This window comes from Nyctibius grandis, chromosome W (genome assembly GCF_013368605.1).
Source record: "Nyctibius grandis isolate bNycGra1 chromosome W, bNycGra1.pri, whole genome shotgun sequence".
Lineage (NCBI taxonomy): Eukaryota > Metazoa > Chordata > Aves > Nyctibiiformes > Nyctibiidae > Nyctibius > Nyctibius grandis.
This window is the reverse complement of record NC_090694.1, coordinates 3,522,723-3,666,901: the sequence shown is the minus strand read 5'-3', so window position 1 is coordinate 3,666,901 and position 144,179 is coordinate 3,522,723. Positions and strand designations below refer to the sequence as shown.

At 44.0% G+C, this 144,179-nt stretch overlaps 1 protein-coding gene and 1 long non-coding RNA gene across 6 annotated transcripts; both read left to right on the top strand.

Annotated features, from left to right (window-relative positions):
- Positions 1-25,327: 25,327 nt before the first annotated feature.
- Positions 25,328-31,681, top strand: LOC137675743 (uncharacterized). Its single transcript, XR_011049983.1, has 3 exons — positions 25,328-25,463; positions 25,684-25,772; positions 31,100-31,681. It is a non-coding gene; the product is annotated as an uncharacterized lncRNA (long non-coding RNA).
- Positions 31,682-33,582: 1,901 nt separating this feature from the next.
- On the top strand, positions 33,583-108,373 carry LOC137675734 (splicing regulatory glutamine/lysine-rich protein 1-like). 5 transcript variants are annotated; one of them, XM_068421927.1, is made up of 12 exons: positions 33,583-34,052; positions 47,260-47,393; positions 54,861-54,976; positions 62,817-62,981; positions 67,046-67,224; positions 67,839-67,969; positions 69,464-69,578; positions 71,034-71,153; positions 74,100-74,594; positions 89,022-89,117; positions 89,917-90,052; positions 108,183-108,373. In XM_068421927.1, the coding sequence occupies exons 1-12, from the start codon at positions 33,892-33,894 to the stop codon at positions 108,282-108,284; spliced, it is 1,950 nt and encodes a 649-aa protein (XP_068278028.1). In that variant the 5' UTR covers positions 33,583-33,891; the 3' UTR covers positions 108,285-108,373. The 5 variants fall into 5 exon arrangements, with proteins under 5 accessions (XP_068278028.1, XP_068278029.1, XP_068278030.1 ...); XM_068421926.1 differs by lacking the exon at positions 108,183-108,373 and adding an exon at positions 91,743-94,569 and having other exon boundaries at positions 33,584-34,052; XM_068421930.1 differs by lacking the exons at positions 33,583-34,052; positions 108,183-108,373 and adding exons at positions 54,447-54,570; positions 91,743-94,569 and having other exon boundaries at positions 47,330-47,393.
- The last annotated feature ends 35,806 nt before the right edge of the window (positions 108,374-144,179 follow it).

Below are 144,179 nucleotides of genomic sequence, written 5' to 3'. Positions count from 1 at the left end.
AAGAAGGCATTCAGTAACTCCGCCTTCTTTTTATCCTCTGTCTCCAGGGCACCCACCTCATTCATCAGTGGGCCTACATTGCCTCTAGTGTTGGCTTTACCTGCAATGTATTTGAAGAAGCCCTTTCTGTTGTCCTTGACCCCTCTTGCAAGGGTTTAATTCCAAGGAGACCTTAGCTTTCCTAGTTGCCTCCCTACATCCTCTGACAACAGACTTATATTCCTCCCAAGTGGCCAGCCCCTCCTTCCATGATCTGTACACTCTCTTCTTCCACTTGAGTTTGCCCAGCAGTTCCCTGTTTAACCATGCAGATCTCCTGCTACCCTTTCTTGACTTCCTACCTGCTGGGATGCTCTGATCTTGAGCTCGGAAGAAGCAGTCCTTGAATGCTAACCAACTATCTTGGGCCCCCTTACCTTCTAGTACCCTGTCCCATGGGATTTCCCCTAGCAATTGCTTGAAAAGGCCAAAGTTGGCCCTCCTGAAGTCCAGGGTTGTGCTTCTGCTAGCTATTCTGTTCCTGCCACATGAGATCCTGAACTCTACCATCTCACGGTCACTACAACCAAGGCTGCCCTCAACCTTCACCGCTTCAACCAGACCCTCCTTGTTAGCGAGAACAAGATCCAGCAGCGCTCCTCTCCTAGTTGGCTCATCCACCATTTACATCAGAAAGTTATCATCAATGCACTGGAGGAACCTCCTGGACTGAGGATGGCTGGCTGAGTAGGCCTCCCAGCAAATATCAGGATAGTTGAAATCCCCCACAACAACCAGACCCTGTAATTGAGAGACTGCTCTCAGCTGCCTGTAGAAGGCCTCATCACCCTCCTCATCCTGATCTGGTGGCCTGTAATAGACACCCACAACAGTATCACCCCTGCCAGCCTGCCCCTTAATTGTCACCCACAAACTCTCAACTCGCTCCTGATCCGCCCCTGGACAGAACTCAATACATTCTAGCTGCTCACTCACATAAAGAGCAACTCCACCCCCTCTCCTTACTGGCCTGTCTTTCCTGAACAGGACATAGCCATCCATGACCACATTCCAGTCATGCGAGGTGTCCCACCAAGTCTCTGTAATTGCCACTAGATCACAGCCCCCCGACCGAACACGGATTTCTAACTCCTCTTGTTTATTCCCCATGCTGCGTGCCTTGGTGTACAGGCATTTCAGGGAGCGAGCTGAGCACACCGATTTCACCCTAGGGGGATGGGAGGCCTCCTGGTCTACATCAACACTAGAGCTTTGCCCCAGTGGTGCAAGCCAGCTACAACCCCACCCCCCTTCAAATCTAGTTTAAAGCTCTCCAAATGAGCCCTGCTAATTCCTGTCCCAGAACCCTTTTGCCCCTACGACATAAGCCTTTCCCATGTATTACTGTCAGGTCTGGTGTCTTATAAAACCAGCCATTATCAAAGAACCCAAAGCCCTGCCTGTAGCACCAGTCTCATAGCCAGGCATTTATAGAGAAATAAAAATATATTTTATTTTTTTTTTTTTAATTTTTTTTTGAGCATTGACTATCATGAGCTCCAGATATCTCATTTCTTCAAAGATTCCACAGGATACTGCTCTCTTTCTTCTCTTCTCCTCAGCCACTGTAGTTCAGACAGAAACGGCCATTCAGAACTAGATTCAGTCTCAAGGTCCTGCAACTGCTTGGAAGCTTGTGTTCCATAAGGTCTTTGGAGGATATGTGGAATGCTCATATTCTTTTATCATTCAGCCTTGTATCGGTGGCTGAGGCCAGATCCAACCCGCTGGCAACGTGTTCTGAGGCTGTTCGTTTGTCGGGTTCTCGGATTGAGTATGTACACAACAGACCCTTGCACCCCTCTTCTGGTTTCCCTGGATGGTGTTTCCATCTTTATCAAATTTCGATGGACATTGATTGCTCCAGTGATAGCCCTTTTTACACCTAGGACATACTCTTTTGGGTGTTTTAGGTTCTCTGCTTATCCTTTGTCAGATTTTGACAGTTCCTTCTAATATGTCCCATTTGGTTACATTCAAAACATTTTACTTCTGCTTGTCCCACGATGAGTTGCTGAGCTAGGGCACTTGCAATTAAAGTAGCCCTATGCTCTTCAGTGCCTACATTCTGACAGGCTTTGATAAATTCTGCTATACTCCTGTAAGAGTTTCTTAGAGGGGCTAAAATTTTTTGGCAATCTGCATTTGCATATGCTAGTTGTAATAACTGTTTCTAATACATTTTCATCATCAATCTGTCTGCTTAATGCAGTCTGTAAACAGTCAGTGAATGTGACATAGGGTTCTTGGACTCCTTGTCTGACAGCTGCAAAAGAGGGTTGGCATTTCCCTATCTCCAGAATGCATTTCAAGCACTTTACAGCTAATGCAGAGATCTGTTGTAGTCATCGTCGAGGTAGTGTTGCCTGTATTTCTGGTGTTGAAAAGTGATTAATTCCCAAATATTTATCTAAGTCATCCATATTTTCCAAACTGTCCATAGAAGCAGCCTCCTGGTACTCTTGCCTGCCACACCAAATATCGTGCAGGCATTAAAATAAATCATAAGAGTGATTTCCAATCATGTGGAGTCATAGTATATGAGCCCCTACTAACTGTTATTAAATTCAAAGTATAATTACTATGAGAGCCATAATCTCTTACCACCTTTTGTACTTCCTTAATCATCTCATAGGTGAGGTATTCATATTCAGGGGGATGATTTGGGCAGTATATTACTGGCATTGCCATCAGCATGGCAAGATCTCCATTATGAGCAGTCTCCTCTCTGTATCTTTCTGCTAGTGTTTTATATTTCATTGTATGAGACTCTAGTATCTTTTCAGATTTCATTACATGAGACTCTGGTGGGTTTTTTGAGAAACCAATAGGTGGCTTGGCAGATATGGGATACGGAGGAGCTGTCAGTGCTCTAGCCATAGTCGCTGCCGCTACTGCTGCTGGCTGCAAGATCTTTTGCATGGGAAAGACGGCAGCAGCCGTTTCTTTAATTGATGTTAATCCTGTGAAATCCAGATTATAAGAATCATTTGATTCTCCAGGGATTGTTTCATCTGCAGGCTCCTTCTGCTCTTTCACATTCACCAAGGTATTAATAGAAGTGGATGCCTGAGATTTCAAACACTCATCCGCAGGCTGGAGTGCAGAGAGTGCTGTGAAAACAACCCTCCATGTTCTTCCTAGTTTTTGTATTTCATCCCCCACTTTCACCCAAATCTTTGCATCATAGGTCCCTGATGGAGGGAACCAGGTACAGTTATCTTTGATCCATAGCAACAGTTGCATTAATTCCACTAGTTGAACCTTATAGCCTTGTTCTCACAGTAAATGCTGTAATATCTCAGTATGGAGCTTATGCTCTTGGGGACCAGCCTGTCCCATGTTTATTGCCATTATGGAACTCACAGGTTCCTGGGAACTAGCAGCCTGCCCCATGTTTATTATTATCATGGAACTCACCAGTTCCTGGGGTTCTCCCTGGTCCTGTGGGACTTCGCTCACAAAGTAGGTCCCTTGTTCGGGCGCCAAATATTGCAGACTGCTTTCTAATGTTGAAGCAGGCTGGACGGAGCTCAGGCACTGATTGGTTTTCACAATCTATGCCTGCTTGTTCTGAGGAACATCACAGAGTTGTTACTTCACTGCAGCGGTCATGAATAATAATGCTGCTAATGATGCTGCTGATGCTACAGAACTCTTAGCAGACCCTCTCTCCTTGAGCCTGGAGACGTTTTATCTCTTGATTGCTGGGTGTGGCATCACATCTCTTGATTGCTCTGGCACAGGTGTGTGGCATCATCTGAGTCAGCAAGAGCAGCAAGTAGCTTCAGCTGTTCCTCTTGGCTCTTGCTCTGGCATAATAGGCTTCCCACAGAGAAGAGTCTGGCTGTCTTGTTTATACTCTTCCATCTGGTACTTATTCACATTGATAAGAAGCCTCCTGAGCTGGGGAGCTCAGCACTGGACACAGCATTCCAGATGTGGCCTCACCAGTGCTGAGTAGAGGGCAAGGGTCACCTTCCTGGACCTGCTGCTGATGCTCCTGCTAATGCAGCCCAGGGGGCTGTTGGCCTTCTTTGCAACAAGGGCGCATTGCTTGCTCATGTTAAACTTGTTCAACAGGATTCCCAAGCCCTTTTCTTCCAGCTGGCTTTCCAGCCAGTTGGCCTCCAGCATGTACTGGTGCATGGGGTTATTCCTGCCCGGGTACAGAACTTTGCATTTCCCTTTGCTCAACAAGATGAGATGCCTGTCAGCCCATTTCTTCAGTCTTTGAGGTCCCTCTGAATGGCAGCACGTACACTCTGATGTATCAGCCGCTTCTCTGAATTCTCTATCATCTCCAAACCTGCTGAGGTCGCACTCTGCCCCACTGTCCAGTTCATTAATGAAGATATAATAGTATCGGACCCAATATTGACCCTGGGGTAGACCACTATTGACTCATTGCCAGCTGGATTTTGTGCCACTGATCCCAACCCTTTGAGCAGGGCAGTTCAGCCAGCTTCCATTGCACCTGATTGCCCACTCATCTAGTCTGCACTTCATCAGTTTGTCTATGAGGATGTTATGGGATGCAGTCACAAAAGCCTTGCTAAAATCAAGATAAACACTATCAGCTGTTCTCCCCTCATTCATGGAGCCAGTCATTTCATTGTAGAAGGCTATCAGGTTGGTCAGGCATGGTTTTCTCTTCATAAATCCATGCTCGTAACTCCCAGTCACCTTCTTGTCCTTAATATGTTTGAAAATGGCTTCCAGGAGGATTTGCTCTGTCACTTTCCCAGGGACTGAGGTGAGGCTGACTGGCCTGTAGTTTTCCAGATGCTCCTTCTTGCCCATCTGGAATCTAGGGGTGACATTCACCTCCCCAAACACCACAACCTTTCAAAGATCATTAATGGTGGTCTCACAGTGACATTGGCTAGATTCCTCAACACTCATAGGAACATCCCATCAGGTCCCATGGACTTGTGTATGTCCAGTTCATTTCAATAGTCCCTAACCTGATTCTTCTCTGTCAAAGGTACGCCTTCCTTGCTCCAGACTTTCCCACTGGTCTCAGGGGCTTGCAATTTCCAGAAGCAAGTCTCATCAGTAAAGACTGAGATGAAGAAGGTGTTAAGTACTCTAGCCTTTTCCATATACTTTGTCACCAGGACCCCTGCCCCATTCAGCAGTGGGCCCATGCTTTCCCTTGTCTTCCTTCTGCTGCTGCTATGTTTGTAGAAGGCCGTCTTGTTGCTATTCACCTCCCTCACTTGATTCAACTCTAGATGGGCTTTGGCTTTCCTAACCTTGTCTTTGTACACTCAGATAGTGTCTCTGTATTCCTTCTGGGTGATCTGACCCTGCTTCTACCTCATGTATGTTTCTTTATTATGTTTTACTTCTGCCAGGAGCTCCTTGTTTACTTCTACAAGCCTCCTGCCACCTAGGCTTGACTTCCTGCACATCAGGAAGGCCTGTTCCTGAGCTTGGAGGAGGTGATCCTTAAAAAACCCCCAGCTCTCTTGGGCCCTTCTTCTTTTTAGAACCATCTCCCATGGGATTCTTCCAGGCCAGTTGTAGAGCCCCGGCTGCGGCTGGCGAGTGAGTGCTGCAAACAGCCATCTTGCCGCAGGTAAGGGAGTCAGATGGACCCTGTGGAGGTGGGGCCTCGCCTTCTGGGTGGGGACCGCAGATCGGGACCATCTGCGCATGTGCGCCTGTGTGTGTGGGGGGGGGGGGTGTCATGCCTGGGTCACGACAAAGGCGACCACCTGAGACCCCCAAGTACCCCAGACCCATTTCTGGAACCTTCCCAGGCAAAGACCACGCGTGTGCCAGTCAAGGCGAATCTCCTCCCCCGGGGCGGAGACAAAGTTTATAAAAGGTAGAACTTCAGGGATCCATGTGCGCACCCACCACCAGAGGAGCACAGCCCAGAGCGGAGACCATTGCTGGATCCGAGAGTGGTGAGATCTTTCCTGTTCTCTTCCCTTTTCATATACCTTTCTTTCTTTCTCTATCTCTCTCTGTTTCTGATTTCATTCTGGGCACATAAGGGTATGTCTTGGTTTGGCCTAAACCAGGCCGATTTTCCTTTCAGTGATTTTTACTTTCAGCTAAGTCTCCTCTAAGTAACTGCACTTTCTGAAACTAACTGCATGTTTTTGCAGACAGCGTCTGCTTCCAGGACTGATAACGCTCGAAGTTTGTAGTTATCGCTGAGGCACCGGTAGGGATGTTATGCAGAAAGGCTCTTGCTGTACTTAGTCTTAGAGAAACCAAGGTCACTGCTGAATTCCTCACTGCTTATGAGTGAAGAGCCGAAGGGGGGTCGCAGCTGCAGGGGGAAGCAGACAGGGCAGGTGACCCAAAATTGACCAACGAGGGTATTCCATCCCATACATGTCATTCTCGGTATAAAGTGGGGGGATCACGAGGGTCTCGCTCCCTCTTGCTCCTCTTGCTCTTTTCTGCTATGGCCGGTGTCCAAGGAGGACTCCGACTGTTTTCCTGCTGCCCCCGATCCCGATCTGTGCATCCCTGAATCCAGCTCTCGACCGTTGCTAGGCCCAGCCTGGGCCTTCCCGGAGCCTGCCCTGCAGTGCCGGTGGTGACGTTGCCGACATCGGGGGAGCTCGATCTTGGTTTTGTATATATATTTGTATATATTTGATTATTCCAATATTATTATTATACTCTTTTTCATTATTATAGGTTTATTAAAACTGTTTTAACTTTCCAACCCATAAGTCTCTCTCCCTTTTCCCTTTCCCTTTCCCTTTCCCTTCGGGTGGGGGGGGAAGGGTTAACAGAGAGCGTCTGCTGCAGGTTTAATCGCCAGCCCAGCTTTAAACCGTGACAGATTTATTGGCGCCCAACGTGGGGCACGAGAGAAGCTCCAACAGGTTCCTCTGATAAGTCGAATCCCGGCTCCGGCGGGAGGAGACCCAGAGAGCTCAGCTGAGAGAGTATCAGATTTCTTCCTTTGAGATTTACGAGGGGTTGGAAATTAAAACAGATAGCGAAGATGGTAATGTCATTTTTGAACGCTGTGTTATCTCATCTCTTTATAAAGCCTTTTACAGAGTTAAGTGTAATGATACCTTACTTGCCGTATGCGCTGTTTGTTACTGTTTATGTGCAGTTTATCACTGCTGGGCACTGGTCAATGTGCATTGTTTTGTTATGGCGTTTCATACTGATTTATGTCGTGATAAACTGGGCTGTTACTATTCTGACCGCGGTAGCAGCGATTTTATCTGCGGACTCCGGGCGTCCTTTAGCTGATTGTGTTAATGATTACACTTCCAATTTTACTTCGGGAAATAGTACCTTCTCCTTTTCTGCCAAGCTGATTCCTCTAGATTTTGTGAAATTCGGATGGTGCTGTCTAGGTGGCATGTTTTTATTTTCGGTTGTCCTGAATGTGTTTCTGATGTGGGATAAGATTAAGTATCGGTGCAGGGACAGGTGTAGGTGTTATGCAGCCACCTCAGATCCTACAGCGTGTGCTGCCGCTACAGCTTGCACCGCAGCTGCTACACCCCCCAAGATGGCCACTGCAGCTACTCAGACTCTAACGAGTCTCAGCACTCCCACGACAGCCACTGCATCTACTCAGACCCCAGCATCTAACGAATCTGTACCAATTGCTCCTGTAACCAGGAAGAAATACCAAAAGAAATCAGCTTGTGAAGAGAAGGATGATGACTCAGAGCCTTCTAAGGCAGAGCCATCATATGACCCAGGTGAAGGCCCTTCTCAGTCAGAGTCAGGGCCTGACACAGATGGGGGTTCCCTTGATCGTCATTTTAAAGCAGACCCATCACAGAAGAAAGGTCCTTCTAAAGCAGAACTATCACAGGAGGAGGACTCGGACGTAGAGATAACCTACCACTCCTTATCCCTGAAGGACCTGAGAAATATAAGGAAAGATTTCAGCCGTTATGATGGTGAGCCAATTATTACCTGGCTGCTCCGATGCTGGGATAATGGGGCAGACAGCATGCAATTGGATGGCAGAGAAGCCAGACAGTTGGGATCCCTGTCCAGAGATGGTGGTATTGATAAGGCGCTTGCAAGAAATTCAAACACTATCAGTCTCTGGAGGCGACTCTTGTCAGCTGTAAAGAGCAGGTATCCCTATAAAGATGATGTTCTGAGCCACCTAAGCAAATGGACCACTATAGAAAAAGGTATTAACTACCTTAGACAACTAGCTGTGCAAGAGATCATTTATAGACACCCACGGGAAATTGTAGATCCTGTAGATCCTGATGAAGTGGAATGCAACCGATCCATGTTCCGGAAGGTTGTGAAGAATGCTCCACCGACATATACCCATACATTGTCAATATTAGTCTGGGGAGAAGATGCTATGGCACGTTCTACTGTGGGCGAAATGGCTAACTGTATGCGACAGTATGAAGATAGTATTTCTTCCCCACTGCAGACCCGCATCTCAGCTGTGGAAAAACTGACTAAGGAAAACAAGGATTCATTTAAACAACTGTCAGACAAACTGTCCAGGATAGAGAATAAACTTGACTCTCTACCTACACAGGCCCGTGTTGCAGCTGTTAGGAGAAAACGGCCTCCTACAGGACCAGCTCAAAGGAAACGGAACACATCACGAGGTATCCTGTGGTTTGCCCTGTGTGGTTATGGGGAAGACATGAACAGATGGCATGGACAACCTACCAGTACCCTACAGGCACGAGTACGTGAGTTGCAAGCTAAAAGAAATACCAGAGAGAATTTTTCTAGGAGGATGGCTGCTCCAGTTACCAGTGAGCAGGACCCCAGTCAGGGTAGATGGGCCTCAAATTCCTTTTTCCCAAGTGTGAATAGGAGAAATGAAGGTCCAGTCCCTGTGAGCAGCACGAATCCATTTCTTAATTAGGGGGGCCCTGCCTCCAGCCAGGTGGAGGAAAGGGACAACCGAGTTTATTGGACTGTGTGGATTCGATGTCCTGGCACATCAAAACCACAAAGGTATCGAGCCTTGGTAGACACTGGTGCACAGTGCACCCTAATGCCATCGGATCATAAAGGGGCAGAACCTATCAGTATTTCAGGAGTAACAGGAGGATCTCAAGTGTTATCTGTATTGGAGGCCGAAGTGAGCCTAACTAAAAATGAATGGAAAAAGCACCCCATTGTGACTGGCCCAGATGCTCCGTGCATCCTTGGCATAGACTACCTCAAGAGAGGGTATTTTAAGGACCCAAAAGGGTATAGATGGGCCTTTGGTATAGCAGCTGTAGAGACTGAGGACATTAAACAGCTGTCTACCTTGCCTGGCCTCTCAGAGGATCCTTCTGTTGTGGGGTTGCTGAAGGTTGAAGAACAACAGGTGCCAATTGCTACTGCCACGGTGCACCGACGACAATATCGCACCAATCGAGACTCCCTGATCCCCATTCATAAACTGATTAGACAATTAGAAAATCAAGGAGTGATTGGCAAGACTCGCTCACCCTTTAATAGTCCTATATGGCCAGTGCGAAAGTCTGATGGAGAATGGAGATTAACTGTGGACTATCGTGGCCTAAATGAAGTTACGCCACCGCTGAGTGCTGCTGTGCCAGACATGCTAGAACTTCAATACGAACTGGAGTCAAAGGCAGCCAAGTGGTACGCCACTATAGACATTGCTAATGCATTTTTCTCTATTCCTTTGGCACCAAAGTGCAGGCCACAGTTTGCTTTTACCTGGAGAGGTATCCAGTATACCTGGAATCGACTGCCCCAGGGGTGGAAACACAGTCCTACTATTTGCCACGGACTGATCCAGACTGCACTAGAAAAGGGTGGAGCTCCAGAACATTTGCAATACATTGATGACATCATTGTGTGGGGTGATACAGCAGCAGAAGTTTTTGACAAAGGGGAGAAAATAATCCAAATTCTTCTGAAAGCTGGTTTTGCCATAAAAAGAGGCAAGGTCAAGGGACCTGCCCGGGAGATCCAGTTTTTAGGGATTAAATGGCAAGATGGGCGTCGCCAGATCCTGATAGAGGTGATCAACAAAATAACAGCTATGTCCCCACCAACTAACAAAAAGGAAACACAAGCCTTCTTAGGTGTTGTGGGTTTCTGGAGAATGCATATTCCAGATTACAGCCAGATTGTACGCCCTCTTTATCAAGTGACCAGAAAGAAGAATGATTTTCAGTGGGGCCCTGAACAACGACAGGCTTTTGAACAGATTAAACAAGAGATTGTGCATGCAGTAGCCCTTGGACCAGTCCGTACGGGACAAGATGTTAAAAACGTGCTCTACACCGCAGCTGGGGACAATGGTCCTACCTGGAGCCTCTGGCAGAAAGTGCCAGGGGAGACTCGAGGTCGACCCCTAGGATTTTGGAGTCGAGGATACAAGGGCTCCAAGGCCAATTACACCCCAACTGAAAAAGAGATACTGGCAGCATATGAAGGAGTTAGAGCTGCTTCAGAGGTAATTGGTACTGAAGCACAACTTCTCCTGGCACCCCGATTGCCAGTATTAGGCTGGATGTTCAAGGGTAAGGTTCCTACTACTCATCATGCAACTGATGCTACATGGAGTAAATGGATTGCATTAATTACGCAGAGGGCTCGAATAGGAAACCCTAATCGCCCAGGAATCTTAGAAGTGATCATGGACTGGCCAGAAGGCAAAGACTTCGGAATGCCACCAGAAAAGGAGGTGACACGTGCTGAAGAAGCCCCACCATATAATGAACTACCAGAGGATGAGAAGCAGTATGTCCTGTTCACCGATGGATCCTGCCGTCTTGTAGGAAAGCATCGGAAGTGGAAAGCTGCTGTATGGAGTCCCATACGACGAGTCACGGAAGCCACAGAAGGACAAGGTGAATCAAGTCAATTTGCAGAGGTAAAAGCCATCCAGCTGGCTCTAGACATTGCTGAACGAGAAAAGTGGCCAAGGCTGTATCTTTATACTGACTCATGGATGGTAGCAAATGCCTTGTGGGGGTGGTTAAAGCAGTGGAAGCGAAGCAACTGGCAGCGTAAAGGTAAACCTATTTGGGCTGCTGAACTGTGGCAAGATATTGCTGCTCGGCTAGAGAAACTAGTCGTGAAGGTACGTCATGTAGATGCCCACGTACCTAAAAGTCGGGCAACTGAGGAACACCGAAACAACCAACAAGCGGATCAGGCTGCTAAAGTGTTCCAAATAGATTTGGACTGGGAATATAAAGGTGAACTATTTTTAGCTCGGTGGGCTCATGACACTTCAGGTCATCAAGGGAGAGATGCAACATACAGATGGGCTCGTGACCGAGGGGTGGACTTAACTATGGACTCTATTGCACAGGTTATCCATGATTGTGAAACATGCGCCGCAATTAAGCAAGCCAAACGGTTAAAACCTTTGTGGTATGGGGGGCGGTGGTTGAAATATAAATATGGGGAGGCCTGGCAAATTGACTACATCACACTCCCTCAAACCCACCAGGGTAAACGTTATGTGCTTACCATGGTGGAGGCAACCACCGGATGGCTGGAAACATACCCTGTGCCCCATGCCACTGCCCAGAACACTATTCTGGGCCTTGAAAAGCAAATCTTGTGGCGACATGGCACACCAGAGAGAATTGAGTCGGACAATGGGACTCATTTCAAAAACAGTCTCATAGATAACTGGGCCAAAGAGCATGGCATCGAATGGGTATATCATATCCCCTATCATGCACCAGCATCTGGGAAAATTGAACGGTATAATGGGTTGTTGAAAACTACCCTAAAAGCAATGGGGGGTGGAACCTTTAAAAACTGGGATAAGCATTTGGCACAAGCTACCTGGCTAGTTAACACCAGAGGATCTATCAACCGAGCTGGCCCTGCTCAGTCAGATCTTTTACATACAGTAGAAGGGGATAAAGTCCCTGTAGTGCATGAAAGGAATCTGTTGGGAAAAACTGTTTGGGTTCTTCCTGCTACGGGCAAAGGTAAACCCGTTCATGGGATTGCTTTTGCTCAAGGACCTGGATGTACTTGGTGGGTGATGCTGCAGGATGGTGGAGTCCGATGTGTCCCTGAAGGTGATCTGATCTTGGGTGAGAATACTTAATTCTGAACTGCATGATGTTAATTGCTGCATAATACTAACAGTGTTCATAAGTGTTTTTCAGGTTAAGACAGTGGTGACGAGACCAGAGCTAGCTGCAAGTGGCGTCCAGTAACCTCCTTGAGACTGACATCTTTAACCTGCAACCCGTGGGCACGAACTGTGACAAAACTCATACCATGTCTCCTGCCCTGGGAGACTCCTAGCCAGATGGAAACCCACAATCCTTAACTAAATGAACTTGATGAACTTTTTTTCTGTATAGAAATGAATCATAAACTAATGTTATCTGTATATATTTTAAAATGAAAAGGTAGTGGTGATCTGAGTATGACGTGAATGGTATGGAATAAGGGGTGGAATGTCTTGGTTTGGCCTAAACCAGGCCGATTTTCCTTTCAGTGATTTTTACTTTCAGCTAAGTCTCCTCTAAGTAACTGCACTTTCTGAAACTAACTGCATGTTTTTGCGGACAGTGTCTGCTTCCAGGACTGATAACGCTCGAAGTTTGTAGTTATCGCTGAGGCACCGGTAGGGATGTTATGCAGAAAGGCTCTTGCTGTACTTAGTCTTAGAGAAACCAAGGTCACTGCTGAATTCCTCACTGCTTATGAGTGAAGAGCCGAAGGGGGGTCGCAGCTGCAGGGGGAAGCAGACAGGGCAGGTGACCCAAAATTGACCAACGAGGGTATTCCATCCCATACACGTCATTCTCGGTATAAAGCGGGGGGATCACGAGGGTCTCGCTCCCTCTTGCTCCTCTTGCTCTTTTCTGCTATGGCCGGTGTCCAAGGAGGACTCCGACTGTTTTCCTGCTGCCCCCGATCCCGATCTGTGCATCCCTGAATCCAGCTCTCGACCGTTGCTAGGCCCAGCCTGGGCCTTCCCGGAGCCTGCCCTGCAGTGCCGGTGGTGACGTTGCCGACATCGGGGGAGCTCGATCTTGGTTTTGTATATATATTTGTATATATTTGATTATTCCAATATTATTATTATACTCTTTTTCATTATTATAGGTTTATTAAAACTGTTTTAACTTTCCAACCCGTAAGTCTCTCTCCCTTTTCCCTTTCCCTTTCCCTTTCCCTTTGGGTGGGGGGGGAAGGGTTAACAGAGAGCGTCTGCTGCAGGTTTAATCGCCAGCCCAGCTTTAAACCGTGACAGGGTAATATCGCTACGAGTCTGCCATGGTACTATTGTGAGTTTGTTGTGGTTATACTGTTGCGAGCTTCTTGTGGCCATATTGTTACAAGTTTTGCCAAGCCACTATCCGCTATTTTTCTGCCAAGTTTTAAGTAAATTTGTGATCTGATTGAACCTCTTAAGTAATTGTCGTTACTCTGGATTACCACACAGAGAATCAAAAGGTTAACCTCAACCTCACCCACCAAGTGGGATGGGACACCAGTCCATGAGCAGGCAAAGGTCTGCTCTCCTGAAGCCCAGGGTTGTGATCCCGCTATTTGCTTTGTTCCCTCCTCTCAGGACCTGAACTCCACCATCTAATGGTCATTGTATTTAGGCTGCGCAGCCTTAAGTTGTGGGGTTCCCACGGGACAATGGTGGGAACGAGGTACTGAACGAGCTATGTCCAGGCATGTCCAGGGGGTGGTAATGGGGTGGTGATGAACTAGCCAATCATAGTACAGAACAAGGGCCTTAGCTATGAGACCAACAAGATATGGGGGAAGTTGAGGACCTTGGCTATGAGAAAAATAAGATATGGGGAAGCTGAAAAATAAGAAAGAATGCAGCACCTGCAAGATATAACTTTTTAGCATAAGCCAATCAGAATTAATATAGAGGTGTGTGAACAAGGCATACTAACCAATCATAATAGAAATGACATGTACACAGAGTGTGTACAAAAATAGAATAATATAAATGTACCCTCAATAGAATAGTATAAATGTACCCTCAGATACGTAAATAAATGAGATCTGCTTAACGATCATATTGGTCTGCGTGCGGTGTCTCCGTGCCCTCTCGCGAACACTGACAAGTGGCGCCCGGGACAGGGACTCTTCGGCCCGGAGACTGCGGAGAAGCAGCGGACAGCGGACCGAAAGGGGGATGAGAGGAAGCCAGCTGTAGAGTGCTGCCCCGGCACTGGATTTTCGCACCGGCAGGAACGGATGCGGTAAGCCCGAGTGTTGCTAGCAAAGGAAAACCTGGGTAGGGCTTCCCAGGCAGCTGGGGGAGGAATGGGGTCTACCCTGACCAAGACAGAAGTGGCAGTGGTGAAACTCCTCCAACATATACTCTCTGAGAGAGGAATTAAATATGACGAAGCTGCGTTAAAGCAGTTACTGTTTTGGGCAAAAGACAAAGGACATTTTACAACCTTTAATGATGTCTTTGAAGTGCCTTTATGGGAGAAGATTGGTGACTCTCTCTGGAATGCGGTGTCAAGTGGTGATAAGGAAGCCTTTAAATTGTCTGCTACATGGAAGCTGGTTAGTGAAGCGTTAAAAGGAATAAAAGCAGAGAGAGAAGTCACACATTCAGCTTTTATGGCTTTAGGACCGCAGACGTCTACTACTCCCTCACTGTTTGCGGGACCAACACCTCCCACGGCCCCGGTGGCTGTACCGGTGGCAGCTCCTTTATCGCCGTCGGTACGGACGGCTCTGAAAAAAGCTGAGGAGTGGGGAGTGAGTAAAATAGATAGAGATCTATCAAAAACGGTAGTGCGCCCTACAGATCCATCAGAACCGGTAGTGCGCCCTAAAACACGAACTCGATTTGGACTAATTGATTCAGACGCTGAACAGGAGAATTGGCCAAAACCCCCTCCTCCTCTCATTGATCTCTTTACGGATGAGGCTGAGAAGGAGGACAAGAAGGAGGGTAAAACTGTTTCGTATCCACCTTTACCGGATTCGCCGTTTCCTGAGTCTGTTGAACAAAGTTTACATTCCGGCGCTAAACAACCACCGTTAAAGTCTCCAGTTACGGAGTCAGCAGTACCAGAGTTACAAGGACTTAAAGGACAGTTACCATCACGAAATGGACATGAACTTGACATGACAGAGCTTGCTAGACGACTGGAAGAATTAAAGACGGAATTGCAGCAGCAGCATCGTACAGCCAACGCCTCGGGACACGTGACTATGTCTCCCCAAAACCCCCCTCTGTGTTCGGGACAAGCATTAGGGCCACCTCAACCTCCTTTGCAAATCCCTACTCCACCTTTAGATCAGGGCGGGGGGGGAGGTTTGCGTCCATCTGGTAATGTGGGAGGTGAGGGAGAGGGTCAGCGTCCGCCCGCCTATAGAGGAGAGGGGGGGGGAGGAGTAAAATGGAAAGGGATCATTCGAGATGCGTTATTAGAAGGAGTTATAATTCCGCAAGCATATCCGGTGATTGTGGGTGCGGGTCCTGAGGGAAAAAATCTTTGGCAACCGTTAGATTGGAAAATTATAAAAGAAACACGCCAGTCTATACAGACAAATGGCTTGGGCTCTCAGTATACACAGGCTTTGCTTAAACATATTTTTGCAACTAACCTTTTCACGGCAAATGACATTCGACAACTAACATCCGTGCTGCTGTCTCCTTCTCAAGTTCTACATTTTCTTAATGCCTGGAATAGCGCTTGTCATAGAATAGCTAATACACCTAGGGGTCGGGATGATCCTCTCTTTAACATCACGGCACAAATGCTGTTAGGAGAGGGTCCTTTTTCAACTGTACAGTGGCAAGCGCAGTTTCGTGTTGAGGCATTAGCGGCAGCTCAAGACAGTGCATTTCAAGCATTAATATCAGTTCCTAGCGAAGGTGTTCAACAAGCGTATACCAGAGTTTTTCAACAGATAGGAGAACCATATGGAAAATTTATAGATCGTCTGTATGCAGCTTTGCGAAGCACGCCTGATTTAGATGGAAGTACTAGAGACAAGTTACTGGATGTTCTTGCTTTTGATAATGCTAATGAGACAACTAGAAAAGCATTGGCACATTTACCGAGAGGTGCGGGGGTGGCGGCTATGCTGGAAGCAGTAGAAAGAATGTTAGGAATGGAACAGGCTCAAGTTATGGCAGCTGCAGTCGGAGCAGCAGTGAGACCTTTGCTGCGAGTGAAGGATAGAGATAGGAAATGTTTCAACTGCGGACAGACAGGGCATTTTAGAAAAGATTGCAAAAAAGAATTAAGGAGGTGGTGTGTTCACTGCCGACGATCAAATCACTATACAGCAGAGTGTAAACGATTACAGGGAAACTCCCGGCTGAGCGCGCCGCACCCGCGCGCGCAGACAACAAGTCAGGGTGCTTGGACCGCCACTCCGCAGCCACAAGAGGAAGTGCCGGAGTGGATGTGGAAACAAAATTAGACATATACTTAACGGACAAACAAGTAACTGTAGTTGAAACTAACATGAAAGGACCTTTAGGACATGGTTTGAGTGCGTTACTTCTTGGGCGATCATCTATTTCCAAACAGGGAATAATTGTACTGCCAGGGGTTATTGATGCAGATTATACAGGTCAAATATGTGCCATGGTATACACCCTATCCCCGCCTGTATTTATTCCGAAGGGCCAAAAGATTGCTCAGTTAGTTCCCTTTAAGGGCTGTGTTCCGAACGCAGAAAACAAAGACAGGGGGGAGGGTTGTTTCGGATCGACGGGACAAGCATTGGTTAATCTTGCTATTGACATCACTAGAAACCAACCGCGTGAAAGAGTAGCATTGCGGAATCAGAATGGGGAAGAAAGACAGATCTCTATGCTAATCGATACAGGAGCCGATGTTACGATCATTGCACAGCAACACTGGCCGTCTGCTTGGCCTGTGCAAGCGGCTCCAGTAACGATAGCAGGAGTTGGAGGCTGTACTTTGCCAATGATGAGTCAACAACCGATACAGCTGCAATTTGCAGATGGAGCCTGTGTAAATGTTAGACCCTATGTCATGAAAGTGCCAGTATCGCTTGTGGGACGAGATGTCTTAACACAATTAGGTGCACAATTGATAACGCCTTTTTAGGAGCGGTCACTGAAAAAGGGCCTGTCCTACCTTTAAAATGGAAATCAGAAACACCGGTATGGGTGGATCAGTGGCCGCTTAGATCAGACAGGCTGGAACAGATTGAACTGTTAGTCCAAGAACAGCTAGAAGCAGGTCATATCAGACCGTCCACAAGCCCTTACAATACTCCAATTTTCACGATTCCGAAAAAATCAGGCAAATGGCGATTGCTTCATGATTTGCGGGCCATAAACGATGTTATGGAAGATATGGGAGCATTACAGCCTGGACTACCCACTCCTACCATGATTCCAGAAGGGTGGCAAATTTTAGTAATTGATCTAAAAGATTGTTTTTTCACGATATTTTTACATGACAGAGATTGTGCCAAATTTGCGTTCACAGTTCCGAGTATTAACAAGCAGGAACCTGCTAAGAGGTATGAGTGGATAGTCTTACCTCAGGGTATGAAAAATTCTCCTACATTATGTCAGTTATATGTTGCATGGGCCTTACAACCTTTTCGTCAAAAGTTTCCTAATCTTTTGATTTATCATTATATGGATGATATTCTGATTGCTGGACAGGATTTAAAGGTGGAATTTGTGTTACCATTGTTAGAAAAAATGCTAAAACAGCGAGGACTGAAAATTGCCCCTGAAAAAATACAAAGATCAGAGCCTTGGAGATACTTAGGCTGGGAGGTAACTAAGCAAACCATTCGACCTCAAAAAATCACCCTGAAAGTTGATATATCCACATTGGCTGATGCTCAGAAATTGTTAGGAGAATTACAGTGGGTTCGGAATACTTGTGGCATTACAAATGATGATATTGCACCGTTAATGCCATTGCTTGGACAAAACCTTGATGTCACTGTGAGCCGTACACTCACTGCAGACCAACAAGCAGCTATAAACAAAATTGCACACAAGGTGGCTACACAGGACGTGGCTCGAATTACTGAAAATGAGCCACTTTCAGCAATTATTGCTAATACATCAATGGAAGATAAGCATTTGAAAGCATTAATAGTTCAGTTAAAACCAACTCTCAGAATTATTGAATGGGTTTTTCCACCTTTTCATCCTAAAACAACAATTTGTACCAGAGTGGAAGCAATAGCACAATTGCTTGTCAAAGTGCGTAAAAGAATTACAGACATTACTGGATTAGACTCAGATGTTATCTATTTACCTATCAAGAAGGAATATCTACAGTGGTTAACAAATCAGTCAACTATTTTTCAAATAGCCTTACAGGACTTTACTGGACAATTGTTAACGCATTTACCACAAGATAAAAAGCTACAGTTTATTTGCAAACAGGATTGGGAAGAAAAACCTATCAGATCAGAGATACCTGTGACTGGACTAACTGTTTTTACTGATGCAGGAAAGCGATCACACTCAGCAGTTATTACCTGGCAAGAGGATGGACAATGGAAACATTGCAAATTCTCAGGACAAAGTGAGGACTCATTGCAGACACTTGAACTTTTTGCAATATACCAGGTCTTTATAAAATGGAAGAACTTACCTGTAAATATTGTAACAGACTCTCTTTATGCAGCAGGCATTGTAAATCGAATTGAAAGAGCTTTTATACGACCAGTGAAGAATATGCGACTTTACACCATTTTGCTACAGTTGCATCAGGCAATAAACCTCAGAGAGGTACCTTATTTTGTGACTCACATTCGTAGTCATCAATTTGATCAAGGTTTGAGCATTGGAAATAATAAAGCAGACACACTTGTGTCCAATACGCAAATATCACCAAATTTGTTTGAACAGGCTCGCCTATCCCATCAATTCTTTCATCAATCAGCAAAAATGTTAGCAAAACAATTTCAGCTCACCATGGCACAAGCACGTGAATTAGTTAGTGCTTGTCCTAATTGTCAGAAAATTGGCGTGGGAATTGGGATAGGGGTAAATCCTCGAGGGTTGTGTGCGTTGCAACTGTGGCAAATGGATGTTACTCACATTGCAGAATTTGGAAGGCTCAAATATGTTCATGTATCTGTTGATACGTTTTCACATGTAATATGGGCAACAGCACAAACTGGGGAAACAGGTCGTCATGTCAAACGACATTTACTTGCTTGCTTTGCAAGTCTTGGGGTTCCACAACAACTTAAGACTGATAATGGACCAGCATACTGTTCACAGATTTTTCGTCAATTTTGTCAACTATGGGGTATTACACATGTCACTGGGATTCCTCATTTGCCTACGGGTCAGGCGATTGTGGAACGTGCTCATAGTACATTGAAACAGCTTCTGCAAAAACAAAAAGGGGGAGAGGTGACTGAACCTTCTGAGAGACTTGCAAAAGCTGTTTATGTACTTAACCATTTAACTTTAGCAGGAGATAAGGAGCGACCCCCAATTGTAATACATTGGGAGGCAGTTCGACAGGGAGCAAGCTATGTGAAAAACAAAGGCAAAGTGTGGTATAGGGAACCAGGTACTAATGAGTGGTTAGGACCAGGGGAACTATTACTAATGGGTCGAGGTTATGCTTCTGTCTCTACAGGCACAGGAGTACGGTCGTTTCCGATCAAGTGTATTAAACCATATGTGGAGGTGGAATCTAGATCCAGAGATCCGACAGAGAGAGCAGTACCGAGCACTGAGGATCTTGGCCCCGTACCTAAAGACTCTGGGGATTGCAACGCCATCGATAAGCCACCTTGAGGATCCTTTTACGTCATTACCACCTTTACATGCAACAGCTGAAGTAGAAGAAAAATTGGCACGTGGTTGTGATGGACATGGACATTGTTGCGAACCATGGCTTCTAAAAAACTGTAATGTATGTGGGGAAAGTAAATGGCGGGTTATTCGACAATCTGAGCCGTGGTGGAGACATGTCGGGTGTGTACCGTGTGTAAGACAGTGGGTAACAGAAAATTCGCTAGAGAGACAGGCAATTCAGTTATTAGGGAGAGAGGCTAACTCGCTTGGGAGATTTGATATTCCAGCACTTAATGTGGCAAATAGAATTGGTGACTGTCAACAAATTCATATAGCTGAAATAGCTAGTTCATTACAAAGACGTGTGCTGGAGCAGCAAATTATATTGGCAGGCAGTGTGGTGAAGGTACAGTGTGGGGAGCAAATTAACATACCACGATCATGGGAAGTTTCTCCCGAGGATTGGGAGCGACAGCAATCGCAATGGTCTTATGTATCACAACCATTGGGCAGGCAGTGATAGATATCAGACAAAATATCTGGGTTACTATCGCAAATGCGACCGGACAAGAATCATTTTGCTTGTCCATGGCAACCCCTGGAGATCCTTTTCGTACTTGCCTGATAGGAGTTCCTGTTTTCGATCCAATTAGTTTTCAAGGTTACATACAAAACCCTGCCCTTGCCACAATGACTGCAACAACAGCTAGTCAATGTGCAAATTCCATGAATCCAGGTGTCAACTATACTGCATGGTGGCAGGGACAGATAATCATGTCACTTAATCACACTATGATAGAACCACAGGAGCTAGATTTGTTAGGTGCCTTAGGACCTACCTATGGGGCAGTTATGTTTAAAAGTGACAAAGCAACTGATCACGCCCTCATTAACGACAATACACTACTATATGCTGTACAAGATGTATCTCCAAAAAATGAATTGTATACAGGAATAAGGGAAAATGACTTTTGTCCATTAGGGTGTCGATATTCTGACACGAAGGGAAACAACATACTAGGCCGGAAGTTACCAGAAGGCTTGTTTTTAATTTGTGGTGATCGGGCCTGGCCAGGGATTCCTAGTAGGCCAATTGGAGGTCCATGTTACCTAGGGAAACTTACCTTGTTTCGACCTTCAGTGGGGGAATTGCTAAACAAAACATTATGGAATTACATGGCCTCTCGAAAAAAGCGTGCCGTATTACCGCTAGGACCAGAATGCGATGATCATGTACGGTTCTGGAACAAACCTACTAATTTTATTGCTGCTTTGTTTGCGCCAGTAGGAATTGCAAAAGCATTACAACTAACAAAAACATTAGGGTGCTGGACAGCGAAGCAATTAAATCTAACTTCTGAGATACTTTCAACTTTAGCTACTGATGTTGATAGCATTAGACATGCAGTATTACAAAATAGGGCTGCAATTGATTTTTTGCTTTTAGCTCAAGGGCATGGATGTGAGGATGTGGAAGGAATGTGTTGCATGAATCTTTCAGATCATTCTGTTTCTGTTCATCAGCATCTTCGTCAACTGAAGGATAACATGCGCAAACTTACTGTATCAACATCACCTTTCCTGGACTGTCTACAATCTATTGGCATCACAGGATGGATACAGGACTTGTTAGTACAAGGAATGACTGTGTTGGTTGTTGTAATAATTGTCTTGCTAATAATGGGATGTATGATGAGTTGTATCAAGCAGGCGTTGCTGAAAATGTTCCATCAGACCTGGCTTGTTCAAAAACAAAAAGCAGGATTTATGGGTAACCAAGGCTGGGATTCTTTGACCGGGCTCTGCGAGACACAGGGAATCAGGATTAAGTAAAAAACAAAGACAAAACAGGACATAGCTCGTTCAAAAACAAAAAGGGGTATTTGTGGGGTTCCCACGGGACAATGGTGGGAACGAGGTACTGAACGAGCTATGTCCAGGCATGTCCAGGGGGTGGTAATGGGGTGGTGATGAACTAGCCAATCATAGTACAGAACAAGGGCCTTAGCTATGAGACCAACAAGATATGGGGGAAGTTGAGGACCTTGGCTATGAGAAAAATAAGATATGGGGAAGCTGAAAAATAAGAAAGAATGCAGCACCTGCAAGATATAACTTTTTAGCATAAGCCAATCAGAATTAATATAGAGGTGTGTGAACAAGGCATACTAACCAATCATAATAGAAATGACATGTACACAGAGTGTGTACAAAAATAGAATAATATAAATGTACCCTCAATAGAATAGTATAAATGTACCCTCAGATACGTAAATAAATGAGATCTGCTTAACGATCATATTGGTCTGCGTGCGGTGTCTCCGTGCCCTCTCGCGAACGCTGACATTAAGTGTCCCAGGAGTAGTTGAATCTGAAGTTAAAATTTACCTTTTGTAAATTGCTCAAGACTTAGAACTATTTGATTTTATATCAAATATATGCCCTCCATGGATAAAATTCTTTTGGAAGTATTTAAGGCTCTATTTAAAGAAGGCTCTCTAATGTTTCTGTCTTTATCTTACCTCATTTGATTTCCATTCCCTAAGCATGAAAGTGCAGTAAATGCCATACTGATGTCCACCTCTAACAGACTACTCACTGTCTACTTTAAAGAGGACTTCTTGTAAGGAAGAAGACTTTTCTCCTGATCATTTAAAACAGGTTTTACTGTAACTTCCTTCTGAATTGCAAATATTTTACTACTGCTACTTGCAATTAACATTTCCCAGTAAATGCTTTTTAAACCTTGTGGAAAGACCAGGAAATACAATCTTAGACAAAAGGTTAATAGTTGCTTTTGTTTAAAGACTACCATTTTACACATAGGTAACATGGAATTTAAGTTTCATGATCTCTGTAAAGGTAATGTATTGATGTTGGTTTTTCAGAAGCTAAAAGGAAGAGGGAATGATGCAGTTTTAGGGGAAGATTATTTTCTATACACAAGAAAAACTCAGCTGATTAATGAAGCAAAAAAAAAGTACGCTGTTGTAAGGGCAAGCAAATGCTCCATAATCTGGGATTTGCCCTGTACCTCTAAAAAAAAACCCCCACTTTTTGTTTTCAGAAAGGATTGCTTATTTGTCCTCATGAACACTCATATTGTTGATGCATGAATGATTTATCATTTGCCTTCACAGTGTCTGAAAACTGTGCTCACCAGGGGAACCCTATGAATTGCAAAGTCCCACTCAGTCTAATTTCTGGAGCAACTTTGAAGGAAAGGGAAAGAAGAAAGGGAATTGTGGAAATATAATGGAAGATTGGTGATGAATTCAAGACCTTGAGGTTGCTGCTTAATTGTGCAGGTGATTGATGGAACAAGCTTAGCTAATAAAACAGGAACTGATAAGACAACCTTGAGGATGCATAGCATGAGCTCAACACATACTATGGACTTAAGATAACAGGATGAAGTAGCCACAAGGCCAGAACAAACTGGTTTGGGACGGGATGAGTTGCTAAGTTAGCAAGAACAAAGGAGAAATCAGCTCGAGTTCACCCAGAGGGGACACGATGAAGAGGAAGATACGACCACCCGAGGAAGTAAACGACCACCAGAGACCCCCGGAGTGATTGCGATACATAAAAACGGACATTAGATGGCAGCACGAAACTGTAAAATAACTCAGTTAATGAATATGCAATTAGTTTTAGAATTGGGAAGGCTTAAGATAATGATTTCTCAGAAATATAATGAATATGTATGTATTCTGTAAATATAAGGAACTTGATTATATTCACTCTTTGGGAGCATTTATGGAGGAGAATCCCCAATGCTGCCCCGGCGCCGCTAATAAAGAATACCTGCTTAACAGTACACTGTGCTGTTGAGTCACTCACTTTGTTTCAGTGAGGAGGATTGTAAACACGCTCAAGTGACTTGCAGCTGGGGTGTCGAAAAACACATATATCATACTACTAACTGTTGTTTAGTCTTGTGTGCCTGACAAGTAGAACATCTACTTGTTAATAAGGTGACCTTATTGCAGTCTACAACTACCTGAAGGGAGGTTGTAGTGAAGTGGGAGTCGGCCTCTTCTCCCAGGCAACTAGTGATAGGACAAGAGGACACAGCCTCAAGCTTCGCCAGGGGAGGTTCAGGTTGGAAATTAGGAAGAATTTCTTTTCAGAAAGGGTTATTAGACATTGGAATGGGCTGCCCAGGGAGGTGGTGGAGTCACCATCTCTGGATGTGTTTAAGAAAAGACTGGACATGGCACTTAGTGCCATGGTCTAGTTGACATGGTGGTGTCAGGGCAACGGTTGGACTCGATGATCCCAGAGGTCTCTTCCAACCTGGTTGATTCTGTGATTCTTTGATTCTGTGACCTACATTCAGATAACATAGGCCTGTGATAGACTCAGAGGCACCCTATTGAACATGCTTGAGATTCCTGGGGGAAAGATCAAAGCACAGAGGAAAACTATGGCTGCAAAAAATCCCTGATATAGAGGCGAAAGCAGCAGGTTCAAAAAACACTCTCTCTAGCAAGGACCAAGCTCCGTGGTGCCTGCATCCCCACTTGTGTGCCTCTGCCCTGGTTGCTGCTTCGGAGATCTCCCACTTCGCAAGGTAACGGGAATAAATTTACTCTTTTCATTTCATCCGTGGTTTTGTGGTTGTTCCTGTGTCCTGCCTGTGTCAGCTCACACAGGAATGTATGTGTTTTGACTACGCAATGGTTGATGATAAATCAGTTCTCTTCGAAGCATAGTTTGCACCTGTTTTTACACATTAAGAATAGGAATTATTAAGTAACAACTTTTCTCTTCCAGGAAATGTGTTAATGCATATTTTTGAGAATTTAATGCAATGACTGTAAAGCTGTTCTCTCAAGCACCCCATCAACTCTGGATAACTCTGCAATTGCAAAGGGCTTTCTGAAATAATTGTTACAGTTCCAGGATTGGAGCTCAGTAAAAAGTTTGGATTGTCAGGAGATTGATGTTGGAATCCCCAGCTGGGAGAAGTTTAAGGATTTCTGCACTGCAGGCATGGAATACCTTGGTCTTTGCTAGTTAACCTGACATTATTGCTCGTACAAGTAAGGTGAAGGTAAAATGAAAGAATTTATTTACTGAATCTAAGTGCAACAATCCAGTTACTAAAAGTATAAAAACAGGTGAGCAAAACAGAAAAGAATCCCCTAAATGTATTAATCCAGCACTTAGATCACAGCTAAAGTTTTCTCTTGGCCTACAGCATCCTGTAAGAAGATGTTAAGGCAGGACTGTTAATTGTTGATTAGAGAGAAGATGATGTTAGGGCACTGCTTGTACATTGACTCCCCTCCTGCATGTCTACCCATTTTATTTAACTTTTTTCCTTAATTGTTGGGGCCTGGATCGTGGAAGAACTATAGAGAGAACATACGAGTACACTGTTATGTAAGAGCATGAGTCAGCAAGAAAGCATAAGGATGTGGCTTGCTTAGGCTCATAGCAAGTATCCAATCAGAACAGCAGAAGTGGCGCGTGGACAGAGCGTGCACAGTGCTTGCAGCCAATAGCTTAAGGTGTGACCGCAAGATAAGGAAGTATGTATGTTATAAAAGAGTTGTGTTAACTACAATAAAGTGACTATTAGAGCATCATATTGGTGTGCTGTAGTCCGTTCCTCGCATGGACCCCAACATTGTGGTGACCCCAACGTGATCTTCGCAACGGAGAAGAAGGGAGACCAGACGAAAACGCGAGGGTGACTGCCGTGCCGGCAGAGGTAAGCCGGGCCGTTCGAGAGAGACGGGAATCGTAGGCCTACGTGACTAACGGCAGGATGGGTGGTGCAGTATCTGCACTGGAAAAGGCGGCGGTGGAGTGTATTCTGCAGATAGCCGCACAAACTGAGACTGAGATAAAAAGAAAAGAAGTAGAAACTTTGCTGGGATGGGGCCAGCGAAGAGGCTTGCTAAAAAACACCAATCAATTGTTTTCTGCAGCTTGCTGGGACGATCTAGGGCAAGAACTTTGGAAATCAATTACGGTGGGAAATAAAGAGGCTGGAAAGCTAACCACACCTTGGAAGAAGGTAAGGGATATGCTGGAGGCTATGTCCTCTGAGGCGAAAGTGCAATCCGCTCTCAAAAAAGTACTAACAAAACAAGAGGAAAAAGAGCGGTCACCGACGGACCCTGTAGAGGCAGCCCCTACCTATGAGGACTCACCGATACCCTTTCCTCTGCCCCCCGCCCCCGCAGGCTCGGTGCCTGCCGCTTACCCTGCGCTTGAGGTAGAGTTTTGGGGTGGAGAATCAACAGTCCCATCAGCCCTGTTAATGCCTCATGAAATGGGGCCGGAGGCGACATCTGGGGTCTCGGTACCCCCTCCGGAGGATGACAGGGGCAAACAGCTGCTGGTGAATCCTGAAACTGTACCCCTTCCCATGGAAGTAGAAACAAATGAGTCAGACACCACTCCTGAAGTGGACAGTCACGCGTCTTTGTGAGAGTTACTGCAGTGACAAGAACAGCAAATGCAGGAAATGTTAAAAAAAATGGAGAAGCTAGATGGAGGAGCTAGTAAGACATCGCGGCAACTCGCTTACAATAAAGCCTCGCAGGCGATATCTAGTGGATTAGAGGCTCTCGGACAAGCTATCGAGAAGCAGAAAGGTCTGCCAGCAGAAGCGGAACTAACTCCAGCAGAGCTAAAGCACAAAGAGGACAAAATCCGGAAGTGGGCGCGACTGTGTCGAGGACAGGATGTGGGAGGAGGCAGCAACTGACGCGTACCTATGCGACAGATATGGGAGTGGCCTGGGTGGGCCATCATCTTCCCTGGGCGGACCATCGTCTTCCCTGGGCTGGTCATCGTCTTCTCGTTCGGGCATGCGCCAGCTGACTGACCCTCCTCGACAAGAGAATAGCACTCAAAGACCTGCAGGGGGAGGTCGAGCCCCATCTACGCCAATGCCAGACTCTTCAGATTCCGATGATCCTGGTGATGAACAGAATACACGGCCTGGAGCATTACCCGGTTATGATCCAGGGCAACGATGGCGGGGCGTCATTCGAGAGGCTACCATCGAAGGCGTAACATTACCACATAGCATCACCGCAATGCCAGTTTTCACACAAGGAGATCGTCGTCAATGGGCACCGTTTGATTGGAAAACTGTGAAGCAGTTGCAAGAAGCGGTGATGCAGTACGGAATGGACAATAAACATGTGATGCAGTTGCTAACATCATTCTTTAAAAAACAAACATTAACACAAGTGGACATACGTGCTCTTGGTGAACTGATGTTGCCACCCACTGCGTACCTTTTATTTTTGGAAAAGTGCAGCAAAAGGTGGAGATAGCCGCTGTTGAGAACATACGCCGAGCTGACGGGGACCCCTTGAGACTGGCGTCGATTGACGCACTATTAGGGAAAGGTCAGTACGCCGATGGTGCGACACAAGCTGCTTTACATCCACAAGTGTTACAACAATCACAGGCCTTAGCATTGGCTTCATTAAAGGAGTTGCCAAATATAGGAACACCTAAGCCCCCTTACACAACGGTCAAACAGAAGGCAGGTGAACCTTATATGCAATTTGTTGATTGCTTAAAAGACGCCATTGATGCATCGCCGAATTTAACTCCTGAAGCTAAGGCCGCAGTCGGGAAGGATTTAGCAGTCATGAATGCGAACCCACAATGTCAGCAGATTCTTGCCAGTTTGGGAAAGACGGCCACACTGGCAGATATGATTGAGGCTTGTAGCAAAGTTCCAATACTGCAAGCAAGGGTGGAAAAGGCGCGGATTCATGCTCAAGCCCATGCTGACGCCTTAGCTGCAGTTTTCAAGCCACCATGGAAAACAGGGCAAGGAGACCGAGGCCCATCCGGGACAGGATGTTATCAGTGTGGAGAAAAGGGACACATGAAGCGGAGTTGCCCCAAGAGGAATACCCCAAACAAGGGGAGCAACCCCGGAGGATCCACTGGGCTTGCAGGTGTGTGCAATCGCTGCAATAAATTTGGGCACCAGGCGAAGGACTGCCGATCAAGATTTAAAAAGGATGGAACCCCGTTGCCGGGAAACTTGAGAAACAGCGCCGGGGAACGGGGCGCGATGACACCACAATACCGTCCAGCAGCCTACCCCATTCAGGTTGCCTCTCAGAGCTCTCAGCTTCCACCAGAGGGAGCGCAGGCGTTGATTTGGCCGTGGGATCAGATGTAACAATTACAGATGGCGCCGTACACGTAATTCCCTCAACCGTTAGCGGACCTTTAGGCTATGGACTCAGTGGATTGTTGTTAGGAAGATCATCAGCTACCAAACAAGGTCTTCTGGTACTACCAGGCGTCATCGACGCGGACTACACTGGACAAATTGGAATAATGTTGCGAGTATTAAACCCACCTGTGACGTTGAAACAAGGAACTAGAATCGCTCAATTAGATCCGTTCCGATCCAGTGTTCCTAGAGCCGTTGACAACGCCAGAGGGAATCGAGGTTTTGGTTCCACTGGAGCCCCCACAGTCACATTTGTGCATGAAATAACTGCTGCCAAACCCTGTCGAACAGTTAATATCAGAGGACCCAGACACATAACATTAACCGAGAAGCAGATGTTGTTGGACTCTGGAGCTGATGTTACCATAGTTCCTCGTGTGGCCTGGCCAGAAGCATGGCCTCTTGAATCAGTTAATACCACTGTGGTCAGAATCGGAGGCGCTTCACCCGCACATATAAGCACTTGTTTTGTAACAATCGAGGACTGTCAGGAGAAAATAACGGCTCCAGTTCGACCGTATGTGTTACATACCACTATTTGGATTCTGGGGCGAGATGTGCTTTCGCAATGGGGATGCGTTCTCCAAACGCCTTTTTAGAAGCGGCCATTGCGGCGAGCAACACCTGACCTACACTGAAGCTTACTTGGTTAACAACATCACCCGTCTGGGTGGACCAATGGCCGCCACCCGAAGAAAAGCTCGCACACTTACAGGAGTTGGTGCAAGAACAACTTGATGCAGGTCACCTAGTATCATCAACAAGTCCATGGAACACACCTGTATTTACAATACCTAAAAAGTCAGGGAAATGGAGATTACTGCAAGATTTAAGGGCTGTTAATGCTGTCATGCAAGACATGGGCCCGTTACAGCCAGGGCTCCCTACGCCTACTATGTTACCACGAGGATGGGATATCGTCGTGATCGACCTCAAAGACTGTTTCTTCACGATACCCTTGCATCCGGATGACTGTGAAAAATTTGCATTTACAGTTCCCTCCATAAATCGTGCAGCACCAGCAAAGAGGTATCATTGGGTGGTATTGCCACAAGGTATGAAGAATTCTCCAACAATTTGTCAGTGGTACGTGGATCTGGCTCTACAGAAATTTCGAAAGATGCATGAGGGAATGCTGATTTACCATTCTATGGATGACTCGCTACTTTGTCAAAAGGGAACCATCGCCAGCGAAGTGGTAGAAGAATTGAAGTCGGATCTGGAAAAGTGGGGCCTGGTCATAGCCCCGGAAAAGGTGCAGCTATCAACACCTTGGAAATATCTAGGGATATCGCTTACCGAATCCACTGTTCGACCTCAGAAATTGGAGATTCGAGCAAATGTAAAGACCTTGAACGATGTACAGAAATTAGTGGGAGACATTCAGTGGATAAGGACTGTCTGCGGCATCACCAATGCAGACCTTCAACCTCTCTTCGAAATGCTTCAGAAGGGTTCCGCACCTCAAGAATCCCGCGAGCTCACAGAAGAAGCTCGATCTGTACTGCAAGTAATAACTCAAAAGATTGCCTTGTCTTGTGCTTCACGAGTAGTGCCTGAATTACCCGTGGACTTGTACATTTATAATATGGACCTTGAAGTGTCAGGCATATTAGGACAATGGGACCCATCTCAGTCAAATCCACTTCAAGTGCTGGAATGGGTGTTTTTACCCTCTCATGGTAAAAAGACTATCACTACAAGGTAGGAAGCTATCGCTCAAGTCATTCTTAAAGGGACTGCACGGCTATTAGCTGTGGCTGGACGAACACCTGACAAGCTTGTTATTCCAATCAGCCTCGACTAAATACCAGATGTATGTCAACGAGAAAAACTTATGTCCTTAGCCCTATTGAACACGACGGTGCAGAATGACAATCACTATCCGTCACACCCCATCTTTAAAACTCACATATCGCTGGAAGAACGGCCTCTTGTCGTCAGTGAGCCGTTGCAAGCAATCACGGTGTTCACTGATGCAAGTAGCCACACTGGAAAAGCTGGATTTGTCTGGCAAGAACAGGGAGAATGGAGAAAACATGTCATCGTAGCAGAAGGATCTGCTCAGGTTTTAGAATTACAAGCTGTACTCCTGGCCTTACAAAAGTGGCGCGAAGCACCCTTAAATTTGGTAGTGGATTCCCTATACGTGGTAGGGGTTGTGAAACGCATACACCGATCGTTGCTTCGCCATATCGCCAATGAACTGCTGTTCAAAGCCTTTCTCAACCTATGGCATGAAATGCAACACCGTCTACACCCAGTATTTATCACCCACATTAGAAGCCATACCAGTTTACCCGGAGGTTTGGTGGAAGGAAACTCCCGAGCCGATCAGTTGGTATCCACGTTTCCGGTGGACAGATCCCCACAGGCAAAATTAACAGAGGCTCGGCAATCTCACCAGTTTTTTCACCAATCTGCAGCAGCATTGCGATCGCAATTCCAATTGACAAAGACTGATGCAAGGGCGATTATAGCTTCTTGCCCTGATTGTGCTAGAATACCTGCGTTACAGATTGCGGGAACAAATCCCAGGGGACTCCAACCCAGACAGATTTGGCAAACAGACATCACCGAATATGCTGCCTTTGGCCGACTCAAATATATCCATGTATCAATTGATACCTGCTCCGGTCACAGGTGGGCTACAGCCCTGACCTCCATGACAGCTAAGGCTGTTAAAAAACATTTGTTGCAAGCTATTGCAGTAATGGGCCAGCCAGAACAAATTAAGACTGATAATGGCCCTGCCTATTGCTCTGAATCGTTTGCAGAGTTTATGCAGAAATGGGGTATTACACATATACACGGTATTCCATATAATTCTACAGGGCAGGCAATTGTGGAACGTGCACATCGCACATTAAAAAAGCATTTAGAAATTATTCGAAAACAGGGGGAGATGGGACCACAGGATGCGCTACATAAAACATTGTTTGTATTAAATTGGCTAAACCCTAAGCAGGACTCGCAAACACCACCTGCCATAGCTCACGGGCAGGGAAATCAAAAAGACCTCAGTAATACAAACGTATCGGTAAGGGTATTCATCCCAGAATCAGGCACTTGGGAAGGGCCAAAGCAATTGATAACTTGGGGCAGAGGGTATGCTTGTGTCTCCACAGGAAATAACTGCGAATGGGTTCCGGCCAAATGGGTGAAGCCGTGGCTAGATGAACCAGCCGACGCTACAGGATCAGGCAACTCTAACACCAGAGGCCTTGAGGAGGCGTGATCACCACCTTGCACGTATCATTTGGCCGTGGCTCCAGAATCTGAATCCAGAACAGAAAATGCGGGAGCATCATGGGTTTTTGGGTGACTGGTTGGGTGATCTGGGAATTGGAGGGTGGATAGCCAGCCTAGTGAAAGGCTTGGCGCAAGTATTGCTATTCATCTTTGTCTTGGTACTCTATATCATAAAAGGTTTGCAGGGAATGGTATCAAGAACCATTGCCATTGTATTAAGAAAGAAAGGGGGAGATGTTGGGGCCTGGATCGTGGAAGAACTATAGAGAGAACATACGAGTACACTGTTATGTAAGAGCATGAGTCAGCAAGAAAGCATAAGGATGTGGCCTTGCTTAGGCTCATAGCAAGTATCCAATCAGAACAGCAGAAGTGGCGCGTGGACAGAGCGTGCACAGTGCTTGCAGCCAATAGCTTTAGGCGTGACCGCGAGATAAGGAAGTATGTATGCTATAAAAGAGCTGTGTTAACTACAATAAAGTGACTATTAGAGCATCATATTGGTGTGCTGTAGTCCGTTCCTCGCATGGACCCCAACACTTAATAGCTGTTTTTTATTATAGGAGAGGGAATGGCTCTTAAATACTTTTAAATTTTGAATAGTTTGGCTAAAACAGATTCATTGTTTGCTTCTGGCATTTTAATGGCAGCCTGTGTGAACCAAGGCTTTCAGCATTGTTTCTTTTTTTTTTTTTCTCGCTATTCTTTTGAAATCCAAATTATTTTTTTTTCATATTATTTTCCAAGCTAATTTTGTCCTGTGGTAGGGACTGACAAATATAGAATTTAAACAGTGTTTTGCTTCTGTTTTGTTTTTGGGAAGGAGATCAGTAGCTCAGAATTTCATATTTACTGTTAAATGCTTTACCTGAGGGGAGATATCCCAGTCAGTTCTGACAGGATAGAATGTTTCTATTTGTGAATTTTAGAGCTCATTTTTCTGATACCTTCCACTAAGAGATGCAAGGAGAAAGGACACGAATGTTCAAAGCAGTAATAGCTTCTACACCTCTGCTAACTATCTTCAGATGAAATGTACTAGTCAAAACACAGGAAATCTTTACGGAACGTTCCCATAGATAGAGTAATCATACCAGAGTTTAATTTTGCATAATATATAACAAAAAATCTTGAATTCTCCAGTTAAACTTCTCTAAGCTTAAGCTAATTAAGAAGCTATCAGGATGGCTAAAAGAAAGGATTTAACTTGGATCTTAAATCTTGTATTTTTGGAATCTGGATTCCATTTAGAAAAATAATATGATTGCACTGATTAGCATTTTGAAATAAATACTACCTGAAACATATACGTAGGCATTTTTAAATAAAATAAATCTCTGACAATTGCTTGGAATTACTTAAATCCTGTAACATATTAAGCATCAATAAAGGAAGCACTGCCCAGGCTTATCTATGGAGATTCCATAACAACTGACCTACTTGCTCAGGGAAGTATCACAAATTTGCTATCTTTTTCAGCCCAGATAGCTTAAAAAATACTTCAGTCCCTTCTCAGTTCAGGTTTGGGTTATAGAAGGTCTTAAAAGCTAAAATATTCATGTCTGAAACCGTAAGTCTTTCAATGCCAAGATACACAGTTCTTTACCACCTAAGACAGACTGCAGTTAGATCCTTAATACTTATCACCTGCATGCATAGTGCTCAGTCTCATTTTCTCCAGTCAATTTAACTTTTAAAGAGAACTTGAAATGTAACTCCAGGTAAAATAAATTTAATTGGTATAGATTCTCAGTCAAGTTATAACGAAAGCATTTACAACCTGTTCCATTACAACACTTCCTGTTTAGGTTAAGTTTTCAAGAGTTTATTCCCTAGGGTTATTAAACTGCATCTTATTGAACTTGGCTACCAAAAGAGCATTTAAATGGGAAATCTATTTTTCCTTCCATTTCTTGTGGGCATATTTTAATTTTCTGGCAGAGCATTCAGTCGATTTCATGCCAAATCGATTAATAGATCTAAACCTGACCTATTAAAGGTGGGGTTTTGTACCTAGACTCTTTGGTATTCCTGTTTTAAAATAAGAAGCCTTTCGCTTTGCTAAAGGACAAGGAAACCAGTTAACAAGGTATTCGAGCCCCGTTCATGCAGGGATTACATGAGCTCACAGCTACACCTTCCCCACGTGTGATGGAGCTATCTAACCGCCTCAGTCACGCCAGTAGGGCATTGCGTGCGGCATCCGGTTCGTCGTGTTCGCTTCCTCCGCTATGCGGGCGCTGGGGCTGCTCCTTCCCGCAGGATCTGCAGTCCGGTGCCCTGGTAGCCCAGGGTGGGTAGTGTGTGCGTGAAGAGAAGCCGGGGGGGGACGCGACCCCGACCTGGTAACGGCGGCCTGGCTGGCTCCTTAGGAAACCGGAGGGAAGAGAGGGTTTTTCTCCCCTCCCCTCTTGCAGAGGGGCTTTCGCGGCTGAGCTCGGAGTCCTGTCTGCCCGGAGCGAGGGCGCCCGCTCCCCCGTGAGCCCCAGCCGGCACGGGAAGAATGGCTGCCCGCCCGGAAACACCTCCAGGGAGCAGTCGAGTTCGCCGTTAGAGCGCCCGCGTGCTAGGACGCTCTGGCAGGCGCCGCGCGCTCCTCTGTGCTGTCAGGCCCGCCTCTCCGGCTGTGTGGCACCGCCGTGAGCGGAGCGGTCGTGCAGGCTCCGCCATGATGAACAGCGGAGGGATCGGTGTGCCGCTCGGCTTCCCTTTGGGGCCCACGTCTGTCGTCCAGGTCACGAACCTGTCCTCGGCAGTGACCAGTGAGCAGATGCGGACGCTTTTCGGCTTCCTGGGAGATATCGAGGAGTTGCGCCTCTATCCCCCGGAGTAAGTAGGGCCTGCGCCGGCCTCCGGAGCGATAGAGACTTGGGATGATGAAGAGGCCTAGAGGGGTCGGGAGGATGGAGGGGAGGGAAGAGAAGAGGCAGAAGGCCCTATCTTGAGTGTGGGCACCAGAGTCTCTCGCACGGAGGGGGGGTTCACGTGGTCCCACTCCTTTGTATGGGGCAGGAGCGTTAGGGAAAAGGGGCTTTACCCGGGCCTAAGATGGCGGCCCTGGTCCGGAGGAGGGGAGCAGCCGCGGTATCTCCGGAGTGACCTGTAGAAACATGGCGGGTTTTGTGTTCTCGTGGTGGCGGCTGCCGGCACTGAGTCACAGCCTAAGGCCTGTCGAGAAGCGTGCTCCCAGGCTGCCCCAAAGCGCTTCTTCAGTGCAGGTCTCGTTTCCCCACTTTTCCTGACAGCCTCTTTTCTGTGGCCCGCCTTTCTCTTCGCTCGGACTCATCCCAAGTGGAGGGAGGTCGGGTGGGAGCGCCCCAGGCCCGACCCCCGCCCGACTGGCTACCAGGCCGCCCGCCCGGGCGATGGTTGCCCTCTTTTTGTTCGAAGGGCTCTTTTCTCCGAGAAAAGGCCGCTCGAACAGAAGCTAGCATAGCTGTTAACAGAGGAACGGTACCTGCCCTGTGCTCAGAAATGCCCCCAATAAGACGTTTGCAGTAAATGAAAGTTAATAACAGACATGACGTGTTTCTCTAAATTGTAGCTGCCCTCATGTCAGCTGCATGCGAGAGATCTGCTCAGATGGGAGATAATATTGTTATTTTGCGAACCTCAGTGTTTCTTCCAAGCAGATGGTGGCCAATGGAACAGGGGAGCAAAAGAAATATTTTTTTTCTTAATCCATCTGTTGTATTAGGAAGTGAATGACAGACATGTCCTTTCAAACCATTTATCTTTTTCCTTATGAAAATTAAACAGGAATAGCAGAAAGGGGCAGGGGGAGTCATTCACATCCATACTTCAATTTTAATACAAAGATGACAGAGGAATAAAATTTCAATTTTTTAAAAACTAAATAGCAAAAAAGTTGGTATTTGCCCATTTTTATCCGTTACTAGATTATACTTGGCTAGATTTGAATGTGGACCATTCAGAAAAATTAAATGTGATTTAATATGTATATAAAGTATATGTAATAGGTATCCATTCACATAATTATAAAACAGACTTACCAAGTTTTAAACACTCTTTAATAGATTTATGGTGAGTTTTGTACAGTTTTCTAGGTTTTTACTTTGGACTTGTTCTACAATACACTTGTTTTCTCCTGACTTAATATATTTTTTGTTATAGCTGTTGTTCTTATTTTTCACTGTTATATAGCAAATTTTAAGGCAAATAGGTATTTTCTTGACATTCGTATGCCAATAATGTTTTTGCCTATGTGTAAAATTTTGCCAGTCTATGTATACACAAAAAATATTAAAATCCAGTACCATAGCAGGGTTTGACATGGAAATGTCAAGGTTATAATGCAGTAAACATCAGTTCTAAATGATTAATTTAGTTTTCAGAGATAGGATGTGGGATTGTGATTACTTATTTTACTCTTTGTTTTATTTACAATTTTTATGTAAAACTTTTAGAAATATGCATTTCCTTGCCAAATAGTTCTGGACATTTGACCTGACTTTCAAATTATTACCTTGGAAAAAAAATTAAGTATTTAATCTAATGCCTGCCTTGTGAAACAGTAAAAACATGCTTCCTATTGACTCTCTGAAAATATATTTTAATGATGTTATGATAAGTTCAGAAAATAGTGTTTCATTGACAAGTGCATGGGTACCAAAGGTATCCCAAGCAAAAAGATGCTACAATAGATGTCTGCAATTTGTTAAAATTATTTTCTGCTCCTATTCTTAAGTATTTAATGATTTAAGGCTTAGATTTTTTTTTTTTTAAATAAATTCTTTTTATTAATTCAATTAAAAAGGAAATTTGCTTTTTACATTAGAGTCAACATCAGACAAAAATTAATGTCATCCCAGTCTTAGCTTTAAAAACATTTCTGTAAGCAATCCAAACTTCTGATGTATTCTAGAGCATGACCTGGTTATCTGGTATACAGAGAAGGCTGAGGTATTCAATGACTTTTTTTTGTCAGTGTCACGGTTTAAGGCTAGGCCAGCTATTAAACCAGTGGCAGACGCTCTCTATTAACCCTCCTCCCCCCATCAGAAGGGGAAGGGAAAAGGGAGAGAGACTTATGGGTTGGAAAGTTAAAACAGTTTTAATAAACTATAATAATGAAAAAGAGTATAATAATATTAATGAAATAATTAAATATATACAAAACCAAGATCGAGCTCCCCCGATGTCGGTCACGTCACCACCGGCACTGCAGGGCAGGCTCCAGGAAGGCCCAGGCTGGGCCCAGCGACAGACGGGAACTGAATTCAGGGATGCACGGATCGGGATCGGGGGCAGCAGGAAAACAGACAGAGTCCTCTTTGGACACTGGCCATACCCGAAGGGGCGAGAAGGGAGAAGAAGGCCTGAGAAGAAGGGGACAAGAAGGCCCGAGACCCTCACGATCCCCTCGCTTTATACTGAGAATGATGTGTATGGGATGGAATACCTTGTTGGTCAATTTTGTGTCACCTGCCCTGTCCGCTCCTCCCTGCAGGTGTGACCCCCCTTTGGCTCTTCACTCGTAAGCAGTGAGGAATTTAGCAGTGACCTTGGTTTCTCTAAGACTAAGTACAGCAAGAGCCTTTCTGCACAACATCCCTACCGGTGCCTCAGCGATAACTATAAACTTCGAGCGTTATCAGTCCTGGAAGCAGACACTGTCTGCAAAACATGCAGTTAGTTTCAGAAAGTGCAGTTACTTAGAAGAGACTTAGCTGAAAGTAAAAATCACTGAAAGGAAAATTGGCCTGGTTTAGGCCAAACCAGGACATTCTACCTCTTATTCCATACCATTTACATCATACTTAGATCACCACTACCTTTTCATTTTCAAATATATACAGATATCACTAGTTTATGATTCATCTCTATACAAAAGTTTGTTAAGTTCATTTAGTTCAGGATTGTGGGTTTCCATCTGGCATAGCAGTCTCTCAGGGCAGGAGAGATGGTACGAGATTGGTCGTGGTTCGTGCCCTCAGGTTGCAGGTTAAAGATGTCAGTCTTGAGGAGGTTACTGGATGCCACTTGACGAAGCTAGCTCCGGTCTCATCACCACTGCCTCAACCTGAAAGACACTTATGAACACTGTTAGTATTATGCAGCAATTAACATAATACAGTTCAGAATTAAGTATTCTCACCCAGAATCAGATCACCTTCAGGGACACATCAGACTTCACCATCCTGCAGCATCACCCACCAAGTACATCCAGGTCCTTGAGCAAAACCAATCCCATGAATGGGTTTGCCTTTGCCTGTAGCAAGAAGAATCCAGACAGTTTTTCCCAATAGATTCCTTTCATGCACCACAGGGACTTTATCCCCTTCTACTGTATGTAAAAGGTCCGACTGAGCAGGGCCAGCTCGATTGATAGATCCCCTGGTGTTAACTAACCAGGTAGCTTGTGCCAAATGCTTATCCCAGTTTTTAAAGGTTCCACCCCCCATTGCTTTCAGGGTAGTTTTTAACAGCCCACTGTATTCTTCAATTTTCCCAGATGCTGGTGCATGATAGGGGATATGATATACCCACTTGATGCCATGCTCTTTGGCCCAGTTATCTATGAGACTGTTTTTGAAATGAGTCCCATTGTCCAACTCAATTCTCTCTGGCGTGCCATGTCGCCACAAGATTTGCTTTTCAAGGCCCAGAATAGTGTTCCGGGCAGTGGCATGGGGCACAGGGTATGTTTCCAGCCATCCGGTGGTCACCTCCACCATGGTAAGCACATAACGTTTACCCTGGCGGGTTTGAGGGAGTGTGATATAGTCAATTTGCCAGGCCTCCTCATATTTATATTTCAACCACCGCCCCCCATACCACAAAGGTTTTAACCGTTTGGCTTGCTTAATTGCGGTGCACGTTTCACAGTCGTGGATAACCTGTGCAATAGAGTCCATGGTTAAGTCCACCCCTCGGTCACGAGCCCATCTGTATGTTGCATCTCTCCCTTGATGACCTGAAGTGTCATGAGCCCACCGAGCTAAAAATAGTTCACCTTTATGTTCCCAGTCCAAATCTATTTGGAATACTTTAGCAGCCTGATCCGCTTGTTGGTTGTTTCGATGCTTCTCAGTTGCCCGACTTTTAGGTACGTGAGCATCTACATGACGTACCTTCACGACTAGTTTCTCTAGCCAAGCAGCAATATCTTGCCACAATTCAGCAGCCCAAATAGGTTTACGTTTGTGCTGCCAGTTGCTTCGCTTCCACTGCTTTAACCACCCCCACAAGGCTTTTGCCACCATCCATGAGTCAGTATAAAGATACAGCCTTGGCCACTTTTCTCGTTCAGCAATGTCTAAGATCAGGTTCGAGACCATCTAAGGAACCTGGAGGTGCACAAGTCCATGGGACCTGATGAGGTCCATCCGCAGGTCCCGAGGGAACTGGCAGATGAAGTTGCTAAGCTGCTATCCATAATTTTTGAGAAGTCGTGGCAGTCTGGTGAAGTTCCCGCTGACTGGAAAAGGGGAAACATAACCCCCATTTTCAAGAAGGGAAAAAAGGAAGACCCAGGGAACTACAGGCCAGTCAGCCTCACCTCTGTGCCTGGCAAGATCATGGAGCAGATCCTCCTGGAAACTATACTGAGGCACACAGAAATCAAGGAGGTGATTGGCGACAGCCAACATGGCTTCATTAAGGGCAAATCGTGCCTGACGAATTTGGTGGCCTTCTATGATGGGGTTACAGCATTGGTGGATAAGGGAAGAGCGACTGATGTTATTTACCTGGACTTGTGCAAAGCATTTGACACTGTCCCACAGGACACCCTTGTCTCTAAATTGGAGACATGGACTTGACGGATGGACCACTTGGTGGATAAGGAATTGGCTGGATGGTCAATGGCTCAATGTCCGAGTGGAGACCAGTGACAAGTGGTGTTCCTCAGGGGTCAGTATTGGGACCGTTCCTGTTTAACATCTTTGTTGACGACATGGACAGTGGGATTGAGTGCGCCCTCAGCAAGTTTGCCGATGACACCAAGCTGTGTGGTACGGTCGACACGCTGGAGGGAAGGGATGCCATCCAGAGGGACCTGGACAGGCTTGAGAGCTGGGCCTGTGCAAACTGCATAAAGTTCAACAAGGCCAAGTGCAAGGTCCTGCATGTGGGTCGGGGCAATCCCAAGCACAAATACAGGCTGGGCGGAGAATGGATTGAGAGCAGCCCTGAGGAGAAGGACTTGGGGGTGATGGTTGACGAGAAGCTCAACATGAGCTGGCAATGTGCGCTTGCAGCCCGGAAAGCCAATCATATCCTGGGCTGCATCAAAAGAAGCGTGGCCAGCAGGTCAATGGAGGTGATTCTGCCCCTCTACTCTGCTCTCGTGAGACCCCACCTGGAGTACTGCGTTCAGCTCTGGGGCCCCCAACATAAGAAGGACATGGAGCTGTTGGAGCGAGTCCAGAGGAGGGCCACGAAGATGATCAGAGGGCTGGAGCACCTCTCCTATGAAGACAGGCTGGGAGAGTTGGGCTTGTTCAGACTGGAGAAGAGAAGGCTCCAGGGAGACCTTATAGCAGCCTTCCAGTACCTGAAGGGGGCCTACAGGAAAGCGGGAGAGGGACTTTTTGCAAGGGCAAGTAGTGATAGGACGAGGGGGAACGGTTTTAAACTGAAAGAGGGTAGATTTAGATTAGATCTTAGGAAGAAATTCTTTCCTGTGAGGGTGGTGAGACACTGGCCCAGGTTGCCCAGAGAAGCTGTGGCTGCCCCCTCCCTGGCAGTGTTCAAGGCCAGATTGGATGGGGCTTTGAGCAACCTGGTCTAGTGGAAGGTGTCCCTGCCCATGGCAGGTGGGTTGGAACTAGATGATCTTTAAGGTCCCTTCCAACCCAAACCATTCTATGATTCTGTTAATTTTGTTACTTTCATGGAACAGTGGGAATCTCGCTTTTCAGTCTGGTTTCTAGCTGAAAAACATAATTCAGTAAATTGAATTAGTGAATTACAGGTCTCATGGATATTTACTACTGAATGACAAATAATATGCTCTTTTAAATTTATTTCATGCTGAGGAATAAGAGGAAGGTGACATGGTAGCTTTCAGTTGTTCCAGTATATTTGTGTTACATAAGTAAAATTTTTCAGTGAGATTGGGACCCCATTTGCTAGCCTTTGTACAGAAGCACATAGTTAAAAAAGCCAACAGTTCTTGTTTCAAGAATAATATATAGTGTAATATTAAAAGAGTATTATCGTAACTTTTTATAGATAAAGCGATGTGGTGAGATAAGGTTACATGTTGCTTTGTGTAGAATTGTAACCTTTTTTCTCTCTAATTCTGTATTGCAAATATTCAGCATACACACAAAATATTTGTACTTAGTCAAGCATAAGTTTGCAGAGCAAAATGAAGTTGTGTTCTCTTCTGTATGCTTCATCTCGTATAAAAAGAATGGCATTCTAGTTAAGAGATTTACTGTAATATTTGTAATCCCATTGCCTTTGCTGGGCATGTTTATTTCTAGTGGATATGAACTTCTAGTTCTGTTGATGCTCAACAGTAAACAATATATAGACATATGTATGTGTATGTACATGCATACACACTTTGTGAAGTATATAAACTCTTCTTTTTCTAATCCAGCATTATGGTCTTTCCAAATAAAAGTATAAATTATCCTTTACTTCTTCCAGGTCAGTCATGTTTGTTAGCCTTCTACTTTTTCCCTTAATCTTCTGAAGTCTAATCCATAAAATCTGATTGTATTAAATACTCAATTTTTTAAATAACAAAACTTTTTTTTTTTTGATTGAAAGGAAATAAATCTTATTCTGGTGTTTGTGAATTAACTTGGTCAAGGACACGGACCATTTTGGAGCATTGCTCTTCATAATTTAATTTCTTTTTGAAATATTTTTTCCCATTCTTGGAAGATGCAGCATTACATGTTAGCTTTGGATTTTTTTTTCTTCCTAATCCTCTGATATTTTGCTCTGTTAGAGCAATCTAAGAAGTTTGTAAAAGTGGTGAATTTGATCAGGTGATCATTTCAACCTTATGGGAAATTCCTTTGATAACACCGTTCTACTGTAATTCATTGGGCAGCACCCTACTGCTGACTTGAATGAAAAAAAAAAGGTGGTTTATGACTTACTGGGGAGTGAGTATGATGTATCTGGCACCTATAGGCTCTTCAATGATTGTAGAACAAAGTATAGGGCTATGCTATGGTTGTCTGAACTAGCATTATAAGAGAGAAGAGTTCCTTTTTATCCATTTTCTGCATTTCTCCAGTCTCCTGTCATTAACGTGTCCCTTGGTTTTATAGGGTGCAACAGAGAATTTCTTTAAAAAACTAACAGGAAGTCTCAGTTGTTGAATATAATTATTTACAGATTGCATTAAATAGAAAGCATATTAATGTTAGATTAATTCACTTAAAGTTCTTGTAAGCATGAAAAATGTAGAGGGGAAGAGAGAGGAACCACCTCATTTTTTTGATGCATTAAATAAAATGCAGGTTCTTTAAGATGACTCTTCAGTATTCCTAGTGAGCTTCCTGAACCCGTTGACTTTTCCCAGCAATTAATATCTTAAGACTGTGGTTTTAAAGTAGCAGTTTCTGTTAGGGTCCTTTATTTTGTATACTGAATTGATTGGGAGGACTTTTATGAATGTTGAGTTAAATCACACTATGCTCTTTGGTAGTTTGTCACTTCATGTTTTATCTTCGTTTATCAAAGCCCTTCAGTTTTTTCAGTCACTGCTAATCAGACATCCCTTTAAGAAGGATGGATTTCATACCTGTCGTGTTCCTGAAAGCCTAGTTCTCTGTGAGGAAGTGTCTATCTCATGTATTGGAGGCTTTCGCACTTTATGCAGATGGCAGTAAATGCTACTTTATTATTATTATTTTCCGAAGAGGCCTGTGTGAACTGCGAGTAGTCCACTTTCAGGTTCAGCATTGAGGGCATTGGAAACTCTTGGCACTGAAGAATTTGTTTCCATATGGTCATCGTCCTGATTTTAGCTACTTGTCATTGAGGCTTCATTGGCACTGAAAACAATATTTCTTTTTATTGAAAAACATTAACATGAGTCATCTTTCAGTGGGTCAGAGATGCTTGTTACTGGTGGCTGTTTGTATTTACCTATTTTTTTACAAGAAAATTTAAAATTTAACTTGATTGTACAAATATATACTGTTCTGCTCTCTGGAAGGCTTTCCATTGAAACTTTAATCTAAAAATTGAAAGCACCTATTTGATGAATCACATCAGTAAACAAGTGTAAGTTATGTGGAGGTGGGAAAAGAGGTGTGGGTGGTATTTTTATCCACTCATTTTACTCTTAAGTAATTTGTATTTGATTATAAAATCTTAAAGAAACTAGCTGAGTTTATGTTTTATCATGCTGCCAACTGTCTGCTGTATTGGTTTAAAATTGGTATCAAAAACTTGCCCAAGAAATGTTGACTTCATGAGATTTTTAACCCTTTCCTTGTAAGACTTGTCTCTTAAAGACTGCTGTAGGTGGCTTTCAGTGCTCAAAGACCCCTTTTATTCCACTTCATTACTATTGCCAAATGACAGAACATTTTGGTCACCTCTTCTTCCCTGTCCCATAAACAGCACTTTAGCCTTGAGAAGAAGGATATTCAGAGAATTTGCGCTCTTTTTTTTTTCTTTTTAACCAACTGCTCAGAAATGAAAGTAAGGGATGATTGTAAAATCCTTTCAGAAAATAGGATTTCTGTGTTGTCGGGTTTTTAAAATTTACTTGTACATATAATATTTTCCCTTTTGCTTACATCTTGAGGAAAAGAGAGTGACTGAATTGCAATTTCTAATTTTATCAAATGAGATCTGGTTTCTTCCTGAAGCTAAAGATTTAAATATTGTAAAGAAAAGTTAAAGGTATATATGAAAATTACTTGGAAATTTATGGTTGGATAGGGTGAAACAGTCAACAAGACCAGAAAATATTACCGTCACAGCCTATGTAAGAGAATTAGTTTATGTACGAAGAGTTGTTACTATGTCAGGTCCTCGGTGTGGATTTGCCACTTCTGTGTGGAAGAGGGTGGCTTTAGTGGGGCTTCACTGTCAGCTTCAGTGATATTTTGTCATCAAAGTCTGAGGAAAAACTCCTGGAGTTTTGAATATCTATGTATGGTTCTGATTTGACTAGAGATCTGAATTCCCATGTTGAGAATGGAGAATTGCTGTCATTGTTTAACAAGCGCTCCTCAGTTTGCCATTTGCAAAACTTTCAGTGCTTATTGAGTTTTCTCAAGTGGGTATACACAGAGGCCATTAAGGAGGTAGGAGGGAGGCATATCCTGCAAGCCCGTGTGTGCAGAAGATCTCTGAGAAACCATGCTTGCGTGGTGATGCCAGGAGCATGAGAGGGTATGCTGTGTTCCCTGCTTTGTAGAATATTCTCTGAAACTTTTGTCTCTGCTGTGTGTTGGTTTTTTTTTTAATCAGCCTAAAGTTACTTACACTTAAACTTACAAAATGTGTTGTCCAAGAAAGTATTAATTTGGTACCTTTCTGTTGGCTGTTTAAATAGACTTTTGTGCGAAGATGAAGTATGGCTTCTTTTTCTCACAGTTCTGAACAAGACCGAGACCAGTCTTAACAGATCACTTTCAGTTTGCAGTACAGTTGAAATCTGAAGCTGGTTTGCAGGGTGTGACAGGGCTTTTGCCTTGGGTATGTACTCCAGTATGCCAACTACTCATACAGCTTAGAATTGTTTTTCGACACACTAGACCAGTGACGTCTGTAATCAGATTCTCATTCCCAGTCATGCTTTTGCGTTACGCTTGTCACTCAGTTGAAGTCTGTGTTTCAGAGAAGCCTTCAAAATTACATTTGTAGCGATAAGCCTTCAAATGTGTCTGTAAGATGATTTTTGAACAGTTAAATATTGAAAACCTTTATTGAGCAACAGTTGAATTTTTGCAGAATGAATTGTTTGAAAGCAGGGAGGCACAAACTGTCTGCATTAGGTGTTGAAAGCCCTGCTATAATACTGTTTGCTTCCAGATGTTCTGGAGTGGTCTTGGAGGCTATTATACACAAGTGTTTCTTAGACATCGTTATATCCTGCAGTGACTGCAGTATAGATAAGGCCTTTGAGATAAAACACACAGAGCCTTATTTAAATGTGATCTGCACAATTATTCCAGAACATCTTATTTTGATAGGTTATTCAGTTCTGTTGTTGTCTCCTCCACCACCACCACCCTGAGAAAATTTGGACCCTTAGAGGGATGTTTTGTAGCCTTTTATTTGATTTTTCACTGTAGCTTTCTGAATAGGTCATTCTTATGTTTTTGGTTGGTTGTTGTTCTGTTGGGAGGTGGATGTTACTGTCTCCCTCCAAAGGAAAACAAAAATGGCAAAAACATCTGAATACTATTCAGATCTTTATTTCCTTTTTGAGTTTTCTTGCTTTCCTAAAGCAACTGGATTATAGTAACCTTAAATCAGAGATGTAGGACTTGCTTTTTTGCATTGGTGCTTTGTAACCCTAGGAAGAAGACTGACTCTACCTCAGTTCAGCCTCAGAAAAGGTTGGCAGAAAAAAATGGAATAAAAGGAATTAAAACAGAATAGGACTTTTCTGTTTTAAGAAAGACTTTTTACGAAGCCTACTGGGGAAGTTTAGGAGGCCTGCTTTGTAAAAGGAGAGGACTCAATCACTGAAACCTTTTAGAATTTTAGATCTTTTGGATCTTAATCATCTCCCTCAATGTAGATGCAGCATTGATGTGTTTTCAGCAGAGGTGGTCTTCTTATAAGAGAATTTATCCTCTTCATCGCTTCTCCAGTGAATTGCATGATTAGCTTAGCCTTCAGAAAACACTTTGTACCAAAACTTCTTTTTAGAGCCTTGTTTCAGCAGTGTTCTGATGTTAATATTTTTAACATACTTTCCAGATAGCTTTTGTTATTGAAATCCAGGAAATACAGGGGGGAAATATAAAAAATACACTTGTCATAGCTGGCTCTATAGATGTTGAAATTTATAAGGATTATTTATGGAGCCTGGAACTGCCTGGAACAGAATTATGTTTTTGAGTAAGCAATGAAAACAAAAAAGGAAAAAGCCAAGAGATGTTAGAAGTCTGGACCACAGAATCTTCAGTGGAGGCTTCAGCCATTTGGATTGTAGCACTGGCATGTGTATTTAAAAACAAACCAACCCCAAACAACAAAAAAAACCCCAACACCCTCCCTCTAACCCACCCCACACAGACCCCCTTCCACCCTCCCAAACCAAAACAAACAAAAAAACCTGTGGCCATTTAAAAAAAAAATCTTTGTAGTGAGCAAAGTCTGGCTCTTCAGCATGTGTAAGATTACAAGTTGTATGCAAACATTTCTGCTGAGTACTGAGAAAGTCATAGCTCTTTGTCAGCTCTGATGGAAAGTGTTCTGAACCAAGACCTTACAGATGGCTCAAAAGCCATTTTATACATTTATTTCCTTCCTCAATGTGAAAACTTGAAACTGTGGAAACATTGTCCACTACAGACAAACTAGACGGACAGAAGAAATGTAGTCATCTTGCAATGTTTTTCTAAATTGTATAAGTTTAACTTTCATATTTATGTTTCTCCCACTCCTTGTTTATTTTTGCTTCCTCAGGGTCTCTGTTTTCACAGAATTTTCCGTCATAAATGTTTCTGATTGCCATTCTGAAGTTGGCCGTCTCTCTAGATATTTTACCTAGATGTTACATTTCTGGTAACTGGAAATGTACCGATCTGCCTGCCTCAGACTAAGTTCTTGGTTCATTTATGCAATTAATATGATGAAATAATGTGTCTAAAACTTCTGAGTTTGTATTTAAATACTAAAGCCTAATTAATTCCATACAACAACTTTGGAAGTACCTGCTTGGAATTTGAGGGACTACAAGATGGATTGGGCTAAACTTGAACTGCTTCTGGTACTTCCAGAAAGTTGACAAGTGTTTCTGTTTCAGTTGAGGGAGGGTCAGAATTAAACAGTTCATGCAGTGTATTTTCCATTATTTACTACTTTGCTAGAAGACAGATTTTTTTTCAAATGGAACTTGCTGATGTTCCAGCAAGTTGTATTCTTTTGTTGAAGGCTTCACCTGTACTTACTTAATATGAAGAAATAAACTGCTTGTATAAAGAGTATAAACCTTGACTAGGGAATACATTTTTAAATTTTTAATTGTTTTTAATCAAGATTACAAAGTTTACATATTGTGCTTTCTGATGTCTCTGTTGGTGTACTTTCTAATGGAAAAGCAAATTACCCAACATACATATTTTTAATTTTCTTCCTTATTCTAGCCTAATAGTGAATTCCTCCTACATCCTCCAATGTTATCCTGTACTACACTATGCCAAACTAAGGCAAATGATAAAAAGGATTTTTATTACATTAGTGAACTAAGACCTAACATTTGAAAGAACTCTCAAGAACTGCTTTCATCTTAATATGAATTAACAAAACTTCTTTCGTGAAGGCCTAGAGAAAGAATATTGGTTAATATGGGCTAATATCTGAAGGACCCACTAAAAAATGACTGGGCTTATTGTTTGACTTTCTTAAACAAGGATTATTTGGAGGATAAAAGATAAACTATAAATTATTTACTTGACAAATATATCGAGTAAATGTGCTACTGTCTTTGTTTAGCCCGCACCCAGGGCTAAACAATAAACAGTTTTTCTGTCACCCAATGTCCCTTCCCCAAACGAGGAAGGGAATTGGGAAAAGGAAGGATGATCCCAATGAAACCAGGACAACTACTTAGAGTAGTAATTTGGAATGTACTAGTGAATGTTGTTTAGCAAATTTGTAAAGAAAATCAGCCTTGTTAATTTGGGATTTTGGCTTCTGTAAGTTTCCATTGAAAAGGAGGAGGGGCTATGCTATGATTTTTTTTTAGTGACATGGTAAGTAAGCAAATTAGTAAATTTCTATACTCTTGTCTTTTGGGTAACTTTTCTAGGAAGTCTAAAACCTTTTTTTTTGTTAAGAAATAATAGTTGAAAATACATGCATATGTTTATTTAATATAGCTAATTGTTTTTTTCCTTTTATCTTGCAGCAACGCACCTCTTGCTTTTTCCTCCAAAGTATGTTATATTAAGTTTCGTGAAGCATCAAGTGTTGGTGTGGCCCAGCATCTCACTAACACGGTTTTTATTGACAGAGCTTTGATAGTTGTGCCCTGTGCAGAAGGTTGGTATTTTAGACCTTCTTCTGTAATGTTGGTCTTTGTCCTGTCTGCTAATTGTTTTAAGCTTTCTATGTAAGGAGGTGGTGCTCTGTTGTTATTTTTTTTTATTGCTTTTTTTAAAAAAAGTCTTGAAACAAAATAGAAAATTGAATGAAGAAACCCAATTATATATATTTAATTGAAATTCAGCATTAGAAAAAATTAGTTGATTTAAATGAGGATAATTCAATTTTCCATAGTTATTACATATTTTGGGGGAAAAGAAGGTAAAATAATTCCCTTCAATATGGTTTGTGTTGGCAAGCTTATTCCCACACAAAGTTCTCACTGAAGTCAATGGAGCACTGAAAAGGTTAGGCAATTTCCTGGCACCGATAACATTGCGGTTTGGATCTTAACGTATTGCCCTTGGTGTGGTGGGTTTGTTTGGGTTTTTTTGTGTGTGTTTTTGTTTTGTTTTGTTTTTTTTAAGATACTAATTATTTTTCCATTTTTTTTTAGACTGAATCCCAATTTTGTCTTGTAGACGTGATATATTCATTTGACCATTTTATATTCATCTAATCTAAAATATTTTGCATTTGTGGTGATAATTACTGTTTGAATATAAATGTTTACCTGCTAGTTTAATAAAAAAAAAATCAGTTTTCCTTTCTTGTTCCTGTGGAAAATATTACTTTGTGTGCAATAAAAAGGCTTTCTTATGCATACTGGTACTCCTTTTTGATTTTAGATATCTCTTCAAAAATGCAATCAGCTGTACAGAATGCTTCTAGTATAAAATATTTTTATAACTCTTAATAAAATAAAATGCTTGGTGAATACTAAATTTATAAGTGTTCCTTTAACTAGCTTTGAGGTCATGCTTTTACAGATGTGTTGAATACAAGGTAGTTCTTATTGTTAGTATACTATCCCAGATCTGAATACAGTTCTATGAAGCATGGGTCTACTGTAGGCAGATCGCTGGAGTTAGGCAGAGCCCCATTGACTTCATTGGGATCATTGTGGGAATTGATCATCTGCCCATTTGGATCTGAACTTTTTGCCTCTTTGGAGTGGAAACATTCCAGCTGGTGGAGTGAAGCTAACTTCACTTTGAACATGGTAGCTGTTCTGCCATGAACAACGATATTTAAAATGATTGATCCATAAACTGCAGCAAGTCCAGAAATATCTCCTATTAACAGGACTTTTCTAACTGCAAGAGTCAGGTTTTGGTTCAAAAAATACCGTTGACTTCTTGGAGTTTGTTAACAGTGAGTGGTCCCAGAGTACCATTTTTTGGCATGTTTGCCACATCATGATCTGGATAGTATGAGATTAGTGCTGCTGTAATAATGGTCTGGGGTGTTCCTAGCAAACTCTGTCAAGTCTCCAAAATTTCATAGATTCTGAAATGACCTACAATATACTGTCTATTCTTGTAGCCTTGTTAATATGGGCATATTAACAAGTCTTTGTGAAGCCTAGGTTTTTAGTTGCTTTTATGCTTTGTTTCGGGGGCGCTTTGTTTTTAATTTTGCAACTTGTTCTTAAACCACAAAGAGGATATTGCTGTATCCACTTGAAGCTTCGTAGAGGATTTGGGTAGGCAAAATGTATCAGACCAGAGTCATTATTGAAAAATTGCCCTTAAGTAATTGATTACAAATTCTTCAGGATCTTAGTTTTACGTTTCATTGAAAAGACCTTAACACTGGTTCAGTACTGCCAGAGAGGAAAGATTGCTGCCTAATGAATGAACAACACTTCCTGGTGTTTTTCTTGTGATGAGATCACTGCCTGACGTGATGTGGCAACAGGCAGGTAAAGCTACATTTTCCTGTGTCTCTTGATGGTAGACAATGAGTGGAAGGAGAATAAAATCAAAGTTCTGACAAATCTTGTTCCAAACCTGTTTGTAGTTGACTTATTAGGCATTTCTGAGAAAATGTATTACAGAAAAATTGTCACTGTTCCAGATCATTCTGGACCCCACAGAGATTTATGCATAATTAGGTGAACAAGTGATTGGGTTGTGAGGTCAAATTTTTTTTTGAAGTCAGAATGCTGTTTCCATGTAACTTTCTAACAGAATCGCTAATTTTAATTTTTAAAGATGTGAATTCATATGGGTTTAACTTTCTGAGGAATTTATTCTGTGGAATAAGCATGGCTTTGGAGACCACAGTGCAACATTTTTGATTCACTATGTATCATTGTTAATGGAGTCAGTGGAGTGTATCACGGGCTTTAAAAGTAGCAATGGCTGTATTCTACTGGAAGGTTAAATTATATCCATGGCCAACAGTGCCAGCAATAAAACATTTCATGTGTCAAATCGAACATAGAGGAGAGGTAAAACGGAACTCTGAAAACTTGGTTTTAAAAACCAGAATAAAATCTGAAAATTGAAGTGTATTTAAACAGTGGTAAATCAAGGGAATATGAGGAGGGAAACACTACACAATGAAAACAACATTAATTTTGTGATATTTAATAAACAATTTAACAAAACTGTAATTGTAAATGAATTAACATTATCAAGTTGTCAAAATATGACTTGTGTGTGTGTATCAGTAGGTTCTTCTTTAAACGTTATACTTTGAGAATGCAAAGGTTGAAAGATAAACAAAGGTGCCACCCTAATCATTCTAAATTTTATGTCCACATTGTCTAGTAGATGGATTTTGACTATTAATTTGGTTTTGTATGTTTTCTCTGTGTGATATTTGTGCATTATTAGATGACTAGACTGGCCAAGGCAGACCTGTTACACTTGCCTGAGTTAGGCATTGTTTGTCATGCCACTAAACCTGCCGCCAAGTGAAACCTTCATGGGGGAAATGAGATCGAAGTCTGGCCTGCTGAAGATGGACGCCCTGTCTCTGTTTTTATTTTATTTTGCTTTCTTTCCTTTATTTCTTTTATTTTAATTTTATTTTTTCCCTTTTTTGTTTTGTTCTGTTAAATCTCTTTCCCTTGTACTTGTGAACTGGTAATTCAGTTCTGAAAAAATGATGTTTTATAAAGGGTTCACAGTGTTTCATTTTGAAGTTGACCTGAAGCTGCTTGTGGATGGTATACACAGAATTTAGAATATGGTTAACTAAGTTTTGTGCTGTGAATTATAGATAAATTTGGTTTGGAATACATTTAAGCATCTAAATTCAGCAGATGAGCACATTGTGTCAGACTGGAATAGTGAAAAATATATCAGTTTTAAGATGCATTCTTTCATATGTTGTGCTTTATGACCTTATCTTGGAAGAGGAGAGTTGAAACTCTTACTTTCTGGAGAAATTAACTTTACAAAGTAAAATCATGATCTTTCTCTGCTATTTTTCCTCTTCTCAGCAGAGTAGTTTTATTTTAGGTTGCATGGTCTGTTTAAAAGAAGGCTTTCTATTTATGTCTAATATAAAGAGTTTAAAATAATTATATCTGATATTGAACTTTCATGAATATCGAATGTCATGAAATATTTGTTTGCTTCTGATGAAACCTTGCTCCAGTGAGGTCAGTGGCAGTAAGATTTCATCCTTTTGGGTTTTTAATTTTTAGAAAAAACTGTTTACCACTCATAAGTACAAATGCAGCCTGAGGTTTTGGTTGGAATGTGTTATGTGAGGCACATTGTCTTTTAACAGTTATTTGTGGGAAGATTGAAAAGTTCTGTGTGTGTATGTATGTGTGTATTGCACTTTTACATGCTCCAGTGGTGATTGTTTCAAGAAGAGTTTTAAAAAAAAAAAAAGTGTCATCTCACAATCTCAGAAGCCCTGGCAGTTCATGCTGGAGTGATTGAGAAGGTTCTCATCCCTAAATGATGTTTGTTCTTTCTTGTGAAATGGAAGCCCTGAAACAGAAGTGCTGGACCAGGTGGTATGACTAGTCCTCAAGCATTGCTCTTCCCAGCCAGCTTCATTGGGACCAATTGGTTTCACTGGTAATGCACCAGGCTGTGAACTGCAGCTGGGAAGAGCTTTGCTTCATGATCTCTGTTGGATTTAGCTGTGCCAGTTGAGGTAATTACTAGTAGTTGTAATCTCTTTTATCTCTGCTGCTAAATCCAATAAGAATCATGAATTGGATCACACAGAAATTATTTTATTTGTAACTGTGCATTTTCCATTGATTTAAAATAGTAGGAAAATAACAATTCCTTTAATTATGTTTTGAGTAGATGTGAACAGAAAGTATTTTTATAACAAACATACTTATTGCTGAAGCGGTTTTGGGGGGAGGGGAGGATTAACCATGTAGTTTCAGTACAAAGAGTAGGAAATTAATTTCTTCTGAGCACATGAAGGGGGATAAAAATACTGTGATTAGTACCTGCTTAACACAGATACTTCTGTTCAGCATTTAGCAAAATGGATTCTGGTATGGACTAGGTTGACTAGGGTTCTTAAGCACTTTGATGATACAAAAAAGTATCAATCATAACTGATATTTAGGACAGTTGTACATTTCTGAAGAAGCATAAGGTATCTCTAGGCAATGCAAAGCTAATCTACATTAGTTTCCAGATTCCTTTGCAAAGTGAAGAATAAATAATCATAGAATCTGTAATTTACTAAACACTCATAAGCTTCTAAAAATATTTCTAAGGATGTGGTATAGATGTGGCATATTTATAGTCTGTTTCCCTTATTAGAAAATAAATATCTTTACCTCATTTCCATTCAGCTTTTAAATACCATGAGTTTAAAAACTGATACAGTTATTCTTTAAACTAAAGTGTCCTAATTTGTTATGTCATTACCTACATGTTTTGTTGTGTCTTTGTGGGCTTGTATTCCTTTTATAAATAAATTCATGGAGATAACATTCCAAAACTTAAAGGCTGTAACTCGTGAGGTTATTTGGACTCACATATTAATTTGTTTTTCAAAACTGTCTAAAGAAGAAGGAAGTAAATTTGCAAGATATTTCAGGTTTTTTTTTTTACCCACAACAGTTTATTTTCTATAGAATTGTTAAAAAGTTTGACCTGATCTTCAAAAATAGAGGGGGGTCTTTTGAAAAGACAGTATCTCTGAAAATACAGGCAAATTTTCTGGATTCTGTCTGTAGAGATACAGATTCCTCATTCTTGAATAAAATAAACAAGCAGATCTTTGTTTGTGGCATGGAACTGACCAACTAGATTTTGTATTTAAAATAAAACATTACGTTGCTGAGGGACCAAAGTATTCTGGAAATAATGCTGCTAACTTTATAATTTAGATATGGATGTTACTCATTTTTTGAACTGCTATAATAGTTTACTTAACTGAAAGTGTTCGGTGGATTCCTTAAGCAACGTTTGAGCAAATGAATAATTCCAATTATTTCAGTAACATGACCCATTGCTTAAAGTTTAGGATTGTATTTAAGTACCTTTCTGAACTTGACTCCCTGTCTGTTTAGTTATGTGCATAACTCAACTCCTATTTAAAAGGGCTAAATGCATTAAGCATCTCTTATCTGGCCAAGTGTGTATTGAATTGGCTGTATGTAAGTGCATTATTAAATTAGGCATATGCTTATGTACATTACTGACCAAGGATCTAAATTAGAATGCAGATGCACCACTTTAGGAGCTATTTCTGCTATTGGATTTACTTGAGCCATGTCTGTTGATCCTGTAGAAACCTGTATGAGTATTCAGTTAATTGCAAGATGCTGGCTGTTCAGGATAAGGTCTGGTTCATCAATCATAGAATCATAGAATTTAATAATTTGAAAACACTTAAGTACTTTGATTTTTCAGAAGAACTGGTATATAATTGTATGCCTAATTTGCACGCACGGTTGCTGGAACTGTATATTTGGAAGCCTGTTAGCTACATAGTAGGCAGGATGTGCAGCAAAGTACCTGATTCTCATGAGCAGTCAGGAAAATCAGGTAAACCTCTCATTGCATGCCTGACTTCAGAATGAGACCTGTAAAGGTGCCTCAAAACTTAACATAAATAAAATAAATCTAAATAGGAGGCATGAGGAAAAAAAAAAGAGTACTGTTATTTTATCTTTTCTATTCCACCCATGCTACATATAAATCAATTTTCACTTAGATTTGTTTTGTCCTTCGGTCATATCCAACTGTAACCCAGTCCTTGCTGCAAATTTGTAGAACAGGTTTGCAACACTTTTGTCGTCTTTTTATTTTTTTAAAGTAGTATGATTCCAGTGGGGTTTATTGGAGCTCATATAGCTAAAATTGCACAGTGTTTTGAAACTTATCTCATATTTTGCTTTTTGATAACAATATTTATATATTAATTTTTAAATCCTGAAGTTAGGGCTTTTATAGTTAAAACATATACAGTTTGAACCAAAACAGTAAAAGCCACTGGCACAATATTTGTATATACCTTGACTTTTAAAACAATGTTTAAATAAAAGCGTTTACTTTATTAAAGTGCATGGGGTAATACCAAAGGGCTCAGTTGGATAGCATATATACAGTTATGCCAGTAATTTTGTATTCATAATTAACTGTTACATCTTTTGATTTCTGAAGATTTTTGGGGTTCACTTAGCAGTCTAATTGTAACTAACTTTGAATGAAACCTGCGGTTAGTTCAGATTAGATATTACTTAAACTTTTAGCATGATGGGGAATATAATATGGTTGAAATAGTAGGAAATACATATTTTAGGAAAATATAGCTTGCTTAGCTGATCAGTTATGATTTTCTTCAATCTCAGTAAATTTAAAGCTAATTTATCAAAGTTTCAGATAAACTGAGGTGACCTAGAATGTAAGACAGTACAAATCTGAATTTTTCTGCCCTCCCCTCCTCCACTCCCAACTTCACTTGTAGTATATCTTGTGTGGAGTCACAGTAGTTTTAATTTTATTTTTATTTATTTTTACATCAAAAGTAGGTAACACCAGAGGGGGAAAAAGTGCACTAATTTCAGTTAGCACATACTTTGTTCTCTCTCTTTCTCTCTCTCTCTCTCTTTTTTTTTTTTTTTTTTTTTTTTTTTTTTTACTGATTTGGTTATTTGCCATTTCTGGGGATTAAACTTTAAAAAATGTTCTTCTTTTCTATATCTGATGTTCTGTGTGCTATTAGTGATGCAGCCAACACGAACGGTTGTCATGTGTAAAACAACTTTCGATCACCGTGAAAACACCGCCCTGGGAAAGCGTCCATGCTTGATATCGTTTGGTTCATGAACATTAAGTTTCCAGTACAGGTGACCCATAGCTCAAAGTGTTAAATAATTGTGTACATTATTCAGTTTTTAAAATAATAATCCATTAACGCAATTGCTAGTCTTTGAAGTTTTGCTCACTTTTGTTTTTCCTAGTAGAGCAGGGTAAAAGGAAATACTTAAGTTCGTATTTGTTTCTTTGTAAGGATCTGGTAGATAGATTCATTCTTATTTATTACATTTTTAAATGCAAGGGTAATTGTAAAATCATAGAAAGAGTAACATCTGTGTAGTGTTTCAACTCTGTGTAATGCTTTCATTTGCTTCTTCAGGTAAAATCCCAGATGAAGCCAAAGCCCTTTCTCTATTGGCACCTGCTCCTACTATGACAAGCCTGATGCCTGGTGCAGGGTTGCTTCCTATACCTACACCAACCCCTTTGACTACAGTAAGTAAAATTCAGCCCCTGTTTGATTTCTGGTTTTCCTCTATACTCAGTAGCCTTTCTGTGTTCAGAGAACAAGATCTATCTGATTCGTGGATGTTGTCCTCTTATATGTTAAGTCAGTGAGGATTTAGCTATGATGCCTCTTGAGGGTAGATCACAAAATGTCCATGCACTACCTTTCCTGGGTGTTTCTTTCAGATTCTTATTTTGCAAAATAGTGGGTAAATACTGGTTTTGGTTGTGTATCTTTTAATTGTTGTCCCTTCCCTAGACCCATTACTTTGATCCAGTGGCAGTGCTATCCACCTCCTAAAAATTTATTAAAACATAATAGTTAAATTGACACAATTCTTCAGAATATTAAAATGCTGCATTAGGGTACTTTTACTTGATATTTCTATGACAGGGGGTTTGACTGTTAGCCTAACAATGTTTTTACTGCAAAAAGCATAGGAACTAGCTGCTGCTGCTTCTGCTCAGTTCTCTTTTGACTCTGTAAGCCTTTCTTGATGTCACCGTTTAAGGCTGGGTGGGCGATTAAATGGACGGCAGATACTCTCTGTTAACCTTCTCCTTCCCCAGAAGGGAAAGGAAAAGAGAAAAGGGAGAGACTTACGGATTGGAAAGTTAAAACAATTTTAATGAACAGTAACAAGGAAAAGAAAGAGTATAATAAATAATGAACTGTATACAAAACTGCTACGGAGCTCCCCCCAATGATGACCACACCACCGCTGATGCTGCAGGGCAGGCGCTGGACAGTCCCGGAGCACACACGGCAGCAGGTGGGAACCGGGTTCAGGAGCGAGGGCAGGAGCGTGGGCAGAGTCCTCCCAGGATGTCGGCCATAGGGGAAGAGAGCGCGACCCTCGTGGTCCCTCAGCTTTATACCGAGGATGACGTGGATGGGATGGAATACCCCGTTGGTCAGGTTTGGGTCACCTGTCCTGTCCGCCTCTCCCTGCAGGTGCGGCACTCTACAGCCCCTTCCCCTGTGGGACGAAGAGACCCAACCTGGACCCTAGTTCCCGTGGCAACAGGCCGTGTAGTCCACTTCAGGAAGTAAAGTCACTTAAAGGAAACTTAACAGAAAAGTCCGTCCTAGTCTAAACCAGGGCACTTGACATCAGCAGGCTGCTGTGCCCTATTCAGGGAGAATTCTGGAAACAGTAAATCCTACTTCAGAAAAATTGGGCTTAATGTCACTAAAACCTTGTTATTTGAAGATGAAAGTCCTCAGTCTTCCAAACATATTGCAGCAGTGTGTGTACTGATGTTGTTACTGGTACCATCCTGGATTTTTGACTTGTATTAAGGGTGTCCTGCAGATTCCCAAACCTGTCTGTCCTTAAATGATTCCTCATCTGTCTCCATTACAAGAAACATTATTCCCACTCTCATATTCAAGCGGATACTGATAAGCATCTGTTGTGGGGGAGAGTGATTAAGGTTTTAGGTTGCTTAAAGAATCACCGCCAAAGATATTCGCAAAAGTGATTTTAATGAGAATTTGTAAAAGCGTGACTTAACAAAGTTCAAATGGCAAAGTTCACTCTATTACTTACTGCAAAAGGAGAAATTGGGGCAGAATTGGGCTAGAATGGTTTCTACAGAGATTGAGAGTGTACAGGGGTAGAGGGAAAAGGGAAATGAATAAGGAAGACCCTCCCGTTGAGTCACGAGGTTCAGAAAGGACCCCCTTGCTTTCTAAACTCCTTCTCAGAGAGGAGTCTAGGTGCGGCTGGATCCAATCCTAGTCCCAGACTTGGTCAACGGTTCATGCCTAAAGGAACTGGATACAGGGATTTCAGTGGTATTGATTTGATATGGTGTTATGTGTTTTGTGCAACTTTGGGATAGCAGCAATTTAAGGTCTAACACTATTATGTTATATCACAAGATTAGATTATATGATTTTCTAACAATACTTAATCATCAACAATCTATTATAATTGATATAGTGATTCAGTTAAAGGTTCAAAAAGTTACTTAAATCAAATTGCATATATATATACACACAGATATAGAAAGAGACAGAGATAGATATAGATATGGAGGTTAACCTATACTTAAGATATTTCTTTTTTGCAGACCATAAATCCAATAATCTTTGAAAGTCTCCCGAAATCGAAATATAGTGAATTACTCACTATATTTAAAAACCCAATAATAGTGAATTACTCACTCCTTCCCTTTGTCGGCATCTATCGGTGGATGGTCTAAATTATCTCATGAGTCTAGCCTGGAAGTTGTGGAAGTGGCCCTGAGAGGTGTCCCAACGCAAGGGGAGATGCATGGTCACAGCCTGCTGCAATCCCAGAGAGCTCAAGGGGCCTCACTCAGGATCAGTATTTATAGGATTGCAAGATAATTGACTTTGGTCAGTACTTTTTTTCGAGATGGCCATAATTCTTGTCAGGCAGTCCTAGCACCGTTCAGAGCGGGAGATGGTCCAGTGCAGGAGGAGTTTGGGTACGTTTCTGAGCCAACAGGAGTCAGGTATGGTTGGTGAGCGCTCAATCACCCCAGCTCGTTGTTTTTGTCCGTGTCCTGGGCAACAGGAGTTACTGGTGTGGTTAGGGGTTGCCTAATCATACTAACTCACCGTACTTGTGCCTAGGATGGGGAGGTACCAGGTCGTCTCAGCTTACTTGCACCGGTAAGCAGGATCAGGGAGTGCCTGATTGACTCAGCCCACTCTGTTCCCTGATTAATGTTGACTGGTCCTGATATTATAATGCAGCCTGGTGGTGGGGGGGGAATGTCTGCACCATCACAGCATCCTAAAAGAAATGAATGTATTTAGTGTCTTCCTTCTTTCCATAAAAACATTGCTTTAACCAGGTTTGATTTCTTCTGCACTATTTCAAAAACCTGCGCTAAGGTCAGCATCCCTTTTGAAGCTTGTGCTCCAACAGCTGTTTTAGAGTGTGCAACTTATATAATGAAACAGTGGGACCAAAGTCGTGATTTAGAAGTTTAGGTTAACTCTGTTTATGGTTCATAAATGTCATTGTATAAGAGACTTTGCATGACTTTGAAAATCATTTTTAGTTCACAAGAATCTTCGCTTTTTTGGTCTTAAAATGGGTGATACTGCCCTCATTGATATGTGAAGTAATAGTTTAGGCATTTCATAAAACAAAATGTGCTTACTCATGGTTCTGCTGTATAATTGCTGCTAATGAAGCATAAATAATCATGGAATCATTTAGGTTGGAAAAGACCCTGAAGATCATCAAGTCCAACCATTAACCCAGCACTGCCAAGCCCACCACTAAACCATGTCCCTAAGCACCACATCTGCACATCTTTTAAACACCTCCAGGGATGGTGACTCCACCCCTTCCCTGGGCAGCCTGTTCCAATGCCTGATAACCCTTTTGGTGAAGAAATTTTCGTGATATCCAATCTAAACCTCCCCTGGTGCAACTTGAGGCCGTTTCCTCTCATCCTATTATTTCTAACTTGGGAGAAGAGACCGACACCTGCCTCGCTACAACCTCCTTTCAGGTACTTGTAGACAGCAATGAGGTCTCCCCTCAGCCTCCTTTTCTCCAGATTAAACAACCCCAGTTCCCTCAGCCGCTCCTCACAAGACTTGTTCTCCAGACCCTTCACCAGCTTTGTTGCCCTTCTTTGGACTCTCTCCAGCACCTCAATGTCTTCACAGAATCACAGAATGTTAGGGATTGGAAGGGACCTCGAAAGATCATCTAGTCCAATCCCCCTGCTGGAGCAGGATTACCTAGATCATATCACACAGGAACGCGTCCAGGCGGGTTTTGAATGTCTCCAGAGAAGGAGACTCCACAACCTCTCTGGGCAGCCTGTTCCAGTGTTCGGTCACCCTCACCGTAAAGAAGTTTTTCCTCATATTTATGTGGAACCTCCTGTGTTCCAGCTTGCACCCATTGCCCCTTGTCCTGTCAAGGGATGTCACTGAGAAGAGCCTGGCTCCATCCTCATGACACTTGCCCTTTACATATTTATAAACATTAATGAGGTCACCCCTCAGTCTCCTCTTCTCCAAGCTAAAGAGACCCAGCTCCCTCAGCCTCTCCTCATAAGGGAGATGTTCCACCCCCTTAATCATCTTCGTGGCTCTGCGCTGCACTCTCTCTAGCAGTTCCCTGTCCTTCTTGAACTGAGGGGCCCAGAACTGCACACAATATTCCAGATGCGGCCTCACCAGGGCAGAGTAGAGGGGGAGGAGAACCTCTCTTGACCTGCTAACCACACCCCTTCTAATACACCCCAGGATGCCATTGGCCTTCTTGGCCACAAGGGCACACTGCTGGCTCATGGTCATCCTGCTGTCCACTAGGACCCCCAGGTCCCTTTCCCCTACGCTGCTCTCCAACAGGTCTGCCCCCAACTTGTACTGGTACATGGGGTTGTTCTTGCCCAGATGCAGTAGTGAGGGGCCCAAACCTGAACACAGTATTTGATGTGCAGCCTCACCAGTGCCGAGTACAGGGGGACGATCACTTCCCTTGCCCTGCTGGCCACACTATTGCTGATACAAGCCAGGATGCTGTTGGCCACCTGGGCACACTGCTGGCTCATATTCAGCCGGCCATTGATCAACACCCCCAGGTCCTTTTCCACCAGGCAGCTTTCCAGCCACTCTTCCCCCAGCCTGTAGCGTTGCATGGGGTTGTTGTGTCCCAAGTGCAGGACCTGACACGTGGCCTTGTTGAATTTCATACAGTTGGCCTCGGCCCATCGATCCATCCTGTCCAGATCCCTCTGCAGAGCCTTCCTACCCTCCAGCAGATCAACACTCCCGCCTAACTTGGTGTCATCTGCAAACTTACTGAGGGTGTGCTCAATCCCCTCATCCAGATCATTGGTAAAGATATTAAACAGAAGTGGTGTTTAGAGACATTTGTTTCTAAACTACCCTTCTAAAGCAAATTCACTTTGGTTATATATACATCTTTAATAAATTATCTGTGAATTTTAGAATATCAAAGGGGAAGTCAAGCTGTATAACCCTCTGTTCAATAGTAAAAGGATGATTTCAAGTAAAGACAGAGTAGTTTTGTTACATAAAAAGAATAACTGTTGGCTTGTTGAGAATTTCTAACACTTGTTAGAAACTTCGTTTGCTGGAAAGGCAGTTGCTTTTTTTGGTGGAGAAAATAAAATTCAAACCAGGAACTCAGCAGACCAATTTAGTAGTGATTTTTAAGTGACTTTTTTTTATAACATTCCCCAGGAGAGATTTCAATTCCCAGTTCTAAAAATGAGAGTTGTATTGTCCTCATTCTCTAGGAGGTGACTGTTTGCAGGGAAAGATCTTAGACTTAATTTCCTTTGCGTTTCAACTGTAATTAATCTTGCCTTACATGATATGTTTGTTCAAAAGGTACCTTATCTGTCCCTTTGATGGACTGATGTCTGTTATGGAACAAATTGGCCCTGGGCACTGCAAATTCCCTTCTTCCCTTGCTGGGCAAGGCCTCAGCAATTCCTCATCCACTTATAATACTTGTGGCAAAAAAATATTAGCAGTGTTTAAAGGCATCTTACTCAATTTGATTGACTGTAAGCATTAGAAATTCAAGCCTGTATGTTTTCTGATTGATATGCTGCATCCCTGGCCAGACCTCTTTGATAAGATGGTAACTGATAGCACACAGAAAATCTTAACTATAGAAGGTTCTTTATTGGTAGCTTTTTTTTCTTTAAAAAAGTACTTGTGGTGGGTTGACCCTGGCTGGATGCCAGGTGCCCACCAAGCCACTCTATCACTCTCCCTCCTCAGCTGAACAGGGGAGAGAAAAATATGACAAAAGGCTCGTGGGTCAAGATAACAACATGGAGATCACTCACCAATTACCATCACAGACAGGACATACTCGACTTGGGGAAATTAATTTAATTTATTGTCAATTAACAACAGAATAGGATAATGAGAAATAAGAACAAATCTAAAATCACCTTCCCCCCACCCCTCCCTTCTTCCCAGGCTCAACTTCACTCCTGATATTCTCTACCTCCTCCCAAGCAGTGCAGGGGGACAGGGAATGGGGGTTGCGGTCAGTTCATCACACGTCGTCTCTGCTGCTCCTTCCTCCTCACCCTCTTCTCCTGCTCCAGTGTGGGGTTCCTCCCACAGGAGATAGTCCTCCATGAACTTCTCAAACGTGAGTCCTTCCCACAGGCTGCAGTTCTTCACAAACTGCTCCAACGTGGGTCCTTTCCACGTGTTCTTTCCACGGAGTGCAGTCATTCAGGAACAGACTGCTCCAGCGTGGATCCCCCATGGGATCACAGGTCCTGGCAGCAAACCTGCTCCAGCATGGGCTCTTTTCTCCATGGGGTCGCAGATCCTGCCAGGAGCCTGCTCCAGTGTGGGCTTTCCACAGGGTCACAGCCTCCTTTGGGCATTCACCTGCTCTGGTGTGGGATCCTCCACAGGCTGCAGGTGGATATCTGCTCCACCGTGGACCTTCATGGGCTGCAGGGGGACAGCCTGCATCACCATGGTCTTCACCACAGACTGCAGGGGAATCTCTGCTCTGGCTCCTGGAGCACCTCCTCCCCCTCCTTCTTCACTGACCTTGGTGTCTGCAGAGTTGTTTCTCTCACATATTCTCACTCCTCTCTCCTGGCTGCTGTTGTGCAGCAGTTTTTTTTCCCCCCTTCTTAAATATGTTATCACAGAGGTGCTACCACTGTCACTGATTGGCTCAGCTTTGGTCAGCAGCAGATCTGTATTGGAGCTGACTGGAACTGGCTCCATCTGACACGGGGACAGCTTCTGGCATCTTATCACAGAAGCCACCCCTGTAGCCCCCTCCTCCACTACCAAAACCTTGCCACATAAACCCAATACAGTACTCAGCTGGGCCCTTGCAGTTTAAAGTCTTGCCTATATTCATTAGATTTATTTTTATAGAAATCATAGAATCATAGAATGGTTTCAGTTGGAAGGAACCTTAAAGATCATCTAGTTCCAACCCCCCTGCCACAGGCAGGGACACCTTTCCACTAGACCAGGTTGCTCAAAGCCTCATCCAATCTGGCCTTAAACACTGCCAGGGAGGGGGCATCCACAACTTCTCTGGGTAACATGTTCCAGTGTCTCACTACCCTCACAGTAAAGAATTTCTTCCTAATATCTAATCTAAATCTACCCTCTTTCAGTTTAAAACCATTCCCCCTCGTCCTGTCACTACTTGCCCTTGTAAATAGCCCCTCTCCAGCTTTCCTGTAGGCCCCCTTCAGGTACTGGAAGGCTGCTATAAGGTCTCTTCTCCAGGCTGAACAGCCCCAACTCTCCCAGCCTGTCTTCATAGGAGAGGTGCTCCAGCCCTCTGATCATCTTTCGTGGCCCTCCTCTGGACTCACTTCAACAGCTCCATGTCCTTCTTATGTTGGGGGCCCCAGAGCTGGATGCAGTACTCCAGGTGGGGTCTCATGAGAGCAGAGTAAAGGGGCAGAATCACCTCCCTTGATCTGCTGGCCACACTGCTTTGATGCAGCCCAGGATACGGTTGGCCTTCTGGGCTGCAAGCACACATTGCCGGCTCATGTTGAGCTTCTCATCAACCATCACCCCCAAGTCCTTCTCCTCAGGGCTGCTCTCAATCCATTCTCCGCCCAGCCTGTATTTGTGCTTGGGATTGCCCCGACCCACATGCAGGACCTTGCACTTGGCCTTGTTGAACTTCATGCGGTTCACACAGGCCCAGCTCTCAAGCCTGTCAAGGTCCCTTTGAATGGCTCAAGGTCCCTCTAGATGGCACAAGGCAGGCAAGTATTAACAAGTGAACTATCTCCCACCAGTACTTTGTTGCAAAGCATATTCTATTTTTGTGTTTTCCAGCTTGGCGTTTCACTTGGCACTTTGGGGGCTATACCAGCATCAGCATTGGACCCTAACATAATGGCACTGGGAGAAATACCACAGCCACCAATTATGGGGAATGTGGACCCCTCCAAAATTGATGAAATCAGAAGAACAGTCTACGTTGGAAACTTGAATTCACAGGTAGCTTTTTTTTTTTTATTGGCAATGCTAATGGAAGATGCAGAATTGTAATTTATGAATTATAATCTTAAGAGTTTTCATTAGTTGATGCCAATAGGAATTTAAACAAAAAAAACCCACAAACAACTCTTTTTGGTTACTAGTGATATTTCAAATTCTGAATGCTCCTTTGCCAATCAGATCAGACCAGACTGGAATTCATTCTAGCAGGATACCAGAGAAATCACACTGTAGCTGAATTCAAGAAACATACTTATGATTGTGTGTGTTGATCAAATATCCAGCTGGGTTGTGTTAGCTGAACAATGCCTCAGAAGGTGTGAGATCATGGTAGCTCTCCCCCACAACACTGCAGTTGCTTAAGTACAGTAAGAAGGAATGATTTGTCCTAGTGGAAGTTGCAAAATTACCATAAATACCTTTGAGTTTCTCTGACAGGAAAGTTAGGTCTGTCAGAAATTTGTTTTCTTAGCAATTGATTGAATTAATTGAAAAAACAATTTGCTTTTCACTGATGGCAATATAAGTATTTGATTTTGGTTTTTTTTGACTGCCAAAGTAGCTACTAGAGTGTAAAAGTATTATTGATCGCAATAAAATAAAACAAGCTGGAAGCTAGTAGAAAAACAGATAAAAGCAAAGTCTTGTAATACTCTGCATTTTTTTTTAATTGATCGAAATTCACAATCAGTAGCTTGGACATAGGTGTATAAGGAAATTCCTCATCAGTTATTTCAAATGAGTTGCCTGAAAAGTGCAAAATCCTGTGCAAGTGCTGTTTTAACCTAAGTGTAGGACATCAGGGCTTGTGGTTGCACTATTTTAAATTGTAGTATATTCTTTAGATTAATGGAAGAAAAAATACCTCTCTCTCTTAAGGCTTATGTGGTAGGGGCAAAAGGGTTCTGGGACAGGAATTAGCAGGGCTCATTCGGAGAGCTTTAAACTAGATTCGAAGGGGGATGGGGTAGTAGCTGGGCTTGCACCACTGGGGCAACGTTCTAGTGTTGAGGTAGACCAGGAGGCCTCCCATCCCCCTAGGGTGAAATCGGTGTGCTCAGCTCGCTCCCTGAAGTGCCTGTACACCAATGCACGCAGCATGGGGAATAAACAAGAGGAGTTAGAAATCCGTGTTCGGTTGGGGGGTTATGATTTAGTGGCAATTACAGAGACTTGGTGGGACACCTCGCATGACTGGAATGTGGTCATGGATGGCTATGTCCTGTTCAGGAAAGACAGGCCAGTAAGGAGAGGTGGTGGAGTTGCTCTTTATGTGAGTGAGCAGCTAGAATGTATTGAGTTCTGTCCAGGGGCGGATCAGGAGCGAGTTGAGAGTTTGTGGGTATGAATTAAGGGGCAGGCTGGCAGGGGTGATACTGTTGTGGGTGTCTATTACAGGCCACCAGATCAGGATGAGGAGGGTGATGAGGCCTTCTACAGGCAGCTGAGAGCAGTCTCTCAATTACAGGGCCTGGTTGTCATGGGGGATTTCAACTACCCTGATATTTGCTGGGAGGCCTACTCAGCCAGCCATCCTCAGTCCAGGAGGTTCCTCCAGTGCATTGATGATAACTTCCTGATGCAAATGGTGGAAGAGCCAACTAGGAGAGGAGCGCTGCTGGATCTTGTTCTCGCTAACAAGGAGGGTCTGGTTGAAGCGGTGAAGGTTGAGGGCAGCCTTGGTTGTAGTGACCATGAGATGGTAGAGTTCAGGATCTCATGTGGCAGGAACAGAATAGCTAGCAGAAGCACAACCCTGGACTTCAGTAGGGCCAACTTTGGCCTTTTCAAGCAATTGCTAGGGGAAATCCCATGGGACAGGGTACTAGAAGGTAAGGGGGCCCAAGATAGTTGGTTAGCATTCAAGGACTGCTTCTTCTGAGCTCAAGATCAGAGCATCCCAGCAGGTAGGAAGTCAAGGAAGGGTAGCAGGAGACCTGCATGGTTAAACAGGGAACTGCTGGGCAAACTCAAGTGGAAGAAGAGAGTGTACAGATCATGGAAGGAGGGGCTGGCCACTTGGGAGGAATATAAGTCTGTTGTCAGAGGATGTAGGGAGGCAACTAGGAAAGCTAAGGCCTCCTTGGAATTAAACCTTGCAAGAGAGGTCAAGGACAACAGAAAGGGCTTCTTCAAATACATTGCAGGTAAAACCAACACTAGAGGCAATGTAGGCCCACTGATGGTGGGTGCCCTGGAGACAGAGGATAAAAAGAAGGCGGAGTTACTGAATGCCTTCTTTGCCTCTGTCTATACTGTTGGAGGCTGTCCTGAGGAGCCCCGGACCCCTGAGGCCCCAGAGGAAGTCAGGATAGAGCAGGAATCTGTCTTGGTTGATGAGGGCTGGGTCAGGGACCAGTTAAGAAATCTGGACATCCATAAATCCATGGGCCCTGATGGGATGCACCCACGGGTGCTGAGGGAGCTGGCGGAAGTCATTGCTAGGCCACTCTCCATCATCTTTGCTAAGTCGTGGGCAACGGGAGAGGTGCCTGAGGACTGGAGGAAAGCGAATGTCACTCCAGTCTTCAAAAAGGGCAAGAAGGAGGACCCGGGTAACTATAGACCGGTCAGCCTCACCTCCATCCCCAGAAAGGTGATGGAACAACTTGTCCTTGGTGCTGACTCTAGGCACATCAAGGATAGGGGGTCATTAGGGGCAGTCAACATGGCTTCACCAAGGGGAAGTCATGCTTAACCAACTTGATAGCCCTTTATGAGGACGTAACCTGGTGGATAGATGATGGTAAAGCTGTGGATGTGGTCTATCTCGATTTCAGTAAAGCGTTTGACACAGTCTCCCACAGCATCCTTGCACCTAAACTGAGGAAGTGTGGTCTGGATGATCGGGTAGTGAGGTGGATTGTGAACTGGCTGAAGGAAAGAAGCCAGAGAGTGGTGGTCAATGGGACAGAGTCCAGTTGGAGGCCTGTGTCTAGCGGAGTCCCTCAAGGGTCGGTACTGGGACCAGTACTATTCAACATATTCATTAATGACTTGGATGAGGGAATAGAGTGCACTGTCAGCAAGTTCGCTGATGACACAAAACTGGGAGGAGTGGCTGACACAACGGAAGTCTGTGCAGCCATTCAGAGAGACCTAGACAGGCTGGAGAGTTGGGTGGGGAGAAATTTAATGAAATATAACAAGGGCAAGTGTAGAGTCCTGCATCTGGGCAAGAACAACCCCATGTACCAGTACAAGTTGGGGGCAGACCTGTTGGAGAGCAGCGTAGGGGAAAGGGACCTGGGGGTCCTAGTGGACAGCAGGATGACCATGAGCCAGCAGTGTGCCCTTGTGGCCAAGAAGGCCAATGGCATCCTGGGGTGTATTAGAAGGGGTGTGGTTAGCAGGTCAAGAGAGGTTCTCCTCCCCCTCTACTCTGCCCTGGTGAGGCCGCATCTGGAATATTGTGTGCAGTTCTGGGCCCCTCAGTTCAAGAAGGACAGGGAACTGCTAGAGAGAGTCCAGCGCAGAGCCACGAAGATGATTAAGGGGGTGGAACATCTCCCTTATGAGGAGAGGCTGAGGGAGCTGGGTCTCTTTAGCTTAGAGAAGAGGAGACTGAGGGGTGACCTCATTAATGTTTATAAATATGTAAAGGGCAAGTGTCATGAGGATGGAGCCAGGCTCTTCTCAGTGACATCCCTTGACAGGACAAGGGGCAAAGGGTGCAAGCTGGAACACAGGAGGTTCCACATAAATATGAGGAAAAACTTCTTTACGGTGAGGGTAACCGAACACTGGAACAGGCTGCCCAGAGAGGTTGTGGAGTCTCCTTCTCTGGAGACATTCAAAACCCGCCTGGACGTGTTCCTGTGTGATATGATCTAGGTAATCCTGCTCTGGCAGGGGGATTGGACTAGATGATCTTTCGAGGTCCCTTCCAATCCCTAACATTCCGTCATTCTGTGATTAAAGTGTAACATTACCAAATTCATGTTGCCTGTGTAATAATGGTGAGATGTCTTTCCAAAATCTGTGGGTCTTAGATTACCTGATATGTTGGATAAGTGGTTTTCAGTATATATTTTACTTCAGCTGAGCTCTTTGACTCTTTCTAGACTACAACAGCAGATCAGCTGCTTGAATTCTTTAAGCAAGTTGGAGAAGTCAAATTTGTGCGAATGGCAGGTGATGAGACGCAACCAACACGATTTGCTTTTGTGGAATTTGCAGACCAAAATTCTGTACCTCGAGCTCTTGCCTTTAATGGAGTTATGTTTGGAGACAGGCCACTGAAGTAAGAAATTAATTATCCGTATGAATATTGAATGAGAGATTTTTTTAGTGTCCTTATACATTTATGACTCTGATGTGCAGGAAACTGCTGTGATGAATATTTTTTCAATATAAGGACCTATTGTTAGTAAACTGGAACACTTTTACAAACTCCAGTTTCAAGGTTGGGCATAACTTTCTCCAAGAAGAATATGGATGGCATTGAGTAAAATATTTCTGTATCTAATCTTGAGTTAGTGAAAGCGATAACAGTGAGAGAATCTCCAAAGACCTTGGTACTAATTAAGCTTTATATATGATGTCTGTGTAATTAGTAGGCCTTAATGTAGATATTTGATCTGAAATAGAGAAACAGATTTCTAGACTTCTACTAGAAAATATTTTAACACAGAAATATTGTGCTGCATTTATTTAAAAGTGGTAAGATTTGAAAGCAATAGAAGACAGACATCTCAGATACTTAGAACAGATGAGTGTTAGGAAAAATCTGTAGTTTTGCTGAACTTTGAAGTTTTTAGTCATACGTGGAAGTTGAGGTGTTTTCTTTTCTTATTTGTTTTTCATTTTCCCTTTTCAAGTGTTTGGAGTTAAAGGTTTTATCTTTCCTTAATTTAGAATAAATCACTCGAATAATGCAATAGTGAAGCCTCCTGAAATGACACCACAAGCTGCTGCCAAGGAACTGGAAGAAGTGATGAAGAGAGTAAGGGAAGCCCAGTCTTTCATATCTGCTGCTATTGAGCCAGGTAGATATATTATCTTCATTACCTAACAGACATGTTCTGTGTGTACCTTGGTACATGCTTTTAAGAGCACTTTCAAACACAGGAAAAGGGTACTCAAAGGTGAACAACATGTGTGGTGGAAAACAAAAGAAAATAATCAAAACTGTCTTCATGCAACAAAGCAGTGGAATGAAGCTGACTTTTTATTTCATCATATCTTATTTTCAGATACATGCTCACTGAATGTTTTCAAAAATACAAAGTCAATACTAAATACTTAATGTTGTTTTTTTTAAAGTTTAAAGTATTTACAAACTTAAAAAAAAGCTTTATATTTTGTTTTGTTCTCTAGCACCCATTAATGCCATAGTTTCATGATGGAGCTAGCTAGCATGCTGCTGAAAGCAGCAATATTATGCTTTCCTTCAGCAGGTTAATTTTGTCACTGTGCTATGCTCTTTTTCATGCTGGCTCAAGACTATGTGCATCCTCGTAGCAAATGGGATCAGAGAATGAATCTGGGATAAAACTTAACATATTGTAATGGACTTCTTTTCATCCAGATTGGGTCCCTGATCCCTGTTAACACTGAAATGCCAGGTCAAGGAGGAAGGTGTTGATGGGTTGAGCAGTTAGACAGGCATTTCAGTGCTGATTTATGCTGACTTAAACTGATTGCAAAACTACAGCATAAAAAATTCTCAACTTGTTAAACTTGCAGTTGAAATCCTCCTTTTTCTTTTCATCAGCAAGATTTTGTCATTCTTCTTACTAAGAAACCCAGACATTGACTTACGTAGGTTAGATAGTGGAGGGTCCTGAGGTTTTTTTTTGGTGGGGGGGGGGGGGGGGAGTATTTTCTGTTGTTTTTTAGGGTTGGGAGAAAAATAGTTCTAACATTTCCTCAGTGTTAAGCAGTACAATAATAATCTTTTAGAGTCTGAACCAAAGTCTGCTGAGGTCAATGGTAAGCTTGCTGTTGACTTCCTGGCCTTTGGATCAAACTTTTCACCCCCTTCTCTCCATCCCTTCCTCCCCCAAAACAGTGTTTGAGGAATAGAACTTCAGTATTTGTACAGTGGTTGAATATCTAAAAGTATAGAAAGTACTAATTATGATTTACATTTTATGCTTTTTTTCAAATTTATGCCCTCTAAATTTACTCTATTCTTCTGAGGTTATTTTTAAAAAAAAAAAAGGCAGTTATAGTACTTAATATACTGGGGAGAACGTGTTATAATCTTGTGCATCGTGGCAGCAACATAAATCCTATTCCTAACAGAGCTAGCTGTTTATAATTATCTGGTTTATGTGTACTGCTGCAGGATGGCTGCGCTCAATGCATATATGCAATGACTTTCTTGGATGTTTCTGAAGGATATTTGCAAAGAAGGAAGATGTGCAAAGAGTAGGCCCCTTGCACTATATGTGTGGTACATTCCACTTGTGCCAGATTGTTAACTGGGATCTTTAAATGTTCTGAGCTTACACTGCAAAGTGTTTTTTTCCTCTCAGAGTCTGGAAAGAGCAGTGAAAGAAAAGGCGGTCGATCTCGTTCCCATTCTCATTCAGAATCCAGGTCTAGCTCAAAATCCCGATCTAGAAGGAAAAGATCACACTCAAAACAGAGGTAGGTGTGTTTTTTATTTTGGACTAAGAAATCATACTGGTTTGTCTGGGTTTTTTTTGTGGTGATTACTGAGATTTTTTTACTGAGTTATGAGACAAGTATCACTATAGAGATTAGTAACTTACACTGATCAGATCAGAGTAACTAGGAACTTTGTCTCTCAACAGATACTCTTTCCTTCTAAATGCTAAATGTTTTCAGGATTACTTTCAGGTAAAACTCACTAGAAAGGTACTTTTTGTGCCATGTAGCATAACCATTTCGATGGTTTCGTGGTACATTTTGTGCCATGTAGCATAATTTCACTTTGTGACCTCTGTATTTTAAAAAGAAATAGTTATCATCTGTGTTTTGTGGATGGTACATTTATTTACTGTTAACTCACTGAACAGATAGGCTGGCTGGTTTTGCTAGTAGAAAGTTCCTGCTGTCCTGAACTTCTAAACATCTAGTTAACAAATGCGGTATTTTTATTTACTGTACTGTAAAGCTATAATTTTAAAAGCCAGAAGAAAAAGGCTTTAGGGGCAGTTTTTCATTCTTCAGAGTTTGTTTGCTTTGCTAATTTGTTCAGTTCTGAAACAGGCTTTGAATTATAGGAGGAAATAAAATTACTAGGTCACCTTTAAAGTTTACCCATTAAGGTTTTTTCCCCAAGAATGAGAGAGTCTTGCTATGTGAGACTTAGAAATGCTTCCTGAAATGGTTCAATGTCAGGAATGTCTTCTGATCATTTACATAATCAATCTAAAGGTATATGGCTATATTAAGTATCAAAAAAAAAAAAACCTCAAAATGTATTTGATAGCTTACACTTTAAAAAGGTGAGTGTTGTTAGTGTTGTAGTGACAGCACTGTTTTATTCTTCCATCCATTGTCTTTTAACAGGGCAAATAGAATTCTTTTACATACAGAAAAGCTGGCCAGAGGGACAGACCACATCAGTTATACTACCAAACAAACATCATCTAAGTGCAAGCTTCAGTTTTGTAATAGCGTTACACAGTACACATTATCTAATGACATCAAAACATTGGGTACATTGACCAAGACTGCAATAAGTGACTGGGCCTGGAAAAGAAAAAAAAAAAGTAACTAATTATTTTTACAAGTGGCTAGAAATTGTCTATAGTAGATTTTATGCACTATATTTAAAGGACAGCTATCCTAGTATGATATGAATTTATATTTTCCAGAATATTCATGGAAGTTATTATGAAACATGAGTATTACTTAAATGGTGCATTGTTTCAAAGGAGAGCATGTACATCTGGTGAAACTTAAAGTATCCATATTTACAAAAATGTTGGTAGGCAGTATATTACTGAGGTGTAACTCTCAATAGAATTTTATTTAGTAAGGCAAGATTTATGTGTTTTTTTTCCCTTCTTGGTTGACCTAATTTTTATGAAGTTTCAATATTAAAGTATTTTTCTTCTGGCGTTGTTCATATAGAAGTAGAACTGGCAACAGATCGCTCTCAAGACACAAGGACAGACGCAGATCCAGAAGTCCCCTGAAAAGACAGTCTAGATCTAGGGAAAGGCGGAAATCAAGAAGTCGCTCTCATTCTTGGTGAGTTCCATTCCTAAGAAATGATACTATTCTTAGCACACAGTACAAAGTTTTTGGAAAAAAAAAATTAACAAACCTTTTAGGTGATGGCAAAGGATGGAATCTCTAAATGCTTGTCACAGTTTAAAGCTGGGCCAGCTATTAACCCAGTGGCAGACACTCTCTGTTAACCCTCTCCCCCCCCACCCTAAGAGAAAGGGAAAAGGGAGAGAGACTTATGAGTTGGAAAGTTAAAACAGTTTTAATAAGCTATAGTAATGAAAAAGAGTATAATAGTAATAAGAGAAATAATCAAATATATACAAAACCAAGATCGAGAGCTTGGAAATCCTCCTCAGGCAGAGTTGCCCCCCCCCCCCCCCCCCCCAGCAAGGGCAGAGGGGAAAATGCAGTAGCTCCCCCTGCCATCACACCTGCAGGCTTTTAACTGGAGAATTGGCAAAGCTGCTACCAATCAGTGGGAGACAGGAGGGCCCCTCCCTCCTGGGCCCCACCTCCAGGAGGCAGTGGGTTAGTGATAAATAGGAAAGTGAGAATGACGTGTATGGGATGGAATATGTCGTTGGTCAATTTTGGGTCACCTGCTCCTCTCTGCAGGTGCGACTCCCCTTTCGGCTCTTCACTCATAAGCAGTGAGGAATTTAGCAGTGACCTTGGTTTCCCTAAGACTAATTGGCCTGGTTTGGGCCAAACCAGGACAATGCTTTAGCCTAGGCTTTGTTTGTGGGACAAAAGAATAGAAAGTAAATTTTGATGCTGAGTGTACTGGTTTTGGCTGGGATATAGTTAATTTTCTTCATAGTAACTCATATGGTGCCTAGGGGGGTTAAATCACAACACTGAGGTACCTGAACTTTGATATCAAAGTCTGGTGTACATTTATACCAACGTGCAAGCTGATCAAAAATAGGTAACTTTAATTGTCTGACTTTAACCAACAGATTAGGTATGTTCCGTGTAGCCCGTGCAACGCACAAAAATGTGGATGATGCTTCTTCAGTCTATATCTGTTGGGAAGGTTGGATTCAGGCTGAACTTGATCCTGCATTCTGAGAACATGTATAAAGTTTTTGTGCATGAGCTTTTATTTTTGCCTTTGGCTATTTCATATTGGCCATAAGCTGCTGTAGGCACAAATGCATATGTTTGTTATGTGGCATATTTACATTTCAGGATCTAATACATCTATATTTTACCTAGTCTATTAATTTTTAAATCTGATTGTCTAATTATTGAACCGTGAAATTCCAACAAGATAATTCCTTTATCTCCTTAGATAATAATGTAATTTTCTGAGGGATGAAATAGTAAATATTCACAAAACAAAAGTGCCTATGAAAGTAGCTTCATGAATAGAAGCCTTGATACTTTTCTTTCTGTTTCATCTCTGCAATTCCCCTGACTCATTTAAAGGGAGCTTCATACTTAGGTTGTGCAGTTGTCTCTTCTTTTCTGAGGGGAGAAGATTTGTGGGAAAGAGAACTGCAGATCTGTGGACCTCGGTGGGAACAGTTAGGAGCAGGCTACATAGCTGGGCTTCGTTGATGGATCCTTTTGACTCTCTGTTGCTGTTGTCTGTAGCTTCTTGAGATATCTGCTCACTGAAAGGGGCAAGTCCAATGAAATCTCTGTGATAAATAACTGGAAGGCACTTCTTGGGTCATTGTGAGACCCCTTGCTATTGCAGGGATTGTGTGCTGTTTCATCTTTATGATCTTGCATTCCTTCTGTGAGACATCTAAAGAGGTATTTGCCAAAACCTGATGGGAACCAAAGTCTTAAGGTCACAGACCATGAAACAAGCCTACTATTTATTAGTAGCCAAACACTTGTTCCAATGAAGAAAGGTGGGGGCTGTGTGTAGGGCCTTTCATGTCTGAAGGAATCTCTGAGAATCTTTAAAAATCCTAGAATAGGTACCAATACCAATAGACACAGCAACTTCTGTCAGTCTGGTTCTCTTGGACATGAAAAATCCTGCTGATCAACTTTCTTCTCTTGTGCTTTCTCCTGTTTCTCTCTCTGAATTGTTCATTTTCATATGTCCTAGAGGCAGGTCTAGGAGTCGTGTGTCTCTGTTCTCTTTGCTAGAAAGGAAAGATGGTTCAGTCTCGTGCTTCCAAATAATCCTTTACCAAAACGTAATCTTCCAGCCAAAGCTATGATCTAATAAATTTTTATTTGACTTGACTACTAGAACATCCATTGGAATTTTCCTCATTGTTTTTATGAACATGTATCATTCTGCCTATCCCAAAGAAGCTGACTTGTTCTGTTACCTTGCTTTTGTTTTTACTGTTAACAATTTTTCAATAATTTTCAAATTCTAATGACATTACAGATGATTGAATTGTCTTGGTTGAGTTTTGACCTTACATTTGCCTTTTGAGGGAATTTGGTGAAATTTTATCCCTGTTTTTTTTGTTTCTGTGTATTAATTGATGTTGGACTTCCAAGCAGCTCCATGATATTTATGTGAGAGAACACTGTAGAATAAAGACTTCTGTCCAGTCAGCTGTCATTATTCATGTGGGGGTGGTTAATCTGCAGTCCATTTTACATGGACACACTTTTAGTAAAGAATGGATTTACAAATTGTAGAGTTTCTCACTCCTGACAAAATGTAGAAAATTTATGTATGTATAGTAACATAGCTGTGAGGTGAAAAGACATATTCTTTCAAAATGTAATAACATCACTTTGAAGATCACAGTTTGATTTGATTTTGGCCCCCCCTTCCTCAATTTGGTTTCCAAATTTTTCCTAGCTATATAGCCTCACCCTCATGGTGAACAGGGGTGGAAAATTAAAATTTTGAATAATTACTATTTTTCAACAGAAACACACATTTTTCTCTTGAACAATTAATGTATGCTAAAGAGTTAGTTGTCATTTTTATTGGAAAGTTCAAAGATTAATTAATGATTTGTATTTGGCTTTTCACAGGGACAAGAAAAGAGACAAAGAGAAGGTCAAGGAAAAAGAAAAGGCCAAAGAAAAGGAGAAAGAGAAAGACCGGGACAGAGACAAAGAAAGGGAAAGAGAAAGAGGGAAAGAGAGGAACAGGGAGAAGGACCAGGAGAGAGAGAAAGAGCGAAACAAAGATCGAGAGAGAGTCAGAGACAAGGACAGGGACAGAGACAGGGACAAGGATAAGGACAAAGATAAGGAGAAGGAAAAAGACAGGGATGAGGTAGACCAGAACAAGGAAAAATATGATGTTGAGAAAGAGGGGAAGAAAGACAGAGAGAAGATTAAGGACAAGGAGGGAGATAAGGACAAAGGAGAGGACAGAGACAAAGAAAAGGAAAAAGATGAGGATAAGGAGAAGAAGGAGCAAGAAAGAGAAAAAGAGAGAGATGATAATAAGAAGAAAGATAAGAGATCCAGAACACCCCCAAGAAGCTATAGCTCTTCAAGAAGATCTCGTAGCTCTAGCAGGTTTGTTTAGAAATTTTTCATGCTTTTTTTGGACTTGTCAGTACAGTGATGCACCATGAAAAATGTGCATCCTAATTTTTATGTATCAATATCACCATGTCACTTATTTATTCAATTTGTATTCTTTCTGTTTTGTAGATTTCCCTATAAAGTAAAATCTATTACAAAGAGCTCTGTATGATGCTTGATAGAAAAGTTCCTTGTTGGGCAGCTGGTGCTTGCCTTTCACATAACTGTATAGTATAGTCCTTGAGGACTGTAAGTAGATGGTTCTTATGCCATTTCTCTGTGTTGGAGCCATTCAAAAGTTATGATAGAGGGACATCAAACATCATCTTTGTCCTGATGGAAGTCTGAGTCACTGTTTAGAGGCAATGTAGGCCCACTGATGAATGAGGTGGGGGCCCTGGAGACAGAGGATAAAAAGAAGGCAGAGTTACTGAATGCCTTCTTTGCCTCTGTCTATACTGCTGGAGGCTGTCCTGAGGAGCCCCGGACACCTGAGGCCCCAGAAGAAGTCAGGATAGAGGAGGAATCTGTCTTGGTAGATGAGGGCTGGGTCAGGGACCAATTAAGCAATCTGGACATCCATAAATCCATGGGCCCTGATGGGATGCACCCGCGGGTGCTGAGGGAGCTGGCGGAAGTCATTGCTAGGCCACTCTCCATCATCTTTGCTAAGTCGTGGGGAACGGGAGAGGTGCCTGAGGACTGGAGGAAAGCGAATGTCACTCCAGTCTTCAAAAAGGGCAAGAAGGAGGACCCGGGGAACTATAGACCGGTCAGCCTCACCTCCATCCCCGGAAAGGGGATGGAACAACTTGTCCTTGGTGCTGTCTCTAGGCACATCAAGGATAGGGGGATCATTAGGGGCACTCAGCATGGCTTCACCAAGGGGAAGTCATGCTTAACCAACTTGATAGCCTTTTATGAGGACGTAACCCGGTGGATAGATGATGGTAAAGCTGTGGATGTGGTCTATCTCGATTTCAGTAAAGCGTTTGACACGGTCTCCCACAGCATCCTCGCAGCTAAACTGAGGAAGCGTGGTCTGGATGATTGGATAGTGAGGTGGATTGGGAACTGGCTGAAGGAAAGAAGCCAGAGAGTGGTGGTCAATGGGACAGAGTCCAGTTGGAGGCCTGTGTCTAGCGGAGTCCCTCAAGGGTCGGTACTGGGACCAGTACTATTCAACATATTCATTAATGACTTGGATGAGGGAATAGAGTGCACTGTCAGCAAGTTCGCTGATGACACAAAACTGGGAGGAGTGGCTGACACAACGGAAGGCTGCGCAGCCATTCAGAGAGACCTGGACAGGCTGGAGAGTTGGGCGGGGAGAAATTTAATGAAATATAACAAGGGCAAGTGTAGAGTCCTGCATCTGGGCAAGAACAACCCCATGTACCAGTACAAGTTGGGGACAGACCTGTTGGAGAGCAGCGTAGGGGAAAGGGACCTGGGGGTCCTAGTGGACAGCAGGATGACCATGAGCCAGCAGTGTGCCCTTGTGGCCAAGAAGGCCAATGGCATCCTGGGGTGTATTAGAAGGGGTGTGGTTAGCAGGTCAAGAGAGGTTCTCCTCCCCCTCTACTCTGCCCTGGTGAGGCCGCATCTGGAATATTGTGTGCAGTTCTGGGCCCCTCAGTTCAAGAAGGACAGGGAACTGCTAGAGAGAGTCCAGCGCAGAGCCACGAAGATGATTAAGGGGGTGGAACATCTCCCTTATGAGGAGAGGCTGAGGGAGCTGGGTCTCTTTAGCTTAGAGAAGAGGAGACTGAGGGGTGACCTCATTAATGTTTATAAATATGTAAAGGGCAAGTGTCATGAGGATGGAGCCAGGCTCTTCTCAGTGACATCCCTTGACAGGACAAGGGGCAATGGGTGCAAGCTGGAACACAGGAGGTTCCGCATAAATATGAGGAAAAACTTCTTTACGGTGAGGGTGACCGAACACTGGAACAGGCTGCCCAGAGAGGTTGTGGAGTCTCCTTCTCTGGAGACATTCAAAACCCGCCTGGACGTGTTCCTGTGTGATATGGTCTAGGCAATCCTGCTCCGGCAGGGGGATTGGACTAGATGATCTTTCGAGGTCCCTTCCAATCCCTAACATTCTGTGATTCTGTGATAGTTTCTTGGTTACTTACATACTGTACAGTGACGGTCTGTAGAGCAATTTGTTGGGCTTATGAACAGTTGGGTGGTAGTATTTGCCACTTGGCCACCTTAATAATGGCGAGCAATCAATTTTCTTGGCTGGATGGCTGAACAGCAGGAAGCAAGCATGTCACTTGGCTGACTAGCTATTCAGAAAGTGAATGTATCTTGGTTGGAAGATAAGGATGGACAGATACAAGTAAAAATTAACATTCCTTAACCATGCTGATAGTAAACAGGAAAGCAGTCAAGGTTAATCCAGCTGTTGTTTTTGCCTTTGAGGGAGGGTAAACTGGGTGGAAGTCTGGATAAATTCAGTACAGCAAAAGGAGGCTGTGAGACTGATTATAAGCTCTGTAAGTGGACTAACTCAGACATGTTCTAAAAGCATTGCAGCTAATTTAAATTCAGAAGCTTTGGTGGAAAAAGTCCTTTCTGAATACCTCAGCAATTATGGAATTCAGTAATATCACATGTCAAATTTAGATACCAAGTTTTATCTGTTACCTTGAGAGAATGAAATGCTGGATGAATTGGGAAAAGTTCTACATATTATAGTCACTTCCCTGGACAAAAGCAAAATTTCCATAGCCCACAAAATTCAGGAGTTCATGGTTCATATAATGCAGAAAAGGCTGTAATGGTTTCTGAACATTCTGTTTGGGTTATATGAAATGTCCATGATGTTTTGGAGGTTTATGGGCAAAATACTGTGGCTTCTTTGAGTATATGCAGCTTCCCATTTTAATGCATTGTTAACATTATTTCATGGGTTGAATACCTGCAGAGTAGAGATAGTTCTGTCAGCTTTGAAAACATAACATTTTCTGCCTGTATGCCTCAGGAGTGTTGAATTAGATAAGTAATTGTGGTGCGTTGACCTTGGCTGAACACCAGGTGCTCATCAAGCCACTCTATCACTCCCCCTCCTCAGCTGGACAGGGGGAGAAAAATATAACTAAAGACTCGTGGGTAGAGATAAGGACAGGGAGATCACTCAGCAATTACTGTCACGGGCAAAACAGACTCAACTTGGGGAAATTAAATTAATTTATTGTCAATCAAATCAGAGTAGGGTAATGAGAAATAAAACTATATCTTAAAACACCTTCCCCCCACCCCTCCCTTCTTCCCAGGCTCAACTTTACTCCCAATTTCTCTACCTCCTCCCCCAGAGTGGCACAGGGGGACAGGGAATGGGGGTTGCGGTCAGTTCATCGCATATTGTCTCTGCCACTCCTTCCTCCTCACCCTCTTCCCCTGCTCCAGCGTGGGATCCCTCCCATGGGAGACAGTTCTTCACGAACTTCTCTGTGAGTCCTTCCCACAGGCTGCAGTTCTTCACGAACTTCTCCAGCATGGGTCCTTTCCACGGAGTGCAGTCATTCAGGAACAGACTGCTCCATCATGGGTCCCCCATGGGGTCACAAGTCCTGCCAGTAAACCTGTTCCAGCATGGGCTCCTCTCTCCATGGGGTCACAGCCTCCTTCGGCTGCATCCATCTGCTCCGGCGTAGGGTCCTCCACGGGCTGCAGGTGGATATCTGCTCCACCGTGGACCTCCATGGGCTGTAGGGGGACAGCCTGCATCACCATGGTCTTCACCATGGGCTGCAGGGGAATCTCTGCTCTGGTGCCTGGAGCACCTCCTTCCCCCACCTCCTTCTTCACTGACCTTGGTGTCTGCAGAGTTTCTCTCACATACACAGAATCACACAGAATCATTTTGGTTGGCAAGGACCTTTAAGATCATCGAGTCCAACTGTTAACCTAACACTACCAAGTCCACTACTAAACAATATCCCTAAGCACCACATCTACTTGTCTTTTAAATACCTCCAGGGACGGTGATTCCACCATTTCCCTGGGCAGCCTGTTCCAATGCTTGATCACCCTTTCCGTGAAGAAATTTTTCCTAATATCCACTCTAAACCTCCCCTGGTGCAACTTGAGGCCGTTTCCTCTCGTCCTATCATTTGTGTTACTTGGGAGAAGAGACCGAGACCCACCTCTCTACAACCTCCTTTCAGGTAGTTGTAGACAGCAATAAGGTCTCCCCTCAGCCTCCTTTTCTCTAGACTAAACAACCCCAGCTTCCTCAATTGCTCCTCATAACACTCATTCTCCAGACCCTTCACCAGCTTTGTTGCCCTTCTTTGGACTCGCTCCAGCACCTCAATGTCTTTCTTGTAGTAAGGGGCCCAAAACCGAACACAATATTTGAGGTGTGGTCTCACCAGTGCCGAGTACAGGGGGACGATCACTTCCCTTGCCCTGCTGGCCACACTGTTTCTGATACAAGCCAGGATGCTGTTGGCCTTCTTGGCCACCTGGGCACACTTCTGGCTCATATTTAGCTGGCTGTTGATCAACATCCCCAGGTCCTTTTCCACCAGGCAGCTTTCCAGCCACTCTTCCCCAAGCCTGTAGCATTGCATGGGGTTGTTGTGACCCAAGTGCAGGACCCGACATGTGGCCTTGTTGAATCTCATACAGTTGGCCTCGGCCCATCGATCCAGCCTGTTGAGATCCCTCTGCAGGTCCTTCCTACCCTCCAGCAGATCAACACTCCTGCCCAACTTTGTGTCATCTGCAAACTTACTGAGGGTGCACTCGAGCCCCTCGTCCAGATCATTGATAAAGATATTGATAAATGTTGAACATATTCTCACTCCTCTGTCCTGGCTGCTGTTGTGCAGCAGTTTCCCCCCCCTTCTTAAATATGTTATCACAGAGGTGCTACCACTGTCACTGACTGGCTCACCTTTGGTCAGCAGCAGGTCCATCTTGGAGCTGGCTGGCACTGGCTCTATTGGAAATGGGGAAGCTTCTAGCAGCTTCTCACAGAAGCCACCCCTGTAGCCCCCCTGCTACCAAAACCTTGCTATGCAAACCCAGTACAGTAATGTATAGCTTATGTAAGAGCCTTGGTGGAAGACCCAGATCCTAATGTCAAATAGCAAGTGTAGTTAGCTGCACGTTACAAAAAATTCATACTCTAGTTTGCAACAATTATGCTCCCCTTAAGCATCTTGCTATTTAAGAAAGTGTCACGGAAGGCTCAAATGTCATGTACTTGTGCAGAGAATTCTAGTGAAATTTAGTGCATCTCTTCTAATGGACTCACAGTACAGAGCCCTACTTTGATATGAAACTAATTTTTTTACACAGATGCTATTAAACAGGGACAATGTTCTTTTTGAAGATAGAGGATGAGAGAAATACACTGTTTTTTATATGTATCCATCATACAAGGAGAGGCTGAGAGGGCTGGGATTGTTTAGCCTGGAGAAGAGAAGGCTGAGGGGGGAATCTTATCAGTGCATATTAAATACTGATGGGAAAGTGTGAAGAAGATGGAGCCCAACTCTTCTCAGTGATGGTCAGTGACAGGGCAAGAGGCAGTGGGCATAAATTGAGATATGGGAAATAAAAGTTTTTTTCTAGTGTTTAAATTGTGTGTTTTCTGAGCAAACTGGAACCAGTTGCCCAGAGAGATTGGGGAGTCTCCATCCTTGGAGATATTAAAAACCTGACTGGACATAGCCCTGAGTAACCTTCTCTAGTTGATCCTGTTTTGGGAAGATGGGGGTCTGGACTAGGTGTTCTCCAGCGGGCTCTTCCAACCTCAGTAATTCTGTTATTCTGAAAAGTATTTGTCAATAGGTTGGGCTACCAAGTCCTGGTTAGCTTGTATTTAGAGGTGTCCATTTACTTTGGTGATTGACTTTGCCTAGTTGAAATGGTTACAAACCATTCAGGATAAGATTATCCGACAACGTGGCATTTCAGCTGTCTGGATTTACACTGCAGTGTTGAGTTGGAACCGTTTTTGAAGATGCAGATCCTTTTTCTGAAGAGTGTAAAGTATTGGACAAATAGTCTTCTAGTCTTTTTGGAGAAGAGATGGAATAGAACATACAGGACCTTCTAAGAACTAGGTGGCAGCTCACCTTGCTTTACTGACAAACAGCATGCAAGTACTAGAAATCAGATGGCTATTTTTGATTCCTAGCTGAAGGAAGAGACACAGACCAGAAGAAGAGAATCATGCTCCTTTTTGAAGGGACATCTACAGGCTAGCAAAGGAGATAGGTAGGGACTTTGTCCAAAGAGAAGACTTGATGGCTGAAGTGGTATCTTCCTTCATAACCCAGTAATGGCCCAACCTGAAGGTGGTAATATCAAGTCCAATCAGTCTTACCCATTAAATATTATCTGTCTGGGATTTTTTTTTTCTTAATTTTTTGCCTTTTTTTTTTTTTTTTTTTTTTTTTAAACCTAAAGAAGGCAGAGGGACCCCATACATTCCACTGACAACTTCTGCTTGCATTAGCAAGGCTCAGATTCTATCAGGGTCAAAAAGAAAATTTGTGCCTTAATTAGGGGCAAACAGAATATGAAGAGGCTGAAAGCTACCTCTTTCCAGGAAGTTAGTTCACACTGCCACCATTCTTCCAAGTACTACTAGTTGGAGACAGGCACTGAGAAATCTCTCTGCCCCAAAGTTTCTGTCTGTCTCAGAATTAAAGATCCTAGCAATGCTAGACCTGGTGTTGGTCTGTCTTCGTTTAGCCCGCACCCAGGGCTAGACAATAGCAGTTTTTCTCTCACCCAATATCCCCTCCCCAACAGACGAAGGAAATAGGGAAAAAGAGGGAGACTCATGGGTTAAAATTAAACAGATTTAATAAAATAAAGAAACCAATATAAGTGCTAACACAAAACACACAAAAGTATATTTGGCTACAGAGTTGCAGCAGGTTGTTCAGGAATACTAATCATTAGCAATGAGGAAAAAGAGATGCCAGAAGAAAGAAAAGCAAAACCAGCCCCACCTCTCTCTTGCAAGCCCTCCCTTTTATAGTGAGCTTGATGTCAATGATATAGAATACACCTGTGGGCTAGCCAGGGTCAGCTGCCCTGGATTTAACTGCTAATGGCCTTGATCACCATGGCTGGCCACAAACTGAAACCAAATCCCAATGAAACCAGGACATAGTCTAAGTCAAATCTCAGAGCTGTTCCTAGTTAACTTTATTTAAATCAACAGGAAGTTGCCTTCAGTCATGAGCCTGTGGGATTTTTCCTTTGAGACAAGAATGTTAGTTCTGTGTATGATTTAGAGACACAGGATCACTATCAATGTTTTCAAACTTTTTTCTTAAATTTTGCTGTATTAGTGTTGCTTAAGAGTGTTAATAAAAACAGGTGCACAAAAATCTTTGTATAGACAAATTTAACAGAGATAGTAACACTGTCAGACCCAGCTGTAGTTCTTCAACTTGAAATATGAAAAGCAGAAACTGAAAATTAGATTCACAGAATCACAGAATGGTTAAGGTTGAAAGGGACTTCTGGAAATCATCTAGTCCAACCCCCTGCCAAAGCAGGTTCACCCAGAGCACATTGCACAGGGTTGTGTCCAGGCAGGTTTTGAATATCTCCAGAGAAGGAGACTCCACAGCCTCCCTGGGCAGTCTGTTCCAGTGCTCTGTCACCCTCAAAGTAAAGAAGTTTTTCCTCATGTTGAGAGGGAACTTCCCATGTTTCAGTTTGTGCCCATTGCCCCTTGTCCTGTCACTGGGCACCACTGAGAAGAGTTGCCCCCTCCTCTTGACACCTGCCCCTAAGGTATTTTTAAGTATTGATAAGATCCCCCCTCAGTCTTCTCCAGGCTAAACAGACCCAGCTCCTTCAGCCTCTCCTCATAAGAGAGATGCTCCAGTCCTCTGACCATCTTTGTAGCCCTCCGCTGGACTCTCTCCAGTAGTTCCTTCTCTTCCTTGAACTGGGGGCCCCAGAACTGGACACAGTACTCCAGGTGTGGCCTCACTAGGGCAGTGTAGAGGGGGAGGACAACCTCCCTTGACCTGCTGGCCACACTCTTCCTAATGCACCCCAGGATACCATTGGCCTTCCTGGCCACAAGGGCACATTGCTGGCTCATGGTGAACTTGTCCACCAGGACGCCCAGGTCCTTCTCTACAGAGCTGCTTTCCAGCAGGTCAACCCCCAGCCTATACTGGTGCATGGGGTTATTCCTCCCTAGGTGCAGGACCCTACACTTGCCATTGTTGAACTTCATGAGGTTCCTCTACACCCAACTCTCTAGCCTGTCCAGGTCTTGCTGAATGGCAGCACAGCCTTCTGGTGTATTTCCCACACCTCCCAGTTTTGTGTCATCAGCAAACTTGCTAAGGGTGCACTCTGTCCCTTTGTCCAGGTCATTGATGACTAAGTTGGACAGGACTGGACCCAGTACTGACCCCTGGGGAACACCGCTAGCTACAGGACTCCAACTAGACTCAGCACCGCTGATCACAACTCTCTGAGCTCTGCCATTCAGCCAGTTCTCAATCCACCTCACTGTTCACTCATCTCACCCACACTTCCTGAGCTTTCCTATGAGGATGTTATGGGAGACAGTGTCAAAAGCCTTGCTGAAGTCAAGGTAGACAACATCCACTGCTCTCCCCTCATCTACCCAGCCAGTCATGTCCTCATAGAAGGCCATCAGATTGGTCAAGCATGATTTCCCCTTGGTGAATCCATGTTGACTACTCCTGATAACCTCCTTTTCCTCCACATGCTTAGAGATGGCATCCAGAATGAGCTGTTCCATCACCTTCCCAGGGATGGAGGTGAGGCTGACCGGCCTGTAGTTGACTGGGTCCTCCTTCTTGCCCTTTTTGAAGACTGGAGTGACATTGGCCTTCCTCCAGTCCTCAGGCACCTCTCCTGTTCTCCATGACCTTTCAAAAATGATGGAGAGTGGTTTGGCAATAGCATCTGACAGCTCCCTCAGCACTCATGGGTGCATCCCATCGGGGCCCATAGATTTGTGGGTGTCCAGTTTACCTAAATGATCTCTAACTTGATCCTCCTCAACCAAGGGAAAGTCTTCCTTTCTCCAGGCTTCCTCTCGTACCTCCAGGGCCCAGGATTCCTGAGGGCCGGCCTTAGCAGTAAAGACTGAGGCAAAGGCAGCATTCAGTAACTCAGCCTTCTCTGTATCCTCCATCACCAGGGCACCCTCCTCATTCAGCAGCGGGCCCACATTTTCCCTTTTGCTGCTGATGTACTTGAAGCCCTTCTTGTTGTCCTTGATGTCCCTTGCCAGATTGAATTCCAAGTGGGCCTTAGCATTCCTCATTGCATCCCTGCATACTCTGACAACCTTCCTATATTCCTCCCAAGTGGCCTGTCCCTTTTTCCACATTCCGTAGACTTCCTTCTTCCGTTTGAGTTTTGCCAGAAGCTCCTTGCACATCCATGCAGGTCTCCTGCCCCCTTTGCTCAATTTCTTACTCATAGGGATGCACCAATCTTGAGCTTGGAGGAAGTGATGCTTAAATATTGACCAGCTCTCTTGGACCCCCCTACCTTCTAGAGCCCGATCCCATGGGATACCCCCAAGGAGGTCCTTGAAGAGGCCAAAGTCAGCTCTCCTGAAGTCCAGGGTTGTGATCTGTCACGGTTTAAAGCTGGGCCGGCTATTAAATCTGTGGCAGACGCTTTCTGTTAACCCTCCCCCCCCCCCACGCCAAAGGGAAAGGGAAAAGGGAGAGAGACTTCCGGGTTGGAAAGTTAAAACAGTTTTAATAAACTATAATAATGAAAAAGAGTATAATAATAATAATAATAATAATAATAGAAATAATAAAATATATACAAATATATATACAAAACCAAGATCAAGCTCCCCTGAAGTCAGCCACGTCACCACCGGCACTGCAGGGCAGGCTCCGGGAAGGCCCAGGCTGGGCCTAGCGACGGTCGAGAACTGGATTCAGGAATGCACGGATTGGGGGCAGCAGGAAAACAGAGTCCTCTTCGGACACCGGCCATAGCAGAAAGAGAGCGAGATCCTCATGATCCCCCCGCTTTATACTGAGAATGACGTGTATGGGATGGAATACCTTCATTGGTCAATTTTGGGTTACCTGCCCTGTCTGCTCCTCCCTGCAGGTGCGACCCCCCTTCGGCTCTTCACTCGTAAGCAGTGAGGAATTTAGCAGTGACCTTGGTTCCTCTAGGAATAAGTATAAGCAAGAGCCTTTCTGCATAACATCCCTACCGGTGCCTCAGTGATAACTATAAACTTCGAGCGTTATCAGTCCTGGAAGCAGACACTGTCTGCAAAACATGCAGTTAGTTTCAGAAAGTGCAGTTACGTAGAAGAAACTTAGCTGAAAGTAAAAATCACTGAAAGGAAAATTGGCCTCCACGCAGGATCCTGAACTCCACCAGCTCATGGTCGCTGCAGCCAAGGCTACCCCCCACCTTCACATCCCTAACAAGACCTTCGTTATTTGTTAGCACAAGGTCTAGCGGCGCACCTCTCCGTGTTGTCTCCTCCACCACCTGTGTCAAAAAGTTATCATCAACGCTCTGCAGGAACCTCCTGGACTGTGGGTGCCTTGCTGTGTTGTCTTCCCAGCAGATATCAGGGTGGTTGAAGTCCCCCATGAGAACCAGGGCCTGCGATCCTGAGGCTACTTCCAGCTCTCTGTAGAAGGCCTCATCTACTTCCTCTTCCTGATCAGGTGGCCTGTAGTAAACCCCCACAACAGTGTCACCCATATTAGCTTGCCCCTTAATTCTTACCCATAGGCTCTCGACTCGTTCTTCATCCACCCCTAGGCAGAGCTCGATACATTCCAGTTGCTCTCTCACATAAAGGGCAACTCCACCTCCTTGCCTCACTGGCCTGTCCTTCCCAAAAAGTACATAGCCATCCATGACAGCATTCCAGTCATGTGAGCTATCCCACCATGTCTCTGTAATTGCAATGAGATCATGGTCCCACAACCGCACATAGATCTCTAATTCTTCCTGTTTATTCCCCATGCTGCGTGCATTGGTGTACAGGCATTTCAGAGAGGTAGTCAAGCATGCAGGTTTCCCAGGAGGGGTACAAGAGGATCCACCATATCTATACATACCCTTGAGGCAGTTGGTCTTTTGGTTCCCATCTTGGGAGGCAGCTAAGGAACATTTCTTGCCGTTCTGGTTGCCCTGGCTTATTCCCCTGTTGAAAGCAATGGCACAAGCATTACCACTCTGGACCCCACCCCCCAAGTCCTTCAGTTTAAAGCCTGCCTCACCAAGTTGGTCAGCTTGCTGCCAAAGATTCCCTTGCCTCTTCTAGACAGGTGGATCCCATCCCTCCCCAACAGGTTATAGTTATCAAAGTGTCCCATTGTCATAAAAGCCAAAACCCTCACAATAGCACCAGCCACAAAGCCAAGAGTTGATTTCTATTATATGCCTATTTCTGGCTGCCCCCTTTCCTCTGACTGGTAAAATGGAGGAAAAGATAACTTGGGCACCAATATTTTTCACTTGCACCCCCGGTGCTTTGTAGTCTTCCTTGATTCTGCCCAGGTTCCAGCTTGCGGTGTCATTTGTGCCCACATGAAAGAGCAGCAGGGGATAGTAGTCTGTTCTCTTAACAAGTTGTGGCACCCTCCCGGCAATCTCACACCTTAGCACCTGGAAGGCAGCATACCTCTTGTGATTCTCTGTCAGGTCAGCAGATGGGCACCTCAGTGCCCCTCAACAGTCACCCACTACAAGCACTCATCATTTCTTTTTACAGTATCAACTATGTGCTGCAGGTATGATTTCACCTTGTGGATTCTGCTCTTGGGTATCTATAGCTGTTAAAGCTTCATATCTGTTTTTAGTTGTGATACTGGAGGGTGGAGATTGAGGCAGAGTCCTACTTTTGTGGGTCACCAGGGTCCAAGGAGCCTCTTTCTCGGTGGTGCCTTCTAATGGGCCATGGTACTGACACCACCTATCTATCTCTGTCTCAGCTCTTCTAATACTGCACAGCCTTCTGTTTCCTGCAACTCAGCCACTTCACATAACAGACCATCAACCTATGCACACCTTATGCAGGTACTTACCTTTTCTCCAGGGGAAGGGTTGGGGCACTCATTACAGCCTACTGCCTGTATTGAAGTCTCTTTCCTTACTGGTTTTGTCTGAGTGGAATCATCAGACTTCTCACAGGCTTTCTCTGCAGGAAGGCTGGTGTTGGCTCTGAGGTGAGTGCTCACCATTGTGGCAGGGAACCTAGTGCACTTCCCTGGGCTGTGGGCCTACAGGCAGCTTGCAGTGCCCTTCTGCGCAAACTACTGCACTACATCCTGGCTGACATACAACACTCCTACTCGCTGGCGCTCCCAAGGCCGCCTTTTGTAGGAGGGGCTGTGGTTGCTCTGGCAACGCCCCCGCCTCGTCAGTGACTCTCCGCGAGAGCTGCCGGCTCCGGGCGGCTCTCGCCGCTGCCCTGGCGTTTCCTTACCTCGGGAAAAGCCCCTGTGCGCCGAGATCTGCCGCTCCGCTGTGGGACGGGCCGGCTCCGGAGCAGCTCCCCTCGGCAACTGACTGTTATTCATGAAGAAACAGTTTCTAGTTTGAACACAATTGCTAGGGCACTTACTCGGTTGCTCACAGATATGTATGCAGGAAAGCAAAATAAAGTGGAGATGTACTCAATGTAGACCAAGTGGGAGCACTGTCAGAATAATATATTCATTTTCAATATCCTCATTTGAAAAAAGGTCATGATAAATATGTGGATGTTCAAAATGTGGTGCATGTTAACCAATGAACAGCTGATCAATGATTGTGTTTTTTTTCCATGATTTTGAGGCCACTTTATATTTTTGTTTACCAAAGATTGAATCAAACTTAAGAGCTTGCTGAACAAAATAGTTATGAACTGTTGTCCTGTGCAGCTTCAGGAGGTCAGGCTAGATGATATTGTCAGAGTATGAATCCAGATAGTGATACTAGGTATATCTTAATATATCCTTTCGTAATTTATCTAATAACTGTTGTTTTCTTGGCCTTTCTAAATATTAAAGAAATTAAGTGTGAAATGCAAAAGCTGGTATGCATAAGTGTAGCTTTTGTGCTGTGTCTTAAAGTGCCCCGTCAATTAGTTTTTAACTTCCCTGTTTTTCTTTGATAGTTCTTCCTGTCTGCTTTTCCTGCTCTATGAAGAGGTGATAGGAGTCATCTTACTTTGACAGAGAGAGCTTCTACGTTTATGTTGAATGAAACTTTACTTGCTCAGTTTTTACTTTATTTTAACATGTGCCTCAGTATATTTGCAAAAAGTTATTTAATGTTCTGTTCTATTCTATTTAAGATCGGACTCCATAATAGCAACTTCAGCAAATTCCATACATCTGTGTAAAACAGCTGTTTTGTAAAATACTAAGAGCTCTTCAGTGCGTTATAGAATGATACATAGGTTTGCTGAGCATGGACTGCTAGGAAAACAATAGGTATTAACTTATTCATGTTGATTTTGACAACAGCTTGAGCTTCATTTTACACTGTTTGCTTCTAAACCAATTGGAATGCTAGCTCATGTATTCAGGAATTAAACTTCAGTCATGCTGAACTGAAATTTCAGTGATCTTAAGCTTGTAATGTTAAGTTTTAAAGTTTGTGTTGCTCAAGTTATGCCTTTTGTCTTAATGTTGCTTTTCATTCAATTGGATTCTTTTCCCGACTGAAGAAACTCTTACTTAATACAGGATTAGTGAATTCAGTGTGTTTCCATTGTTATCAGGTATAAGTACAAGCATGTGAGGATGTCCTGATTTCACTGGGATTTTGTTTCAGTTTGTGGCCAGCCATGGTGATCAAGGCCCTCAGCAGTTAAATCCAGGGCAGCTGACCCAGGCTGGCCCATAGGTATATTCCATATCATTGGCATCAAGTTCACTATAAAAGAGAGGGCTTGCTGGGAAGAGGTGGGAGCTTTTTTTGCTATTCTCCTTCTTTTCCAATGATTGTGATTCCTAGAGTAACTTACCAGCGCTCTGTAGATAAGTATACTTTTGTCTGTTTTGTGTTGTTGTTTATATTGATTTCTTCATTTCATTAAATCTGTTCAACTTCAATCTACAAGTCTCCTTCCTTTTCCTAATTCCTTTCCTTATTTGGGGAAGGGGCACTGGGTGATAGAAAAAGTGCTTATTGTTTAATCCCAGGTGTGGGCTAAATGTAGACAGAGGATAAACATAAAATTCAAATCTGAAAGGGCACAGCTATTTTTTTCCTTCTTCCATTCTCTCCTTTCTTAGCAAACTGAAATGTATGAATTTTTTTTTTTTATGTTGTACAGTTAATATGTTATTAGTGATATATAATGTTAAATTCAGGGATATTCTGGTTTTATGTAGTTTCTGAGTTTATTGTTTTTCTTCTTTGATGATCTTAAATTTTTTGGTCCTCTAGAGAAAGACGTAAAAGGAAGAGTAGAAGTCCCTCCAAGTCTCCTAAAACATCTAAAACAACAAAAAGGAAGCCTTCACAAACTCCTTCTCCAAAAAGGTTAGTTTGATATAAGCATAAAAGTTAATGAGCAGTAAAGGAGGAAAAAAAGTTATAGTTTCTTTGTTGAATGGAAATGTGACATAAAGATCAGTGTTATGAAAGGAGCTAACTCAATTTGTTTTTCTTCTGGATTTTTTTTGTTATGCAAGAAGCTCTTTAATATTTTCTTTTCTAACAAAAAGGTTTGTTTTTCAATAAATGGATCGCTAGAAGGTGGATGCAGATACATATATTGAAAACAACTTGGGAAGTATTTCATTGGTTTACTGCCTTTTCACTAGTCATCTCAGATAACTTCAATTGGTCAGTATGATTCAGTTCTAATTTAAAACAAAACAAAAACCCTTCATGGATTTGATCTTTGGTATGCTTTCAACTAGAGTGTTAAATCTGTTAGCGATGCAAACTTGCTTCAAATCAATAAAAGCCCTTCATCAGATACAGATTAATTTGGTTTTCTCTTTGTAAATACCATGCATACTGAACATATGCTGCCTTTAGCTCTCTTCAGTCAAAAAATCCCCTTGTCTTTATGAAGGGGTTTTTGTTATGTTTTGGAGTGGTGGTTTGTGTGGTTTTGGTTTTTTTTTTTGGAAACCCCCCAGATGAGAGTTTAGTTTGCAGTTAAATGGCTTGAAGGTGACTGAAACTTTCTGAAGGAAAGCAAACCAGGATACCAACATTCTTAGTTACTGTACTGTGCAATTTACTGTACAGTACACTCAATGTATGCATTGGTAGTATATTTGTTGCTGTTGGATCAAATTCTGATTTGAGTAAAAATTTTCCTAAACAGAAACAAGAAAGAAAAAAAAAGAGAAAAGGATACAAATAATGAAAGAAGAGAAAGAGAATGTTCCACCTCCAAGAAAAAAAGTAGTAAAGAAACAGAGGGAAAGGAGAAATCTGATAAAAGCACCACTACCTTGAAGGTAAGTTGTGTGAACAAGTGATAAGCAGAGTGGAGTGCTGTAAGTGGAATGATTATTGGAATTTCCTCCTTTCTTTTTCTTTCTTTTCCTCACCCTTCTTTTTCCCCTGTTTTCCTTACCAAATTATTGCTACTTGGGTTTAGGTTTTGCCAGTCGGAGACATGAAAGTCATTCTCCAGTTGATGTTAGTAGGCCAGTTTGAGAAGTCTGTGTGTTTGAACTTTACTGGACCTATAGGAACTTGTGTGAATAGGTTATGGAAACACTTTGTTTTGGTTTTGCTCCCTTTTCTGTTCTGTGCCATATCTTAGGAGTTGGCTGGCCGCCTATCTGTATGAGCAGGCGGGAAGCAGATTCTGTAACTAAGCAGCAGGGTTCAGGGTTATTTTGGCTGTGTCATGGTTTAACTGGCAACTGAGAACCACACAGCTGCTTGCTTGCTCTCCCCCAGTGGGATGAGAGAGAATCAAAGGGTAAAAGTGAGAACTCATGGGTTGAGATAAAGATGGATTAATAGGTAAAGCAAAAGCCATGCACACAAAGTAAAACAAGGAATTCATTCACTACTTCCCATCGGCAGGCAGGTGTTCAGCCATCTCCAGGAAAGCAGGGCTCCATCACACATAACAATTACTTGAGAAGACAAACACCATCACTCTGAACATCTCCCCTTCCTCCTTCTTCCCCCAGCTTTATATGCTGAGCATGATCTCATATGATATGGAATATCCCTTTGGTCAGTTGGGGTCAGCTGTGTCCCCTCCCAACTTCTTGTGCACCCCCAGCCTACTCACTGGTGGGGTGGGGTGAGAAGCAGAAAAGGCCTTGATGCTGTGTAAGCACTGCTCAGCAATAGCTAAGACATCCCTGTATTATCAACACTGTTTCCAGCACAAATCCAAAACATAGCCCCATACCAGCTACTATGAAGAAAATGAACTCTATCCCAGCCAAAACCAGCACAGGCTGTCAAGCTAAAAAGATTTTTAATAAACTTTCACTCTGCAGTTCAGCCTCTCCCTGGTTGCTTTGGTCCTGGGCTGCATATTAGACTCTGCAGGAGTAAAGTTGAAGATTTGGGGAAGAGTAGTATGGGATTTTTCCCTTGCAAAATAGAAGGTGGTGTGATTAAGAAAAACATCTTCAAATGGTTTAATCTTAGAATTTGAAAAGCAGCATGCCTTTAAAGAGTAGTTTGTGGTACTCAGAATTATTCAACTGTTAGAAATCAGCTGATTTAGGTGACTGTCCACATGCTTAAGTAATTATCTTACCCAAGAACTCTCTTAAAATTTATCAGTTACCTGACAAAAAGTATGAAAGAAAAACTGTAATCCTGTTTTATTTAAAAAATATGGTGAAGTCTTAATTTCTAGAGCTGTTCCTCATGGGTCTCATGATGCTGCTTGCTCTGTTTTACCTGAATATTGATGATAAAGACAGATGACTTTACGGCAATGATTTCTTGGGTGATGGGTTGTTATGAGTGCCTAACTTCAGCCAATTGAAAAGAAAACTTTTTTTTTTTTCTTTAAAAAAAGCTGACACCTCTATTCTGAAAATTGCTGAGACAAGATAAGCATGTAAAAATTGAGGCAATCAAAATATCAAGAGTTGGTTGGAAGTCATATCCTGTAATGCTAAGAGTATGTTTTGGGTTTTTTTTGTAAAATAATTTTATCTTTGGTAGGGCAAAGATCACACTAAAGAGGATCCAAATTCAGAAACTGACAAGGAAGTAGGCTACAGAGATACACAAAGGACAGATGAAGTCAAACTACAACAGAATGGGAACTGTCAACCAAATGATGAAAAACTCAATTAAAATGGAAGAGGTTTAAAGCAAAGAATGGACCTCTGACTCAACTAAGGAAAGAAATCCAAAGCTTTTTATTTCCCAGAATGAGGAAGAAAATGTTAAAGCAATCAACCTGAACATGGTGATAGTACTAGTAGCTCTTCCAGTTCTTGTGATAGCTTTGTTGATTTCTTGCTATAAAGCAAGAGAGCACGGACCAGTAGTTATACCATGAAAAGGCAGATGCCATCAGAACTATTCATCTCTGAAAATCCATGCATTTCCATGATGGCTGTACTTATTTGTAAAATGATTTATGTTAAGTTTTGCCATAAGCTGTTACAAATAAGTAGAAACTGAAAGATGTAAACCTGTACTATCCAAAAAAAGCTGAAGATATGTATTGAAGGTTGTTTAAAATACTGCTTGTTGATGAATTTTGTATTTTTTTACTTTGTGGTTTAAAAAATCCACAAAAACTTAAGTGTGTACTGTTTGTGCTTGGAAATGGTGCATAAATATACACACTTTCTTCTGTTGCAAATGAAAACTATAGAAAAAAGGTTTTTAAACATAAACACAGTTTTTACAGTTCTTATGTTAAATGCCCACTGACTAGTTTGTTTTTCATTTGCTCACTGCTTGAGATTCTTGGGTTTTATTTAAAACAATTTCTTACTAATATCCCTAAATGAATATTTCTTTTAAGTATTTGAACAATGCATGCTACTTTTCTGTTCCTAAAAGGAACATTGCCATGTTATAGATAATAGGTTAGCTTACTGAGTAATTTTGTGGTGGTTTTGTTGTTTTCTTTTGTCCTTCTAGAAGTGAGCACATCTGTATGATATTATTAGAACTTAAAACTTCGTTTTGAGCTGTACTGCAGTGCATTCAGCTGCAAATAGTACAGGTGCCGTTATGAAAATAATATTTTCTTATTTGTTTAAAAAAATATGGGAGCACAAGCAGAAGCTTTAGTGCCTTCTTAAAACAATGTGGTATTTTCTAGAAATGTATATGTGCTACTACTCATTTTCAGCTAAATCTTACATGATCTCTATTGCTATTTTGCCATCACCATTCTGTAGACAAGAATGCAAGTGATTTGTCAGAACGATTGTTTGATTCACTTGTTAAAATACTTAAACTCCATTTTTACTTTTATTTCTTATTTTTAGAAGAAATTTATAAGTGAAAGCAAAGATGCATTTTGGGGACCACCACTGTACAAAAGTAGTAGCTGAATACAAAGCATTTTCTGATCACCTGCATCAAAGACAGCCCTTTAGACCTTTAATCTACATTTGGATGGCCTTAATTGTTACCTCTCCATCATTGTCTCTCATACCTGTTGGGTGATATAAAAAGAATCGTATGCAAAGTTGAGGGGATAAATAATTTGGGGGGAAAAAAAGTTCTAATTTACACAGGAGTTATGGTAGAAATACTTTTTCATTCTTTAAAGAGAGGGCATGTAAGAGAATGACAAAGCAAATATTTTTGTCAAGGTAAAACATGGCTTATGCTCTCTAAACTAATTTAATCAGTTTCATCATTGTGAGATTTCTTAGTCATACCTTTAAAATTTATATTAAAATCAAGTATATTATTTTTAATACAACTTAATACAATCAAATGACTTGATTGCCTTACCTCATGGGAAGAGTTAGTTCTTTCAGTTAAAAAAACTTAATAGCATATTAGCTATTTGCTTTCAATTTGTTGTTTTTTTTTTCCTTTGCATAGTTAATTCTTAACAAAAAAAAAGCATATTACAGGGAATGAGAAATTTGACCAATTCCGAAGGTAATGAAACCCAATTTGATTGTGAAGCTGCTTAATCATCTTCTTTTTTTTTTTAATAGGATTTTATGTTCTTGCCACTGTACATTTAAGACTATAGAAAATGCTTTACCATGTAAAGTATAGACAGTCATTTTTGTAATGTTTAAGCCACATGCTGTTGGCTGGTAAACAGCTTATTCTGATAAAAGAATGACAAATCTGTATGCTTATAGAAAGATTGTGAAGGATTGTGTCTTGCAACAACAGCTGTCTTATTTATGATGTGTAAGTAGCATGGAGCAAAGAGGTTCTTTGTATACTTGTTATCTTTGGTACCATTTCACTAATAAAATTAAGTACTTTAGAGGGAAGTTTGTGCTGATACATACTTATAGTTGATCTGGTCTTATTCAGGCAGCTGCTTTGATTTGAAATGTGGATACAAGTGAAAATATACATGTATTATAAATAATATCTTTGAAAAGCTAAGTTTCTCCTTTGGGAGAAATTAGAATTCTTGCAGTGTATCATGTTTCAGCTGAGATTACTTTGATTTCCTGAGTTTTGTTATCCTGAAATTGCATAGCTCTATTACATAGCAGTTACAGAATATATAAAGGATTGTGTACAGTTAGCTAAGAAACATGCCTTTGAAAATTAATAGTTAAGGATGACAGCCTTACTAGCTAACTTATCACATGTGTAAGTCCATATGCAGCACATAGTTATATTGTATGTGAATTAATAGTTCCCTTACAAAAAGTTGTTGGTCTTTTTTTTGAAAAAGACAAACAAAAGAAAATCCACCAAACACATAAACTTTCTACCTACCCCAAGTCCTATTTTCTTAAAATGCTATATTTTCTGGTTTTGCTTTGTAAATACTGTGCAGATCTGTGAAGTAGTTAAGTTATATCTATTCATATTAGGTGTTTTACGGTTCCCCTCTTCCTAAAAAGCTACCACTAGAGAACCATTATTCTGTAAAATGCCTATCTATCTCTGCAGAAGGTAGCTCATTTTTAAACCAGTAGCATAGCACAGTAACAAAGCTCCTGCTTGCTCTGCCAGGATTGTGTGCATCATCCATTAAATGTGTACATCTTCCACTGGAAGTTCATTGCCTTCATCATTAATAAGTTTGCATGCTGTGCTGCCATGTCAGGTTGTTTGGTTTTGCACTTTATAAATGAGATGAAATTGAGTGGAGGTTTTGAGAACAGTGTAGTTCATGATAGCTGTATTGTTTTAAATCTAACTTCATTTGAATCGGCCTTTATTTGAAAACATTGACTCATAATTGATCAGAAAAGTGATGATATGTTGCCATTTTGCTAAGACCATGTAAAGCACTGATGTGGAAGTTTCCATTAGTGACCACAGTTACTTCACAACAGTGTTTCTCAAAAACAGATAGGATTTGGGTAAGGGATGGTGCCAGGAGGCTTCCTGAACTGGTGAGGCCCTCTGACTACTACCCACTATTAGTATTCCAGAGATTGAAGAGAGAAGTGCCAGGGCTATCAAAAGGGACTTCAGGGCCCTGGGGCGTTTGGTGAAGGGGGTAGGTGCGCAGGTTATATTCTCTTCAATTCCTTCAGTGTTAGGTGAAAATAGGGAAAAGACTATAAAAGTACAACAGATTAATACGTGGCTAAGAGACTGGTGCCGTAGGTGGGATTTTGGGTTCTTTGACCACGGGGTGGCTTTCATGGCACCGAGCCTGCTTATGCTGGATGGGGAACAGCTGAATCAGAAGGGGAAAAGGGTTATGGCCCAGAAGTTGGCAGGGCTGGTTAAAAGGTCTTTAAACTAGGTTCGATGGGGGAGGGGGATAAGACCAGGGCAGCCACAAATGAACCTAGGGGTGACAGGCCTGTGTCAGGGGCAAGGCTGCTAGCCCAGCTGAAGTGCATTTACACCAATGCATGCAGTATGGGCAACAAACAGGAAGAGCTAGAAGCCACTGTACAGCAGGAAGGTTATGATGTGGTTGCCATCACAGAAACATGGTGGGATGACTCTCATGACTGGAGTGCAGCTATGGATGGCTATAAGCTCTTTAAGAGGGACAGGCGAAGCAGGAGAGGTGGTGGGGTAGCGCTGTATCTTAGGGAGTGCTTAGACTGTGTTGAAATTGAGGAAGATGATGAGGATGACAAGGTTGAATGTTTATGGGTAAAGATCAGGGGGAAGGTCGGCAGGGCGGACATTACGGTGGGAGTCTGTTATAGACCACCCAACCAGGATGAGCAGGCGGACGAGGCGTTTTACAAGCGGCTGTCAGAAGCCGCCCGGTCGCCGGCCCTTGTACTCGTGGGTGACTTCAACTTGCCGGATGTCTGCTGGAAATACAACATGGCAGAGAGGAAGCAATCTAGGAGGTTCCTCGAATGTGTGGAGGACAACTTCCTCATGCAAGTGGTAAATGAGCCCACTAGAGGAGGGGCCCTGCTTGACCTGTTGTTTGTGAACAGAGAAGGACTAGTGGGAGGTGTGAGGGTCGGTGGCCGTCTTGGGAGTAGCGACCATGAAATGTTAGAGTTTTCGATAGTGGGGGAAGTAAGGAGGGGCAAGAGCAGAACTTCTGCCTTAGATTTCCGGCGGGCAGACTTTAGCCTGTTTAAGAGGCTGGTGGACCGAGTCCCTTGGGAGTCAGTCCTGAAGGGCAAAGGAGTCCAGGAAGGCTGGACATGCTTCAAAAGGGAATTGCTAAATATTCAGGAGCAGGCTGTCCCGGTGTGTAGGAAGACAAGCCGTCAGGGAAAAAGACCGGCCTGGTTAAACAGGGAACTTAGGCTAGAACTTAAGGAAAAAAAGAGAGCCTATTTGCTCTGGAAGAAGGGTCGGGTAACTTGGGAGGTCTATAGGGACGTGGCCAGGTCATGTAGGGAGAAGATTAGAAGGGCCAAAGCTCAATTAGAGCTCGATTTGGCTGCTAAGGTCAAAGATAACAAAAAAAGCTTTTACAAATACATCAACAGCAAAAGGAGGGTCAAGGAGAGCCTCCACCACTTGCTGAATGAGGAGGGTAGTGTAGTGTCAGGGGATGAGGAAAAGGCAGAGGTGCTCAATGCCTTCTTTGCCTCGGTCTTTAATGTCAAGACCGGTTGTCCTCAGGAGACTCGGCCCCCAGAGCCTGAAGTTAGGGACGGGGGGCTGTGTGAACCTCCCATGATCCAGGAGGAGACGGTTAGTGACCTGCTGTGCCAGTTGGACACCCACAAGGCTATGGGCCCGGATGGGATTCACCCCAGAGTAATGAAGGAACTGGCAAATGAACTTGCCAAACCACTCTCTATTATCTACCGGCAGTCCTGGTTAACTGGAGAAGTTCCAGCTGACTGGAAATTAGCAAATGTAACGCCCATCTACAAGAAGGGCCGGAAGGACGATCCAGGGACTATAGGCCTGTCAGCCTGACCTCGGTGCCAGGCAAGGTGATGGAAGAGATCATCCTGAGTGCCATTACACGGCACATGCAGGACAATCGGGGCATCGGGGCCAGCCAACATGGATTCATGAAAGGCAGGTCCTGCTTGACCAACCTGGTCTCCTTCTATGACCAAGTGACCCGCTTAGTAGATGAGGGCGGGGCTGTGGATGTAGTCTATCTAGACTTCAGTAAGGCATTTGACACTGTCTCCCACAGCATCCTCCTAGACAAACTGGCTGCCCGGGGCTTGGATGGGTGGACTCTTCAATGGGTTAAAAACTGGCTGGATGGCCGAGCCCAGAGAGTGGTGGTGAATGGGGCAAAGTCCAGCTGGCGGCCGGTCACTAGCGGTGTTCCCCAGGGCTCAGTTCTGGGGCCGGTGCTGTTCAATATCTTTATAGATGATCTAGACGTAGGGGTTGAGTGCACTCTCAGCAAATTTGCAGGTGACACCAAGCTGGGTGGGAGTGTCGATCTGCTGGAGGGTAGGAAGGCCCTACAGAGGGATCTGGACAGGTTAGATAGATGGGCCGAGACCAATGGCATGAGGTTCAACAAGAACAAGTGCCGGGTCTTACACTTCGGCCACAACAACCCCATGCAGCGCTACAGGCTGGGGGAAGAGTGGTTAGAAAGCGGCCCGGCGGAAAGAGACCTGGGGGTGCTGATCGACAGCCGGCTAAACATGAGCCAGCAGTGTGCCCAGGTGGCCAAGAAGGCCAATGGCATCCTGGCCTCTATTAGGAATAGTGTAGCCAGCCGGTCTAGGGAAGTGATCGTCCCTCTGTACTCGGCACTGGTCAGGCCGCACCTTGAATACTGTGTCCAGTTCTGGGCCCCACACTTCAAGAAAGATGTTGAGGTGTTGGAGCGAGTCCAGAGGAGGGCGACCAAGCTGGTGAAGGGTCTGGAGGGTCTGACCTACGAGGAACGGCTGAGGGAGCTGGGGTTGTTTAGCCTGGAGAAGAGGAGGCTCAGAGGTGACCTTATTGCAGTCTACAACTACCTGAAGGGAGGTTGTAGTGAAGTGGGAGCTGGCCTCTTCTCCCAGGCAACTAGCGATAGGACAAGAGGACACAGCCTCAAGCTTTGCCAGGGGAGGTTCAGGTTGGACATTAGGAAGCATTTCTTCACAGAAAGGGTCATTAGACATTGGAATGGGCTGCCCAGGGAGGTGGTGGAGTCACCATCTCTGGATGTGTTTAAGACTGGACATGGCACTTAGTGCCATGGTCTAGTTGACAGGGTGGTGTCATGGCAACGGTTGGACTCTATGATCCCTGAGGTCTCTTCCAACCTGGTTGATTCTGTGATTCTGTGATTTTTCTTTGGATTTTTAAGAGGAAGGTAGCAGAAGACAACTGCTGGTGGATGAAGCCGGATTCCAAGCTCAAAGTAGAGGTGGCTGTGACTTAGATAAATTCATTGAAGTAAATGGTAAACCCAGATGTGAGGAATGAAATTTTGTTTGCAAACACTTAGTAGTATTGTGTGTAAAAAAAAAAAAAAAAATAAAAATTGATTTTTCAGAATTAGAGCTGAGGGGGGAAAAAAGCACTTCAGTTGGAAACTAGAAACATCCAAACAACACCTGAGAAATTGGTGAGATGTGGGTTCTGCCTACTCATTAGTCGCCTGCTAATTTCTTTGCAATTTCAGATAGATACATTTGAACTAGCTTTAAATTAGTTGGCTAACAGTGGCAACCTACATACAGCTTGGATTCTGAAATGAGCTGACCATTGAAGTGCATTTACTCTGCTGCTAAGAAGGTAAATTCTGTAGTCTGAAGCATGCTTGTCATTGCTTCCTAGTGTTCTCCAGCCCAGTTACATCTAAGGCAATACCTGAAATAAATTAGAAACTCTGCAAATCTGTTACATGGTAGCTTATCTGTGTTGCCCTTAGCTTGAACTGGTATTTTCTAATAGTTTCTAGATTTAGGGATTTCTGTGGTGTTTTTTTTTTCTTTTCATCTAAGGAAGAGATAAGTAGTTGTCTTTGTTTAGCCTGCACCCAGGGCTAAACAATAAGCAGTTGTTCTCTTACCCAATGTCCCTTCCCCAACTAAGAAAGGGAATTGGCACTTAGTGCCATAGTCTAGTTGACAGGGTGGTGTCAGGGCAATGGTTGGACTCGATGATCCCAGAGGTCCTCTTCCAACCTGATTGATTCTGTGATTCTGATACTGTGATTCTGAGCACAACGTTAACTGCTCCTAGGTAGGAAGACACTTCTTATTAAGCAAATTATTCCTGTAATTGGGAAAAGGAGGGAGACTCATGGGTTAAAGTTTAAACAGATTTAATAAAATAAAGAAAACAATATCAATGGTAACACAAAACACAAAATTATACTTAGCCCACAGAGTGGTGGCAAGTTGTTCCAGGGATAGCAATTGTTGAAAAGAGACAAGGAGGAGAAAGAGAGAAGGAAGAAGAAAGCAGAGCAAAAAGAATCCCCCCCCAGCAAGCTTTCTTTTTTATAGTGAGCTTGATGTCACTAATACAGAATCCACCTGTGGGCCAGCCTGGGTCAGCTGCCCTGGATTTAACTGCTAAGGGCCTTGATCACCATGGCTGGCCACAAACTGAAACAAAATGTAACAGAAACTTGATAGTATAAATTTTATCCCCATGAATCCAGGACAGTAGTAAAGGCTGCTTTGTATGATACAAATTCTTGTATACTGCATACTTGTCCTTATTACTGTGACCAGTTTGGGTTTTTTTCATTCATGTGCATGACTACTGCAAGCAGTAATGCCATAGTGATGTGCGTATCTTCTACTTTTAGGTCTGAAGCATCTCTGCATCACTGTCTTTTTGTTAGTTTGAAAATTGCATTATAATGGTAAACCAAATAATTTTAAAGACATGAATTCTGAAAAACAGAGTATTACAAATTGGGGCGTATTACGGGTCCCATCTGCCACTTGGTGATACTTTCAGTTTCATAGCAATGGATTATTGCCTTTGGTGTTGTCATAATTTTAAAAGTGAGAATTGGACTTAGTAACACAAATGATGAGATCTGTAAATAGCTAAAATAATGTAAATCAGTAGGCGCTGAGTTCAGAGATGTAGTTTTCTCACCAGAGAATGGAGTGTCGACAGTTGAGATTTGTAGATATTGTTAGTGTTATTACCTAAAGAGAATCTAAAACTTAATTTTGTTTGCTAATATGTAAACAGAAAAAAAAAGTTTTCAGACTGTACCTTAGGTTTATTTTTATATGTTGAAAAGTTGTAATTAAAATTATATTGAAAACTAAAAGCACTGTATAAAAGGGAATTTTTTTTCATGTAAGAGAAATACGCTTTCAATTGTGTTTAATTTTAAACTTCTCAAAAATGTCTCTGTATGCAGTATTAATTTTTATTTCAAATTCAAGAATGCTTCATTTGTAGGTAAGTCATATTGCAGGATCTGAGCATGTTAGTATGGGGTTTTCTTCTGTACTCTCTTCAATATAAAAAAAATTAATAAACTTGTCTGACAATATGCAGAGGCAGCTACTTTCCCCCCTAGTTTGAGGAGGCACAGAAACTTCGATTCTGTATTGTTTAAGTAAATACTACAATTGAGAAGCTATGAACTTCAGTTTTCACAATGTTTTCTGAAACCATGAACTCTTACTATCCAAGAGGGCAAAGTGGAAAGTTTCAGCTTACAGTTATTTTTTTATTAGTTACATTTTTTCTGTTAATCTAGTGCCAAATAATTACTCACTACAGCAGGAAATAGAAATAAAGAGAACTTATTTTTAGAGGAGGTGATTGAAAATTGACTAAAAAAAAGTGACAATCTTTTTTTTTTTTTTTAAATCAAACTTTTTTGTGTACATGGCTTGTTAGTCTACTTGTTTTACAAAAACAGGCAGACATGAGTGTTAGTATTAATCTTGCCTTAAGTGTGCTGCTTCAGTTTCAGACCTGGGGAAGTCCCCATGCTTCTCCTCCTCTTCTGTTTTTCTCTATATAAATCTTACATTTCTTTTTAAAGATAGAGCCTAAAGAAAACCTTTAATTTTAAAGTAATATTTTTAAAGGGTTGATTCAGATTACTGGATTTAGAAGTTCAAAGCAAATGTGTTGGTCTGCATGAAATGTGAACATTGAACAAATGTATAATCATCTGCTTTCATCAGATTTGTGTATTACTGTGGTTGACCTAGCATTTTCCATAATTGCTTCTCTGCTTTGTTCAATTTTAAGGGGATGCTATTATTTTAGTAAGACTCGTTTAATAAGTCTTCTAAGCTGTTAAATACTTGTCTTTCTACTAGCTTGGCATTTTCCTCACAAGTATTCAATTCTCATGCATCCCGGTCATCCTGCCTAGTCTAGTCTAGACCTATGTATCTAGTAATAGACTAGACTTGTCTGAACTGTGCTGTAAATCATACTAACCCATGTTCCAGGTCAGCCTCAAGCAAAATGATCTGTATTTCTGAATGAAACATAATACAGAATAAATAGAGAGATGTTATGAGATGTATATATTAACCAGGAACAAACATGAGATGCTCTTTGGTTTATTTTTGTGTGCCCACTTTAATTCTCTTGCCAGAGGAGATTTTGGGAAGATAAGTTATTAAAGAGTTAATTGGGATGCAGAGAAGAGGGGCCAGTCTCAACAAAAGATGTTGACTGGGTATTTATTACCTTAATTATAAGGTGTTATTTGATCTGTCCAAATTTCATTTGTATCAGCAAGGAGATCCTTTGATCTGTTAAAGATCCTTAGAGCTGCGATATGTTTGTTCTATTGCTTAATCTCCAAAGAGGATGGAAAGATGACAGGTGTACATTTATGGTGTGGGCCTGGGAGAGCTGGAGACTGCTTTATAGTGCCATTTCTTAGATAACGTGGAACACACTGTAAGTCACTGAAATATTCTGTTCTTCACTCTTCTAATTTTATAACAGGACTTACGACAGCTGATCGGGTCCATCTGTCAGAGAAGGGGAAGACCATCTTGGGTCATAGGCTTGCCAAGCTGGTAAAGAGGGCTTTAAGCTAGATTTGCCAGGGGAGGGGGACCTCAGTCCATCACAATTCAGCCAGTCTGATGCCAGGGCCAGCAATACATGCCCAGAGACTGGAGAAGGATGGCAGGTCAGCAGGCGAGCACCAGAAGAGCAGTGGAAAGGAATTCCAGGCAGTAAGGCAGCTTCGTCGGGGGCCCAACTGAAATGCCTCTATGCAAATGCACGGAGCATGGGGAACAAACAAGAGGAGCTAGAGATGTGCGCATACCTGCAAGGCTATGACCTTATTGTCATCACAGAGATGTGGTGGGATGGCTCTGATGACTGGAGTGTTGGAATAGAGGGATACAGGCTTTTTAGGAAGGACAGGCAGGGGAGATGAGGAGGGGGTGTTGCCCTCTATGTCAATGACCAGTTTGAGTGCACAGAGCTCTGCCTGGGGATGGAGGAGGAGGAGCCAACTGAGAGCTTATGGGTCAGGATCAAAAGGAGGGCCGGGACAGGTGACATTATAGTGGGGGTCTGCTACAGGCCACCTGACCAGGAAGACTGAGAGGATGAGGCCCTCTACACACAGATAGGTGTAGTCTCACGTTCACAGGCCCTGGTCCTCATGGGGAACTTCAACCACCCCGATATTTGTTGGAAGGACAACACAATTGGACACAAGCAATCCAGGAGGTTCCTGGAATGTGTGGATGACAACTTCCTTCTCCAAGTGATAGAGGAGCCGACGAGGAGAGGTGCCATGCTGGACCTTGTTCTCACCAACAAGGAGGGGCTGGTGGGGGACGTGAAGCTTAAGGGCAGCCTTGGCTGCAGTGACCATGAAATGGTGGAGTTCGAGATCCTTAGGGCAGTGAGGAGGGCACACAGCCAGCTCACCACCCTGGACTTCAGGAGAGCAGATTTTGGACTCCTCAGGGACCTGCTTGGGAGAGTCCCTTGGGATAAAGCCCTGGAGGGAAGAGGGGCCCAAGAAAGCTGGTTAATATTCAAGGACCACCTCCTCTGGGCTCAGGAACGATGCATCCCAATAAAGAGGAAGGCAGGCAAAAATGCCAGGAGGCCTGCATGGATGAACAAGGAGCTCCTGGATAAACTCAGGCACAAGAAGGAAGCCTACAGAGGGTGGAAGCGCAAGGGCAGGTAGCCTGGGAGGAATACAGGGAAATTGTCCAAGCAACCAGGGACCAGGTTAGGAAAACTAAAGCCCTGATAGAATTAAATCTGGCCAGGGATGTCAAGGGCAACAAGAAATGCTTCTACAGGTATGTCAGTGATAAAAGGAAGACTAGGGAAAATGTGGGCCCTCTCCAGAAGGAAACAGGAGACCTGGTTACCCAAGATATGGAGAAGGCTGAGGTACTCAACGACTTTTTTGCCTCTGTCTTCACCAGCAAGTGCTCTAGCTCCACCACCCAAGTCGCAGAAGGCAGAGGCAGGGACTGGAAGGATGAAGAACCGCCCACTGTAGGAGAAGATCAGGTTCAAGACCATCTAAGGAACCTGAAGGTGCACAAGTCCATGGGACCTGATGAGGTGCATCCACAGGTCCTGAGGGAACTGGCAGATGAAGTTGCTAAGTCACTATCCATCATTTTTGAGAAGTAATGACAGTCTGGTGAAGTCCCCACTGACTGGAAAAGGGGAAACATAACTCCCATCTTCAAGAAGGGGAAAAGGGAAGACCCAGGGAACTACAGGCCAGTCAGTCTCACCTCTGTGCCTGGCAAGATCATGGAGCAGATCCTCCTGGAAACTATACTGAGGCACATGGAAAACAAGGAGGTGATTGGTGACAGCCAACATGGCTTCACTAAGGGCAAATTGAGGAGAAGAAACTGGACTCCACACAATCCAATGTGAATCAAAGTGAAGACGCTTTATTAAGCATAGGCTGTCCCTTTTATACATTTGTACTTTCCCTGGCTGCAAGCATGTGCATTGCTATTGGTTAATATTACTGTCCATGCTTCAAGCACACTCTTCTTTGATGTGTTGATTGGTTACTGCTCTGCCACTGGTCCTTTTTTGATTGGCTCCATCAGTTTCTGTTTCTCCTCCTCCGTGTCCGGCTCCCCTCGGCTACTCCCTCAGTTCTTGTTTGCTCAATTGCTGTTTTTCCTCATTTCTTCTCTCCAAGGTCAGCTTGTTGATACTAACTACATGACTCTTGTCACGCAGCTAGGCCCTCACTCCATACTCTCATACATCTGGCTCATTACATGACCATTCTCCTCCAGAAAGCCCTCTACAGAAAATCATGCCTGACAAATTTGGTGGCCTTCTATGATGGGGTTACAGCGCTGGTGGATAGGGGAAGAGCAACTGATGTCATCTACCTGGACTTGTGCAAAGCATTTGACACTGCCCTGCATGACATCCTTGTCTCTGAATTGGAGAGACATGGACTTGATGGATGGACCACTCGGTGGATAAGAAATTGGCTGGATGGTCGCACTTGAAGAGTTAGGGTCAACAGCTCGATGTCCAAGTAGAGACCAGTGATGAGTGGTGTTCCTCAGGGGTCGGTATTGGGACCATTCCTGTTTAACATCTTTGTCGGTGACATGGACAGTGGGATTGAGTGCGCCCTCAGCAAGTTTGCCGATGACACCAAGCTGTGTGGTGCGTTCGACATGCTGGAGGGAAGAGATGCCATCCAGAGGGACCTTGACAGGCTTGAGAGGTGGGCTTGTGCGAACCGCATGGAGTTCAACAAGGCCAAGTGCAAGGTCCTGCATGTGGGTCGGGGCAATCCCAAGCACAAATACAGGCTGGGCGGAGAATGGATTGAGAGCAGCCCTGAGGAGAAGGACTTGGGGGTGATGGTTGACGAGAAGCTCAACATGAGCCGGCAGTGCGTGCTTGCAGCCCGGTAAGCCAACCGTATCCTGGGCTGCATCAAAAGAAGTGTGGCCAGCAGTTCGAGGGAGGGGATTCTGCCCCTTTACTCCGCTCTCGTGAGACCCCACCTGGAGTACTGCATTCAGCTCTGGGGCCCCCAACAGAAGAAGGGCATGGAGCTGTTGGAATGAGTCTGGAAGAGGGCCATGAAGATGATCAGAGGGCTGGAGCACCTCTCCTATGAAGAGAGGCTGGGAGAGTTGGGGCTGTTCAGCCTGGAGAAGGCTCCAGGAAGACCTTCTAGCAGCCTTCAAGTACCTGAAGGGGGCCTACAGGAAAGCGGGAGAGGGGCTTTTTACAAGGGCAAGTAGTGACAGGATGAGGGAGAATGGTTTTAAACTGAGAGAGGGTAGATTTAGATTAGATCTTAGGAAGAAATTCTTTCCTGTGAGGGTGGTGAGACACTGGCACAGGTCGCCCAGAGAAGCTGTGGATGCCCCCTCCCTGGCAGTGTTCAAGGCCAGGTTGGATGGGGCTTTGAGCAACCTGGTCTAGTGGAAAGGTGTCCCTGCCCGTGGCAGGGGGGTTGGAACTAGATGATCTTTAAGGTCCCTTCCAACCCAAACCATTCTATGATTCTGTGATTCTATGAATGCTTGCTTTGTTCAACCAAAGTGCAGCAAAGATGAATTTATTAGTTTGAAGTATACTTTACAAGCTTTTGATGGAAGAAGGTGCTAGACCTGGGTCATTGCATTGCACTGAATGTATTAAGAATGGGTGTTTATTGTGCTTTTATGGCTAGATGAAAGATGGTAGCCAAGTATTGCATAAGTTAATTCATTCTAATAAATCAGGTTCCCTTTGATCATTTTTACCTGGGGTAATTTATAGTTGTAAGGAATGTAGTAATTTGTTGGGGTCCATGCGAGGAACAGACTACAGCACACCAATATGATGCTCTAATAGTCACTTTATTGCAGTTAACACAGCTCTTTTATAACATACATACTTTCTTATCTCTCAGTCACGCCTTAGGCTATTGGCTGCAAGCACTGTGCATGCTCTGTCTGCGTGCCTCTTCTGCTGTTCCGATTGGATACTTGCTATAAGCCTAAGCAAGCCACATCCTTATGCTTTCTTGCTGACTCATGCTCTTACATAACAGTGTACTCGTATGTTCTCTCTATAGTTCTTCCACGATCCAGGCCCCAACATCTCCCCCTTTCTTTCTTAATACAATGGCAATGGTTCTTGATACCATTCCCTGCAAACCTTTTATGATATAGAGTACCAAGACAAAGATGAATAGCAATACTTGCGCCAAGCCTTTCACTAGGCTGGCTATCCACCCTCCAATTCCCAGATCACCCAACCAGTCACCCAAAAACCCATGATGCTCCCGCATTTTCTGTTCTGGATTCAGATTCTGGAGCCACGGCCAAATGATACATGCAAGGCGGTGATCACGCCTCCTCAAGGCCTCTGGTGCTAGAGTCGCCTGATCCTGTAGCGTCAGCTGGTTCATCTATCCACAGCTTCACCCATTTGGCCGGAACCCATTCGCAGTTATTTCCTGTGGAGACACAAGCATACCCTCTGCCCCAAGTTATCAATTGCTTTGGCCCTTCCCAAGTGCCTGATTCTGGGATGAATACCCTTACCGATACGTTTGTATTACTGAGGTCTTTTTGATTTCCCTGCCCGTGAGCTATGGCAGGTGGTGTTTGCGAGTCCTGCTTAGAGTTTAGCCAATTTAATACAAACAATGTTTTATGTAGCGCATCCTGTGGTCCCATCTCCCCCTGTTTTCGAATAATTTCTAAATGCTTTTTTAATGTGCGATGTGCACGTTCCACAATTGCCTGCCCTGTAGAATTATATGGAATACCGCGTACATGTGTTGTAGGGGCCTGGACCGTGGGAAAATTATAGAGATAACATACGGGTACACTGTTATGTAAGAGCATGAGTCAGTAAGGAAGTATGAAGGTAAAGCTTGCTTAGGCTCATAGCAAGTATCCAATCAGAACAGCAGAAGAGGCGCATGGACAGAGCGTGCACAGTGCTTGCAGCCAATAGCTTAAGGCGTGACCGCGAGATAAGGAAGTATGTATGCTATAAAAGAGCTGTGTTAACCAAAATAAAGCGGACTATTAGAGCATCATATTGGTGTGCTGTAGTCTGTTCCTCGCATGGACCCCAACAATGTGTAATACCCCATTTCTGCATAAACTCTGCAAACGATTCAGATTGATTGTTGCCGCTTGTCTGCGGCAAGCTCCGTTCGGTTGCTGGCTGGCCTGAGGCTATCCGCACCCCAGGGCCATTGAGCACAGACACCAATGTGAGGATGCAACAAATGGTGTTTATTTAACTGCGCAACAGCCTTATATAGTCATCTTGTCCCGTACGAACTCGCGCGATACTTGCACATCCTGCTCCTTTCGCCACGCCTACCTTTCCGTTACAGCCCAAGATTTTCCGGTCGCCGTACCCTAATCTACCTACAATTGATAGGCAGGGCCATTATCAGTCTTAATTTGTTCCGGCTGGCCCATTACTGCAATAGCTTGCAACAGATGTTTTTTAACGGCCTTAGCTGTCATGGAGGTCAGGGCTGTAGCCCACATGTGACCGGAGCAGGTGTCAATCGATACATGGATGTATTTGAGTCGGCCAAAGGCAGCATATTCGGTGATGTCTGTTTGCCAAATCTGTCTGGGTTGGATTCCCCTAGGATTCGCTCCCGCAGTCTGTAACACAGGTATTCTAGCACAATCAGGGCATGAAGCTACAATCGCCCTTGCATCAGTCTTTGTCAATTGGAATTGCGATCGCAATGCTGCTGCAGATTGGTGAAAAAACTGGTGAGATTGCTGAGCCTCTGTTAATTTTGCCTGTGGGGGTCTGTCCACTGGAAACGTGGATACCAACTGATCAGCTCGGGAGTTTCCTTCCACCAAACCTCCGGGTAAACTGGTATGGCTTCTAATGTGGGTGACAAATACTGGGTGTAGACGGTGTTGCATTTCATGCCATAGGTTGAGAAAGGCTTTGAACAGCAGTTCATTGGCGATATGGCGAAGCAACGATCGGTGTATGCGTTTCACAACCCCTACCACGTATAGGGAATCCACTACCAAATTTAAGGGTGCTTCGCGCCACTTTTGTAAGGCCAGGAGTACAGCTTGTAATTCTAAAACCTGAGCAGATCCTTCTGCTACGATGACATGTTTTCTCCATTCTCCCTGTTCTTGCCAGACAAATCCAGCTTTTCCAGTGTGGCTACTTGCATCGGTGAACACCGTGATTGCTTGCAACGGCTCACTGACGACAAGAGGCCGTTCTTCCAGCGATATGTGAGTTTTAAAGATGGGGTGTGACGGATAGTGATTGTCATTCTGCACCGTCGTGTTCAATAGGGCTAAGGACATAAGTTTTTCTCGTTGACATACATCTGGTATTTAGTCGAGGCTGATTGGAATAACAAGCTTGTCAGGTGTTCGTCCAGCCACAGCTAATAGCCGTGCAGTCCCTTTAAGAATGACTTGAGCGATAGCTTCCCACCTTGTAGTGATAGTCTTTTTACCATGAGAGGGTAAAAACACCCATTCCAGCACTTGAAGTGGATTTGACTGAGATGGGTCCCATTGTCCTAATATGCCTGACACTTCAAGGTCCATATTATAAATGTACAAGTCCACGGGTAATTCAGGCACTACTCGTGAAGCACAAGACAAGGCAATCTTTTGAGTTATTACTTGCAGTACAGATCGAGCTTCTTCTGTGAGCTCGCGGGATTCTTGAGGTGCGGAACCCTTCTGAAGCATTTCGAAGAGAGGTTGAAGGTCTGCATTGGTGATGCCGCAGACAGTCCTTATCCACTGAATGTCTCCCACTAATTTCTGTACATCGTTCAAGGTCTTTACATTTGCTCGAATCTCCAATTTCTGAGGTCGAACAGTGGATTCGGTAAGCGATATCCCTAGATATTTCCAAGGTGTTGATAGCTGCACCTTTTCCGGGGCTATGACCAGGCCCCACTTTTCCAGATCCGACTTCAATTCTTCTACCACTTCGCTGGCGATGGTTCCCTTTTGACAAAGTAGCGAGTCATCCATAGAATGGTAAATCAGCATTCCCTCATGCATCTTTCGAAATTTCTGTAGAGCCAGATCCACGTACCACTGACAAATTGTTGGAGAATTCTTCATACCTTGTGGCAATACCACCCAATGATACCTCTTTGCTGGTGCTGCACGATTTATGGAGGGAACTGTAAATGCAAATTTTTCACAGTCATCCGGATGCAAGGGTATCGTGAAGAAACAGTCTTTGAGGTCGATCACGACGATATCCCATCCTCGTGGTAACATAGTAGGCGTAGGGAGCCCTGGCTGTAACGGGCCCATGTCTTGCATGACAGCATTAACAGCCCTTAAATCTTGCAGTAATCTCCATTTCCCTGACTTTTTAGGTATTGTAAATACAGGTGTGTTCCATGGACTTGTTGATGATACTAGGTGACCTGCATCAAGTTGTTCTTGCACCAACTCCTGTAAGTGTGCGAGCTTTTCTTCGGGTGGCGGCCATTGGTCCACCCAGACGGGTGATGTTGTTAACCAAGTAAGCTTCAGTGTAGGTAACACTTGCGGATGTAAAGCAGCTTGTGTCGCACCATCGGCATACTGACCTTTCCCTAATAGTGCGTCAATCGACGCCAGTCTCAAGGGGTCCCCGTCAGCTTGGCGTACGTTCTCAACAGCGGCTATCTCCACTTTTTGCTGCCCCTTTTCCAAAAATAAAAGGTACGCAGTGGGTGGCAACATCAGTTCACCAAGAGCACGTATGTCCACTTGTGTTAATGTTTGGTTTTTAAAGAATAATGTTAGCAACTGCATCACATGTTTATTGTCCATTCCGTACTGCATCACCGCTTCTTGCAACTGCTTCACAGTTTTCCAATCAAATGGTGCCCATTGACGACGATCTCCTTGTGTGAAAACTGGCATTGCGGTGATGCTATGTGGTAACATTACGCCTTCGATGGTAGCCTCTCGAATGACGCCCTACCATCGTAGCCCTGGATCATAACCCGGTAATGCTCCAGGCCGTGTATTCTGTTCATCACCAGGATCGTCAGAATCTGAAGAGTCTGGCAGTGGCGGAGATGGAGCTCGAGCTCCCCCTGCTGGTCTTTGAGTGCTATGCTCTTGTCGAGGAGGGTCAGTCAGCTGGCGCATGCCCGAACGAGAAGACGATGACCCGCCCAGGCCACTCCCAAATCTGTCGCATAGGTACGCGTCAGCTGCTGCCTCCTCCCACATCCTGTCCTCGACACACTGTCGCGCCCACTTCCGGATTTTGTCCTCTTTGTGCTTTAGCTCTGCTGGAGTTAGTTCCGCTTCTGCTGGCAGACCTTTCTGCTTCTCGATAGCTTGTCCGAGAGCCTCTAATCCACTAGATATCGCCTGCGAGGCTTTATTGTAAGCGAGTTGCCGTGATGTCTTACTAGCTCCTCCATCTAGCTTCTCCTTTTTTTTTAACATTTCCTGCATTTGCTGTTCTTGTCGCTGCAGTAACTCTCACAAAGACACGTGACTGTCCGCTTCGGGAGCGGCGTCTGACTCATTTGTTTCTACTTCCATGGGGAGGGGTACAGTTTCAGGATTCACCGGCGGCTGTTTGCCCCTGTCATCCTCCGGAGGGGGTACCGAGACCCCAGATGTCGCCTCCGGCCCCATTTCATGAGGCATTAACGGGGCTGACGGGACTGTTGATTCTCCACCCCAAAACTCTACCTCAAGCGCAGGGTAAGCGGCAGGCACCGAGCCTGTGGGGGCGGGGGGGGGGGGGCGCAGGAAAGGGTATCAGTGAGTCCTCATAGGTAGGGGCTGCCTCTACAGGGTCCGTCGGTGACCGCTCTTTTTCCTCTTGTTTTGTTAGTACTTTTTTGAGAGCGGATTGCACTTTCGCCTCAGAGGACATAGCCTCCAGCATATCCCTTACCTTCTTCCAAGGTGTGGCTAGCTTTCCAGCCTCTTTATTTCCCACCGTAATTGATTTCCAAAGTTCTTGCCCTAGATCGTCCCAGCAAGCTGCAGGAAACAATTGATTGGTGGTTTTTAGCAAGCCTCTTCGCTGGCCCCATCCCAGCAAAGTTTCTACTTCTTTTCTTTTTATCTCAGTCTCAGTTTGTGCGGCTATCTGCAGAATACACTCCACCGCCGCCTTTTCCAGTGCAGATACTGCACCACCCATCCTGCCGTTAGTCACGTAGGCCTACGATTCCCGTCTCTCTCGAACGGCCCGGCTTACCTCTGCCGGCACGGCAGTCACCCTCGCGTTTTCGTCTGGTCTCCCTTCTTCTCCGTTGCGAAGATCACGTTGGGGTCACCACAATGTTGGAGTCCATGCGAGGAACGGACTACAGCACATCAATATGATGCTCTAATAGTCACTTTATTGCAGTTAACACAACTCTTTTATAACATACATACTTTCTTATCTCTCAGTCACGCCTTAGGCTATTGGCTGCAAGCACTGTGCACGCTCTGTCCACGCGCCACTTCTGCTGTTCTGATTGGATACTTGCTATGAGCCTAAGCAAGCCACATCCTTATGCTTTCTTGCTGACTCATGCTCTTACATAACAGTGTACTCGTATGTTCTCTCTATAGTTCTTCCACGATCCAGGCCCCAACAGTAATTCAGTAAATAATAAAACTTAGAAATCCTACTTCTTTTAAGAACTTTCTGTTGTTCTGTCAGATGTGTAACTCTATTCCAATAGTAGCTCATAACTGCAATTGGAAAGAGTAGTGCCTCCCTTTTGAAGTGATCTTGTTTCATGGCCTCTGTGTCATCCTCTGCCTGTAAGATAAGAAATTTTGCCTTTATGCTCTTTATAGGGTGATATAAATAGAGATCTATAAAGAGCATAAAGGCAAAAATTATTTTAGAGGCTATATCAGCCTTCCAGATCATAGTTCTCAAGAGCTTTATAAAAGCAGTCAAGCATCATTCCTCTTCCTGCCTCCCAAAAGTTTAGAAGAGCACAAAGGGATGCGTAACTGTCCAAGCCTGCTGGTTCCACTATTGATTCATCTTCTGACTTAGTTACACATGGGAGATGTAAAATGCCTTGCATTAGTGATCAAACATCTCTGGCTATAATAATATGAATATTTATACCATGTAAACTGTTGCTGCTGCTTGGTGCTTAGCTAATTGGAAGCTGTGACAATGTTTGGGGGGAGGGGTTTTTGTTTGTTTGGTGCTTTTTGTTGTTGATGTTTGGCTTTTTTTTTTTTGTTGAGAACTGTGTATGATTCAGTATCCCCATTCCTTTTTGTATTATGAAGGTGTGAACTTCATGAAGGATTAATGGCTATACTGGTTGAAGAGGACTGTAGAAGTAGGTTAGTTGCAATGTGAGACAGGAATGAAAGTAGTTTGCAATGAGGCCCTGCTGTTATAGGGGTGCTTAGGCAGGATGCTGATTTTGGGCTTATACAGAAACTTGGCTTTACCACTGTGATTTGATAACCTTGAATATGATATTCCAGAAAGCTGGTGGTGGTCTTACTTTTTGGATCACTGGGCTACAGTTGGCAGTATACCCTTTCCATCACAATGCTTTGAATCAATAAATGGGAACCTTCCTTTTATAATATGGTTCTGTGTATCACTTACCAAGGCTTAGTAAATTGCAGTCTGGGATTTGCTGTAGCAATACCTTGTTTTGAAAATGTTGCCCTTCATTGCTGTAAGCATATGCTGGTTGTAAGTCCTGAGAGAGAAATCTCCAAGAAAGGTTCAAGCTCCTTAAGGCTTGTTGAGGGAATTACAGTGAAGAAACAGAAATGTTGAAGCTAGAATCTGTACTGAAATTTCAAAAAGTAAAAGTGTGATAGCTGGTGTGGGAAGAGCATCTTTTTCAAGGAGTTACACTATGCTTCACTGCAGTATAAAATTCAGTGCTATGTCACCCCCTTTTGAGCTATTGCAGTAACTTTTCAGATATCGTTTGAAATACTGCATATTTAAACATATAGTGTGCTACAGACTTTGTTACAAGCCTACTACAAAGCATTGCTATTTTTAGTACTCTACTACTGTTATTTTAGTACCATGATGTAGTAGTAATCTGCTAAAATGCACTGAAGCATGATATACCTATTTATACATTATTAGGAGATATTCTGTGTATGGGTTACAGGGCTTTTTTAGTCATGTCTGGAATAGCTTCATTTTGACTTTGAGGACATATGCCACATTTATTACCTGGTGCTTTGTACCAACACTAAGGGACTGAGGCTGATATGTGTTGGAGGTTTGCATTTGATTACACACAGCATCTCATAGCTGATGAAATGTATTTAAACTGTTTCTTATTGAGGGGAAAAGGTAATTTAAAATGCTTGGGAGCAGGAAGGTGCTTTTACTTAATCTAAATCAAGAGAAAATGAAGTAAATCCAAACTATGTAGTCCTTACTCAGTCTTTGACTGCAATGAGGTGGGAACTACAAAAGAGATGGGAACTACAAAAGAGATGGAAACTGTAAGGTTGGATTCTGCTGACACACCACTAGGCAGAGTACCATGTTGTCAGTATGCAACACTGGGCCTTCCAGGCAGAACGGCTGGTTCCAGGTCCAAGACATATTGGGACTGCTGGAAGGACAGACTATGCAAGTGTAGGAGTATAAGGAAAAATAAACAGTCTGTCTTCCATTCTGTTCCTAGTGCTTGGAGCTGTCAGTCAACATGTTCTCTGCATCCAAACCTTCCCTTTTGTTCCTTGAAATTTTCCAATAACCAACCAGTATTTAAAAAAACAAACAACAAAAACAGTCCACAACTTTATAAAAGATGCTGTCCTTAGAAGATGAAAAAGTAGTGTTCTTTGTTACACCTGTATCTGTCTCTCCAGTGTTGCTTCTCCATGTGCTAGGATCAGCACACCTTTTCATCAGATCTGGAGAGCAGAAACTGAGTCACAGTATTACAAACAAAATAAATTTACTATTTGCCAATAAAATATTTGATTTAAAGTTCACTGCAATCCTGCAACTTCAAATACACAAATATGGAAACGGAGAGGAGAAACCCTGATGCTTGATGAAATGCAAGAGTAAGAAACATTCTGTCACTGTTTAAGGCTGGGTGGTCAACAGATGCTCTCTGTTAACCCTTTCCTTCCCCAGAGGGGAAAAGGAAACGAAAAAGGGGAGAGAGACTTAGAGGTTGTAAAGTTAAAACAGTTTTAACAAACAATAACAAAAAAAAAAGAAATAGTATAATAAACAATGAATTATATACAAAACCACTACTGAGCTCCCCCGGCTGACGACTACGTCACCCCTGATGCTGCAGGGCAGGCGCTGGGGAGTCCCAAACCAGACGCAGCAGCAGGCGGGAACCGGGTTCAGGAGCGACGGCAGGAGCGTGGGCAGAGTCCTCCCAGGATGTCAGCCATAGGGGAAGAGAGTGCGACCCTCGTGGTCCCTCAGCTTTATACTGAGGATGACATGGGTGGGATGGAATACCCCGTTGGTCAGTTCGGGTCACCTGTCCTGTCTGCCCCTCCCTGCAGGTGCAGCACTCTACAGCCCCTTCCCCTGTGGGACGAAGAGACCCAACAGGGACCCTAGTTCCTGTGGCAACAGGCGTGTAGTCCACTTCAGGAAGTACAGTCACTTAAAGGAAACTTAACTGAAAAGTCCATCCTAGTCCAAACCAGGACAAATGCAAAACTTACTTATCTCTCTCCAGTTTAAAAAGTTTACTTTGAAAATTTTCATAGGATTTTCTTCTGCTTTCTGAGGCAAAAATGATGAATTTGGATCTGTCAAATGTTGGTGGGTTAACTTAATGAGTTCTGAGCAAGAACCTTAAAGCAATGCGATAGGGGATATGAGGTGAAAGTGGCTGCATGAGGCAGTGAAAGTCTGCATAATTACCATAATTGCAAGCTCCTTTTTTTCATAAAGGGAAAGGAAGACCGTGGAGGGAGCATGACAGGAAAATAGGAATCCTTAAGAGTGAAATGACATACCAAAGAGTAAAACTAAACTGAAGAGGGTATAAGCAACCCTGAAATTGGGGAAGTTTGGATCTAATCTTTGTGGCTTTTTCTTGTTTACATAATGAATTAATATCAGTGATTTGGTGCTCCATTTTCTCCTCAGATGCTAGTTCTTGACAATAAAACAATATCTGATCAATATGTAGACTCTAGCGCTCAGCTGAGAAGGATATGAGAAATATGTGAAGGATGGGCCTTCAAGGTTACAGAAAGGGTCACTGCAAGATGAGGTGGAACTGCACTCGAGAAAAATGCTTAGTTGTAGTTCATTACTCCCAGAACTGGACTATTGACAAAGTAAAAGCTAGAGCGAGAGGTGAGCTGGACTGCCTGTGGGTCTTTTACTAGTTCTTTTAGTTCTTTCTGAATACTTAGAGGAAGATGGTTATAAAACATGAGGTCTAAGCACACAGAAAAGATATATTTTCACTGTAAAACAATGCAAGTATTAAAGGATCCAACTCTCTATCATGTATGCCTACATACACAGACAAAGCAAGTGCTGCCACTCTGGGATAATATACTTTGCAGTGGTTCAGGGCAGGTTCGGGAAAGACAAGAGCTTCTGACTCACCAGTTCGAGTCCTGTTGAAGGCATTCGCAGTTAGCCTGTTTGCAAATTGGTTGGGCTCCAACTTAAAACTAGTTGTTTCTGATTCCCATTACTCCTTATGGAAAGCTATTCCAGAACTGTGCATCTCTGAGAGCTAGTTGGGAAAAAACATCTGTGTGTCTAGTTTGTTTTCCCTTTGTTATGGTTTTAGCCCAGTAGGCCGCTAAATACCATGCAGCTGCTCGCTCACTCTCCCCTGCCCCCCCCAGGGAGTGGGGGAGAGAATCGGAAAGGTAAAGAGACTCGTGGGTTGAGATAAAAACAATTTAATAATTGGAATTAAAAAAAAAAAATAGTGGGCTTTGGATCCTTTGTATCCCTGACTCTAAAACCCTAGGGGTCGACCTTGAGTCTTCCCTGGGGCTTTTTGCCAGATGCTCCAGGTAGGGCCATTCTCCCTGGCTGCAGTGTAGAGCGCATTTTTAACATCTTATCCTGTCCGAACTGGCCCAAGGGCTACTGCATGAACAATCTCTTGTTTAATCTGTTCAAAGGCTTGTCGTTGTTCAGGGCCCCATTGAAAATCGTTCTTCTTTCAGGTCACTTGATAAAGAGGGCATACAATCTGGCTGTAATCAGGAATATGCGTTCTCCAGAAACCCACAACACCTAAGAAAGCTTGTGTCTCCTTTTTGCTAGTTGGCGGGAAGATACCTGTTATTTTATTAATCACATCCATTGGGATCTGATGACGTCCAACTTGCTATTTTATTCCTAAAAACTGAATCTCCTGTGCAGGTTCCTTGACCTTACTTTGTTTAACGGCAAAACCATCTCTCAGAATGATTTGGATTATCTTCTCCCCTTTCTCAAAAACTTCTCCTGCTGTATCACCCCATACAATGATGTCATCAATGCATTGCAGGTGTTCCGGAGCTTCATCCTTCTCCAGTGCATTCTGGATCAGTCCATGGCAAATGGTCGGGCTGTGTTTCCACCCCTGGGGCAGTCGATTCCAGGTGTACTGGACACCCCTCCAAGTGAAAGCAAACTGTGGCCTGCATTCTGCTGCCGAAGGGATTGAGAAAAACACATTAGTTATATCAGTTGTGGCGTACCACTTGGCTGTCTTTGACTCCAGTTCGTATTGAAGTTCTAGCATGTCTGTCACGGCAGCACTCAGTGGTGACGTGACTTCATTTAAGCCACGATAGTCTATTGTCAATCTCCATTCTCCATTAGACTTTCACGCTGGCCATATAGGGCTGTTAAAGCATGAGTGAGTCTTGCTGATCACTCCTTGGCTCTTCAGTTGTGGGAAATTGCCAGGCTTGCTGTGTTGAAATACAGAGTGACCATACAGAGTTGGCACAGAGTTGCTGCAAGAACATGAGCTAAGCAACGTGCTTATCTTGAACCAGCTCGAACAAGGGCAGGAGATGAGCAACTTGCTTATCTAACCAAAGAACAGGACAGATGTAGACGTTTGCAGTTGAACACTCGGATAAGGCCCGGCAATTGTAACAACTGAGTGATGTCTGGGGTGAGGCGAAGGCCTCACAGCCCGATGTTGTTTCAGTGAAGCCGGAAGAGCAATCGCACCTCTGTACCAAATGTTGGCCTCACCCCCCACCAATAATCAACAACACAACAAGCCTTGTTAGAAGCCTATCAGCACACAACACATGACCCAGTCCCACCTCGTCAAGAGTATAAATCTGGTCCCCTGCAAACACCTCGTTGATAGGAGACACTCCATTAGCTGCTGGGCGGATCGACGCATCTGATTCATTCTCCATCCCCATTAGCAGGGACATCTCTTTTGGTAAGCAATTGCATCTCCGTTATTTCGCGGATGATACCCGGGTGAATTGTTAATATAACTTAAATGAATTATTGTCTAGCCTTAGGATATTTAGCGCTAACGCGACGAGTGTATTTGTCAACGGCAATTCCAAACTTGTTATATCTGTCGCTTTAATAAATCATTTTTTCAACTTTGCGAAGCTGTTTCAGTGAAAGTCCTTGTAGGGGCTCTGTCAGGCAAACGTCGAATCCATACTCTTAACGCGACACCAGTTGACAAATTGGCTTATGGATAGGAATGGTCAGTTGGTGGGGCAGCAGCAGTGGTGGCAGCAGCAGCAGTGATGACAACGACGACTGAGGTGAGTCCGGGGGTGAGTGTTAGATCGGGCTGTACAGGGGGTTCCCGAGCTCAGGGACACCCTAGCAGCAGCCCCGAGCCCCGTCAGCACCCAGAAGCACTTGCCAGCCAATCAGGTGAGGAGGGGGCGTTGCCAGGAGCAACCACGGGAGATTTAAACACGGAAAGATCAAAACAAACAATCAGTCAGTGGGGCGAAGATGACGACTGAGAAAGCGCGAGCAACCAGGAGTGCAGAGACCAGGACAGGCAAACAGGATGGGCACGGCAGTTTGCGCGGGCAAACAGGCAGGGCGCAGCCACCCTCCCGACTCCTGGGATGAGCACACTTGGTGGTTTCGCCTGTCCAATTTGGAACAGACCCAGTAATGGTTTCCACAAGGTTGAAAGCCGTGGCTAGCAGGAGCATGGGGACCCAGACAAATCTCCCTAAACAGCATACAGCTGTTCAGGTCTCTGGCTGCAGGGAGTGCTTGAACCTGGCATTAGTATCAAGAAACATGACACCTGTGTGTGGTGTGAACAGGTAGATGATCTGCTCAGCCTGGTGGAAGAGCTTAAAGAAGAGGTGGAGAGGCTGAGGAGTATCAGGGAGTACAAAAGAGAAATTGACTGGTGGAGTCACACCCTTCCATTCCTGAGAGAAATGCAGCAGATGGAAACTCAGCAAGAGTCAGAGGAGCCCCGATCCTCTTTCCATCAGGAAGGAGGGGACCCAAAGGATGAGGGGGAGTGGAAAGAAGTCCCTGCTTGGGGGGATAGGAAAATCCCCCCCCAGGCCCCCTCACCTTCCCAAGTGCCCTTACAGAATAGGTATGAGGCTCTGGAACTTGAGGGTCAGGCAGATGATTGTGGAGATGAAGGTCCATCTGGGGGCTTGCCTAGAATAAGTCAGTCAACCAGATGGATCAGAACTACAGGTGTTAAAAAAGAAAGAAGGGTGATTGTAGTGGGGGACTCCATTCTGAGGGGAACTGAGGGCCCTGTACACCAACTGGACCCATCCCACAGGGAGGTCTGCTGCCTCCCTGGGGCCCGGGTAAGGGATATTACCAGGAGGCTTCCTAGACTAATTCAACCCTCTGATTATTACCCATTGCTGGTTGTCCAGGTTGGCAGTGATGAGGTTGATGAGAGAAGCCCTAGGGCAATCAAAAAGGATTTCAAAGCACTGGGGCAACTGGTTGAAGGGACAGGAGCACAGGTAGTGTTTTCCTCAATTCCTCTCGTAGCAGGCAAGAATGGCGAAAGGAACAGGAGAACCCTCCTGGTCAACACATAGCTTAAAGAGTGGTGCCATCAGTGGAATTTTGGCTTTTTCAATCACGGGGTGGTTTATATGGCACCAGGCCTGCTTGAGACAGATGGGGTTCACATGTCTAATAGGGGCAAAAGGATTCTAGCCTGTAAGTTGGCAGGGCCGATTGAGAGGGCTTTAAACTAGGCTTGAAGGGGGAGGGGAATAAAATCTGGCTTGCTGGAAATGAGCCTAGGGGTGGAATGCCAGAGTTGGGGGAGTGTCAGGGTTTAAGGCTGGGCCAGCTATTAAACCGATGGCAGACGCTCTCTGTTAACCCTCCTCCCCCCATCAGAAGGGGAAGGGAAAGGGAAAAGGGAGAGAGACTTCCGTGTTGGAAAGTTAAAACAGTTTTAATAAACTATAATAATGAAAAAGAGAATAATAATAATAATGGAAATAATTAAATATATACAAATATATACAAAATCAAGATCAAGCTCCCTTGATGACAGTCACGTCACCACCAGCACTGCAGGGCAGGCTCCAGGAAGGCCCAGGCTGGGCCCAGTGACAGACAGGAACTGGATTCAGGGATGCACGGATCGGGATCGGGGGCAGCATGAAAACGGACAGAGTCCTCTTCGGACATCGGCCATAGAAGAAGGGGGCAAGACCCTTGTGATCCCCCCGCTTTATACTGAGAATGACGTGTATGGGATGGAATATCTTCGTTGGTCAATTTTGGGTCACCTGCCCTGTCTGCTCTTCCCTGCAGCTGCGACCCTTCTGTGGCTCTTCACTCGTAAGCAGTGAGGAATTTAGCAGTGACCTTGGTTTCTCTAAGAATAAGAACAGCAAGAGCCTTTCTGCATAATATCCCTACCAGTGCCTCAGTGATAACTACAAACTTCGAGCGTTATCAGTCCTAGAAGCAGACAGTGTCTGCAAAACATGCAGTTAGTTTCAGAAAGTGCAGTTACTTAGAAGAGACTTAGCTGAAAGGAAAAATCACTGAAAGGAAAATTGGTCTGGTTTAGGCCAAACGAGGACAGTGAGAAACCAGTAGCCCAGATGAAGTGCGTCTACATCAATGCACGCAGCATGGGTAACAAAAGGAGGAGCTAGAGGTCATTGTTCAGCAGGAAAGATATGACGTAGTCGCCATCACGGAAACATGGTGGGATGACTCGCATGACTGGAGTGCTGTAATGGATGGCTACAAGCTTTTCAGAAGGGACAGGAGAGGAAAGAGAGGCGGTGGGGTGGCCCTTTACATTAGAAAGTGTTTTGACTGTATAGAGCTTAAGGATAGTGATGATAAGGTTGAGTGCCTATGGGTAAGAATCAGGGGGAAGGCCAGCAAGGCAGATATCCTGGTGGGAGTCTGTTATAGACCACCCAACCAGGATGAAGAGGCAGATGAACTATTCTACAAGCAGCTGGCTGATGTTTCACGATTGCTAGCCCTTTGTTCTAGTAGGAGACTTTAATTTGCCGGATGTCCGCTGGAAACTCAACTCAGCAGAAAGGAGGCAGTCTAGGAGGTTCCTGGAGTGTGTGGAAGATAACTTCCTAACACAACTGGTTAGTGAGCCCACCAGGGGAGGTGCCCCGCTAGACCTGCTTGGACGCTCACAAGTCTATAGGACTGGACGGTATCCACCCAAGGGTACTGCGGGAGCTGGCGGAAGAGCTTGCTAAGCCGCTCTCCATTATTTGTTATCAGTCCTGGCTAACCAGGGAGGTCCCAGATGACTGGAGGCTGGCCAATGTAACACCCATCCACAAGAAGGGCTGGAAGGAGGATCCCGGGAACTACAGGCCTGTCAGCCTGACCTCGGTGCCTGGCAAGGTCATGGAACAGATCATCTTGAGTGCGATTGCACAGCACCTAGAGGACAACCAGGGGATCAGGCCTAGTCAGCATGGGTTTAGGAAAGGCAGGTCCTGCCTGACCAACCTGATCTCTTTTTATGACCAGGTGACCTGCCTAGTGGATGAGGGAAAGGCTGTGGATGTAGTATACTTGGACTTCAGCAAAGCCTTTGATACTGTCTCCCACAGCATTCTCCTGGATAAGCTGGCAGCCCATGGCTTGGACAGGTGCACTCTTCGCTGAGTTAAGAACTGGCTGGATGGCCGGGCCCAGAGAGTGGTGATGAACAGTACTGCATCCAGTTGGCTTCTTGTCACTAGTGGTGTCAACCCTTCTATTCTTTTTGGGGAACTGCCCACTGGAAACTGGAGCAGCAATTCTCCTGGAAGAACCCCCATTTATAGTTGTTTATCCTTGCAACTCATGTACCTGCCCTTCTAGAACCGAGGTAGGTCTTCCATCCCATCTTCTCATATTTTCTTCATGGTCACACAGGTAAAACCACAGTGTGCCCTGTGGTGTATGCCATCTCTCTTGAGCAGGGGAACGCTTGCTCCTAATAGCTATCCTGCTTTGTACAGGTGGGGAATGGAAGATATTCTCCTTGAATTGCTGGAACTCTTGGGACAGTTTCTCCACAGCTGAGACAAGGGAAGAAGAGACATTGTCTTCATATGTCCGGAGCCAGCGAGTCATTTCATCTACTGTTGGCTCCTCTCTGGCTTTGAAGGTCATTATTGCCAATGAGTTGGCATACAATGATGGTGCATTCCGTACAACATTCCTCCACATGGGTTGTGTGCATTGGACTTCATCTGGATCTTTGGGTAACTGCTCATTATTCAGGTCACTATAAATCACTTCCAGCACAGCTAATTCCCTCAAGCACTGGATACCTCTCTCTCTGTGGTGTTCCACCTGCCTAGGTTACACATATCTTCCTTAAAGGGGTACCTTTCCTTCACACCTGACAGGAGTCACCTCCAGAGGCTGAGGACCTGTGCCTCTTTCCCAATTGCTTTGTCAATGCCCCCTTCCCTAGAAATGGATCCCAACTGTTTGGCTTCCCTACCCTCTAATTCCAGGCTATTGGCCCCATTATCCCAGCATTGGAGCAGCCAGGTGGCAATGCGCTCGCCTGGATGATGGCTGAAATTCTTTCGCATATCTTGCAGCTCATCCATGGATAGGAATCGGGTGATTACCTCTGGTTCTACCTCCTGCGATGGCCCTGGTTCACCTTCATCCCTCACTAAGCAAACTGATTTCTTTGTGTATTTCTTCTTCTGTATCGGTGTGACTGATACTGGCACAGGTTGGTTCTCTGGTTCATCTGTGTTGCTTCTCACCGGGGTTGGAGTAACCATAGCAGTACCTGTTACAGGGGTTGGAGTAGCCGCAGTGTCTGTTGTGGGGGTTGGAGTAGCCGCAGTGTCTGCTGCTAGGGTTGGAGTAGCCGCAGAGCACCTGCATCTGCACTGAGCACCAGTAGCAGATGGGCATGGAATAACTGTAGCAGGTGCCAGGGTTGGTGTAACCGTAGTGGTGCAGGGGGCTGGAATAACCCGCTGCAGCCACCACAGCAGGAGCGGCCACTGCAGCAGGAGCAGCTGCTGCCTTTTGCCGTCCTGCCTCCCAGTGCACTTCCTTTTTGGAGTAACCATAGCAGGCGCTGGGGTTGGAGTAGCAGCTGGGGTAATACCGGTAGTGGATGGGGTGGTCTTTTTAAATAGTCATTTAACCCTAAACAAAACCAAAGCCTGACATACATTCAGGAGAAATCCCAAGGATATTCAAAATTCTCAAGAACCTTTGTAAATGATCTGGAGGAGAAGAGGAAAGTGAAGAAAGATGTTCCCCCATGTATCGGCTCTTCAAGGAGAAAAAGCCACTGGTGTAATTTGTAATAATGCCCACCAGATGATGGCTACCGAAGTATGGAGATGAAGCCAGCACTGCCGCTCCGCTCTATGTGCTGCCCACCACCACTGAATACAAACACAAAATCGGTCCCACTACGCATGATTTTATCATACCAAAAGCCAGCACCATACAGCACAGCGAAACGGTACCCTTAATCAGCAAAGCGATATCCTAATCCTAATGTAATGCCTAGAGATGGTAAATGCGCATAAACACTGGCAAACAGCATATAGAGCAAATAAGGTGCTACACAACACAACTCTGAAAACAACTCTGAGAGCAAATAAAACAACATTCCGACCAGCGATGTCCAAGGAAACATAATGAATGCTTATAGCAAATTTGTTTTAACACACTTTGGGCAAATCTGTTGTTATCTCAACCCTTCAAGCCCCATGTTGGGTGGCAAAAAGGACTGTCGTGGTTTTAACACGGCAGGCTGCTAAAATACCACACAGCCACTCGCTCACTCTCCCCCTGCTGCCCCCCGCCCGGGGAGTAGGGGAGAACATCAGAAAGGTAAAGGTAGAGAGACTCGTGGGTTGAGATAAAAACAATTTAATAACTGAAAATAAAATAATAATAATAGAATTTACAAACAGGTAATACACAGTGGAACTGCTCACCACCCTCTGACCAATGGCCAGCCCATCCCTGGCTAGCGATCCCGGAGGAGAGAAAATCCTGAAACCGCAGTCCCATAAGAGAGAGAGAGCTTCCTGGCCAATTCTCATCTATATAATGAGCATGATGTTGCATGATATGGAATATCCCATTGGCCATTTTGGATCCCTTGCTCTGCCTATGCTCCCTCCCAGCTTCTTGTGTACCCGCACACTAGCAAAGCATAGGAAGTTGAAAAGTCCTTGATTTCTTAGCAACAACTAAAAACATCAGTATATTATCAATCAACATTCTTCTCATACCAAATCCCATACTAAATCTAAAACATAGTGCTATTCTAGCTACTAAGAAGAAAATTAGCTCTATCCCAGCCGAAACCAGGGCAGCCTTTTGGAATAATATAGAGATAGAGCTCTAAAGAAATACAACAAATCACTTTTCTTTCTTTTTTTTCTAGTATTCATTAGAGGGGAATGCAATCTTGCAAGACACTATGTTTAATCCCTTGTCTTTGGAGTGATTGTGACAATGGTCCTCTAGTTCCATGTTTAATGACAACTTGGAGGTTAGCAATATTCTCTCCAAACACAACAGACTTTGTATGACATAAAGAACTTGAAGCATCCTTTGATGCAATCATTCCATCAATCTGAATAAAGATGGTCTGGATTTCCTTAATTTTATTATACTACATTACAAGTGGCATCACAAATGCATAGCACATAGGTATTCACAATTCAATAATTTTCACTAGATGGAATGGTCTTTAATGATATCTCTTAGTCAGTAAACATGGATAGGTAGTGAAATGCAAAATCAAGCTTATGTCTAATATTTCATACCGGCTCTTGATGGCTCTCTGTTCACTGTGTTCCTCAGTCTCTCCTAATATGCGGTTATCAAAGTACCTAGAATTATTTATATTCACAGAAATGTTCCCATTTCCCTAAGGCTGCTGAGCTGCAGGCCCCTCTCCAAGCCAGGCTGGGGAGTGCCCTACATCCCACACAGCTCCCAGCACACTGCTGAGGGGCTTGGATTTTGTGTTTATTACCTCACAGTGACACCTGCTGGAAAAAGCCCTTCATTTATGCAGGGAAGATGTATTTTTAGCATGAATTAAACATTAACTGTATGCCAGAAACAGGAGATTATGTCAAGTGTGGCAAGGGACATAGAAAAGACTAGTGCAAGTGAAAAATATCAGAACAACATTAAAAAAACTTTATGAGAACCACCACAAGTCCATAAAGCAGTCCGTTGTGTATTCCTAAAGACACGTAATGATTGACCACAGTTTTATATCAAAAGTCCTGCACCACTTAAGTCCTAGTCCATCCCTCAGAGAAATGCGTTGTTTCTCTGTACAGTGATTTCTGAGGATGCTGAAGTCCATTCCCAGACCTCTGGAGGGGTCTGATCCATGGATGGAACAACCATTTTTCTTCATTCCCATATTTTACGAACCTATTCTTTCATTTATAAAATGTATGGTTCTTATTGGTAGTCCTTAGGGACTCTCTTAGCTTCCCTTGAGACTGAGAAAGCAGAAGGAATATGGAGAGGAAATCTGCCATAGAATGTTCAGAGGAGGCATTCCTCTAACATATAAGTCTAACATTTAATAAATTAAGACTGAATGTGCTTTTCCTACTCAAGAAAATACCACTAGGTGTCACTAAATGCCAGGGATTATCAATACTGGTCTCATAGAATGTACATGAAAGCCGCAACACCATGAATATTTAATCCATACACCTGGTTTATAACTATAGCTTTTTGCATTGACCAAAGTGCAAGGTCATTTTAGCTTTTAGCAAGATTTGAATTTGTTTTGGGAAATACCTCTGGCTTCCAAGTAGTACACATAGACACTCAGCTTTCACTCTAATTTTAATGGAATAGCTTATTTTATGTATAGCATGGATGAAATAATCTTGGTCTGTAGAAGCTGCTAAATTATATGTTTGCATTTGAGAGGAGCTACTTTGGTCTCAGGATTAAAATAACAGTGGCTTTTCACACGTGGCTTTCCTGCTGTGTTTGTTCAGTGAGGTTGCACTCAGTGTAACTCTCCTCGTCATCTCACGTAAACAAAGTAAAAGCTGCCCCAACTGTATTTGCTTTTAAAATATTTTTGTATGAGCACATTCAGCCCATATACAAGTGATAGACCTGAGGCTGGCTATCCCACGAGTAGCTTCAACCTCAGTTTTGTCCAACCCTTCTCTAATTTGTAGAACAAGCACCAAGTAGACCTTTTTTTTTTTTTTCTAAGTGCAGTTTCTATCTCAGACTGAGTCGTCTTTTTCTTTTTCTTGACCTGTTGGAGCGAGTCCAGAGGAGGGCCATGAAGATGATCAGAGGGCTGGAGCACCTCTCCTATGAAGAGAGGCTGAGAGAGTTGGGGCTGTTCAGCCTGGAGAAGAGAAGGCTCCAGGGAGACCTTATAGCAGCCTTCCAGTACCTGAAGGGGTTCTACAGGAAAGTGGGAGAGGGATTTTTTTTTTTTTTTTTTTTTTTTTTTTACAAGGGCATGTAGTGATAGGATGAGGGGGAATGGTTTTAAACTGAAAGAGGGTAGATTTAGATTAGATTTTAGGAATAAATTCTTTACTGTGAGGGTGGCAAGAACAACCCCATGTACCAGTACAAGTTGGGGGCAGACCTGTTGGAGAGCAGCGTAGGGGAAAGGGACCTGGAGGTCCTAGTGGACAGCACGATGACCATGAGCCAGCAGTGTGCCCTTGTGGCCAAGAAGGCCAATGGCATCCTGGGGTGTATTAGAAGGGGTGTGGTTAGTAGGTCAAGAGAGGTTCTCCTCCCCCTCTGCTCTGGCAGGGGGATTGGACTAGATGATCTTTCGAGGTCCCTTCCAATCCCTAACATTCTGTGATTCTGTGATTCTGTGTGATAACTGTAATCAAAGGTAAATGAAAGGACACTAGTTATAAAACCATAATCATTTCACTATTTTAATTGCAAACATTTTGATGAGGTGCTGACAGAATTCAGGAATTGGTTCTTCACCATGTTTACCAGCAGGTTCTGTTGAAAACCAGCTAACTGCCTGGGAGTGTGCATGTGTATGTTCTGGGCTTTCTTCTAAGCAAAGTGTGCAGCTCTGCATCTCCTGATCTGCTGCAGGTGGGTAGCGTTTCACAGGCCATGGGCTGAGCAGTGCAGAGAATGACACAGCTCAGAGTGATGCGATCTTGAGAAAGTGCTAAGTCTGTGCGTGTTTCTGTGCTCAGTGACTCACTCATACAAATAGATGGAATATTTGGAACTTGTAGTCATGTTGTCTCAGTTTTCATTATCTTGTTGCTGCCTGTGGATTATTGCTGTGGATGTGACCAGTGTCTTTTGTATCTTTGCATATTTACATGTCAGTGAGCATGTGGACCGTAGCAAATACAGATGAAAAGAAGGTGTTACAAACAAGTAAAGGAGCCTACATATATTACTGCTCTTGACAGTTTTGTTCAATGTACAATGTTATTCTGCAAAATCCACATTCTGAAAAACACTAAGTACTCTAACACAATGATTTGGATGGATCGTCTCTGTTTCGTCCTGCGAGCTGATCCAGCTGACACAAGCAAATGGACTGAAAACCCAACTTTGTAATGCAGCCAGGATATCATCAATTGCTTGAATAATACAAGAGAGATTCTGCAATCATTAGACTTTCAGAAAGATGCAGCTAATTTGCATCACAGTTACTGAATATTAGTCTTGCCGCCTTCATGTAATATTAAATCAACAACTTGCTCAGAAATAATAGCTGAGACAGAGAATGAGTAAGTCAGTCCCTTGTGTGCACCCAATGCTGTTTACTTGAGTGATGCTTAGGCTAATGCATATCTCACAGTACAGAACATTTTGCTTTCTTTTGGTGAAGACAAACAGCTGTCTTCATCTTAACCCTTTCGGGTTATAGGTTTTTTTTTTTTTTTTACATGACTTTCATCCAGTTAGAGAAGTATGATGTGTTGCGGTTTAACCCCAGTTGGCAACTAAGCACCACACAGCCACTTGCTCACTCCCCCTCAGTGGGATGGGGGAGAGAATCGGAAGGGTAAAAGTGAGAAAACTTATGGGTTAAAGACAGTTTAATAGTCTACTCACTGGTGGGGTGGTGTGAGGAGCAGAAAAGGCCTTGACTCTGTGTAAGCACTGCTCAGCAGTAACTAAAACATCCCTGTGTTATCAACGCTGTTTCCAGCACAAATCCAAAACATAGTCCCATACTAGCTACTATGAAGAAAATTAACTCTATCCCAGCCAAAATCAGCACAGCACAATGTGTGTCTCTGTGTAGAGGTATAAAGACCTGATTGCATTTTATTTTTTAACTCGTCTGGTGCCAGCATTTTGTACTTTCTATGGAGCCTGCTGAAATGAGAAAGGATAGTAAGCTGGGAGTAGCCCAGGAAGAAGCTGGTTGACAAGAGCAGGCAATGCCCATGGAATTTCACAGTACAGAGAAATTCAGTGAAGTTCCTATACCAGGTGTGTTGTGTGAAGGGAGGTCAGTGACACACAGGCAGAGAGAAACTCTTAGCTCTGCCATATTTAGATTAGGATAACCCAACCCATGCCCTTCCTTCCCTCCTTGTTTTGTAATACGATGTGTGACACTGTCCTCCACAGCAGAGCTGGTGTGGCTGTTTTCATAGGGTTTTAGAGTAGGATCCAGATCTCTGGGATGTAAATTTGTTGATTCTTCCAATGACTCCATTCCTGGTGAAATCCCATGAAATATCAGAAGTGAGAAGTTGAGCCCCTAGGGGAAAAGGGTTGTGTGTGATATATCTTCCCATGTCTCTTCTCCATAAAGGCTGAATATGAAATACACAATAAAGGCCAGGTCCTCTGTCAGGGACTATAGGGAGCCAAAATGGTCATTACTGAAAGGGGCACTTCTGGTTGCCCACCATGATTAAGTAAATTAACTACTGCTGTAGCCTGGTACCATCCCATGCAGACTTTCTTTGGTGATCTTACTGGCTCTGGCTAGCAACCAGAAGTAGACCTGTCCTTCTATATCTTAAAAGTTTCTTTTTAAAATTGTTGGTCCTAAGTGTTCTGTCACAACACTCCAGTGTTATTTTCCCTAAACAGTGATTGTCCTGTCCCACATCCAGTGAGGTTTTTTTGACATTTATTTCTAAGCATGGAAGCTCGTGAGTGATCTGTCCAGGATGTTACAACAACTGATCTCCAAATACCGCTCAGGTTAGGATACCAGCATAGTTATATCCTAGAACCACAATTTGCCTCAAATAATCTAGTTCCATTTAATATGACTGCTCTTATTCCAGCAGCCCCTGCACTAAAAGGAAGCATCTCTCCAGCCTTGACATGGGATGTAATATTTTCAGCTGGAATAAAATTTACCTGCAAAATGCTAGCCAGAGTGAGGCTCTAACTCATGTAGGTTTAAATGAAGAGATATCCAGTAGGGTGCCATGCTGCCTTTTTCCTTCAGTTCACAAAGTCTCTGCTCTCACTGATTTCAGGATTTGGTGGGTTGACCCTAGCTGAATGCCAGGTACCCACCAAAGCTACTCTATCACTCCCCCTCCTCAGCTGGACAGGGGAGAGAAAATATAACAAAAGGCTCATGGGTTGAGATAAGAACAGGGAGATCACCAGCTATGATTGATCAGATCGCAGCCCTCCTCTGTCAGCCCTGCCCAGCCAGCACGGGTCAGAGCCCCCTAAAAACTCCACGGTCAGCCCCCACCCACCCACGGGTCGGAGCCCCCTAAAAACTCCCTGGTCAGCCCCCACCCGCCCATGGGTCGGAGCCCCCTAAAAACTCCACGGTCAGCCCCCACCCGTATGGGTTAGAGCCCCCTAAAAAGAATATCCCCCCCCTTCCCTCCCAGTGCACTCAGGAGCAGGGGTTCCCCTCCCCTATGAAAGGTTCTTGGTTGATCCTTGAGACGAAGATAAAGCACAAACGAGGCACGGTATTGATTCACAGTGGGCTATGTTTACTTGGAGAATGATAAGTGGATAACAATATTTTGTGAAAGAGGAGGAAAGACACAGAAAAGAAACCAAGAGACAGAAGGAAAAATAGGCTGAGATTACGGACATTATAGCAAGGATAGGATAGTCACCACCCAGGATCCAGCGGCATCTCGCAGGTCCTCTGTTTGTCTTCGGTGTTCGGTCTTCTGGTGGTGGTCTGGCCCCGTGTCTCGGGGGTGGTCTTCCTTTATACCATGTAGGTAAGGGAGTGGGTTTCGTCATCTTGACAACGGTGTCTTGGCAACGGTGCGGGTATAGTTTTGCATATGCATATGAGACTCATGTACTGTTTACACACTTTAGGCCTCACTTATCACTAGGAGTAAACAGGATGTTCTTGGTGGGCTGCTCGCTCAGCCCAGACAATGGTTGGCAACTGATAAGCAGAAGAGTGGTGTGCTGCATCAACAAGCTTGTGGATTCCACAGTTCTGCCGTCTTATCAGTCAAGCCCGTGCACACAACTTTGGGACAATCACTTTACATTTCAGTCTCTCACACCTGGCTTAATTGCACTCCCAATTTTCTCTACCTCCTCCCCCCGAGTGGTGCAGGGGGACAGGGAATGGGGGTTGCGGTCAGTTCATCACACGTGGTCTCTGCCGCTCCTTCCTCCTCAGGGGGAGGACTCCTCACACTCTTCTGCTCCAGCGTGGGGTCCCTCCCATGGGAGACAGTTCTCCACAAACTTCTCCAAGGTGAGTCCTTCCCACAGGCTGCAGTTCTTCACCAACTGCTCCAGCATGGGTCCCTTCCACAGGGTACAGTCCTTCAGGAACAGACTGCTCCAGCGTGGGTCCCCCAACGGGGTCACAGGTCCTGCCAGAAAACCTGCTCCAGCGTGGGCTCCTCTCTCTCCACAGGGTCACAGGTCCTGCCAGGAGCCTGATCCAGCGTGGGCTTCCCACGGGATCATGGCCTCCTTCAGGCATCCACCTGCTCCGGCGTGGGGTCCTCCATGAGCTGCAGGTGGATATCTGCTCCACCATTAACCTCCATGGGCTTCAGGGTGACAGCCTGCTTCACCATGGTCTTCACCACGGGCTGCAGGGGAATCTCTGCTCCAGTGCCTGGAGCACCTCCTCCCCCTCCTTCTTCACTGACCGTGGTGTCTGCAGAGTTGTTTTGTTACCGGAAAATAGTAACCAAGAAAACTCTCCAAACCAAATGATAGTTTAGAAAGCCGACATTGGTTTATTGCAGCGCTGGGTGCATGGGGGATCTCTCCTCTTAGTGTGCACACCAAGGGACAAAAGCACACTCATTATATACATTATAGAAAAATGAATATTCATACAATTCCGAGTAAAGCCCACCTATTCCAAGAAACCTTATGCATATGCTAATATATTATATAATTGTCTTTGCGCATGCTTACTAAATGGGGGAAGGGGTCTTGGGTGGTCTCTGGGGGTCTCTAGTGGTCATAATTCCCCCATAGTTACACCGTCCGCTGTATAACCCCGCTTCTGCGCAAGTGTGGTTGAGGCCTTTTTGTTGACACATGCAGGTGGCTCCAAGGAGAATATATTGTTCTGATTCTTACAGGATTTATCTCTACTCCTGGCACCAGAGCTATGAATAAAGTCATTTAAGACACTACAAAGATGTTGTTCACAGTCTTGCTTATCTCTGGCCCTTCTTTGCAATTAGTGAGGAATTTAACAGAGACTTTGGATTCTCTAAGACTAAGCGCAAGCAAGAATCAGTGATGACTATAACTCTAAGCGTTATCAGTCCCAGAAGCAGACCCTATCTTCAAAACATGCCATTAGCTTCAGAACATACTGTTATTTTAGCTGAAAGGAAAATTGCTGAAAGAAAAGTTGATTCTGTCTAAAGGTTACTCTGAGTAGGCCTTTTAGGGTCTACTTTGAGGCTTACTTTTACTAAACCGTCTGGTATCAAGCTGACAGCCTTCTTGGGTGGCCCCTTCTTAACAGATGTCTTCCCTCTCAGTTCGTGTACGTTGGCTTCGAGCTTAAAGGTGGGTTCACCATCCCACTTCCTCGTGTCCTTCCCCTGGTGTCACGGTTTAAAGCTGGGCCGGCTATTAAACCGATGGCAGACGCTCTCTATTAACCCAGAAGGGGAAGGAAAAGAGAAAAGGGAGAGAGACTTATGGGTTGGAAAGTTAAAACAGTTTTAATAAACTATAATAATGAAAAAAGTATAATAATAATAAAGGAAATAATTAAATATATAAAAATATACACAAAACCCAGATCGAGCTCCCCCAATGTCCGTCACGTCACCACAGGCGCTGCAAGGCATGCTCCAGGAAGGCCCAGGCTGGGCCCAGCAACAGACAGGAACTGGATTCAGGAACACACAGATTGGGATCAGGGGCAGCAGGAAAACAGACAGAGTTCTCTTCGGACACTGGCCATAGCAGAAGAGAGCGAGACCCTCGTGATCCCCCTGCTTTATACTGAGAATGACATGTATGGGATGGAATACCTCATTGGTCAATTTTGGGTCACCTGTCCTGTCCGGTCCTCCCTGGAGATGCAACCCTTCTGTGGCTCTTCACTCGTAAGCAGTGAGGAATTTAGCAGTGACCTTGGTTTCTCTAAGAATAAGTACAGCAAGAGCCTTTCTGCATAACATCCCTACCAATGCCTCAGTGATAACTATAAACTTCGAGCGTTATCAGTCCTAGAAGCAGACACTGTCTGCAAAACATGCAGTTAGTTTCAGAAAGTGCAGTTACTTAGAAGAGACTTAGCTGAAAGTAAAAATCACTGAAAGGAAAATTGGTCTGTTTTAGGCCAACCCAGGACACCTGGTAATGCAAGAAGAACCAGAGAGTGCCATGTGGCATGTGCCTGGGGCTCCCTTTCCCTTTGGCTGGGGCGGGAGGGGAATACCAGCATGAGAGCAGCCAGGCAGCAATCCGCTCACCTAGCTGGCGACTGTAATCTTTCTGCATGTCTCGAAGTTCTCTCAGGGTCAGAGACCAGGTAGTTTCTGCCTCCTCTGATTTCTCTTACTTCTTCCTCCCATTTCTTTGTTGAAGGACCAGCTTCCTGATCAAACCCTTCCTCCTCCTCCCTTAATAATCGATGATATGGACCTGTTGACCTCCTTGTCCACTGTTTCTTTTTCACTACTGGGGCAATTACTGTAGCTGATGTTTGGGTCCCCATTTCAACCATGGTGTCCTCAAATGCAGTTTGGGTCCCTGTCTCAACTATTGTGTTCTTAGATGTAGTTTGGATCCCTGTCTCAATCAGGGAACCCTCAGTGGTGGTTTGGGTCCCTGTCTTAACCACAGTCCTCTGACAGTACTGAAGCATGGCTTGATAGGCACAGGCCACGCCACAGTACAGTGCTAGAAGCTGCTGGCTTTCATTGAGGTAGGCAAGGCACCTATCAGGTGGCGCATCAGTTTGCCAGGGTTACTTGCCTGTTAAGGTGCAAAATACCAAGCTATGGGAGGTGATAACTGCCCTAGGCACCTGTCCAAATCCTTCCAGACACCCTGCCTCAGGGCATAAGCAACAGTTTTGTAGAATGTTACAAAAAATGTTTGTTTTGATACAAGAATTTTCTTATTATTCACCATAGTAAAAACCTGAACCTTAATAAGATTCACTTGGCATTGATGTGAATGTCATTTGACTATAGAAATCCCATTATAATGCAGCATTAACCATCAAAATCACAGAATCAATCAGGTTGGAAGAGACCTCTGGGATCATCGAGTCCAACCATTGCCCTGACACCACCATGTCAACTAGACCATGGCACTAAGTGCCATGTCCAGTCTTTTCTTAAACAAAATGTGTGTGAACATCTGAAATGAGTAGGACCAGTTTTACATCTTCTGGCATACAGTGATTTTTATTTCAGCCAAGGATGTAATACTTTAATTGGAGAGGTTTTTATTTTTTCTTCAAAGAGATCAGTGAAGCACAGTAGTCATTGGAGGAAACAGACTAGCCACGTTTGTTAGTACTTACTGTTTTATTTTGTTTTCCCAAATGAATTTAAAAAGCCACCTCCTCCGGGCTCAGGAGCAATGCATCCCAACAAAGAGAAAACCTGGCAAAAACGCCAGGAGGCCTGCATGGATGAACAAGGAGCTCCTGGACAAACTCAGACACAAAAAGGAAGTCTACAGAGGGTGGAAGCAAAGACAGATAGCCCGGGAAGAATACAGAGAAATTGTCCAAGCAGCCAGGGACCAGGTTAGGAAAGCTAAAGCCCTGATAGAATTAAATCTGGCCAGGGATGTCAAGGGCAACAAGAAAAGCTTCTATAGGTATGTCAGTGATAAAAGGAAGACTAGGGAAAATGTTCACACTCTCCGGAAGGGAATGGGAGACCTGGTTAGCCAGGATATGGAGAAGGCTGACGTACTCAAGGAGTTTTTTGCCTCAGTCTTCACCGGCAACTGCTCTAGCTCCACCGCCCAAGTCACAGAAAGCCGAGGCAGGGACGGGAAGGATGAAGAACCGCCCACTGTAGGAGAAGATCAGTGATCAGAAGATCAGGTTCGAGACCATCTAAGGAACCTGAAGGTGCACAAATCCATGGGACCTGATGAGGTGCATCCACGGGTCCTGAGGGAACTGGCAGATTGTTGCTAAGTTGCTAAGCCGCTATCCATCATTTGTGAGAAGTCGTGGCAGTCTGGTGAAGTCCCCACTGACTGGAAAAGGGGAAACATAACCCCCATCTTCAAGAAGGGAAAAAAGGAAGACCCGGGGAACTACAGGCCAGTCAACCTCACCTCTGTGCCTGGCAAGATCATGGAGCAGATCCTCCTGGAAACTATACTGAGGCACATGGAAAACAAGGAGGTGATTGGTGACAGCCAACATGGCTTCACTAAGGGCAAATCATTCCTGACAAATTTGGTGGCCTTCTATGACAGGGTTACAGCGCTGGTGGATAGGGGAAGAGCAACTGATGTCATCTACCTGGACTTGTGCAAAGTATTTGACACTGTCCCGCATGACATCCTTGTCTCTAAATTGGAGAGACGGGGACTTGATGGATGGACCACTTGGTGGATAAGGAATTGGCTGGATGGTCGCACTCAAAGAGTTGTGGTCAACAGCTCAATGTCCAAGTGGAGACCAGTGATGAGTGGCGTTCCTCAGGGGTCGGTATTGGGACCGGTCCTAACATCTTTGTTGGCGACATGGACAGTGGGATTGAGTGCGCCCTCAGCAAGTTTGCTGACGACACCAAGCTGTGCGGTGCGGTCAACACGCTGGAGGGAAGAGATGCCATCCAGAGGGACCTTGACAGGCTTGAGAGCTGGGCCCGTGCGAACCGCATGAAGTTCAACAAGGCCAAGTGCAAGGTCCTGCACGTGGGTCGGGTCAATCCCAAGCACAAATACAGGCTGGGCGGAGAATGGGTTGAGAGCAGCCCTGAGGAGAAGGACTGGTGATGGTTGATGAGAAGCTCAACATGAGCCGGCAATGTGCGCTTGCAGCCCAGAAAGCCAACCGTATCCTGGGCTGCATCAAAAGAAGTGTGACTAGCAGGTCGAGGGAGGTAATTCTGCCCCTCTACTCCGCTCTTGTGACACCCCACCTGGAGTACTGTGTCCAGCTCTGGGGCCCCCAACAGAAGAAGGGCATGGAGCTGTTGGAATGAGTCCAGAGGAGGGCCATGAAGATGATCAGAGGGCTGGAGCACCTCTCCTATGAAGAGAGGCTGGGAGAGTTGGGGCTGTTCAGCCTGGAGAAGAGAAGGCTCTGGGGAGACCTTCTAGGAGCCTTGCAGTACCTGAAGGGGGCCTCCAGGAAAGTGATATAGGGGCTTTTTACAAGGGCATGTACTGATAGGACGAGGGGTAACAGTTTTAAACTGAAAGAGGGCAGATTTCGATTAGATCTTAGGAAGAAATTCTTTCCTGTGAGGGTAGTGAGACACTGGAACAGGTTGCCCCGAGCAGTTGTGGATGCCCCCTCCCTGGCACTGTTCAAGGCCAGGTTGGATGGGGCTTTGAGAAACCTGGTCTAGTGGAAGGTGTCCCTGCCCATGGCAGGGGGGTTTTGGAACTAGATGATCTTTAAGGTCCCTTCCAACCCAAACCATTCTATGATTCTATGATTCTATAAATGGGATTAGAATGTGATCTTACTCATGTTCTGCATTTGGGTGAAACCTAGAGGTATCTTTCCAGAAGATCTTTTGAAATTACCTGAGAGTTAAACTGATTTTCTTCGTAGCCAGGGTAGAGATCCTGCCCTCTTTGAGGTAGCTGTATGGAGAAGGCAAAGGAATATGCAATTTCCCTTATGCTTTTCAATTCACTTTGCATAATACCTATTCAGAACTGAAGGAAATATTGCATAGAAGATGTTACATTTTAAGACAGCTAAACATTTTGCTACAGTCAACTGCTTATTAAAGAGTATGACTAAGTCCTGGCCTATATATAATACTGAATGAAGCAGAAAGAAAGTCCATTTACCCTTGTTCTTCCAGTAGGTCTATGTCTTAATGCTAACTCTAGGATTAGGTGGCCTAAGTGTACTATTTAACATAAGATAATATAGGAGATAACATAAAATAATCATGAGAGAGAGAGAATAAGGTACAAGTAGTAGATTAGTGTATATATGTGGAAGACCCTCAGCCTGCAAAGAGCTGTGCTTTACTTGGGGAGCATAAGATTTGCTTGGGAACACTGCACTGAGAATAGTTTTTGCTTGCTTCTGAGATAAAGGAGCCGAGACCAGTTCACAGGGCTCTTTGAGGCATGTAACAAGTAAACATGTGTTGAAGGTCAGTTCTGAACACAGAGCTGAAAACAGGAATGGTTGTTGATGTTTTGAGCCCAGGACACTGTGGGCTCTTCCCAGGATGAGTGATGAGTGCTTAGCGTGTGAATGTTGATGTTATCTTGAACTGCCTAGTCTGGCTCCTGCATTGTAGCAGTTAAATAGAGTAGTAGCATAACAATAAAAAGCCTTAGGCCTTTCGGCTTCAGGCCCTTGCATCCTCGATCTCAGAGTCTGTGCCTTCGTTGCCGCCCGCCGCAAATGGCGCCCGAACAAGGTTGAAGATTAACGAAGAAGCGGCGGCGACTCTGATCGAAGGATTGTCAGGGGCTAGCGCGCGCCAGGACCGGAGAGTCCCCAGGACCTGAGAGTCCCCAGGATCGGAGAATCCCCAGGACCAGAGAGTCCCCAGGACCTGAGAGTCCCCAGGATCGGAGAATCCCCAGGACCGGAGAGTCCCCAGGACCGGAGAATCCCCAGGACCAGAGAGTCCCCAAGACCTGAGAGTCCCCAGGATCGGAGAGTCCCCAGGACCTGAGAGTCCCCAGGACCAGAGAGTGAGTCCCCAGGACCGGAGAGTCCCCAGGACCTGAGAGTCCCCAGGATCGGAGAATCCCCAGGACCAGAGAGTCCCCAGGACCTGAGAGTCCCCAGGATCGGAGAATCCCCAGGACCTGAGAGTCCCCAGGACCAGAGAGTGAGTCCCCAGGACCGGAGAGTCCCCAGGACCGGAGAGTCCCCAGAATCAGTGAGTTCCGCGATCGCAATAAACATGGGACAGGCTAGTTCCCAAGAGCATAAGCTCTACACTGAGGTATTACAGCGTATATTACGCGAACAGGGCTATAAGGTCCAATTAGCGAAATTGGTGCAGTTATTAGTATGGATCAAACACAACTGTACCTGGTTCCCTGTATCAGGGACTTACGATGCAAAGATTTGGGCGAAAGTGGGAGTAGAAATACAAAAACGGAACACGTTGCAGTCTGATATTCTAAAGGATTTAGAAGCAACGTGGAGGGTTGTTTTTATAGCAGTCTCTGCACTCCAGCCTGCAGAGGAGTATTTGCAATCTCTGGCATCCACTCCTATTAACACCTTAGTGGATGTGAAGGAGCAACAGGAGCCTGTATATGAAACAGTCTCCGGAGAATCAGACGATCCTTACGATCTTGATTTCACAGATCCAGACATACAGTCCAATTTATACCCACCATTAACATCGGTAAAAGAAACGGCTGCAGCCGTCCCTTCGGCACGGGGGGTCTCGCAGTCGGCAGCAGCAGCGGCAGCGGCTACGGACGGAGCACAGTTAACACCAACAGCTCCTTCGTATCCTGCGTCTGCCGAGCCGCCTATTGGCTTTGCTGAAAAGGCATCAGAGTCTCATGTAACGAAATACAAAACGCTGGCAGAAAATTGTAGAGAGGAAGCTGCTCGTAAAGGAGGTTTTGCCATGCTGACGGCGATGCCGGTAATCTATCGTCCAAATCATTCTCCTGAGTATCGCTACCTTAGTTATGAAATGATTAAGGAAGTACGGGCTGCGGTGAGAGACTATGGTTTGCACAGTAACTATACTTCAAATTTAGTAACAGTCATTGGGGAATCCTATACTATGACTCCACATGATTGGAAGTCACTTTTACGGATGATTTTAACACCTGCACAATATTCAGTGTGGCTGGCAGAGTACCAGGAGGCTGTTTCTGCAGACACTTTGGAAAATAGGCAAGAATATTTGGGAGTTAATCAGTATGCAATACCAGAGGTACAGGCACGGTTACCTCGGCAGCGTTTACAACAGATCTCTGCATTGGCTTTAAAGTGCCTGAAACGCGTCCCGGAGGCAGGGAAACGCCAGCCCTCTTTTGTGGCAGTCAGGCAAGGAGCTCAAGAACCCTATGTTACATTTATTGATCGTTTACAAACAGCACTGAGCAGGCAGATTGATGATGAAAATACAGTAGAAACGCTGTTATTACAATTGGCTTATGAAAATGCAAATGCAGATTGTCAGAGAATTTTGGGCCCTCTAAAAAACTCTTACAAAAGTATAGCAGAATTTATTAAAGCTTGTCAGAATGTGGGTTCTGAAGAGCATAAAGCTACTTTACTTGCAAGTGCCTTGGCTCAGCAACTCGTTGTGGGACGAGCAGAAATGAAATGTATTGAGTGTAATCAAATGGGGCATATTAAAAAGAACTGCCCAAAGCCGACAGTAAAGAAAAAAGATGAGCAGAAAGGAAGGTTCTCCCACAGGGCATGATGAACAGTCCCACAATTTGTCAGTTAGTGGTCTCTGCTGCAATAGAGCCGACTCGAAGTATTTTTAAACAGTCTCTTATTTACCATTATACGGATGACATTCTCATTGCAGCTTTGACACAGACAGAACTGATGAAAACTGTAAATCATCTAAAAGACTCTTTACAACAATTTGGGCTTCATATTTCCCCAGAAAAAATACAAACAGAACCGCCCTGGAAGTATTTGGGATGGGTACTGTTTACCAGAACCTTACGGCCACAACAACTTCGTTTGGTAAACAATATCTCTACATTAAATGATTTGCAGCAACTACTAGGGACAATTAATTGGATTCGTCCTGTGCTGGGTATTTCTACTGAACAGTTAAGTACCCTGTTTAACACCTTGAAGGGGGATTCAGATTTAACTTCGCCTCGAATCCTTTCTGACAAAGCAAAACAGGAATTGGCATTGGTAATTCAAAAACTTATAACTTCCCAAGCAGGACGTATAATCTTACACTTGCCTCTTCTATTTTTTGTGATTCACATGAAATTCCAGCCTTATGGGCTATTTGCTCAATTGACAGAATCACAGCAATTAGTTACCCTGGAATGGATTTTCTTATCACACACCTTTACAAAAACAATTACGACTCCTTTGGAGATGGTCATTATGGTGATTCAGAAAGGACGGTTCAGGATACAGCAGCTGACAGGTCGAGACCCTGACATTATTTACCTACCCTTTCATAAGGAAACGCACATTACTCTGATGAGGGACAGCCTTGAATTTCAGGCTGCTCTGGCTGATTATTTGAATGATATCCATTTTACTTTGCCACAGAATAAAATCTTGCAAGCCTTACCTTCCCTCTGTTTACAGCCACAGAGGGTGATGGTGCCTCACCCTATACCAAATGCAAAAACGTTTTTTACAGACGGCTCAGGTAAAACAAAGAAGGCCGTAGTAGCCTGGAAAGAAAAGGCACAATGGCAACACACATCAGTTACTGTGGAAGCGTCCACTCAGATTGTTGAATTGTCTGCAATACATTTAACTCTGACATTGTTTGCAAGCGAACCTATTAATATTGTATCAGATTCACTATATGCTGTTGGCGCTATTAACCGCTTAGAAGCTGCATTTATCAAAGAAATTAGCAATCAAGAGCTGTATAAACTTTTCCTTGCTATTGCAACCCTGCTTCAGCAACGACAGCATCCTTGCTTTATTGTTCATATTAGGTCTCACACTCGCTTGCCAGGACCTCTGGTAGAAGGGAATGCAGTAGCTGATAAGTACACTGTTTTGCCCATAACATCATCCTCCCTTACTCAACGATTTCAACATGCACAATTATCTCACTCCTTTTTCCATCAAAATGCTCGCAGTTTACAGAAAGAATTTGCTCTCACAAAAACGCAGGCTCGTGATATTATTCGGGCATGTAACGATTGTCAACTATATAATACTGCAACTTATCATGATGGTGTAAATGTCAGGGGACTGAAGGCTAATGAAATTTGGCAAACAGATGTTACACATTATCCACCTTTTGGCAGGCAAAAGTATGTTCATGTTACTGTGGATACCTTTTCTGGTTATGTTATGTTGTTGCTTCTGCAGCTACAGGGGAACGGACTCAGGATGTTAAGAAACATTGGGCAAGGTGCTTTGCGCTTATGGGCCTCCCTAAACAAATAAAAACAGACAATGGACCTGCCTATGTATCTCAAGCAGCGGCCTTATTCCTACAACAGTGGGGTGTGTCTCACGTTACAGGTATCCCGCACACCCCCACCGGACAAGCCATAATTGAACGGACACATCAAAACTTGAAACACATGTTGCAAAAACAAAAAAGGGGGAGTGTAGCCACAGCTCCTCAAGAACAATTAGATATGGCTGTGTTCACTTTAAATTTTCTAAATCGGTCATCTTCTCGATTAGATACCACGGCAGTGGAACGACATTTTCAGGCTAAAGTTCCCTTTACACAAAATCCTAAGGTTTGGCATAAAGATCTGCCAGGCCCAACTGATTGGCGTGGAGCAGTAGAATTGTTGACATGGGGGAGGGGATATGCTTGTGTTTTACTCCCAACAGGTCCTCGTTGGCTACCTGCGAGATGCGTGAAGCCATACCATGAGCTGGAGAAACCACAACCAGAACCCGGTACCAGAAATGCAGACGCTGAAAGCACAGGGACCACGCAAGCGACGTAGAACAGTCAACCCGACACCAGGCATTACTCGGGGAATGCTGAAATGACTGGATGAGCACGCAAGTAGCATGCTGCGAGGGGTCTTGGGTGGTCTCTGGTGGTCGTGGTCCCCCCATAGTTGTGCTGTCTGCTGTGTGACCTCGCTTCCACGCAAGCGTGGTTAAGGCCTTTCTGTTGACACATGCAGGTGGCTCTGAGGAGAAGATACTGTTTTGGTTCTCACAGCAGTTATCTCTTCTAGAGCGTGTGAATCAAGTAAATTTGGACACTACAGGGATGTTGTTCACAGTCTTGTTTATCTTTGGCCTTTCTTTGTAACTAGTGATGCTACAGCATTATTGTATAGATATCTATGTTTATTCCTTTTTCTATATGTATTTATTGCATGCCTCTGTAGATTACTCTGCTCTACACTCCGCAAGCCAAATGTGCACGTCCAGCTTTGCACTCCCCAGGAGAAGCAGTCTCATGAGCGAGGGGGTGGAATGTGGGAATATAGTGGAAGATTGGCGAGGAGGATTGTGGGCACGCTCGGGCGGCTTGCACCTGGGATGTCGAGGAACACGTATATCGTGCTACTGACTTGTTTAGTCTTGTGTGCTGGACAAGAGCATCTGCATTCGGATGGCGTGGGCCTGTGGTGAGGCTCAGGGGCACCTGATGGTTTATGCCTGGGATTCCTGCCCTGCTGTGGGGGGGATCGGGGCGCGGTGGAGGGCTGCCGCCTGCCAGAGATCCCTGGTGTGCAGGCGAGGGCGGCGGGCCCGGAATCTCTCTCGCTCTCTCTCTAGCAGGAACTGAACTCCGCGGTGCCTGCGTCCCTGCTTGTGTGCCTTTACCCCGGGTGCTGCTTCAGAGATCTCTCGGTTTGCAAGTTCTTCACTTTACCTGGTCTGCAATCAGAGGGCTCTGAAAAGCCGAAGCCCACATCATGACCACCCTTGTCATCAAATAAACAAAAAAGGGGGAAATGTGGAAGACCCTCAGCCTGCAAAGAGCTGTGCTTTACTTGGGGAGCATAAGATTTGCTTGGGAACACTGCACTGAGAATAGTTTTTGCTTGCTTCTGAGATAAAGGAGCCGAGACCAGTTCACAGGGCTCTTTGAGGCATGTAACAAGTAAACATGTGTTGAAGGTCAGTTCTGAACACAGAGCTGAAAACAGGAATGGTTGTTGATGTTTTGAGCCCAGGACACTGTGGGCTCTTCCCAGGATGAGTGATGAGTGCTTAGCGTGTGAATGTTGATGTTATCTTGAACTGCCTAGTCTGGCTCCTGCATTGTAGCAGTTAAATAGAGTAGTAGCATAACAATAAAAAGCCTTAGGCCTTTCGGCTTCAGGCCCTTGCATCCTCGATCTCAGAGTCTGTGCCTTCCTTGCCGCCCGCCGCATATATACGTATAGATATTCTATATATTTTTTTATATATATAAAAAAGTATACAGGCAGCTTTTGTCTAACCAGATGTAGTTAGACTAATAAGGCATTAAAAAACAAGAAACACTGGAGGTGAAACAGAGATGAGTCACAGCTTTTCCTGGGAAAAAAGTCAGAGAAACCAGGACAATAAACAGTGTGTAGACACAATTTTTACCTCATTCAGATTAAGCTAAATATTATTATCATAACCAATTGTTTCATAAAGATAATTTTATACTAAGACCAATATAATAAAAGAAGGGTCTGGCACTTGGGACAGCATTCCTCTTAAGCTAAACCTGTGTTCAAAATGTTGATCTGAGCATCCTCATTCAGTCAGTGAAAGTTGCAAACATTGCTTTTTCTTCAGTGATGTTCCATAGTCCTTTTTCAAATACAAAATTAACAAATAAAGTCGTTACATTTCTTTAAGCTGATGGAAAAGATTGGTCCTGGGATGACAAATAGCTTCTTAAATATTTCTATGAAACAAGCTTAACCAAATATAGAATAATAGAAGCTAAGGCCTCCTTGGAATTAAACCTTGCAAGAGAGGTCAAGGACAACAGAAAGGGCTTCTTCAAATACATTGCAGGTAAAGCCAACACTAGAGGCCCACTGATGAATGAGGTGGGGGTCCTGGAGACAGAGGATAAAAAGAAGGCGGAGTTACTGAATGCCTTCTTTGCCTCTGTCTATACTGTTGGAGGCTGTCCTGAGGAGCCCCGGACCCCTGAGGCCTCAGAAGAAGTCAGGATAGAGGAGGAATCTGTCTTGGTTGAGGAGGGCTGGGTCAGGGACCAATTAAGCAACCTGGACGTCCATAAATCCATGGGCCCTGATGGGATGCACCCGCGGGTGCTGAGGGAGCTGGCGGAAGTCATTGCTAGGCCACTCTCCATCATCTTTGCTAAGTCGTGGGCAACGGGAGAGGTGCCTGAGGACTGGAGGAAAGCGAATGTCACTCCAGTCTTCAAAAAGGGCAAGAAGGAGGACCCGGGTAACTATAGACCGGTCAGCCTCACCTCCATCCCCGGAAAGGGGATGGAGCAACTTGTTCTTGGTGCTGTCTCTAGGCACATCAAGGATAGGGGGATCATTAGGGGCACTCAGCATGGCTTCACCAAGGGGAAGTCATGCTCAACCAACTTGATAGCCTTTTATGAGGATGTTACCCGGTGGATAGATGATGGTAAAGCTGTGGATGTGGTCTATCTCGATTTCAGTAAAGCGTTTGACACGGTCTCCCACAGCATCCTCGCAGCTAAACTGGGGAAGTGTGGTCTGGATGATCGGGTAGTGAGGTGGATTGTGAACTGGCTGAAGGAAAGAAGCCAGAGAGTGGTGGTCAATGGGGCAGAGTCCAGTTGGAGGCCTGTGTCTAGCGGAGTCCCGCAAGGGTCGGTTCTGGGACCAGTACTATTCAATATATTCATGAATGACTTGGATGAGGGATTAGAGTGCGCTGTCAGCAAGTTCGCTGATGACACAAAACTGGGAGGAGTGGCTGACGCGCCGGAAGGCTGCGCAGCCATTCAGAGGGACCTGGACAGGCTGGAGAGTTGGGCGGGGAGAAATTTAATGAAATATAACAAGGGCAAGTGTAGAGTCCTGCATCTGGGCAAGAACAACCCCATGTACCAGTACAAGTTGGGGACAGACCTGTTGGAGAGCAGCGTAGGGGAAAGGGACCTGGGGGTCCTAGTGGACAACAGGATGACCATGAGCCAGCAGTGTGCCCTTGTGGCCAAGAAGGCCAATGGCATCCTGGGGTGTATTAGAAGGGGTGTGGTCAGCAGGTCGAGAGAGGTTCTCCTCCCCCTCTACTCTGCCCTGGTGAGGCCGCATCTGGAATATTGTGTCCAGTTCTGGGCCCCTCAGTTCAAGAAGGACAGGGAACTGCTAGAGAGAGTCCAGCGCAGAGCCACGAAGATGATTAAGGGGGTGGAACATCTCCCTTATGAGGAGAGGCTGAGGGAGCTGGGTCTCTTTAGCTTGGAGGAGACTGAGGGGTGACCTCATTAATGTTTGCAAATATGTAAAGGGCAAGTGTCATGAGGATGGAGCCAGGCTCTTCTCAGTGACATCCATTGA

Excerpts from the sequence above, each read along its gene's own strand:
- LOC137675734 (XM_068421926.1), top strand. The coding sequence starts at position 33,892 with ATGATGAACAGCGGAGGGATCGGTGTGCCGCTCGGCTTCCCTTTGGGG. Across the intron at positions 47,394-54,860 it reads AGTTGTGCCCTGTGCAGAAG|GTAAAATCCCAGATGAAGCC; the intron begins GTTGGTATTTTA and ends TTGCTTCTTCAG. Across the intron at positions 90,053-91,742 it reads AAAGCACCACTACCTTGAAG|GGCAAAGATCACACTAAAGA; the intron begins GTAAGTTGTGTG and ends TATCTTTGGTAG.